This window comes from Pollicipes pollicipes, unplaced genomic scaffold (assembly GCF_011947565.3).
Source record: "Pollicipes pollicipes isolate AB1234 unplaced genomic scaffold, Ppol_2.1 Scaffold_7231;HRSCAF=8579_pilon_pilon_pilon, whole genome shotgun sequence".
Taxonomy (NCBI): domain Eukaryota; kingdom Metazoa; phylum Arthropoda; class Thecostraca; order Pollicipedomorpha; family Pollicipedidae; genus Pollicipes; species Pollicipes pollicipes.
The window spans coordinates 912716-1056145 of NW_023597034.1; the positions used below are offsets into that span (position 1 = coordinate 912716).

The 143430-nt window shown below is 56.4% G+C and overlaps 3 protein-coding genes, 1 long non-coding RNA gene and 1 pseudogene across 5 annotated transcripts; 4 read left to right on the forward strand and 1 right to left on the reverse strand.

The window, feature by feature from the left end:
* Positions 1–7963: 7963 nt before the first annotated feature.
* LOC119109101 (uncharacterized) lies at positions 7964–10705 on the forward strand. The gene is made up of 3 exons (XR_005095393.1): positions 7964–8285; positions 9071–9194; positions 10552–10705. It is a non-coding gene; the product is annotated as an uncharacterized LOC119109101 (long non-coding RNA).
* A 7-nt stretch (positions 10706–10712) lies between these two features.
* Positions 10713–18651, forward strand: LOC119109232 (putative abhydrolase domain-containing protein DDB_G0269086). The gene is made up of 8 exons (XM_037232825.1): positions 10713–10737; positions 11305–11526; positions 13435–13626; positions 14746–14867; positions 15048–15243; positions 16829–17009; positions 17475–17650; positions 18647–18651. The coding sequence occupies exons 1-8, from the start codon at positions 10713–10715 to the stop codon at positions 18649–18651; spliced, it is 1119 nt and encodes a 372-aa protein (XP_037088720.1).
* On the reverse strand, positions 18010–74090 carry LOC119109233 (katanin p80 WD40 repeat-containing subunit B1-like; annotated as a pseudogene).
* Positions 74091–80919: 6829 nt separating this feature from the next.
* Positions 80920–87000, forward strand: LOC119109234 (2',5'-phosphodiesterase 12; the record flags this gene model as incomplete). Its single annotated transcript, XM_037232826.1, has 9 exons — positions 80920–80933; positions 80969–81088; positions 81708–81847; positions 82333–82495; positions 83272–83404; positions 83777–83944; positions 85135–85255; positions 85760–85911; positions 86325–87000. Coding segments are annotated over 9 exons (1125 nt in total), but the record flags the coding sequence as incomplete, so codon positions are not given.
* Positions 87001–109055: 22055 nt separating this feature from the next.
* Positions 109056–115509, forward strand: LOC119110633 (E3 ubiquitin-protein ligase rnf146). 2 transcript variants are annotated; one of them, XM_037234535.1, is made up of 6 exons: positions 109056–109145; positions 111665–112012; positions 112900–113065; positions 113477–113621; positions 113965–114095; positions 114450–115509. In XM_037234535.1, exons 2-6 carry the CDS (start codon positions 111728–111730, stop codon positions 114686–114688), a joined length of 966 nt encoding a protein of 321 aa, XP_037090430.1. In that variant the 5' UTR covers positions 109056–109145; positions 111665–111727; the 3' UTR covers positions 114689–115509. The 2 variants fall into 2 exon arrangements, with proteins under 2 accessions (XP_037090430.1, XP_037090431.1); XM_037234536.1 differs by having other exon boundaries at positions 111702–112012.
* The last annotated feature ends 27921 nt before the right edge of the window (positions 115510–143430 follow it).

Sequence of the window (143430 nt, forward strand, 5' to 3'; positions counted from 1 at the left end):
TACAGCAGCCGACAGTCTCCAAGTGACCACATCTGCTGCCAATGGCATCCGACCCACCTGCTGGTGTGAATTCCAACTGCTGTGGTCAGCTCCGCCCAGTCGCAGTTTCCCTCCCCGGCCGACGGCTCGGCAACCCCACCCCGAACCGTCCATTCACAGAGTGAGGCTGCCAGCCGGCGGCTCCGCGGACCGACACGCGCCGGGCACTCACCCCATATATGGCTCCGATGACGCAAGGGCGAGCTCGGAACCTGTTTGGTGGACGGGTATTCGGCGGTGACGTGATCGCAGCCTGGCCTTGGGAGACGCAACTTGCAGACGGAGAGCCATCTACATTCGAAAGTACAATATGTAGTTCCAACCGTTTGCGTTAGGTGCTGCTGTCTGCATTCGGGGAGGACGATTGGTGCTCCAGGTGTGGTTCCTAATTTTGTCTTCTTTATCTCCGATTCCGACAACACTAATGAATTCTTTTGAGCTCCATATGCTGGTGTACAGGGTAGCGAAAGATAAGAAGCTGGGACGCTTGTTGTCACTGACAAAAAACGGGACGGAAACAACGAAACGGGGGCAGGGCTCTTTAACGTTTCAGTTCCGCTCCATCACCTCTTGCTCTTGTATGTGTAACCTCATTTATGATGCCCCCTTGATATATTGAACGTCCAGGACCAGACATCTGCGTGCATCGGAGCAGTATACTGGCATCGACAGACCTTCCTGATGGAGGATATCGGTCTTGATCTCTGAACTCGTCAAACATCAGTCAATGTGAATATTCTCTCAGACACGAGCACACTAGGGAAGGGGGGGGGGAGAGGAGGCACACCTCGACCCTAATGGATTAATCGACTGCTAATTCACCTGAATTTGGCGGTTCTCAGCATTTGTATCAAGGTAATCAATTTTGTTGGGTTAGTGATCACCAACATCGTCGCAGGTAGGGTGCGGGCAACGTTTGGGAATTGAGATGTTTAAGCTTTTAACTCCAACGAGCAAATGACCAAAAACCCGTTTATTTTACACTTGGTTTGTGTCAGATAGAGGTCGAACTGCCCCTCGGTCAGTTCAGCTCGAGCAAAACTGACCTTTGCGTGGTCACATAATGCAATACACGTTTATCGTTCGTATTTGAACCAGCTAAAATGCTGACATGATGATCATGCAGAAACCAAGTCGACAAAAACTGCCACCTCAGTAACCAAAATTGCCTAGACATCGTCACACCGAGGCGAGTGTTTTTCAGTTCAGCGATATCGCAGCATCCACGATGAAGCCATGTGAAACACGGCAGCTGCCTGCAGCCGGGACATGGATAAATATTTGTTCATCGCAGGATAGCCTCGGCATTTCGCACACGAAAAGGAGAGGAGCAGAAATGAAAAGGCAAATGTATAAACAGATGCTTTCTTCACCAGCTCGTTTGGATTAAACGGGATGTCTGGCGGGAGCGGAAACATGAAAACGAAGTGAAATATATTTGATCCCAATAATGCATGCAATATGGAACAAAAACGAAACATTAAAGCCAAACCAACAAAATCGAGCATTTTAAAAATAATTGCATTAAACAGGGTACGATGAGTGACACATGTCCTATTTACCGGATGCCTATTGCAGAGCGGAAATCATTTTGGGTCCCAAAACAACGAAGCAGTATGCAAGGACCAATGTTCACCCTCAGGCCATGAGCGCATTTCGTCAACCCCACTCACCAAGCTTACCGTGCTCCTAATCAAGCGCCCTTGTCCAGCTAATCAAGCGCTTATGTTCTCGAGCTTTGAGGCATATTCTACCAGTTCCTGGAACCTAACCTGGGGAGGCCACATTGTATAGTTCCTCGAGCCCCACGCGCGCACAACTGATGTCGGCGTTGGCGCGCAGAGACCGACAAACATTGCCAATTGGACTCCGCTCTCTAGATTCGGGCAATACGACATAAGGCTGCGAGGGGCACAGGTGCGTCTCATCGCTGCAAAGTGCACACGCACTTGTGATGCTCCGCACACGTGCGATCTCACAGGTGTACAACGCGCGGAGTTAAGTTAAGTTTTTTGTTTAGTTTTCATATTTTGCCAGACTTAAGTAATGCAGTAGCAGAATTCACGCCTAGGGACTGCTGCACCGAACCACCGAAGACAAATCCACAGTCTCGTTGAGTGCACCGTTCCGTAAGGCGTTTAGTGAGGAGCGCCTTGTGGACCGTCAATGCAGGAAAAGCCAGACCGCCGAAGGGCTCCGGCAGCACGGACAGCGGCGGCCCGGCGCGCGCCTGTACCGCAGCGGTCGTCACCCGCTCGCCCCAGGAACGAGACAGCGGCGGCCCGGCGTGCGTCTGTGCTGCAGCGGTCGTCACCCGCTCGCCCCAGGAACGAGACAGCGGCGGCCCGGCGTGCGTCTGTGCTGCAGCGGTCGTCATCCGCTCGCCCCAGGAACGAGACAGCGGCGGCCCGGCGCGCGCCTATACCGCAGCGGTCGTCACCCGCTCGCCCCAGGAACGAGACAGCGGCGGCCCGGCGCGCGTCTGTGCTGCAGCGGTCGTCACCCGCTCACCCCAGGGACGAGACAGCGGCGGCTCGGCGCGCGCATGTGCTGCAGCGGTCGTCACCCGTTCGACCCGGGGACGAGACAGCGGCGGCCCGGCGCGCGTCTGTGCTGCAGCAGGTCGTCACCCGTTCGACCCGGGGATGAGACAGCGGCGGCTCGGCTCGCAGTCTGTGCTGCAGCGGTCGTCACCCTCTCGCCCCAGGAACCGAGACAGCGGCGGCCCGGCGCGCGTCTGTGCTGCAGCGGTCGTTCACCCATTCGGCCCGGGGACGAGACAGCGGCGGCCCGGCGCGCGTCTGTGCTGCAGCGGTCGTCACCCGCTCGCCCTAGGACGAGATTAGCGGGGCTCGGCGCGCGCAGTGCTGCAGCGGTCGTCACCCGCTCGACCCGGGGACGAGACAGCGGCGGCTCGGCGCGCGCATGTGCTGCAGCGGTCGTCACCCGCTCGACCCGGGGACGAGACAGCGGCCCGGCTCGGCGCGCGCATGTGCTGCAGCGGTCGTCACCCTCTCGACCCAGGGACGAGGTCAAGGGAGGAGGGAAGCACGTAGGCCATGAACTTTGCCCTCCCGAGCCAAGAGGTTTCACCAGATGTTAGACGATTTCATAGGGATGTCGTCCAAATCCTCAGGATATCGGAGAAGATTTGACATTCAGCCCAGTGGTTGTACGGGTGACGTTCTGCGACCATGTAAAGATACGCGAAATGATACGGCCAGTGGTGTAGTTTTGCTAAATAAGTGTGGAACGGGGAACAGAAATGGCTAAGCCTTTCGACAACATACGCCAAAAATGCTTGAAAACCAATTATGATTTGCTGGATTCGGATGTCGTATCTGTTCTTGATAAATTTACACCTGAATCCCGAGGAGGGTGTGGCTTAGATGGGCGAGCATTCACCTCACAACCGCAAGTTATGTGGTCAGAAGCTGGCTCCCGGCCGAGCTTCATCGACTCGCGCGGAAATCCGCGCAGGATATGACCATGCATGATTTGAGATATTGAATGTGTCATTGAACCCAAATTGCTGTAATATTTGGACCTCTTGCGAGATCCACATGCATAGCCGGCGCACTTCGTACCGGTGTCATGGTACCAGCACGCTAGACTATTCAATCAGTGCTTTTAGCCAGCGACGACGACGGAGTGTTTCGGCTTGTACAGCTTCAACTCACAGGGAAGACACTAACTGTGTAAAAACCTGATCGAGTTTCGAAAAAATCAGAGACGTCCTTGCTTTTATTTTATTTTATGCTGGCATAATAGCTTAGCGATCTAAGATCATGTGGCTTTGATGACTTCTTACACGTTAACAATCACAATATGATGCCCTGTATTTCAAAAAGAGGCATTTGGATTAATTGTATCGTAGGCACCCTCGTAGACAGCAAAGAGAAATGTATTCAGATGGCAATATTAGTATAAACTGGGCTATGGACATAATAGAAAGAACACACATGATTTCGTGACATGTTCGCTCGCTTTGTTCAGACACTCGACATTGTCCATATCCAGAGGCACAGCCATGAATTCTGAGTTGGGGGACAAAATTGTTCACGGGCCCCATGAACAAAATGGAGTCTTCCGACACCGACGGACCCCCTTGATATTTCCGCATTCAATGAAAGATGCGCCGAGGGTATGAGCCCACAAATCAAATTGTTTTATGTATCATATTGTAAGTAAGAGTCGAAAATCCAAATAATGGTGACCTTGCGATTATCTAGCAAAGGATCTCGCAATCCTAAAACGGGGCCTCATGTTCCCGAAAGGCCTCCCGATCAGTGACGCAGGAAGGGTAGGACACATGGGGTCGCAACGAACCCCTCTCACGTATGTCACATTGTTCGACAATGGCCTGGTCATTAGTCGCAGCATTCTCCCATAGCTGACCAACCACGACCAAGCAGGCGTCGACCACCAATTTAGACATGTCATGAAGCGAAGATTACATTCCATAACAGAAAGACTGGGAGATATTTTCAACTTATTTCACAAGAACCCAATTTTGCCGGGCTTCAAACAGATGAGAAGCAGCAGTAAACATGATCTGCGGAAACTTGAGACCCCAACAGCCTAAGAAGTAGCATAGCCAGGATTTCGCCCAGGAGTGGGCCAAATTAGGTCATAGGAGCCCCTCCATCCAGAGGCCCCTGCCATCTTAAGAGGCCCCTGCCATCTTCAGGCGGGGGCGCAAGACTTTGCCCCACCCCCACCCCATTGGCTGTCCCACTGGGTCTAGGGGCACGATTCGAATAAACATATATTTATCAAGTCCGACGTATACCCCAAACAATTTATATACGTATACCCTTCAGTATAACCTGAGTCCCACCGGGCTCAAAGTAAACTGAAGGAACTTGACCTGGGAGGCAAGCCCGGCAACCAAGGGAGGAGGAGGGGAGGGAGAGGGTGAGGGATGGAGAGGAGGGCTTTGTACACTCTCAATTCATATAGCACATTTTGAACATAAGCAAATCTCCTGGCTACTATGTTAGATATACATCTACAACTGTTTTCCACAGGTGAACAATATGGCCTATTCGACTCATTTATACCCTCGGTAACCAAGACTACCCAGCTTTCTAAAATACGCCCTCCATTTCGACAAAGTTTCCCCCGGGGAGGCGGAATTCTATCAGCCGGTAGGGATTTAAAGTCAATGGGGAGTTTCAGGAAACTGCCTGTTTTTGGCATAAATTCCTCCACCGAGTATCCATTTGCCTTTTCCTCGCCTCTTCTTTAATATCGCCGACTTGATTCGTTGTGTGCGGGACACTTACATTTGCCGTTTGTGGATAGCGTAACCCGGTATTTTAGGACATAATTTGGCGTTTTATATAATGCCGGCTTTTCGTACAACATCCGTGGATTATGTCACCCAACTGACACTTGAGTCGTTACAAGTACTTGCAGGCAATGCTTCGGTAACGGACGGAGCTGTCTTTTTAAAGGCGAACGTGAAGACCTGTTGCGTTCAGTAAACGATCTGTGTTTGCATCGTTTCGGGATGATTTCAATATCATCCATAGCATTTCTGGCCGATCCTACAAATGACTTCCGGGATACCTGACAGGAACCTCGCCCACATCACACGATGCGATTCCCTGTTCAATTTCCGGTCAAACGGTGCTAATTCTCGTCGATCCAATACCCGGCTCCCAGGATGTAGTCAGGCTTTCGAACCGCTGCTCGTCGATTTTTTTATGGCTCACATTTTCGGACCACCCGTGCAAAAACTGTCCCGCAACAAACCTCGGACCACAGCGGCTCACGAGGTACCTGTGAAGAACCGCTTCAAGTGACGGCGCGACGTGTTCAAATTTCACCATTCAGCGACCCGCCGTCTGGCATGGCGCAACGTAATGCAAAATGGGACAGACAGGCAGACACAAACCAAGCGAATGAATTATGTATATATATATATATATATATATATATATATATATATATATATATATATATATATCTCTCTCTCTCTCTCTCTCTCTCTCTCTCTCTCTCTCTCTCTCTCTCTCTCTCTCTACATATGTATTTACTTTATCGGGATTTCTTAAGGTGCCCTTAACAAAGACTGACTAAACCGTAAGCAGAACGCTTCGGATTGTCATTCCATGCTTGATGTTTAATTACTTGATGCATACCGTTCATCGAGCTTTCACCTCATAGGTCAGGGGTAATCGCATTCAGTTATCGGGCGTTGAACACGTAATTCTCCTCCGTTGCGAGCTTGCTATGTAGCGGCTGGTCACTGGGGTATATATTATCGATATATTTATTTTTACACTTCCCACTCTAGCTGTGGTAGACACATGGGCTGGGGCTCATGAGACAGCTGATTGCTTTACCTGGCAGATGTCAGCCAGCGGGAGGTGAAAGGGACTCCACCATTCTACGGCGTGACCGGGTCCGTGTGACCGATGACGCGCAAAAGATTCCCCGGAGGGTTGAAGAGAAAATATTGGCTCATACGCTTTCGCAAAACGTTGACAAGCATTTCGCGGCTCAACACAAGCAGCACTCAATAACGGAATGAGACAACCGTCTTCAAAATGTTGCTTGTGTGGGACTGACAAGCCTCGTCGTTCGTCACAATCTACTCGACGACACGAGGCGCCAAATGGTGGCATCTAGATAAAGATATCACGCGCGCTGTATGGCACTTCAGGTACATGGCGCTGCACTACCGGACGAACGCAACTGGTTAACACCTGTCCCTGTCACCTGTCCTAAAACACCTGTCCCTAAACCAGAACCGTTCAGTAATGCCTCCCGCAGACTCGTGACTCTCGGTCGTCGTTGCTAGGTGCAGTGGTTCCCGGTACAAACTTGAACGTGCTGGTGTTCTGACGACTCACTCTAAATAAGATGCGCATTTGAAATGATTGATTATCACATGACTAACGCTTGACCAGTTCATGTATTTCGTCATAGTCTGTAAGGCAAAAGAGCAATCAACAAAACAGACGATCCGTTTAAACAGCAAAGATCGCACGGCCATACAACAAAATTTATGCTCCGTTTAGTCAGGCCTTTCCCGAAACGCCCGGTGCTCTTCCAACGTTTCATAAAATGCCTGGAAATACTATATCGGTTGGGCAGATAAGATGACATCGTTGCCTATGGCAAAACGTCCACGAAATCATGGAAGTTAAAGTGATGTCTAGGTTTTTCAATCAGATAGCGTAGTAGCGATAATTTTGCGATGTTGCATGTAACCCGGCATAACAAAAAACCTACTTTTTACCTGGCATACTGGACTATGCCAAATTCCTATGCTAGATCCATCTCAGACCCCATGAACCCATGCTGAGAAGACTAAGCAGTCAAGCAAAAGAACTAAAGCTCTATAAAAAACTGGACAGAGCATTTGGATCTAGAATAGCCTGGAGTCGGCCTTTAAACTGGATATGAAACATGAAAATCACCGTACATTGTAGGGTAAAATACTGCTATTTACCGCATGACACACTTTTATCCAGTGTCATTCGTGGAACATGGCTGGTAAGCTAAACAAATCGGCATGCACGTTTTAAGATAGCACAAAGCAAGCTGAACGCAGATTAGATCTGAGAAGTGGGAAATATGGGGCCCAGGGGGGTAGTTAACACTGCTGGTCCCCACCTTAAAAAGGCGGAGCCCATGGGCCCCCGGTCCCCATATTTCCACGCCCATGAGGACTTTTATGCTTCTATCCACGCATCCTTAAAATGGTTGTGTCTCTAATGTATGTGCACGATAAACCTTTTGATGAACCTCACAATAAGCGGGTGTTCGATCGCCTCATAATGCAAAAGTATTTGCTTCCTTGCCAAGCCAGTCCCACACAGGAGTTAGCATAACACTTCGGCACGTGAAATAGGATTAGAAATAAGCAAACGGACAACTGCAGACATTTCAGCGTGGATGTCAGAGCGAATGTGAGGCATGTCAGCAGTTGCCGACGTTTGTATGCTGTGTTGCAACTTTGACTTTGGTGGGCCAAGGTAGCCAAAGCGTTGTACAGGTAGCGGACCTTGCTATCCAAGGCTTCCTCCTGTAGGCCGTCTAGCATTGCGCGCCATCAGCAACATCATTAGGGCGATATGGTTTTTAGATCTTGGAGCAAGTGGAAATTCGTGGAGACTCAGCAATACAAACGCACTTAACCTTGTCAGCAACAGAAATTGAACGATAAGCCAGTTGTTTCATTCGTCATGTAGATTGTCTGACCACCGACTTACCAAACGGGACGCCATAAGGTAAGTTGCGGGGTAAGTTGGAAAATGTCTTTAGTTGGACGGTTTTGTCGCAAGTGAGTTTTGTCGTTTGCTGTCACAATGACGCATGACATGCTGTTTGTGAAGAATAGCACCAACGGGCAATTTGGCATGTGATGTGTGTTGCGATCGCGTGTTGTCGTTTAAAGGCATCAAGGTTATGCCAAGATCAAGGATATGAGTCTCTCATGTGCGGGTTTCAGTTGAATAGCACAACTGTGAGCTGGTGACACTTTATGCAGTGATTATTCAGTTGCTGAGCTCGAGATCACGTCTGCCGGAATAAGCGGGTTCTGTGGAGGCACGAATCCCCGTCTAGTGATATTGGTGGTACAACATCCGGCGAATCAATTCCAGATTCTATATTTAATTCTGTCTAGCTGGCACCACTCTCCAAATGCATTTGATCTCAGAAAATTTGCTGCCTCTATTTTCTCATGTGATGACAAACCGGCAGAAACATAGTTTGCAGCGCAATTTTGCATTTCATATTGTAGCCGACACTATATTAATATTATAGTCATATCCGACTGACACAAGCCTCGTGACACACCCAAACAAAACACCAGAAGCTAAGTGACCATGCAATATAAAAGAAACATTGAGAGAATTATAAAATCTTCGTGCTCATTTCGTTCACGTCGGACTGCCACTCTTTACTGCATACTGAGCTGAACATACGCGCCAAGACGGAACATTCCCTAACGTGTAACTTTAACCGATCGTTTGCATGTTTGTTCCTTTCCCATCTGCCTTGGTGCCCACAGCCTCTGGAACAAGGAGCTGTTCATCTGGAAAAAGATACTCAGTGGCATGGGACGGCTCCCTGTAAGATGTTCAACGGTGTGTTGCTGGTCATGATAGCTGTCAACCACCTCAGCCTCATCGGCGGTAAGATGCCTATAACCGTGTTCTGCGCAAAAACCTCTATGAAAATCATTCTGAACCCTATTTATTAGACAGCGATTTTGCGACAGCTGACACTTTGCTTACTGTCACCGTCCCAACAACACAACCGATTTGAGAATTTATGTAAGGTTAAATCAGTGTTCAACGAGTGTTGCGGAATTCACTGGCATAACCTAACTCGCCAAAAAAGTTGAGAAATGAGTGATATTTAATGCACCCGTTTCAACTTTCTTGCCCAAGCGATGTACTTAATCAGCGTGATAATACAATTTAACTGTGATATTTTAGAGGCTTCGACGCGTTGCAATGATCATTCTTTGATGTTTAATGCATGCCTGTATATAATGCATTCTTGAAGAACGGGTATAATAACCAGACTTAAGGATATTGTGTTTAATGAAGCTTTTGTGTTAGTTGAACACGCATGAGGGAGCACTTGGTATATTTGTTTTGTTAAAAGGCTTCTCCTTACGTTGTCATGCTGCGACTAGTTTTTGTTTTAGCCTGGGCTCTACGGGCAAGGATGCATGCAAGTTTTTGCAATGGGGGAGGGAGGGGGGACGGAGCCCAACCAGCAGTTTGCATGGAGAAAACATTGGCAATGTTGGAAAAACGTGGAAAAGCCCAAGTTTCCCCAACCGTCGTGGGGAATGTTTAGGGCTCTCAAGATGTCTCCGGCACCACCGACCATCACTTGGGGAAACATGGGGAAACATGGGATTTTCGCGGGCCTCTCGATAATCAGATTTGAGATTTGCTTGAGGAAGTCGTATTTATGTGCGTAATCGCCATAGGTAGAACGGAGAGCACTCGGGATTCCCGACAGGCCGTTTGGGAAAACGTTGAGAAATACCAATCGGGATGGGACATTTTTCAGTGTGTAATCACCGTGAGCAGCTAGGGAAGCGCTCCCGACACCCCTGTTGGGGAAATGTTCGGAGACAGTCCGGAACAGATTAGGGTTGGGATATATATATATATATATATATATATATATATCTTCTGTCTTTGCAACTCAGTGTCTTATGCCCATGCGGTGCCTTAAGTGCCTGTGGACTGTAGAAAAACGACCCCCATTTTCCGACGCATATTCTTTTGTTACGATCCTTCAGCAGTATTGAACATCATGAGCAATGCAGTGCAACTTGCAGCAGATGAATAACTACACGCAGTTTTTAAACGTTCTTCGCGTTGTTAAGTGTGCACCCACGCACCAATGCGTTGCAATGGTTATTTACCCCAAGTGCGGGTAACCACTGCAGCTAATGTGTCCTTAAAACCTATAAATAACAGTGTTTCAGAGCTGAGCATATGAATGTCGGATGGTGCCTGCTGTCAGGTTCTCCGCGGCCGCGAGAGCTGTTCTCCTGCGAGGCTCGTGCCGTCGAGAACCCGTGTGAGAACGGCGGGGCTTGCCGCGTGCACGTGTCGGCCAGCCGCGCCGGCCCGCCAGTCGTCACATGCCGGTGCCCCCCGGCGTGGACGGGGGCCACGTGCCAAATGGAGCGCGACCCATGCTCTGATGGTAGGTTCAGCCCTTTGCTGGCTGTCGGCACCGGCCAATGACTCCGGGAGCCTGAGTCATGGGTGTATAGTTGTTGTTGTTGACACTCCGTAATCAACATGATACGCAAAACTAGATACTACTAGTTGACTCACTAGGTTAAAGCAGGTAAAAATTAGGTAAACTAAAACTAAGCAAACTAGGAAGACAAGGTATTTTCATTTAACGCTTTATTCCCATTTTCATCATCTCTGTAACAAATGTGTGAATGCATCTCAGTACGGCGCCTGGCATTGGCCACAACGTTGCTTTTTTGTAGCAAAGCACCGACATCTTCCCTCTCAGTTCTGTTGTGTTTGGCACTGACGCTTCCCTTAGTTTGCGTCGCAATCCTGCGCCTCGGTACCATCCGCCAAACCGTGTCCCTTCCGCCTCTTCAACCCGGTCCCGCCGCCCGGTCTCCGGCGTCAAGGGGGGGGGGGGGGGGGGGGGCTGCAGGTGCTGCAGGCAGTGCCGCCTGCGGCCCCGCCTCTACACCCCGGTCCCGCCGTCCGGTCTCCGGCGTCAGGGGTGGTTTCGGTGCTGCAGGCAGCGCTACCTGTGGCCCCGGCTGGAGCTGCGTCCGCAACTCCTCCAACGCGCATGCGGGCTACGACTGCGGCTGCGGCGCGCGCTCCGGCTGGAGCCGGCTGCACGAGAGTCAGCCCAGCTGTGTCGACATCGACGAGTGTGCGCTGCTGGTGCCAGCCTGCTTCAACGGCGGCCGCTGCCATAACGAGGCCGGCTCCTTCAGGTGCACCTGCAGGCCAGGTCAGAGTGCCGAGCTGTGTAGGCGCTGTGCAGAACAGGGCAGGCATGAGAGGCCGGCTCCTTCAAGTGTGCCTGCAGGTCAGGTCAGAGTGCTCAGCTGTGCAGGCGCTGTGCAGAACAGGGCGGGAAATGAGAGGCCGGCTCCTTCAGGTGCACCTGCAGGTCAGGTCAGAGTGCTCAGCTGTGCAGGCGCTATGCAGAACGGGGTAGGCATGAGAGGCCGGCTCCTTCAAGTGCACCTGCAGGTCAGGTCAGAGTGCTCAGCTGTGCAGGTGCTGTGCAGAACAGGGCAGGCATGAGAGGCCGGCTCCTTCAGGTGCACTTGCAGGCCAGGTCAGAGTGCTCAACTGTGCAGGCGCTGTGCAGAACAGGGCAGGCATGAGAAGCTGGTGAGCAGACACAGAGTCCGCACGAGGTGGCGTTGCACTTGTGAAACAGCCTTTACGGGTTCCTGATCGTGTCGGAGTGCTGGTGTGGTCACCAGATGCATGCGGGCGCTCATGCACGTGTGTAGAGTCCTGGTGGTCTGGTGGGTGTTGCACCGGGCTCGTCTCAGCCGCGTGTAGGACTTGCTGAGAGGTAGTACCAGTTTGCTCGAGTCCAGCGCAAGGCATCTATCTATCTATCTATCTATCTATCTATCTATCTATCTATCTATCTATCTATCTATCTATCTATCTATCGATCTATATATATATATATATATATATATATATATATATATACGAAGATGAAAATACCAACCCTTAGCGGAGGTGTTCAAAAGCCATGCGGAAGACCCACTAAAATCGTAGAACGCCACAAGCAGCCTAGCGCGAGCGAAAATTCATGGAGACTGTCAGGTGATGTGATAAAAAACAACACAAGCTTCCAGCCTACGTGATTAAGACTGAAGTTTCAACGATGGCAACTTGTAATTCTCGGAAAATGAAGTAAAAAGCTGATTTCGCGCCACATCGCGGTTCGTCGTGTTTGTTCATCGTGTTTGGAGACTCGAGGAACGCTGCGTTCGTTTCAAGGTCACTCTGAGTTGAACTTTGGTTGTATATGATACTGTGTTACACTGCACTAATGGGCGATGCTGAGCCGTATAACGTTTTTCTGTGATACTGTTCCGCATGATGCTCCAAGACGATGCTGTGCCGCATTATACCGCTGTAACACGGGGTTGCCGCGCAGTGCTTCATACGTTCAGAGTCGCCTTCCATGGTGGTGATTCAGGGGACGCGACCCTGTTACCGTACAGTGACATGCTCCGCTAGGATGCATTTTGGTGACTTGCACTATTCAGCGTGGCTATCGGCTTAAACGGGATTAGCTTGTTTAGCTTGACAGCATAAACTGACGTACTCTGTGACTGAATGTGATGTAAAGTCGACGACAACAGCAAACGTTAAACAGCGTTTTGCTATTATCGCATATAATTTTTACGCGAATCCCACTGAATGCGTTTAAGTGCGCGTTCTAATCAATACGGTGATAACAGATTGGTCAAAACCAGGGGATGATTATGAGTTGATGAAAGGGGGCTGGTGTAATCGGCGTAACTCAAATGTTTTTCTCTCTCAAAATGCAGCGGCAACTTTAAAACGCATGTCTTTTGTTGCTTTTGTTTCACTCTCCCTTTATGCGTGACTTAAATGCGTAGCAAAATGCGCGTACATTGTTGAAACGCCAGCATTGCGGTGCTCGGCATGGCGGGCGGGGGGAACCGCTGCCGACACACAGTGGCGGGCGTCAGGTCGCCGCGCCTGGCCCGCCCTCTGGCGGTACCGGGCGCTGCCCTCCCTCCCGCCGGCGGCCAGCGGCACTGACGGCCGCCCTGTGTGTCGACAGGTTTCTCAGGCGGCCGTTGTCAGGTGAGGGCGCTGCCGTCGCTGGCCGCCGACGGCTGGCGCGCCTGGTCAGCCTGGTCGCGCTGCCTCAGCGACTGCGGCCAGGGCGTACGCGTGCGCTCGAGAACGTGTGGGCGCCGCCAGCCCGGCTGTCTGGGCGAGGCAGAGCAGACCCGGCCGTGCCGGGCGCGCGCCGGCTGTGACCCCGACCAGACGGAGGGCGCCGAGCAGGAGGAGAAGGAGACGCAGGGAGACGACGGCCAGGGTCAGCACGGCCGAGAGGGGACGACGGAGACGCTGATCCCGGAGATAGCAGAGGACGGGTGGAGGCGCGAGGCACGGAGGACAGACTCACTGGCTCACCACTGGAAGATCCTGCATTTTCTCGGGTTTGAACCCGTTAGAAAGAAGCGTTCTCTAGCGCAAATTGAAAGCTACGAAGACTTCGAAATACCACTGATGAAAAGCGACTTTAAAGAAACCAGGGATGTGCGGGAAGACGAGAGTAAGGTGAACATTTTGATACAGTCATTAAAGGAGCAAGGGAGATGCCGTAGATCCGTGCAACACGCGGGCAACGTCGAGAAACGGGATCACTCACATGCCAAGAAACGCTCCAACGATAACGTCTCCGTGAATATCACAGAGCTTGCCACGTTTGGAAACCGCCCAACCCCAGAAACACCTGATGAGGAAGAAGTGACAAACCAGGGGCCGCCTCAGCTTCAGGGGCCAGATGAGTATGAGGTCCCGGACACGCTTGCTGAGGTGTCAACGGCAGGTCAGGACCAGTCTCAGACAACAGGAGGCCTTCAAGCATCCGTTTGGAGTGTGAGTCAGGAGCAGTCCTCAGCGGTACCAGGCAGGTTAGAAACACTCATTGATGACATTACTATCGGCAATGTCCGGTCACACACGGCAGGTGGCCTAGAAGCATCCGCAGTGGACGCGACGGCTGATCAGGAACAGACCCAGGTGCCAGGCCACGTAGAGATATTCTCTGAAAAGGCAGCGCTTGGCCAGAACTGGACCTCAGTGGCACAGAGTCTCACAATGGTCTCATCAGGCGAAGAGACGGCGTCCGCCCCTAACAGAACTGTGCCGTCCACCGGCGACGTGGACCTCCCCTCCGCTGCCCTGCTGCGGCGCCGCGTCTCGGCCGCCGTGGAGCAGGCGCGCACAGCTCTCTCCCGTTTACGTGAGGCGGAGGCGGCGCGCGCGTCCGAGCGGTCCGCCGCGCTGGCCGCCGCCGAGACAGCCACGCAGCGCCGCCGCCGCGCCGAGCAGGCGGCCGCCCGCCAGGCGGCGCTGCGCCAGGCGGCCGAGCGGCGGCTGCGGGAGCTGCGTCAGCGCGCCGCCGCCGCCAGCGCGCTCGTCGCCGCAGCGAAGCTGAGCGCCGAGCGGCAGGGCCGACGGCGGACAACGGCCGAGGCTCGGCTGGCGGCCGAGCTCGAGCGGCGCCGCCGGCTAGAGCTGGCCGAGGCCAAGAGCGCGGCGCAGGATCGCGCCGAGCGGCGCCGTCTGCTGCACCGGCTGGCGGCGGACCGACGCCAGGCGGCTAGCCTGCGCCTCCGGCTGGACGCGGCGCGCCAGCGCGCGGCCGCCGCCGAGACGCGGGCGCGTGCCGCCGAGGCGGAACGGGAGGAGCAGCGGCAGCGGCTGCGTCAGTTAGCGGCGGCCGAGCAGGCCAAGATGTCCGAGCTGCGCCGTCGGGGAGAGGCCGCGCTCCGTAGCATGCTGAAGGAGGCTGCCACCGAGGAGCTGCGCGCGCAGGAGGCGAGCCGCGCCAGTGCGCAGGCGGCGTACCAGGCGCAGGAGGCCAGCAAGCGACAGCAGCAGCCGACGCGGACAGAGACGCGCGTGCTCACCGAAAGCAAGACTAGTGTGCTCGCCGAGCCTGCGAAATTGCCTCTGTGACCAGCAAAGCCTGGGAAAGGGACGATTTAGATATGTTACCGAACGACAAGACCACAGTGAAGTTTTCCCGCAGCTTTGAAATTGTCCTGCGCGAGTGTCCTGCGACGAATTTGTGTAGGAAGTCGACTTACGCGTTGGGAATATAGAGTGTCAAGATGCACTGTGCTTGCGCGCTGTACGCAGCTACGCCGTATAATATACGCAGTTGCCGCATATTTCATGCTAGGTGCTCTGGACATTTTAATGCCAGAAAAGAAATGTACAATGACGATCACATGTATATTCCCAAAAACCGGGACACAGCTTTCGATGCGAACCTTGTGCATCTGGAATGCTGATGTGTTGAAAGTACCGCGACATTTTTGGAACACATGCTTAAGTCGCAACTCAACCGTTGCGTATCCGTAGGGGCACATGCTTAGTGGTTACACGTGCTGGGAGCAAAACCACATGCACGAAAACACCAAAACGCGTCAATGTTTTTCAACGTGGAGTCCTTGTTTCTGACTCTGGTGTCCTCGAGGAGCCGGACGGGATTGCGGCCGTCAGTCCGTAGGACTCCCTACGGAGTCGGGACTCCCGTCCGGTGACTGTGCGACAGCCAGAGGCATTCAGTTGTTTCGTTCGGGCATTCAGGTCCGCGGAATGGAACCAAGTGTCCACACGGATTGATGGCTGTTACAGCTAGCTCAGGGCTGAAGAAGCCCTGCCGCGGCTTGAAAGGCAATCGACATGTTACGCAATCTTACCAACTGTTGTGATGATAGGAAAGGCAGGCCGGTAACGAGGAAATGTGAAAGATTTGCGGCTAGGATCCTTGGCTAAGCGCATTTTCTCGTTCCGCACCATGGCCACAAATATCACAGCGTCCTGCTGGACCTCTGCTGCAGGTTTGGCTGGTTACTGCTGTGCCACTGTGGCAGGTTTCACCATCCGCCATGCCCACATGTGTTGTCACCAATGCCCGACACGTGCACTGCAGTTGTCCCCTCTCCTGACTGCGCCTGCCCCAGGTTTCAGGGGTCGGCAGTGCGCCGAGTCGCAGCCGGCCGCCGGCTGGAGTCCGTGGGGCCTCTGGTCGCCCTGCAGCAGCCGCTGCGGCCCCGGCCAGCGCAGCCGCAGCCGGCTCTGTCTGCTGCTCGCCCCCGGCGCGTGCCCGCCACACGGCCAGCAGCGGCAGCAGCAGCCGTGCCACGGCGGCTGCTGGTCTGGCCCGGCGCGACCCTACGTTGATGTGACGCCGACGGCGCTGCCGCGGCGGCGTGGCCTCTACAGCCACCTGGCCGACTGGTGGGCGCGCCTGCCGCGCCGCCGCGCCGAACCGGTGCTGCGGCGGGGCCGACCCATCCTAGACCGGCCGCCAGGTGTCACGGGCCGCGCGCCGGCCGACGGTGGCGGCGGCGGCGGCGGCGGTGGTGATAGTAGTGGTGGTGGTGGTGGCTCGGCGCCCCCGAGCGAGAGCTGGCGGGATGACGGCGACGGAGAAGACGGCTGGGTGGACGGTGTGCTCCGAGTGGATCGGTGGAAGCGGAATGTCGCGGGGATCGCAGCGGAGCTGGACCGCCAGGTCGACGTCAACGAGACGGCGCTGGAGGCGCTCGAGGACGACCGCCAGCTGCTGGAGAGCGAGCTCACTGCGTTCGAGGATCTGGCCGCGAGGGTGGGCGCCGCCTCGCGAAACCTGGTGCAACGGGCGACCGCCTACGCCGCCTGGCTCCATCAGCGCCAGGCGCAGGTGCTCCGTGACCCAGCCACGAGCGCGAGCGTCCGCGATGCCGAGCAGCGCGCGGCAGCGGCACTGAACGCGTCGGCGGCGGCCGATCAGGCAGCCGCTCGGCAGACGGCGCAGCTGGCCGCGCTAGAGAAGGACGCCGAAAGCGTGCAGCGCGCGCTGGCCGACAGCCAGGCGGCGGCCGGCCTCTGGCAGCAGCAGGCGGCCGAGGCCGAGGCGGCGGCCGGCCAGGCCGAGCGGGCGCTGCCGGCCGCCGTGCAGCGCTCGCGTGAGGCCGAGGAGCCGAGCCGTGCCGCCCAGCCGCGCCGCGCCCGCGAGCGAGCGCTGCTCCGGGACGAGGCTACCCGGCTGGAGGCGCAGCTGCGGACCGAGGCGGCCGAGGCGGAGCGGCTGCAGCAGGCGGCGGCGGCGGCCGTCCGGCGCGACTCCGCCGCCTACCGTGAGGTCGCCCGCCTGGTCAGCAGCCAGGAGCGGCTGGTGGCCGAGCAGGCGGCCGCCCGCCGCCGCTACACCGCCCAGAACGAGCGGAGCGTGGCCGCGGAACGCCGGCGCGCCCAGCAGGCGCAGCTGGCCGCTGACACCAGCATCGGCGACCAGCAGGAGCTGCTGGTGCACGCTCTGGCCGAGCCGGCGGAGCTGGGCCAGCCGGAGGCCCCGCGGCGGCCGGCGCCACCCGTCAACAGCGTCGTTCGAGTGTCGGTGTCTGAGCAGGCGGCCCCTGGGCAGGGTAGCGCACCGGCGACAGACGTTCTGGCCATCCCGCTGTAGCCGGTGGAGGGGCTCGAACAGGAGAGGCGCGGCTCGAACACGACCCTAGTGCCGGCACGTCACGGACAGTGATTGCTGACGCCCCGCGGCATTGCCCCCCCCCCCAGTCTTTTTATTGGTGTTTTAACGTGTCACTGAGGCGCAGTTTCTGAGATCTCCATTCCGCGGTGAACATCACCATCGCTTGCTGACGGCTGCGGTCCGTTCTCGCCACGTCCATAGACACAGGACCTCATTAAAAAGCGTGTATTAACAAGACGTTACGTTTGATCTCAGCCTAGGCGGGGAATGTTACTGTCGGCCGGCGGCCCTCGGCCCGTGGTCCTAGCGCCGTGGCGCCGACGGCGCGCCGCAGCGCCAGCCAGCGCACTGCCAGCGAACGCCGCTCGTAACGAGATTAGTAGCTCGCGTCCGGGTGTTACAGACGCCCGCGAGGCGTGGGTTAGCCGTCGGCGGCGCAAAACAAGCGCGCCGGGAGGTCTCGGTCTCGGACCACTGCGCCGGCCCGCTCCCCGAGCCGGGCCACGGCTCAGACTGGCTACCGGAAGGCCACAGCGGTCTGACGGCCGCCCGTCATGCGGACGCGCCGCGCGAGACAAACGAAACAATATCACGAGAACCGAATCCCACACACACTCACACCTACCGACCAACAGAAATAATTGGCACGTAAAAATGACATTATGCATCCGCGGCAGCGGGGAAGGCAGCTCCGATTACTTGCACATGATCGCACACAACAGGAACTGAGATCGTCTGACCCGGTCCGTATGTACAGCGCTCCGGATCTAGCGCGCTCTCGATCTCTGTCCGCCGGCCCCGTCTCAGCTGCCCCCTCGCTCCCGCTCGCTCCCTCTCCGTCGACTAGACTAAGCGCGCCGTGCCGGGCCGGCCGGCGCCCGCGGCCGCGCGCGGCCCCAAGGCACGGGAATTTGGCGCGGCCCCGGCCACGGCTATTGCAATCACAGGTGGCGGCGAGCGTGCCGAGCGCGCTCAGTCCAGCGCCTGCATCAATATGTGCAGCTCGCGAAACGTCTGGCCGATCTTGCCCTGCAGCGTCTGCCGCTTCAGCAGGAACGCGCGTATCGACAGCAGCTGATCGTTGCAACCCTTGCATTTGTTGTACCTGAAACAGGCGGCGACGCCCGCGTTAGTGGGGAGCCGCGGCCGTGCTGAGGTCGTCGCGAGACCGACGGCATACGGGCTGATGTCGCCACCTCTCCAGAGCACTGGCAACGCACTAGTGGCAACGATTGGAAGCAAACGAACACGAACACTGCCGAATCAAACCGAGCATCGCTTTGCTTTGACGCCGGCATGCTCCCAGCAACATGGAGCACGGCAACAACATCTGGCGGCAATGCTACGACCGTCATCGAGGTGAAGTTCTCCAAACAATGATTGCAGGAGAGCAGGTATCGTCGCGTGCACACGTGAGGAGTAACGAGTTGAGAGAAGCCCGGCAGCAACACTAGCTAGTGACGGGGTCGCCCAAAAGTTTCGCCGACCGCCTCGCTCGAACAGCGCGACAAGCCACTGTCCAGTCGGTGTGATTGATGGAGTCGGTGCAGCTCACCTCTCTTCGCGGGAGATGTCCACACCGTGTGTGTACACGGGGCTCTGGATATTGGTTTTGATCATGTGGGCGAAGTTTTTCAGGATGAGTTTGAGCGAGTTGCAGCCCACAGTCATATACATCTCGTATTTGGACTGTAGTAGCTCCTGTATCGAGGGCAACAGCACCTGACATATGTCGAGATTCCAGATCGACCTGCCCAACAAGGAAACCGTGATCAGAAACGCCAGAACAGCAGTAGAACACGCAGCAGGAACAGCCCTGCGGGCCAAAATCAGTCCACAGAACAGCTGCCTGACTGAGCGTGGCCAGCCAGCACAACCCAAAACCCCCTACCACAACACGGATACATACGGCGGAGCGTGCCGACCGTCTTACAGACTCAAAAACTGGCGAGGACGACTGTGGTAGCGGCTACTGCCGACGCAAACAACCAGAAACGAGTGACAAACACGCCGCCAGCCAGAAGACAAGCATTCACACACGAGCACGCGCACACGCACACACGTCACAAATCATGCGGGCGGGTCCCCATCGTCGGATTATTGGATGTGGGTTACCACCTGGCTGTGAACTTCTGTCTTGCGGCTCCATGCAAAGCTAGATGATCACGCGTCCCTTCGTGCAGCCTCACGTTCAGCTGGCTGGAGTAGGGCTACCCACGGTGCCCGCCCTTCCTGCCACGGTGAGAGGCAGGCGACGCCACATGCCTCGTCAGCTGAGTCCGTCGTAAAGCCCCAATGGTGCGCGCGCGCGCGTACTGGAGTAGAGCACACGCTGCCTTAAGCCTGCTCAGAATAAGCTGGCTGACCGGGCGCCATACTCGCCGCCGCAGGTTAATGCCTGAGCAGACGGCCATACCCACGGCCGCAGGTTGAGCTAACTGAGCGGGCGGCCATACCCACGGCCGCAGGTTGAGCTAACTGAGCGGGCGGCCATACCCACGGCCGCAGGTTGAGCTAACTGAGCGGGCGGCCATACTCACGGCCGCAGGTTGAGCCTGAGCAGACGGCCATACCCACGGCCGCAGGTTGAGCTAACTGAGCGGGCGGCCATACTCACGGCCGCAGGTTGAGCTAACTGAGCGGGCGGCCATACTCACGGCCGCAGGTTGAGCTAACTGAGCGGGCGGCCATACCCATGGCCGCAGGTTGAGCTAACTGAGCGGGCGGCCATACTCACGGCCGTAGGTTGAGTTGACTGAGCAGGTCGACGCTGACGGCCAGGTCGTGCCGCGCCACCACGTGCTCCATGGCCGTCTTGGCGTCCTTGCTGCACCAGAGCGAGTGCGTGATCTCCAGCTGGCGGTGCCGGTTTGTCAGCACAGACATCATCGAATCGTGGCCTTTGACGATGCTGCTGAACGCCTCGGCCTCGGACACGGCCGATTGCGCCGAATAGTATTGGCTGCCGCCGAAGCCCAGCCGACCGAACTTGTTCTGTGGGCGCGGCAGACGCGGACACTCAGTCGAACCCAGCGCGCCAAACGTAACGTGCGCACCTGTACGCAGACAGCTGACTAAACCCAGGCGGCAAACACGACCGTCATGCATGCAGCTGCCGCTAAAAACGGTGGGCATCATCAGCGTCTTTATAACAGCGGCTGACACGGCAGAGAGACAAAACACACATCCCGCACAGCCGGGGACTCACGCATCTCCTCCCCAGCTCTGAAGACGCCGACCCCGGCCCGCGACCCCGCGGCGCCGGCCCGCCGTCGGCAGCGGCGCGGCCGCCGGCGCTCACCGGCAGGAAGTCGTCGATGTCGAGGCCGGACGGCTTGTCGCCGGTCATCGGCACGATGTTGCGGCCCTCCATGTCCGAGTCGGCGGCCGAAGGCGGCGGCGGCGGGTACTCGTGGCGCGTGTACGAGCCGTACGGCGGCTGCGTGCCGGTGGGCGCCGGGCCGACGGCCGCCTCCGGGCCGCGGACGATCACCGGGTCGGACGGGCTGTGTCGAAGGCCGGCCGGCTGCGGCCTGGGGCGAGCAGACGCGCGGTCACAGCCGGCATCGGGCAAACAATGCGTCACGGTCGCAGCCAGCGACGGCCACGTCATGACGCACAGCATAGCCATATCAAAACCACACAGACGCGCGGAGCCAGACCCCACCCGCCCGCAATACAACGCTTGGATCATTTACAGCCGGGTCTGGGAGAGTCGCCGCCGACACTGAAGTCTGGTGTCACCTTCACACGGCTCTGACAACGCAGGTCGCCGCCGCAGCAGCCCACACCGGGGGCCGACCGTCCCGCATAGCTTGGACGGTCCAAAGCGGGGCGGCAGGAGCGGCCCGCCGCGGCGGGTCCTAGCATCGTTCCAGGCCGGTCGGGGCGGCCCACGCTCAGCGCCCGCACGGCCGCGCCGTCCGGGCCGTGCGATACGACAGACGGATTGCCAGTGGCTGGCGGAAGCTGCAGCGTGCCGTCAATAATATGCGTACTGCTGGGCGTGCATGACGAGCACCGAGAGGCGCAGGGGCTTCGGTCGAACCAACGGGCTACGCGAGTCGCACGCTGCGGCGTCACCTCGATCCTCACGGAGGGGGAGGGAGGAGGGGCTCTTTTCCAGCTCACGGCCATGGAACGCTCGACATTCTCCGCAGCCTGAGATTCCTCCCTTCCCTGTCCGCAATCAAGGCAACCGCCAACGAGCCCTCTTCCATTTTCTATTCATCCCAGCGCGCCATCGCTTCACTAACACATACACACATTGCTTCAGCAGACCCCCACCAGTGGCCAACCCTCGTAGCCCCAATAACGAGCGCCTCCGCTCCGCACAGGTGCGTCAGAGGCCGGGTTCGGTATCACGCTCGTGACGCCCAGAAACGGCGCGCCACAGCCGTCACCGGCATCGATTTCTGTCGACCAAGTGATCCAGCATGGCGGCACCGACCGCGGCGCGTCACGCACGGGACGGCGCCGGTTGAGCTTCGGTCGACAGACAGCGGACGACACGGGCTGTTACTGTGTCGTTACCCCTGCACGGATCAGCCGCGGCCGTCCACATCGCCGACCCGGCCTGGCTGCCCGCAGCGACACCACAGGCGCCCAAGCGGACGACACTGGCCGCCGTCGCATCACTACTGTGAAACAAGCCGCGCGGCGCGCGGCGTCCGGCTCCCTCTACTCCGAACCACACGGGGACCGATGCGAACCGATACGTCAGAACGTCTACACATGTTTCAAACTGGGTAGGGACCGGTGGGTCCCTCGTCAGCCAACACGACCAGCTCCAGCGGCTGCGGTGTGGTGTCGTTCGGCTCCGGTCCGTACCACGGCACAGCGAGCGACGGTATTGACCTCCGATAGCCGTGTTTACGCCAACTGCCCATCGGTGGCCCTACCCGGAAACACGCCCCGCCAATCTGGCTTTCTGGCGGCGGCCACGCAACAAAAACTCCGCCACTAATACCGCTGCCGCCGGCGCGGCCTAGAAACTGTGTTACCATGGTTTCATGGAAAAGCAATGTGCAGCACGGCCTTGTTCACGGCCTGGCGTCGCGTGTGTGGAAGCGCGAAACTAGTGGGGGGGGGGGGGGGGGGGGAACACGCCACATCACCGGACCACCCTGGACATTACTTGGGAAAACGATACACATGCCATACAGTCTACATAAGCAGAGGTGCGTCCAGTGCAGTTCAAATCCCTGACTGGCTCTCATGCGACTGTCCCGTCGCTCCTCTTTGTAAATGCACTCGATCGGAAAGAAAGCGAAGCGAACCGAACATCCATTCTTCGGCCCTTTCATCTGGGAATGTCCAAGCGAAGGCTCTGCAGCCGTGCAGCGCCAGCCGGAGGCGCCGCGGCGGCCGGCACGCCGTCTCACCTGTACGGCTCCGTCGGGATGGGCACGCTGTCCGGACGAATGTCAGGTGTGGAGTGGTACACGGCCTGGCGGGCGGCGAGCGGCGCCCGCGCCGGCGAGGCGGGCGCGTACCCAGCCGGCAGCCGCCGCGGCGTCGACTCGGCAGGTGGCAGCGGCGGCGGCGGCGAGCGCGTCGGGGGCTCGGTCGGCGCGGCGGCCGCCGGACGCGACACCGGCGGCAGATCTGGCAACAGAGGACTGTCCTCAGCACAGCTGGCCGCCAGGCGGCAGCGGCAACGGCGGCAGCGACAGACCGCAGCTGCGCGCACAGATGGCCCGCCCAGACCGCAAGTCCGCACCGAACACCGTCACCCAAATTCACACGGGCTCACTTTGGGGCGCGCGCCGCCGGCAGCACAGGCAGCAGGTCCCCATGCCAGCCGGCCGACCGGTCGATGCGCAAGGCGGACGCCAGGCCGGCCGGCCGGCGGGTTCAATAGTTTACCTGAGGAGCGCACTGGAGCGGCCGGCGTGGGTAACCGTGACCGGGCCGGGGCCGGGGCCGGGTGCGGGGCCGGGGCCGGGGCCGGGGGCGGGGCCGGGGCCGGAGCCGGGGCCAGGACCGGGGCCGGCGCCAGCGACGGTGGCGGCGGCGACGGCTGCGGCGGCTGCTCCGGCTCCGGCGGCGGCGTGCGGTTCACTGCAAGACGGGCGACGATGCAGAGTGCGGCATGCAATACCAGGCCGGCCGGCAGACAGAATGCGGAGAGGGAAAGTGCGACAACCAGAGGCAGTGGGCAGACGCAGGGAATGGGTGCGGCGTATTGGAGCGATAGTGGTGCCATAGTAACATGTTGTGTTCGATGTGGCCCAATTTTCTCATTGGCAACGTGGAACATCCAGAAAGCATGCATATTGCCCTAAATTGTGACAAAATGCACGTAACATGGAGCTTTAAAAAAAAAAACATCGGAGGTCTGCGTATTCTACAGGCTACATCACACACATTCCGGCAAGTACTGCTGAACGGTAAACATAATCGAGTATCTGCTTCATTTCTACGGCAGGCTCCATGTACATACAAAATGGCAGAACACCGAAGACACCAACCGACGAGTGCAGAGACAGATCGCAGACAGCTTCCCGCATACTCCCCTCATGAGGTCCCACTCCTGCAATCCGTGCGAGAGTCCCAACGGTCGCCAGCCAAGCGTGCCCATGGGACCCGCCGACCGTCCCGCGCCGGGGGAGGAGGGGAGGCAGGCGGGGGCCCCGCCCACCTCACGGTGCACCGCCCGGTCCTGGCCGAGACGCCGACCGTCGTCCCGCTCGGACCACTCACAGGTGCGCTGACGAGGCCGGAAGATGGTAGTGTAGTCGTTGACGTCCTTGACGTCCACCACCGAGAGCGTGTCATCCTCCGGGTCCGTGTTCACGTTCGTGTCGGACGAATCCTCCACACGCACCGCCATACTGGACGGCGGAAAGAAGAAGCTGAACATCGTGCGACGGAATTTGAAGACATGGGAGGAACTGAGGCCCACTGAGGATTTGGAGGGACGCCGCGAGCTTAAAGTGCCTTCTGTCCCCATGCTCCAGGTTCGCCTACGACGGAATGTCCTCGTCCAAACAAAACCGACTGAGACACGTGAAAAATCGCATTGATAGCTTCCACTGTGGAAGAGCATAACTGCAGCCACATAACAACACAACGCCTCGCCCACCACACGAAACGATAGCACAAATCACACGATGATCGGCCCAAATACAGCCCAAAGTAACCTCAACTGATTCTCCACATGATCCACATCACTCACTCGTTTCCGTTGCCGTCTGGCGGCTTCTCCTTGATAAAGCTCTTCCGGACGTGCTGTCCGTGACGGAAGGCGGGCGCCGTCTCCTGCATCTGCGGCCGACCGAACGGCTGCACCTTCTTCAGGTCCACCATGTAGATGGACACGTTGGAAGAGTGGAAGGCGGCGCCGATCTGGGGACGAGCGGGTGTCACAGCGCCTTCCCAAATCAGCTGCCACCGGCCGGCGCCCGGTCAGACACGGACAGTGGGCAACTCAGTCTGTGACAAGCTCGCCTGCCCGACTATACGCGCAATAGGGGCTTCCAAACAGAGCTCGCTCTACAGCACAAGGCTCATATCACAAATTAGAGGACTGGGTTACCCGGCTCGAGCACAAGCAGACACGCAGCCCAGTACCCAACGGATCAGGGCACCCACGCGCCCGCCCGGACCCCTGGTAGGTCCAGTCCTGGTGACCACGGTCTCAGCGGCTGGTATCGGCCGACCGGACGGGAGCCGGAGGAGCCGGCCCCCGGAGCCACGCACCATGGCCAGACAGGCAGAGCGTATGAGCGACTCCTCCAGCAGACTGGGCCGCCGCTCCTGAGCGGCCGAGCGCCGGCGGATCGGCGGCAGCGGCGGCAGCGGCGGCCGCAGCGGCGACAGCAGTCGTCTCCGCTCCATGACGCGCCCCCGGGCGGCGTCGGAGTCTGCCGCGCGCGGCACCAAGTCCACCGACACGCCGGCCGCGCCGCAGTCGGTCAGCCGGCGAAAGGGACGACGGCAGCCCCTCGCGACTGACAGACACCGCTCACGCCTGTCGTCCTCTGCGTTGGGGGCCGCGGTGACGTACCGCCGGCTAACCAGGCGCCCGCACCGCCCGCCGCCCGCCCACTGGGCTCGCGGAGCGCGCCCTGGCGCCGCCGCAATCTCGCCATCGGCAGCGACCGGCAGGTGTCCGAAACGGTCCGATCGCCACCGCGATAGGGCTGGCGTGAGGCGGGCACGCGCCCGCGGCCGGCCATCACCACCCGGCTGGCGTCGGACCAGCAGCGACAGGAGGTGCGGAGTGGCGGCACAGCTCACGCGACCGCCATTATCAGCGTCTGGCCGCGAGGGGTACGACGTCCAAAGCCGGCCAGGACAAACTTCGATTATCGATCTGCCTCCTCACGGGAGATAGCCCCATGCAGACAGCCAATCAGGAATGACACCCGGCGACCAGTTTGGCTTGCGGTCCACGTCGCGAATCAGCCGTTGTCGACTGACAGCCAAACGCCGATCGCCAACGGGCGCAGGGAGCCCACTCCCCCGGCCGGCCCACACTCACCAGCTGCGTCTGCGCCACGGCGATGTCGTGGATCTTGCCCCAAGCCCATGGAGACGGTGTCGAAGGAGCGGAACGGCTCCCAGCCGTACACCTTGAGCAGGTCGTGGCAGCCGGCGAACACGCAGTCGCCGTCGCCGCCGAACGCGATACACCTGCGCAACGACTGGGGGCGGTGATAAATCCAGGTGGGACGTCGCAGGGACACCGAGCTCGGAGGCCGCGCGGACAGGCGCCAGACGGTTGCAGCGGCTCCTGCGCGGCCGAGGTAAGACGATACGACACGACACTGCTGACACGGACCGGAGGCGCCACGTCTGTCTTGAAATGGCGTGACAGTGACTGGAGAGGAACGGCTCTCCAGGGTCGCAGTCCAAAGGAAAGATATCAGGTAGACGGAGGGCGCTCAGGTGACTCACGCCAGAGGAAAACCATGGCGGCGGCCGTATCCGCCCACTCCGTGGCCTTTGCATGCTCACACCGTAGTATAACGGGACGGCGCAAACGAACTCGGGGCGTAAGTCAGCTATAATGCCGCGGTCGAACATTTTCGCAAGCAGATGGATGTTCTGCACATGACTACACTGACGGGCGTGATCGGACCGAGCCGTACAGGATTAGCCCGGCCCTTGCTATTCCGAGGAGACTGCAATAGCCGTCAGCCGGGCATCTCTCGTAGAATCCTGATCAGCCCCACGCGGCCTGATTAACCCGAGCCATCCGGCCAACACCCGTGATTGATGCAAGCGGCCGGCCCTGATCCGTAATTGGTGGGCGCCGTGGGACCTCGTCGCGGGCGGCCCGCACGCGCCATTAACACCACCGAGCGGTGATTGGCTGGCGGCGGGCGCGCCGGCTCACCTGATTGGTCCGCACTCGCCGTCGGTACTGGTCACCAGCTGGAAGTTCTCCAGGTCCCAGAAGTTGACGATACGGTCGAAGCCACCCGACGCCACCAGGAACTCGTGCGGGTGGAACTCGACGTCCACCACGGGGCCGGTGTGGTGCGTCAGCTCGGTCAGCATCTTGCCGGCCCGCAGGTCCCAGAGCTGCCGGCGGCCGAGCGAGGGGTGGTCACGCTCACTGCGGCCGTCACGCGCAGGCCCGGCCCGGCACCAACAATCCACCGCGCCCGCGGCAGGCACCGCACCGGCACCGCCGCCGTCAGTACGGCCGCCTGTCCGTCGCGTCCAACATACACCGAAGAGAAGGCGCATAAGCTACGTGTCGTTCGTGAATATTTCAACGCCACTCGCAGGAGGCAGTGCTTAACGTTAATGCAGCGGCCTATCGCACCACCAGTCAGTACTATGCACCACGTCATAACTAATGCACGGGAATTAATGGGCAGTCGCGGTTGTGCGACCCACGCCACCCGCAGCTGGGCACCAGGGTTCACCACAAGGAGCGTATTTTGTCTTCAACAGTTGTCAGAACATGACAAGCACGATTAAGTAGCGACGCTGAGCGAAATCCTGCAATTTGTTTTCACTCGTGCTCTGACTAAGTACTGGGAACATCAAGCTGGAAAAAATCGAGCCCGGTCTGCCACACCGAGGCTGACATTGATCGAACCAATTCGAACCCGCTCTGTCGTACCGCGGGTCACATTCATCTAACCAATCACCAACCGGCAGCGGCGGTTGGTGGCCGTGTTGACGGCATCAACGTAGCGACCAAAGGCAACACCCACGGTGATCGTCGGTGTTGTCCTTCTTCACCACGTGACACGTCCGAGCCACGTGACGACATCAATATTTCAATATCCGGTCGGTTGGTTACACTCAACAAAAACGTAATAACGCTCAAGCCAAGGAGTTTGAGCGTTATACATCTAAACACGACTGTAGATGTCAACAATTCTGTGGCCTACACACTGGCCGCATTAGTTTCAAGCCACCTGGCGATCCAGTCTCAAGCGTCGATCGCAAGGCACATCTCCGCAGCGGGCGGGCGGGAGACATCCGAACCTCGCACGGGCGCGCCGCAACCTTGCATGGGTAGCATACCAAACACCCCAGGCCACTGGCCCGCCCGGTGTGACGGCGGCGACCCCGGCTCGCATGCTGAGCTCGCACCAGGTGTGATCCCCGGCTTGCATGCCAAGCACATACACTCCCAATAATGGGAGTGGCAAGAATGGCAGCCGACGCACGCCAAGGTGGTGCCCTGGCTACTTCAGGCGATTATGTTGGAGGACTGTCAACAGAGCATGTCACGAATACCTCACACGCCTCCCCTCCCCACCAAACGGTTGGCCCTCCAGTCCCACGTCAGAAACTGCAACTAAGCCCCTGGCTCTGGACGAACAAAATGCGTGTGCCTCCGCGTCTGGACTGCGTTTCCTGACACCGAGGCCCACACAAGCGCACCACTCGCTGCTGGATCGCATCGCTGCCCGACCACTCACAGACGGCGGGAGGGGGGGGGGGGGGGGGACACTCGGCGGCTGCAGAGCCGGCCGCGAGCCTCCTCCGACCGGCTAGTGGCACCGCCCACATCCCGGTCACCCCGAGGGCGGCCTCTGTGGACGGCGGCGACCGGCCGAGAGCATGGCAAACACGGCCGGCGCCCACGCGGCTGACATCAGCCCCGGCCCGGCGCCGGCCGCTGCCGACCCCGCTGAGTGGGCCGGCCCCGCCCCCACGCGGCGCCGCCGGCGAGCGGGCGTCCGTGACCGACCTTGACACCCGCCGTCCTCGCCGGCCGACGCGATCCACTGGCCGTCCGGCGAGAACTTCAAGCTGTTCACCATCTGGCTGTGGCCCTTGTACGTAAAGATGCAGCCCTTCCTTCGGATGTCCCACAGCTGAAATGGAGGAAAGTGACGTCACGCCACTGGAACAGGCCGATCAGCTGAGATGAAACGTAGCCAGCTCCAGACTTGAGGCAGCTGAATCACGGGAACGGACCATGTGGTGGAGCGGGAGGGGAGACCACATGTGGTGGAGCGACAAGGCACATGCGTGATCGAACATCACGCGACATGGCTCACGGACGAAGTCCATATAGCACAAAAGTACAAACACGCGACCCACGTCTCCAAGATAAGCCGAGCCCTGTCTGGGAAAGGAGACACCTGTGGCGTGGCCACACCGCACAGGTGCACTCGTCACCCCACAGGAAGGGGGCACCACCGGCCTTCGACGCGGCCCAACCGCCACCGCCTGCGCTCGATCGCCGCCCGTGGCGCCTCCCTCACAGCGCCCTGGACGCGCCCGAGTCAGCAGCGCTGCCCGGCGCCGTCGGCACGCCGGAACGCCTCAGGCGACATACGGCGGGTCACCAGGAGCGCGACTAAGCGGACCCGGCGGCACAACAGTCAACAGTCGTGTCAACAGTCAACAGCCAACAACAGCCGTGCTGCGGCGACCGGACGGCGACGGCCACGCCGCCGAACAGGCTGCGATGACACAAGCCAATCATAGGACTATCAAGCCGGGGGACATCAAATTGGACGCAAAGGCCCTCCTTTGAACTTCAATTGAGCTTCAACTGAATGGAAGCAGCTAGAATTGAATAGCGCATGGCGTGTCGACACGTCTGACTGCTGCGGTTGATCACACAGCACATCGGCGGTGCGTATAAAGCCTGGCTCAATACAGCCGCATGGCCGATGACTGCCACCAATTGTGCCGATCACAGCTAAAGACGTTTGACATCGCACCGGACGCGTGCTACACTGCCCAACGCCGGATAAACCGGCAGCACGACCCCCCCCCCCCCCCCCCAGAGGTATTCTGCGCATCGCCAACTGCACATCCACGCCCACGGCGACGAGTTTCCGAGCTGCGAGCCCGGCCGGCGGCTCTCCGCCGGACGTCGCCGCACCCACCTTGATGTTGGTGTCGAAGCTGCCCGAGGCCAGGAAGTCGCCGTACGGGTGGAAGTCGATGCAGCGGATGTTGCTCTTGTGGCCGGTGAGCGTGCGCACTAGCCGGGCCGCCTCCAGATCCCAGATCTTGATGGCGCCCGAGCTGGAGCCGGCGCACACCAGCTCCTCCGTGTGCCCAAACCGCACGCACTCGACGGCCGTCGTGTGGCCGCTCAGGCTCTGGCGACAGATGGCAGCAGTGAGGTGCCGCAGGTAGCGCCACCGGCGCGCGGCGCGGCTCGGCCGGCGCACCGCACAACGGTTACAGGGCTGGGAGCCGACAGGCAACGGTCGACAAGGAGGAAAAGCAGACTTTGTCACGCTACCGCTGCGCAGTTCCTCTGCTAATGTTACGCTGGCAAGTTTAAGTGCTAGAGGTAAATGCTCTCGGCTTAAGTGCTCCTTTACAAAGTGGTGCTTCACGCGACTACGCCATTGTCGGTTAACGACACCATATCAGATCGGCGTTTTTTGCATGCGAATCAGCACACAAGATCAAAACCCACCGGCACCGGACGACCTTTCTACGACAACAAAGAACAGGTGCGCAGCTGACGGCGCGCACGGGGGCCTCTTGACTTCTGCCGCGCCAGGCTTGCGCAACGCCCTCTCCTAACTGCATGACGCATCCGAGCCGTGGCCGCCGCGCACACCTGGCGCGCCGAGACTCCCAGCCCGATCACGGAGGTCGCCGTCACCGCCACCGACGGCAGAGCACGGCCCAGAGCGGCTCCCGCCTCGCTCACGCCACCCCAGGGGAATGCGCCTTCAGCGCGAGGGGCGGTACAGCGCGAGTTAGGACGGGGGCGCGCGCGCGACCTCGTACCAGCCCGCCCAGCGCGGCTGGGCCCCGCGACGGCGCCCCGGCTGCAGGCGGGACAGGACCACAACTGTCGGCCGGCACCGCACCGAGGGACCGGGGCCGAGCCGCCACCGGCGCGGTTCGCACGCAGCCGGACGCGTCGTTTGCCGCTCACGCCGCGCCGGTCCGCAGAGTTGGACAGTCAGCACGGCGCGACATCCGCGCTGGGAGAGGCGCCCACGACCCATGACTGCCTTCCGGACCGGCAGCCTAAGAGCGTGGCGGCGGCGCCCCCCAGCTGCCGTGGCGCGCGGCAGCTGGACGGCGCCTTTCCGCCGCCTCTCACTCGCAATTGTTTCCGGCTCGTAGGGTTCACACACCGCCACGCCAGTTTCATCTCTGGTCGGCACCTTCGGAGAGCCTGCGAGCGCCCGGTTGCGCAGTGCTGTCGCCCTTCACGCAGGCTGTCCTGTGAGCACCATGCGGCAATGCGGCGACATCGGCGACTGCCGATGTGCCCGCAAGCCGCCACGTCCGCTAACGGATCTGTAGTCGGACGAAGCGGGGCTTGAATCGGCGCACAGAGGCGCGCAGCTGGCTCGGATGGGCAGCACCGACACACACGGCCACCGCGCCGGTGTCCGCGTTTGAACTCGACCGACATCTTACATAACAACTGTTTTGAAGCCAATGCGCCTCGTGACAGGCGGGCTTTGATCATATGCATCTGCACCAGGAAGTGTTCGATGCCAATGCAGCAGCAGGCTGCACTCACGAACAACACAGCCGTCCGTGCACTGTTTGGCTCGGTGCAGCCCTCGAGCCTGAGCACCTGCAGGCCGGATCGCCCGCTCCGGACGTCGCGTCCGTCGCTGACGAAAGAGTGCAGCCCACCAGCTGTTCGTGGCGCGGTCGATACCGGCTGGAGACAGTGGGCACCTGACGGCACCGAGGCCGCCGCTCGTCCTTCAGGTCACGACCTCTGGACGCCGCCGAGACCGGAGAAACGGGCCCGTCATTTCCGGTATTCTCCAAGGCAGCCGGGATGACAAACGATTCTGACGTAAAGGCTGAAGCACAACAAGGACAGACGGCTGCTTCTGTCACTGTCACTCGCGTCAACTCCCTTGTTCGATCCCTCACTTACGACTGGAAATAAATCCCAGTTAAAAACGACAGCGAGTGGGCGTCGCGCGCGCCACACGCGCCTGGGCCCGTGATCGCCTGTCACCCGTCAATTAGCAGCGGCCGCCACCGGCTCCGACCGGCACCGCCCGCCGGTCAACAGTCGCCGGCCTTGTCCCGAGCCGACCGACGTCCGGGCCACGCGCTGAGCCGCTGCTGATTCAGTTCAGCAGACGCGCCCGTTCGAACCCCCTCCCCCCCCCCCCCCCCCCCCCTCCTCCCCACGCACAGCTGATCAATACGCGGCGGGCGGGGCGGCGGCGGCGGCGGCCACCCCTGCCGGTCGGCCGCGACGAGACGGCCGCGCTCGCGGCCGACGCACCTGGCGCGGCGGCCGCCGCCGGCGCCAGACCTGCCGACGGTCGGAGCAGCGGCCGACGCACCTGGCGCGGCCGGCCGCCGCCGGCGCCAGACCTGCCGACGGTCGGAGCGGCGGCCGACGCCTGGGCCGGCGGCGGCCCGGGCGCCGGGTCCCGCTCCCGGACCCGGCGGCCTCTGCCGTCACGCACCCAGATGGTCCGATAGCCGAGTAAGGCCTGCAGAGGCTCGGCGCGTCGGGGGCGGATCATGACAATCGGCCACATCGCATTCCGCGCGGGCCCCGACCACTCCCGGCGGGCACGCAGGCGCCACCGTCGCCGGCTCGGCCACCGGCGCACCGGCCACGGCGTCTCCATGGCAGCAGACGCATCTCTGCCCGCCGAGAGTTCCGACGTCCCCGCGGGAATCGGCGGACATTCGACGTCAAATCGTCTGCGCTGGTGGATGGTGGTGGACAACACTAGGAACAACCATCACAGCACGCATCTGTCCCATCGCGACAGTGCAGAACCACCGACGGCCGCCCCGATCTCGTGTCACGAAGCCGGGTTCGGTCGGCCGGGGATGGGAACAAAGGCGCGCCGTACCCCGTGGTCGGGACCATGTTTGTGCATGCACGGCCGGTCGATGGGCGGGCAGCGGTGGCCGGGTCAGGCGAGGGGCGCCCGGCCGGCGTGCACGGCCGGGCCACGCCACGCCGGCCGCTCCGCTCGCCCATCGACCGGCGCGCCGATCATCCGTCCAATTAGAGGACGGACGGCCGGGAGGCGGCGCCGACGCGACGTCTTCGACGAGCGGCGCCGGCCGGGAGCCCGGCTGGCCCAGCGCCGACGCCGGCTGTCCAGCGGGGCGGAGCACGACCGGCGGCGAGCGGTTCTGGGTCAGACCGCAGCCTTGTCGGCGCGGCGGGCGGAGTCGCCGTCCAGCGGGGCCGGTCCGCCCACGGCGCCGGGCGTAGCCCCTGAACAGGCGCGCCGGCTGAGCGGCCCGGGGCCACACCATCTGCCGGCGGCCGGCCCGCTGGCGCCGGCGGTCGGCCCGCCGGCCGGCAGTCCACGTCACACACAACGGCGCGGCCTCGACAGGCGGACACACTGGCGCCCGCTGCGTAACTGATCAATGAGCCCACCACGTGCTGACCGGAGTTGCAGACGTGCCCGCCGAGTAATCCCGTGCGAACCGCAGAGTCACTGTGACACACGGCGATCGGGTGCAGCCGTTTGCTCGGACGCCGTAGACGGCCGGCCCTGTCGCCTGTCGTGCGGCCACAGCGGAAATTCCGCGGCTGCACGACGGTGACCGCCGGTCTGAGCGTTCGGCCCGAGTCTGCACCGGATTTAGCTCCGGTCCCACGGCGTCGGCGGTAGGAAAACCGCCACATCAAAACGCCAACTGCTAGCTACCTGCGCGACCACGGCCCCGACCAGCGAGCGGCCGACGGGCCGGCCCGGGTGACCGGTCATGGACGCTCGGAGGCCGCGGTCAGCACCAGACGCTCCGTCATGCCAGGTTCGTGCGGCGACCTGTATTTCATACATGCACTGCATGCATGAGGCCTGCCCTACATGCGCTGACCTGGACTTGCACCCATGGCGGAGACGTGCTCAGACGCCAGGACCGCCGGCCCGCTGCCTACACTGACCCGGTCCCAGGCGGGACGTCTGTGGCCGGGTCTGCGACTGCCAGGCCTGCCTTCGACCAGGTCCAGCCCCGGCGTCGGTCGGACTCGGCGCAGCACGGCCCGCCCGGCCGGCCGGCAGGACACGTGGAGCGGCGGCGGCTGACCGGCGGTCACGGCGGCCGCCGGCCGTGGCAGGCGCACCGTTACGGGACGACGGCGGCGGCGGCGGCGGCGGCGGCGGCGGCGCCGGCGCCCGGCAGCTGCCGGAGCGGGGGCGGGCCGCCGCCGGCCGACAACGGTGCACGCCGCCGCCGTGGCCGGCCGGCCGGCTGCCGCCGTCATATTTCACCTGGCTCGGCGGCGATTACACCAGTGTGGTCACATTGGCACTGACAATTACAGTGTAATGATGGGCCAACGGTGGGCAATATCACTGTTTGGTGAAAATTGTCACATTGGATGATTCGGCTTCTCCCAGTGCTGTACGATCAAAATAAAGCCGCGGTCTTTCCTTTGATCACCGCGTTGAATCGGCTAGAAAGTCTTCTCCAGTATGTTCGAGCTCTTGAAATAGCCACCAGCATCGCTCACATAAGATCACCAACCATACGACGCTGGCCGCCATCTGAGCTTGGAAAGCGCAACAGAGCTGACGGGTCCGTCCCACTACTGGTTTCATCGGCCTCAGACCGTGCACCGGGGCACACTGGAGACACCGACCGCTCTCCCTTCCCACGGGAACCCCCTGACAGGCCCATCGCTCAGCCGGCGGCGAGTCTCGGGCCGGACCGGCAGGTACGCCTCGGCCAGTCCCTGGGCACGACCTGCACTACCGGGGGCGCCCCGGTCAGCCACGCAACGATCGGCTCACGGCGCCCGGCCGGCCGTGACCCCGCCCCGAAGGAGCCACACACGGCGCGCCCAGTGACGGACAAGGTAGTCGCCGGCCGAGCTACGGGTCTCGGCCGAAACGCCACATACTTCCCCCGCACGCATGTTTCCTGAAACCTCAGGAGCCTCCCCGCCCGATCGACAGGAGCCTCGCCGCCCGATCGACAGGAGCCTCACCGCCACGATCGACAGGAGTCTCGCCGCCACGATCGACAGGGGCCTCGCCGCCCGATCGACGACACTCGCCGCCACGATCGACAGGAGTCTCGCCGCCACGATCGACAGGGGCCTCGCCGCCCGATCGACAGGAGCCTCGCCGCCACGATCGACAGGGGCCTCGCCGCCACGATCGACGGAGTCTCGCCGCCACGATCGACAGGAGTCTCGCCGCCACGATCGACGGGAGCCTCACCGCCACGATCGACAGGGGCCTCGCCGCCACGATCGACGGGAGTCTCGCCGCCCGATCGACAGGAGTCTCGCCGCCACGATCGACAGGGGCCTCGCCGCCACGATCGACAGGGGCCTCGCCGCCACGATCGACGGGAGTCTCGCCGCCCGATCGACGGGAGTCTCGCCGCCACGATCGACAGGAGTCTCGCCGCCACGATCGACAGGGGCCTCGCCGCCACGATCGACAGGGGCCTCGCCGCCACGATCGACAGGAGTCTCGCCGCCACGATCCACAGGAGTCTCGCCGCCACGATCGACAGGGCCTCGCCGCCACGATCGACAGGAGTCTCGCCGCCACGATCGACAGGAGTCTCGCCGCCACGATCGACAGGGGCCTCGCCGCCACGATCGACAGGGGCCTCGCCGCCACGATCGACAGGAGCCTCGCCGCCACGATCGACAGGAGTCCCGCCGCCGATCGAAGGAGCCTCGCCGCCCGATCGACAGGAGCCTCACCGCCACGATCGACAGGGGCCTCCCCGCCCGATCCTCGCCGCCACGATCGACAGGGCCTCGCCGCCACGATCGACAGGAGTCTCGCCGCCACGATCGACGGGAGTCTCGCCGCCACGATCGACAGGGGCCTCGCCGCCCGATCGACGGGAGCCTCGCCGCCACGATCGACAGGAGCCTCGCCGCCCGACCGACAGGAGTCTCGCCGCCCAATCGACGGGAGCCTCGCCGCCACGATCGACAGGAGTCTCGCCGCCCGATCGACGGAGCCTCGCCGCCACGATCGACAGGGGCCTCGCCGCCCGACCGACAGGAGCCTCGCCGCCGCGATCAACAGGAGCCTGCCGCCACTACCGGCGGCGCTGGCGCTGGCACCGACGGCGTGTCTCCCGGTTCACTTGCTCGGCGTGCCCTATGCTCGGCCGCCTTCAGCCGACAGCCTTCAGCTTCCGCCGCCTGTCGGTCACCCCCCGCCCCCCCCCCCCCTCCCCCGCATACCCACGGAGTCTGCCAGGGAAGTGCCTTCCATCCGCCATCCCGAGCCACTGGCCGACTCTGGGGGCGGCCACCGTGGCCGGGATCGAGTTCGTCCCGGGCAGCGACGCGCGCCGGACACACGTGCTCGGTTATCCCCACGACAGCCGCATGGGAATACATTATCGCGGAAGGAGCACAGCGCACGCCGGTATTGTGGAGCAAACCGCACCGATCGGGTCGGCCGGCCGGCCGCAGGCGGCGGCCACTGCGCCCGTTTCTTGCTTGCTGATCGCTTATCGGCGAGCTATCTTTACAGCCAGGGGCAAAAATGCGCGCAATTTCATGCCCGTCACAAGGCACGGAGTGCCCTCCATGGCGTTCGATGAGAGGAACAGCTCCGGCAATGGCCACCAGCTTAGACACCAGAGGAGCGTCGCTTGCCACCGTTCGCCAGCCATGACCAGCCCAGCCCGGCCCACCCAGCTCTGGGACGCACCGACCCCGGGCACCAAGACCGGGTCAGCACGGGCCGAGACGGCGGCCCTCGGACGCGTCCCGAATCGAGCGCAACTATGTACACGGCACAGCCGACGTGACTCGAACAAACAGATCGACAATGCGGCCGGAGAGCCGCCTGACCGGTCCGCCGGCTCAAGTAGGCCGGCCATTACGCGGCGCCCGAGGTGGCGGCCGGTGTCGTCAGCACACCGCCGCCGCCGCCAGCCTCGCAGGACCGCCGCCGCCGCCGCCGCGGCCGATGAAGCCGTCCCGGCCGCCGCCGCCAGCGTTATTAGCGGTGCGCGCCGCCGCCGGCCGCCTCTGTTGACTCGCACTAATGGCAGGCGAGGCTCAGCGCGGCGCGGCTCCCACGGCGGCCGGCCACCCCGCCGCTGACCCGGCGCCGGCCGACCGGAAGCAGGGGTCGCCTGACCCCCGGCTGACCCGCCGCTGACCCGAGCCGCGCGCAGCACGCCCGCGCCGTCATCCATCACGAGCGGCCGCGCAAAAAGCGACACGAAAATTGGGCCGTGACGCGACGCGGCCACGGCGATTTTCACAACGGGGCGGGCCGGGCAGCGGCGGCCGGCGCTGTCTGTCGGCGTCGAGCCTGGACGCTGCCACCGGAGCACGGCGAGAGGGCAGCGACGGACCAGACGGAGGCAGCCCAAGACAGACGCCTCGAGCTCACTCCGCCCCACTCGCTGGGCTGATGTCGTTCCCGGAACGGCTGATGATGACTGAGGAGGCGACTGCGCCAGTCAATAGGGGCGCTTTGCCTGGAGGACAGTCTGCTGTGTGTGTGCCACAGACAACAGGTAGAAATTCAAAGTGACCACCTAGCAAACCGTAGCTCATGGTGGCGGCTGAACGAACGGTAACTTAAACCAATGAGCACGCTTTAGCTTGCTGAGCCACCAGAAGCTTTGAGAGTCTCAGGCAACTCCGAAGAGGTCGTGCTGCGTGGTCATTATTCAAGTAGAGGCAGAATTGTAAGTCAGTGCCACAATTGGTACAAATGAGCCGGGATTATCATGGAGAATTGACACGAGAACTGTCCCTGGTCGCATACTGATATGGTGAGATAGCCAAGCCACACTCCTGCGAGGTGCCCCCCCCCCCCCCCCCCCGTTTGGATATGCAAGCAATATCTAAGAATGGTGAAAAGCGGCATGCTTACTCTGGAGCAACAAGATTTCATCTGGCCTTCATCCAAACCCAAATCTCATTACATCTTTCGCCCATCACTTCATCACAAAGCAATGACGCACTTTGCCCCCAGCGCTGACTAGCTTCTCCGTCGGGTCAAAAACGTAGAGGCTTTTATCTGGCGGACAGTGATGGATTGCCTGCTCGCCGGGGTAGCCCGGTGACGCACCAGCGTACAATTCCGCAGTTTCAGCATGCCGGTAACCAAACGTTAACAACTGTCATTGGAGTGTAATGAAGTATTCAACATGTAAAGCCATTCACCGTCCACACCCCTCACGCCGAGTGACGCGGGAGACTTCTTTACCCCCTCCCCCCGCCCAGATACACAGACGCAGATAGACAAGCATAGCCAGATTGGCAGATATTGTGTCTGTTGGTGATGCTTTAGGTGTACTAACATGGGCAAAGGAGACACCTAAGACAAAGAAAAGACAGCCAGACGGTTAAAAACGACGGTAGAGGCGGAAACAAAGGCCACTATCGTATGCATTGGCGAGGGTGCACCCCAAGCTAAACCTGCCATTTCGATCGAAGTCGCTGAATTATGTATGGCGCTCCAAGGCCAGCCTGTCCGGCTGACCGCGTCGGCCGGCCAAATTTTGACGGCCGTCCCATAACACCCAAACTGCACCCCGGGTGTTGTTACCCAGATTCGCGGCGCGCTGCAAATTGACGCAGATCGCTAGCAACGGTCGAGCCGCTGCGCCACCGCCGCCGCCGCTGCGGAACGGCCGGCGTCCGTGCGGCCGCAAGAGAGGGCCCAATGCCACCACAGCAGGGTCAGCCGTGACCAGCCGGCCGGCCACCGGGTCAGGCCCGGCCCCGTCCTTGTCAGACCAGACTGCGGCCGTGTCAAAACAGACTGCGGCTGGTGTCAGGCCGCACAATGGCCGTGCCAGGCCAGACTGCGGCCGAGTCAGAACAGACACCGGCCGTGTCAGAACAGATAACGGCCGTGTCAGAACACACACTGGCCGTGTCAGGTCAGATCTCTGCCAGATTCAGGCCTTGTCGGACCAACCATTCCCAATGGGCGGCAGCTATGAAACAGCTCGCCAACATAACTAATATCTGCGCTAGACTGCAGGCGCAGGCGGGATTTGCTGGGCAAACCACTGGCTGCTCCATCCGTAGGGCTGCTCCATCACGAGTCTGCTGCCCTCCGACCACCCCAGTGGCGCTGGCAGATCGATCGATGCATCTAAGGTCGCGTCACCCGACGCACGTTCATGAGAAGAGTCGGCGCCGACGATAGCCCGCTGTGCGGGGAGCGGCACGGGTCCGGGGCGCTCAGATCGCCACCACCACCGGCCTGTCGAGCGCGAGGCCTGGGGCGTGAGCTGCACCAGACTGGCCCTCCGCACGTGACCGCCAGCCGGCACGGCCGCCCACGGCAGTTCCCATGTGTGTGTATCCCTGCCGTGGATGGGCCACTACGAACACGACGGCGCGACAAAGCGCGTCATGATGCAGAACAATGCATGTGGGCCACGCCTGTCGCATGCACGTCATGTACACGACAGAAATCTACATTACACAGAAGCTTTCCCCGGAAGCCGCGATGACTGTCTCCACGGGCGTGCCTACACGATCCCATACGATCAGTGAAATGCCCGCACGCCGACGCCTGAAAACGTGCGGCGCCCTCATAACGAGATCTGGCCGCGGTGGGATGACCGCCGTCTGGAAGCCGATCCGGCGGCGGCGGCGCCGGCGGCGCCCCGGCCCAAGAGCGGCTGCACGAGTCAGCGCCGGCGGGCATATCATGCCGCCGGGCGACATTGGCTGGTATGCGGCGGTACCGACGGCGCCCAGCGCGTCCGCCGCGCACGCTCTGGCGGCCGAGCGCGACCCGGGCCGCACGCCCGCCGCCGAGAGGAGCGGCCGTCCCGGCCTGGCGCGGCGCCGGCATCCCGAGGGGCGCCGTCAGCCGGTGAGAGGTCAGGGCGGGCCACGCCGCCGTCTGCATACAGACGGAGAGCCACACATCCATCACGCCCCCGCCGCTCGGCGGCGTTCCCCACGCGCGCGCGTCGCCCGGTAATTGGACGCGGCCTGCCTGTCGGCACGCACCGCCCGCAGCAGCGTGAGCAGCGGACGGTGGACGGTGAGCAGCGGACGGTGAGCGGTGAGCAGCGGACGGTGAGCGGTAACCCGCGCCGGGTCGTGCGGTCGTGGTCAGGCGGCGGCGCCACCTGCCGACCCGCAGTCAGGCCTGCCCGCCGAACGTGACCGGCGCACGCACAGTCGAAGGCTTTCGACATGTCCGACGTCACGCGGCCGGCGCCGCCAGCAGCGGGGTCGTCCGGCTGATTTCACGTGAGAAACGCACAAAGAACAGCGTAATGGGCGCTCGTGTTCTGCTACCCACGCCTGTTCCCAGCGCGTGGGAACGTGGGCGGCCAGGGCACCGCGGTAAACGCCCGCATCCGCGGCGCGGCCACCGTGTGAGAAACAAAAGAGGGCGAAGACGCCGCCTTGCGGAACACCCCCGGCGCGCCCCTCGCACGGGACGCGCTTGGCTGACTTTGGCCGCCGCTCGGCGGGTTAAAACGACGTGCGGCGGCAGAGCGTCATCACGCAGCCGCTTCACTTGCTCGACGCCCCGCGTCAGGCGAGCAGCAACAGAGCTAATCACCGGAACTGGGGTCAGACGGCAGCAATTACGGGCCCGCCGGCGCACGACAGCGGCCTAGTATCCCTTCCGGCACGGATCGTCTCGTTACGTCGGCCATCAGCGTTGTCTTCCGGCGACGCCGCTACAAGAAGAGTCCAAACACAACGGTAACAACCACTATATAAGGCTTAATACAATAACGCGAGTTTGGCTTCCATTTGCGGCTGCGTCATGCGTCAGGGACCATTGTCTATCAGAAGACAATTCATCAATTAACTCGTAAAGTTGGTTCGAAAGAACGCGGCCTATGCAGCCTTCAAGTGGAAAGGTCATCCCTGGCGGATTGTGCTGGAGTCCTTGTTCGGTTCGGCGTGTTGACATGGAAGGAACGTGTGAACGTCGCAACCAAGGACATTCATACCCCCGCCATTTGGATTACCTGCTAGGCACGAGCATTTAAGGCAATGGCCTTCGCCTACCGACTTACAAACCAACATTCCGCACATATCGTGTCACATATCCCTGCCGCAAGCGAATGGCCTTCCAATTAGCATTTACACACCTGCATTGGTAATAGCTACGTTTCTCTGACGAGGGGTAGTTACGCATGTCCGTCTCATACGTCTGCCCCTTCACCATCGGGGAGAGATCGATTCTAATCACCGCCAGTGGACAAGAATCCAGTTACCTGCGGATCAAGTACTTCCTCATCGCCGGCTACCGTTTACAACTGATCCAAATGGGCAAGTCGTTCGAATTCCAACAGAGCCGACACGAATGTTTGAACACTTGCATCTTCCTCTGTAATGACATCGGCACCGCGCATGCGACCGCGAAGACAACAATCACCGGGCTGCCGAAAAACGAAGGCCAACTCGCGAATCGCACGTAAATCTTGCAGTGTGGCTATATTTACAATCTCAATACATTCCGACCACGTTTGGTGACGACACACAACTCGCTACCGACGGTGCAGCCACATAAATAAACAGCTCGGAAGCATGAGACGAGACTAACATGGCGAAACCATCTGCCCCATAGGACCTCGTGAACGGCCCAGAACAAGCCGCAGCTCGTGTTATCGAGATTTCCAGAGCAAGGGCGAACCCGGCCGGCATCATACGGAGGCGCTCTCGGGCGTACCTGACGCCAGGAGGGCGGCCGCCCCGACCTCGACAGAGCTCGCGGCTCACGTGTGCGTCGGCGGGGCCGCTATCAGCCGATCGCTGAGGTCGGCCGACCTTCGCACGCCGCCGACGGGCGCCGGCCGGCACCCGACACCGCCGGCCGCGGCGGTGTCGGGTGCGGCACAGCCCAGGAGGGGCGAAGCCGCGTGAACCGGCCGCGCACCGGCGCGCGTCACAACAGCGCGTCCGGCGCCGGCCCCGCGCGTGCCGCTCTCGTGCGCCGCTCGGCCGAGCCGCCTGTTTGTCGGGTGTTGGCCCGGTATTCGGACGGCGAGCGGGTCACGCAGACCGCCACGCCACCGCCGCCGGCGCGTCGGCGCGACGCCGCAGCTCTTTGTTGGCGCCGTGTGACACGGCTTGCCGCCGCCGGCCGGCCCCGTCCGCGCGTAAATCAGCGTTACGTGCGGCGGCCAGGCCGCGGGCCATCCGACGCACCGCTGCGACGGCGGCCGTGGGAGCGGGAGCGGGAGGCGGCCCGGTGTCCGCCGGCGGCGCGGCCCGCTTCCGTCCGGCCCCGGCTCGGCCGCGGCGCCGCCCGTCCGCTGCCCACGGCCGATCCGGTCCGGGCCGGGCGGAGCGCGAGATGACGCCGACGCTCGCGGCCCACGTCGCCGGATTCCAGCCGGCCGGGCGGCTGACGGACGACGCAGGTCGCGGCGCCATGCGGCGGCTGGCGGGTGCTCCGCCCGGTCGGGCCTCGCCGGTCGCGATGGAGGTTTCGACTGGCGCCGGGGCCTCACACCTGAGCGGCACGACCGCGCCGTGCCACCCACACTGCCAGCTCCGCTGCAGCGTGCAAGTCACGGCGCGGCGGCGTGAAGAAACGGGCACGGCCGCGCGGCACGTCCTCGTGCCAATTACACGGCCGGGTCTCCGCAGCGCGTCAGCACAGAGGCGCCAACCGCGCCGGACAGCGGGCGCCGTCGACAGCGCAACAACAGGGCAACGGCACTTCGGCCAGCGTACAGACGCTGTTTGGCAGCTGGCTGTGAAAAGTATCGCTGGCCCCAGTCGAGACGGCCCAAAGCGGCGCATTCCGGGAGCCGACAGTGCCGACCTCGGCCAGCCGCCGTCGCCCGACCTCTAGGAGGACGCCTCTCCTGAGGCCCCTCCGCAGCCTGGCCACTGTCGGTGACGGCCGCTGCGTCATGCCGGGCCGGCCTCCCTGAGAGGTGGCGCCTCACTCCCTGACCGCCGCCCACACGACCGCCCGGCCACTGCGGCCAGCCCGGCGAACCGGACGCTCCGGTCTCGGACGCCACAATGGCAGGGAGCGTCAGCCGCCGCGGCCCACGCGCACTCACCAGAGGGCGAGGCGCCGGACGGTCGAGCCTCGGACGCGACGACGAAAGGGTAACGTCAGCCGCGGCGGCCCACGTCCACTCAGCGGGCCGGTCACAGAACAAAGGAAACAAAGATCGGACGCAACCGGCGCCTTCACGCGCCCGAAGATAACGATCATATGACGCGTCATATCAGAGATCTGGGTTTCACGGGTCCTTATACAGGATTTTCACCCACCAAGACGCCATTTTTGCTGCTGTTTTTGTCCCCGCAGTAAAACACCGCATCACGAATCCGCGGCAGCCAGGCCCAACACGGAAGCGCTAGATCTCCATCAGCCATCGGCTGGAACAGAAACAAATCGCCGTCTTGATGGGGTGGCCTGGTATCGGCGCCGCCGCCCGTCTCCGAGGAGCGGCGCCAGCCCTGCGCGCCGTGGCTCCGGTGTCGGGTGTCGGCCGGCCCGCTCACCGCCGCGGCACGCTCGCGAATCGGCCGGCCGGTGACCCCGGGTCACCGGGCGCGAGCGGCCCGTCTCCGAGAAGTGGCGCCAGCCCCCGCGCCCGCGGCTCGAGTGTCGGACCCGGCCGGCGCCGCGGCACGCTCCAGGCGCCGGGAGGCGTCGCGCGCCCCGGCCGTGCATGTCGAGCGGCGCCGGCCGGCAGCGGCGGCAGCGGCGGAGGCGGCCCGCCTGGTCCGGTCACGTCAGCTGCGCATTAGCGGTGTCGGCCACTGGCGTCGGCCGCACGAGCGGCGCCGATGCCGCCGCGGCGGCGAGGTGGCGCGGAGTTCGCCGATCAGCGCCAACTGGCCATGCCTGTATGCATGGATCTGTGAGCACGAGTGGACAGAACACTGTTTTTCCTCGCCATCACCCTCTGTTTTTATCACTCGGACGTCAGCGTACGGACGTCCATATCGCACAGTGGCATGGATGGAGTCTAAATGAGCACTTGCCTGTCGAATTTGACGGATGCAAAAACTCACTCCGCACGAAGGCGAGCTCAAAGGAGCTTATGGGGAACCACCATTAGCCACACGACGGCGCATGCTGAGCTCAGAGCGACAACACGCGGCTCGGCTCCAGGGCTTCAGATCTCGACCGCCAGCCCCGCCATTGCGGCCCGTCCGCCATGCCTCTGCGGCCGGCGATGCCTACCGGGCCGGGCCGCGCTGGCAACGCCGCCACGTCGGCCGGCCGGGCGCGAGGAAAACAGGCCGATGACGCAACTCCGCCGGCGCCGAGACACGTCGACAGCCGAGAGCTGCAATCTTTGCAGCCCCGCTTCTCCGCCCGTACACAGCAACCGGATACATGCAGAGGGCGAATACCGCATACGTCAACGACACAACCAACTGGGGCCGATCGAAAAGCAGGGCTCTACGAGGCTGTTTGACAGGCTGCGACCTCCCACATATCGTGTTTTTTTGTCGCCTGTAATCGGCTGTATTGTTTGCTCAACTGCTGCAGGAGATCGCAGCCAACGCTCAAGCTGAACTAACGTTGACTTCCTGAGACCTTGAGCCCGTCACTGGGGGCCCAAGGTAAGGGCGGACGCATCCAGCTAGGGAGCCGAATACCGTTGAATAGTTCTTGTCACCTAACACCATTGCACCAACCGGCTGCAAGTGGCAGGTGCCTCCCAGCCAGACCCAACGACCTCTGAAATTCGAAATGTCACGGCTTCTGTTGCTCGACGCAGTGAAGCCAGCCACCTTACCGCTACACCAATGCTTTTTGCAGCAAGCCTGCTTGTTTTCTGAACGACTAACACTTGCAACATCCAAAACCTCTCCCCGATTTTACGCAACATCGCCAGCGGCACTCAACTGGGCCTCGTTAATAGCCGCGGCTACATCACGGAAGCACATTACGCCCTTGTCTAACCAGTTCACCCCTTCAGCTGCTCTAGTTTGACCAGTTCTACCACCGGACCTGTCCGCTGCCCCGTTAAACCCCAACCCTGCCGCCACCGCACCGCCAGACGCTCGGACGCCGCCGGGACGCGGCCTGGCAGGCGCAGCCGGCGCGACGGCCGGCTAACCCGGCGTCATGCCCGAGCTGCGCGGCCGCCTCCGCCGGGGTCACGCCGGCCGGGTCAGAGGGCGCGGCAGGGCACGCCGACACGCAGCAGGCCGTGCGGCTCAGCCCGGCGGCACGGCACGCACAGTCTGCCGGCCGTGGGAGAGCGCCTCACCCGCCGCCCGGCCCGTAAACAGGTTACCGGAACCGGGCGCCGCCCGCCGCCTGCCGTGTTCAGACAGGCGCCGCACAATGGGCCAGCGCGACGAGAAAGACGGCGTGGGCAGCGGCGGACAGGCCGGCTGTCGGCGCCTCCGCAGCGGCTCGTTCACGGCGCGGCCCACATCTGCCGGCGCCGGCGCCGCGTGCAGTGGGAAGCGGCGTCGCGCCACGCTGCGGGGCTTCAAACAGGCCGGGAAGCCGGCCGCCCGCAGCACGGTCCCGGTCGGGTCAGCGACACCGCGGCCGGCCGCGTGCCATGCAACCACCTGTCACCGGCCGGCGGCGTCGCGCTCCCAGCCGGCCTCCCGGGCGCTGGCGACCTCCGGTGACCTGCCGCCCCTCCAGCGCAGGCCACTCGCGAGCCCGCGCTCACGCCGCGCGACGCCCGCCGCTCCGCAGAGCAAGCGCCTGCTCGGAAGTGCGTGACGGGCCTTAAACGGCCGTAAACGGGCCGGCGTCGAAGGCGCGCGACGCCGAATCGGCGTTCTCGCCACGGCGCCAGGCGAACGCCGCGCTCTCAGACTTCACTGCTGTCGTCGCGGCCGTCTCCGGGCAGCGCGACAGGCGGGACGGACGCGTGTCGTGGCTGGCGACGGCCGACGCCGGAGCGCCGCGCCGCAGCGGCGCTCCGGCGGCCGCGCCTCACGGGCCGGCCGCTTGTCTGCGGCGACTGCAGCCGCGCACATAAACAAACCCGGCGCAGCGCCGCAGCGGCAGACGCCAGCGCCACCGGCGCGGTCCGCATGACCGACCGATCCGTCGTGCGAGCCCGCCCCGGTGTGGGCGCCCACACCGCAGCCGGCCGCCGCGTGCGTGCCGGTGCCGGTGCCGGACCGGAGCCGGGCCGCTGCCAATCAATGAGGGCCGACCTGGGCGAGCCGGCCTCGTGCCGGAATCGATCGACGCGTGCGGCCCGCCGACGGCACGCCACCGCCGTCCGGCACCGACGGGCCGGCCGCGTCGGGGGCACCTCGTCACGGTGACGCAGGTATGTGGCGTCAAGGCCGGGCGTGACCGGAGCCCTTGACTCTGAGCCCTGAGCCCTGAGCCCTGAGCCCTGAGCCCTGAGCCCCGAGCCCTGAGCCCTTGACTCCACACACTCAGTTCAGCTTTGGGATTGAAGGAGGCGTTCAACGGATTACGATTTCTGAGCCCCAAATCCTCAGCGATATGGAGTTGAGACCGAGGAATGTTACGCATGCTCCTGAGGTGCATGAGTGCCATGAAGAGCTGCCCATTAACCAGTTCACCTCGGAGACAATCCTGCGTCTGTTGTCAAGCAAATTCAACGTCAAGCGAGCGACGCACATAGCACGCGGCAGCATCGCCAGAGCGCCAATGTCATGCCACATGTGTGGTTCACACGAACGACCCTGGGCGACACCGGGTGTTCCCAGCAGCCTGCTGTCGCTACCCAGCGTGGCCAGCCGCCCCGAAGCGGCGCCACGGACGCCGCGAGCGCGGCCAGGCGGCGGCGGCTCCCACCGCCGAGCAGGCAGGACGCCGCGGTCTGACCGCGGCGTGACCCAGCGCCCCGGCCGGTGGTGCGCACAAAGAGCCCGCCGCCGCAAGACCCCCGGCACGGGGCCAACCCGGCCGGTGCGCTCCAATCACTCTCTCACGCCGCAAGAGCCGGCAAAAAAGAGCGCGCCGGGTTACGGCGGGGTCCGACGGACGCGGCCGACACGACTGGGCCTTGGCTGAACGGCGCGCGGACTCGCCAAGGTTCGTCAAAGAATAACTCGACGGCCGGGACACAGAAACGCCATTGTAAACATGCCATTCATGGCGACTGAAACAATCGTCAAGGCTGATTGCCGGACAGTGTAGCCACCTACACGGCGAGCTGAAGTCGTGCGTCGCTAAGGTCCGCAGCTGGCGCGGAATGTGTCCGTGGCGGCCCGGCCGTCACAGATCAATACGTGGCCGTCGCCGCCGACCAAACAGCCGGCCCCGTCGCGACGTGCCACGTGCCGATCTGGGGCAGCGGTGACGGCGGCGCGGGTCAGCCGCACGCCCACAATACAGGCCAAGGGCGGCCCTTTGGCGACCGATCCGACTATTCCGGGAGCCGACTCCTGGCAACGGCAGCGACACGCCCCCCGGACGCGGGGCTTTCCGGCGCAGCGTTCACTGTTCTAGTCATCCTTCGGCCAGAAGGGCAACAGGCCCGGTGCCTATAATGGCGCGGCCGACCATCCCCGGACGTGGTCAGAAAATAAAGGGAAAATTGAGGAAAAGTGTTCCTGTTCCCCGTAATTGTCTGGTCAGACCAGTCAGCGCACTAATTTTTACTTAAGCCGTCCAAAACGCTGGCTGCCTCTCACAATTACGGGTGATCTGGATGACACGGCCTCCAATGCGTGCCCACGCTCGCCGTGAGCTCGCTCGGCGGGCGTGAGCAGTGCCAATGGATCGGGCTGCGCTCGGCGGCGCGGTTCGATTACCGTGGGCGGGAGCGCGGGGGCGGGGTGATTAGCCAGCTGTCGGTCGGTCCGCCTGACCTCGCCTGACCTCGGCCGGCGCTGATGGTCCTGTCGGCGGCCAGCGAGCCCTGCCGGCGCCGCCCCGGGACCGGCGGTAACCACCGGTGGACGAGCGGGCGGCGGTCTGCCCCCATTCGGCCCCTCCCCGGAGCTGGGAGGGCTGAGCGGCCAGTGGTCTGCCCCCATCCGGCACCTCCCCGAAGCTGGGAGGGCTGAGTGGCCAGTGGTCTGCCCTCATCCGGCCCCTCCCCCGGACCTGGGAGGGCTGAGTGGCCGGCGGTCTGCCCCCATCCGGCCCCTCCCTGGAGCTGGGAGGGCTGAGCGGCCAGCGGTCTGCCCCCAGCGGCGGCCCGTTCCAAAGGTGGCGAGGGCGCTCTGAGGACGCAGCTACATTGGATGCCAAGGCGGACGTAACGTGATCCAGGCTATCGGGCCACCGGCCTCGGTAGCCTCGGTACAAACCATTCTGACGCCGGTTATCAGTTCAAAATCAACACTAACGGTGGCGTCCACGACACGCGATAATTCCAATCAAACCGCTATTGTTGGCATGAGGTCTAAAAGCATATCCCCAGGTACATGCGAGATAAATTACACAACACTTTCATGCGAAGAGTGGAGAGTAATGGCAAAAGGAACGACAAAAACGGGAAAGCCGAGCCCGTGTTTATCAAGCATTATTCTAACGTACTGCTATGACCAGCATACAATTATAGCATTACAACTTCGTACTACTAGAACGCATCATAGCATGCTATTTGTATCCCATACATTGTATCCCTGGATGGCCACGACCGATACATAAAGGATAACACCATAACCCCAGAAGCTAGACTGGACCACATCCTCCGCTGGCTGCGACGCTGCCCTCTGGCAGCCCCATTTGGCGGCGTGGCCGGCCGGCTGGGCCGCCGTTCCGGTCCGCAGGCGGGCGGCCGGGCCTCCACATCACACTCGACGGCGGTCGCCCCCGGCGAAACCGAGCCAGCTTAACCACTCTCACCGAACCACTTGGCCAGGGGACTCCGCCCCTCGGGACGATACGACGGCCGAACCCGACCAGGATACGGGCAGGAGGGGGCTGTAACGTGTCACTGACCGCCGATCTCATGCGCTATCAGCCTGGTCAGGGTTTTAGGGCCGGATACCGGTACGCTTTCATAGACACCCACATCATGTGATATCAAATCTTATCACATGGACACCACGACAGACGACGCCACCGTTCACAAACGAGCGTGGAGTCACGCCTGCTTTCTCCGCGCCCGCTGCAGCCCTGCACCGGCAGGCGGCGATCGCCGTCGGTACAGCGCGCTCCAAGATAACTGGCCGCGGTGGCGTGCCGCCGGCCCATCGGACGGCTTCGCCGCCGCCTCTCTCCTGCCGACGCCACGGCGATCCACCGATGACCGCTGTCGTGCGGGTGATCTCACGCCGCGAGCTGCACAGAAACCCAGGACGCCGCTCTCGACCGGAGACGCGTGAAACTGCCGCACCGCGATGCTGGCACGCGATTCTTTAATGAATACTGACGTCACGCAAACGGTGTCTGGACCAGGAACGTCGGGCTTTCCAAATACCAGAAAAAGCTTGCTTGTTAAATACGTTGGTTTCTGGGACTGGTCGCGGCACGAGCCAAGTCACCACAGTTCTACGCCAGTAATAACGTATCTAGAACGAGGCCAGATGTACTGACACCAGTCTCCCAGGCAACCCTGCATCTACAGTTTGGGCCACTGGCGGCGCGGCCCAGCTGCGCCTGGCGTGGCTCCGCGGGCCGGAGTGGCTCCGCCGCGCCATACCTGGCCGGCAGCACGCGTGTCGACCGTCGGGAGAAAGCCCCTGCCAACGGCCGGTCGTCACTCACAGTCCGCGCGGCGCCCCGGAGAAACCGAACGAACGGACGGGCACCGGCCGCCGCCGCCGCTCGCGCCGGTCCAGTTATCGTGGAGATGAACGGCGCGGCGGAAGTGACGTCAGACGCCGGCTCGCCGGCCGCCAGCTGTTGTTTTCCCACGGCGCCGCGCGGCCGCCGGCAGCCGGCGACTATCTGTATCAGACGAGCCACGAGTAACCCACAGCGAGGCGCAGCTCCCAGCGCTGCCAGCGGCCGCCGCTCCTTGGGCCCGTCTGGTGCGAGCAGCCCCGTGACCTGGTGCGGCGCGGCCTCCACCCGAGTCCGACAGCCCTCGCCGTGCGCCGCGTCCATCCTCGGACCCCAGTCGCCGAGTCGGCACGGCCACGGTCACCGCCATGGCAGCAGTGACGTCAGAGGAGGACGGCATGAGCGTGCGCCGATCCAGCCGCGTCCACATGGTGGTACACAACACCCCTCCGCCAGGGACGCGCAGCCCGTCTGCGGAGGTGACCCGCCCGACCGCCGATCTCGGGTCACAGTCTCCGATGACCTTCACGCCAACCGGCGGCGGGATGTGTCTCTTTCCCGGGCGCGGGCAGAGGACACTGACGCAGCGCAGCGCACCGGCGCACCGGCGACCCGGGGGGCCGACCTTGGCCCACAGAGCCGCCTGATGGACGGGCAAGGGGCGCCGCCCGACGATGGATACCCGCGCCCGGAGGTCAGCACCCAGCTGCAGCCCTGCCGCGCATGTCCTTCATGAAACGTGAGCGCCGGGAGGCAGGCTTGCTCTGCCCGGCCGCCCGGGGTCGCAGGAAGCGGTGTCCCACTGAGTCCGTGTTATGGGTCTGCGTGACGAACGTGACGGAGCTCTCGGTCGCAGCAGCCAGTCCCGGAGTCATACACACGCCGCCCCCGCCCCTCTCGAAAGCCAATGACAAGGCCTCGGGGCGATAGACAGCACGCCCGGAGTAACCAAAAGAGCCCGCCCGGCCGAGGCCGGCCACTCACCATGATGCAGTTGGGCTTGCCGACGGCCCATAGGTTGACCTTCTTGTCATCGCCGCCGGTGACGAGCACGCGGCCCGACTTGTGGCCCAGCGCCAGACAGTTGACGTTGGAGCTGTGCGCCACAAACTCCTCTGTGGACACAGCGGACGACAGCCGGTCAGGCGCGACAGGCGCGACGCGCGGTGACGCCGCGGTGACGGCGACGCCGACACGCCGCAGATGACGGCCGCTCCGGCCGGAAGCCGCGCGCGCGCGCGCCGCACGGCCGCGCGCGCACAATGGCGCCGGTTCGCTGGCTCGCGCCAAAACGGCGCGCGATAGCGACAGCGGTGGGTTGAGGTGGAGGGAAGAGGGCAAATGAAATGCGGATCTTGTTAGCACGTGGTTCAGGGGATGGATCGGCAGCGCGGAGGGTGTGTTCGGTAGGGCTGTGACAACACTGAGAACAACGCTACCACGGGTAAAGTGCTGACAACGAACGCTTAACACATGACAGGGGAACACTATACGTGCGGCAACGGCATAGGTGTTGCAAAGATTAGCCACCGTGCGACAAGAACATGGCAGATGGGGCTGGAGTGGAACGGGGCTCCTCGTTATGTCCTAATCGGCACAAGCTTTACGAAACATAATACACACCGTCGAAATCCGGGGAGGAAACGACGTTCGGGGAAACTCCTCAGACAAATTTCCTAGTTCCAAACTGAACCACGCCTGCCGTCTACGGTTAGCCGGTGCGGATCACAGCCGCCTGCCACCGACGGCTGACAACCTCGAGCCTCGGAGTCACGCGGCCCGACGCAGCAGTCTGTCGCCCCACCCGGGACGCCTACTTCGGTCACGACACCGCCGCCATCCGGGTCAGAGGCGCCTGCCACGCGGCCCGGCCGTGGCAGCCGGGCGTGCCGCCGTGGCCGGTGTCACGCGGCAGCCCGGCCGCCGCCGCCGGCGCAGCTGCTGCTGCTGCTGCTGCTGCGGCGGCGGCGGCGGCGGCGCGCACTTGTGGGCCGCTCGCCGGACCGTCATGTCGGCGTCATAGGCGCGCGGTGCCGCCGCCAGTGCACGCAGCCGACGCCGTCAGTCACTGCCCCGCCGCCCGGCTTGGCCTGGGATCCAGGCCCGGGCTCAGGCCCATCGGATTTGGACATACCGGACAGGGATCTGGGCGAGGACTTAGGGAATCAGATTTGAGCGGAGCTTCGCGTCAGGGTATCTGCGCTTGGGCGAACGCGCGTCTGAAAACTTGGGAACTCTGTTCACCAGTAAATCACGGCTCAAGTTCAGCCGCAGAGATGGGCTGAGGCTCGGACACGGGCCGCAGCGCCGGACCGGGCTCGGAGAGGCGCGTAATCACCCTCCAGTCAGAGCCGCCTGCCCAGGGCTCCCAGCCGCGCGCCGGATGACCGCCGTGTGCAGCTTCCGTGGCGGAGCGCCAGCCATAATTGAAAACGCGAGAACCCCACCGTGGCGGGGATCGATCACGATCAACAGGCGCCGTGTGCCCGGCCGCCGGAGCAGCCGGCGCCAGCTGAGTCCGCGGCTGGCAGCGGGCTGCCGCCGCTTCTCAGGCGGCCGGGACCCGTGACGGCCGCAGGCCGGGCCCCGGACCCCACAGCGCCGTAGGTCGCGGCGCCCACACAGCGACGCGCGCGCGGCCGACGATCGCGCCGCCGCCGCCAGCCGGCCGGCGTGCAGGCTCAGGCTCGGTCGTGTGCCCACCGCTGCCGGACGCCCGCCATCCCCGAGCCGCCGGTCCGCGCCTGACCTCCCCCGGCGGCGATCACCGTCCGGCGTACCCCATTCCAGTGGCGTGGCAGCGGCCATTAGCGGCCTGTAATGACGCGGAACTCGACGTGCGGAGCCGGGGACTCACACCCAGTCATGCACACAGTCATTCTCGGCGGCGTGCCGGCCGAGCCAACGGGAGACCGCGCCAAGTCAGCGGCCACGCCGGGCGTGACGACATGCTGTAATCAGCATCCTTTCCGTTGAAGTGCAGTCGCCAGGTATGATGCACGACTGAGATTTTCCAAGCGCTTGACGAGGAGACGCACGGCTGAGATTCCCAGCCAGCGCTCGATGGAGAGAAAGCGTCGCTTCATTCCCCGGCCGGTATGCCGTGCCGCAGCGCGTCAGCAGCGGCGGACGATAGCACCCGTCGGCGGCCCTGCACCGCGCGCGGCCGCGATGTCGCCGGCGACTGTGGCGCGGGCCGTGCGGCCGCAAGGTCACGAGCGGCCACAGGTGCCAACGGCCCGCGGCCGGCGCGTGACCAGAGCGCCGCGCCGCCTCGGTCACGGCCCAGCTCGGCCGAGAGCGCCCGTCATCGGCCGCGCTCGGGTGCCGGCCACGCGACGCCGCGCTACTGGCGGCTGCTGTCCCAGCGAGTACGCTCGGCAGCCGATTTGTGCTGACCTGGCGACCACGGCGTCAGGGACAGAGCCGCCAACCGGACTTACCACACCTTCTCTATCGGCTTTCATCGACAGCACGCGCCGGACCAGGCGCAACAGCTGCTCCGACGGTGCGCAAACGAGGAAACCACCCTGCCTCAGTGCGAACGTCCGCAGCTAGACTGACCAAACTGATGCCGCGGCGGCCAGTCGCGTCTGCCGGGTAGCCCGCGCTCCAGTGGCGACCGGCACTGTCCCGATGACAAGGGGCCGTGCTTGGTGGCTGCACCCTCGGTCGGTAGACCAGTTCCCACCCAACTAGCATATGTCCTGATCAGTAAATGGGCACTGGAGCACGCGGGAGCTTGTGTAAGCCGTTTCTTACCGCCCCTGCATTTTCGATACCGTTAACAGAAAACAAACAAAACAAACCGCGGAAATTTGGCATAACAGATAGCGACGCCAAACGTTCGACCGTGCGTCACGTCACCAACGCGGCGGTCCTCCCCTCGCAGTTTGGGTGTTAGATGATGGGTGTGAAGTAATGGTACTGACACCAGGTACCATCACCTCACACCCATGAGGCGAACGAACCGGAATTTACCACGGCCCGTCTTCATGCTCGCGACCACGACGCGTACCCGAGACACGACCCAAATGGATATAAATCACATCAGCCGGAAAACATTCTGCAATCTTCAGTTCTGCCGCCTTTATCGCGACAGCCATCTGCGCTCGTTTGGTTCCAATTACACATGCAGATCGACTTCAAACTTCAGCATGAGTCAAAGCCTAACGACACGACTTCAGCGGAGGTGTGGGATTCTAGCCATGTGGGTAAAGTGACGAGGTGATAGGGAGCCGAGGAGATACGCGCGCCGACCGTGACGGGGCTGGCATCCGTCTGCCGGCGGTGCCCGTGACGTCAGCGGGGCGCGCGCGTCTCCGTGACCGTGACCGGCGGCGGCGCCCGGCAGGGGGCGACAACCCGGCGGCCGGCGCCGGCGCCGACCCCGGCGACCTTGACGCTCCGCCGCGGAAGGGAGCGCGCCCGTTGCGGCGGCGAGGGGCGGTGTGCGGGGGGGGGGGGGGGCAGGTGATGAGCCGGTCTCCCCCCCACCTGGCGCGATGCGTTGCCCGGATGGCGTCCCGCCCACGGCGCGTGCCCTCGTTACGACCAACCGACACGCCGCGGCGCGAGAAGGCAGCGCGACCGCCGCCGAGCGGCCAGCTCGGTGGCCGCTGGGGAGGTCGCCGAGGGGCGCATTTGTCGAGGGGCGCATCACCAGCCGTGCGGCCGCACATGCCGCGCGCTACCACTACCGGCCGCCGCGCGTGCTGTGACGTCACGGCGGGGCGGCCGTCAATGGCGGGCGGCGGCGCGAGGCCGCCCGTCAGCGCGGCACGTGGACAGTGCGCCGGCATTGTGTCCCGCCAGCGGTGTCGAGCTGGGGCGGGGCGGGGCGCGCCGCGGCGCCGGGAGTGTGGCGCTGCCGGCAGGACCGCGCCGTGCAAACCACACCGCTCAGCAGCAGCGCAGCGTCGCTGGGATAACGCCCTGCATGCACGCCGAGGGCTGGAGCGGAGCACGCACACTGGAGAGGACAGGATCGCGTTGTGCCTGATGGTAGCTACCTCACAACGTTAAAAACCAAACCAACGGGTCGGGTTTGCCCTAAAATCAACTCTCGCGACCCGCACGGTGTTCAAGAGAAAAAATTAAAGATCAACCCGCTTTGAATCACACGATTGGTGTTTGCCTCGTACAGCCGATCATACACACCCGCTAACGATCGCGCGCAGACGACCACCTTGAGCTCATATCCGCCGTCGGCCGAGCGTCTCCTCTAATCCCGTAGCGTGTCTCGCCTCTTTGACCTAATTGATTTCATGTTAATCGGGAGCTAAAAGCGTATTCCAGCCGATAGCACCGCGCTGCATTAGTTATCAGGCGGCGCCGGCCAGGCCGCACGATATCGCCCCCCCCCCCTGCCCAACTTTTTTCAGCCGGCGGCCCACATTCAGAGTGTTACCGAGCGGCCGGTTGTTTCGACACGGCACGGAGTGGTCAGCGGCGGCCGTCAGGGTCCGCTCCAGCCTGGCGCCCCGGCGCGCCAGGCCAGTCCGTCGCGGCGCGCCAGGGCGGTCTGTCGCAGCGCGCCAAGCCCGTCCAACACGGCGCGCCAGGCCAGTCCGCCGCGGCGCGCCAGGGCGGTCTGTCGCGGCGCGCCAAGCCAGTCCACCACGGCGCGCCAGGCCAGTCCGCCGCGGCGCGCCAGGCCAGTCTGTCGCGGCGCGCCAGGCCAGTCCACCAAGGCGCGCCAGGCCAGTCTGTCGCGGCGCGCCAGGCCAGTCCACCAAGGCGCGCCAGGCCAGTCTGTCGCGGCGCGCCAGGCCAGTCCACCAAGGCGTGCCAGGCCAGTCCGCCGCGGCGCGCCAGGCCAGTCCATCGCGGCGCGCCAGGCCAGTCCGTCGCGGCGCGCCGCATGATCGGCGGGCGACCAGACCTGGTCTGGACCGAGCTGACCAGACCTGACACGGCCGGACCTCGGCCTGACGACGGCGAGCTCGACCGAGGCGCTACTGAGGCTAGTACCACCGACGTCAGAGGACCGAGAGGAGCTCACCTCAAACATACGAATGCCTGAACTCAGCCAGCAGGAGCGCGCCAGCAGCTAGCCCAGACTGACCCCACGCGGAGGTGGATGACTCGTCGATCGGCCTGACCTGACCTCGGCTGACCTGGTCGGCCGGACCGCGTCGTCACCGCGGCCGGCCGCTGCTGACGGCTGAGGAACGGACCCAGGAGGACGCCGGCGGCGCCGACCGCACCCGTCACTTCACTCGGCCCAGCTCGCACGTTCAAGTGGGAATAGAATTCGAGTCGCGTCCCAAGGCTATTGGTCCACAATGACAGGTAGTTTGGGCCAGACAGCGACGCCCGTGACTTGTATCCAGGAGAACAATCTCCCGACGAAGGCCACATCAGATCTGGAGTCCAGATTATCTGTCATCAGGTGTGGCTCACGGGCCAGAATCGACAAGGCCAGGTTAAACAACTGTCGATTTGAATTTTAATGACACTAGGAACGAAACAGAAAGTGCAGGGCTTGGGCCACCACTGCAGACGGCTCCGCGCATCAGTGTCACAGCATTCCACACGCGGGCGCTTGTCAGCCCGAATACGCCGGCCGTGAACACGCCTGCTGAGAACGGGACGAGTGTCTCCCGTGCCTCCTTACGCACCAGCAGCTGACCTGCCACATCAGCAATGCCACTGTTCGGTAGATTGGCGATGCAGCGCGCAGTAGCGAACTGCTCGAGCTGGCCATCACATCCCACTATGTTCAGCACTGCGCTTCCAGCTCCAAGGCACATACATTTCAAGCCTTTCCATCCGGTTCACGCAAGGTCGACGTAAACGATGCCGGCCTAGCATGTCGTCATTCTGTAAGCTGACGAAGCCTTTCGGACAGCTGACTCGACAGCTTGGGGTCCCGTGCGTCTCAATCGCAGTCAAGTGCGAGCACGTGCTGTCCGGCAGCGTGGCCTGAGTGCACGACGCCTGCGTTATCGCCGCCCGATAACGGCCCGGTGTGGGCGTGGAGCGGCCGCACCGGGCCGAGCAGGGCCCGCCAGCGGCCGCAGCCGAGCCGCCAGCGCACAGACACGGCCGGCAGACACGGCCGGCCGCGGACCGCACCGGTGGGAACACGGAGCCATGTCCACCGTTGCCCGACGAGCACGTCCCGCGGCTGGCGGCCGCAGACTCCGGCCGCCCGGCCCGTGTCCGGGGCCGAGCTGCCATAGCGGCAGTAACCAGCCCAGTCAAGGTCAGCACGCGCCCCCAGCGGCCGATCACGGCGATGAGCGGGTCCGCCGACGAGGGGAGGCACGGCCCCGGACGCCACCTGGGCCAGCGAGGGGACGGCCGGCGGAAACACGTGCCACCTCGACGGACCGTCCCACCTTCAGGCGCCAGTCCGAGCGGAACAGCGTCGGCGCGGCCGGGGCGGAGGGGAGGCGCTTCACGCCAGGCCCCGGCCGCCGACCAGCACGCCCTGGGGGTGTCACCGCCGCCCGCCGTCACGCCACACACGGCTCAGCGGCCTCAAACGACCACCAGTCACCTGTGGACGTGTCGTCAGACAGGTCTTCGCAGCACACAAGGACGACGAAATTCCGAGGAGACATCTTGCAGGTCCTGTGTGCATGGTCAGATGTCAGCTGTGTGACTTTCCTCGTCAGCACGCTCATAGCACTTTCAGGGCGCGTCTACTGCAAATACCCCCACACATTCGCGGATAAATGCCAAAAAGCTATTAGATATATTAGCGTCAGACGGTCCAGCTGGCCCCGCAGACCTGGCGCCCGCTCAGTTTCGGGTCCCCTCCACCCGCTGAACCCCCGGTCGCCAGGCTCACTCTGCACGTGCAGCCGGCGCCCGCCAACGCTGTTGCCGCCATGCAGGTACCATTAGTGAACCTGTGTCGGCCGCCAGTGACGTCACAGGTCACGTGACGACGGGCCAAAACACGAAGCCGGCCGGTGCTCTGGCCGCGGGCGGGCGCCGGTTGGCGCCGCCTCCTGACCTGGCGCGGCCGCGTCCCCCGGCGGGGCCTCCGAGGCCGGCGGACGCGCACCCGTCCGACCGGCTCCGAATACGGCGCGGCCTCGGGCGCGATTCAAACGGCCGGTCGCCGGCGCCTCCGGTTCGCTCGGCGGCCGGCCTTCCTCGACGGGCGGGGCGCCGCACAGCCCTCCGCGACCCCGGCCGGACGCCGGCGCCGAGGCAAGCCCCAACACCCCCTCCCCCCCTCAGCGAAGTGGCCAGGTGAGGGTCTGAGTCAGACGACGGCGGGTTGGGTGAGTGCACAGGCTTAGACCAAGGACGCCACAAGGTTTTGGATCTGAGATTCAGGTTTCGATTAGAGACTTATAAAACAGGACGGGACAGCGACTTGTGACGTGCGGCTCGCTATCGGTCGACCATTAAAAGATGCATTATCGTGTCGCCTTATCGCCTCTTGCGAGCATCATGCGGCATGCTCAACAGATACCGCAGAGCACGCAGACCGTGACGACACAGCTGAGTCACCCGACGCCACGTCAGCCGGCCCGGCCGACCGGAGGCTCAGAACTCAGAACTCCCCCGGCGTCCGTCCTCCACCTATCTCACGGTGCAGCCACCACGCCCCGCCGGTGGCGCGTCCCCGCCAGGCCGGCCGCGTCCCGTGCGATCGACGGCAGCCACAGGTGCCGCCGGTGGAGCGCCGCCTCCGCCCCTCCGCCCGCGAGCCTCAGCCGCCCGCTGGCGTGTGTGACGAGACCGTGACAGGTCGTCGCCGATTGCCGGGATCAATGGGCGTCACGGCCGGGCCGGCGGCGGCGGCGGGCGTCACGCCCGGGCGCGCCGCGCCGTGACTCAGCGCCGCGTCACCGTCACGGAGGCGCTCCGACGTCACGACGTCACGATCCGGCCGGTCGAGACCCCCGGCGCCGCGCGGATCATTGCCAGGCCTGTTGCGAGAGGCCGGCGGCGGGGGCGGCCGGGGGGACGGGCACCGGTGTCGAAACGGAGACAGGGGGGGGGGGGGGCGCCTGCGACTCGCCAGGTGTCCGCCCTCGGCGCCGTGTCTATGAGGAAAATCGATCCGTGCAGAATTCAATGATGCATAACCAATCGTTTCTGCACGTTGGCTGCTGCAAGGCTGGCGCTGCGGGCACTCCTTGACTCCGCACAGCCATGGGAGGTCGTCCCGACTACGTGACCAGGCAGCGGCCCCAGTGCACTCCCCCAGCACCGGGGTCATGTTCTCAGTACCTCGGCCCTGCCAACCTGCACCAAGCCACACGAGGGACGAGCAGAAACCGGGCCGCGGCGCGCCAAGCAGCACACCTGTGGATTAGCCCTACAAAGGCCTGTCACCCGGCAGCTGGCAGCTGGCCGCCTCGCAGCGCGATCGACGGCTGCCACGCGTCGCCGCCTATACGTACCTTGCGAGTAGGCGATGGTGCGCGCGGAGGCTCGCACGCGCCGCGTGGCCGGCGACGGCGAGCCGCGCCGGAACTTGCGCGGCAGCGAGCGCGTGCTGCCCGGCCCGTCGGCCAGCCGAGCGCGCGACGAGCTCGGCCGCAGCTGGTCTCGCATGGTGGCACGCGCCGCCGCCCGGTCGGGCCGTCTGCATGCGCCGCTCTCTGGCTGGCTCACGGCTGACGTCCGGGCGCGGCCGCGGGCATCCCAGCGGCCGTTGCCGGCCCAGGTGCGGCCGCCGCGCTGAGTCACCGGCGGGCGCGGGGGGCCTTGCCCGTCCGCGCCGGGCTCGTCTCCAGTCGGACGCCGGCAGAGAGGCACTCCGCGGCGCCGACTGGCCACCGCCGGCAGCGGACGGGACTCGGCGGAGGCGGCCGCCGAGCGCGCGATCCGTTCGTCCCCTGGTGACGACCGGCCGGCGACAGACGCGTGGCGTCGCGGCGCTGTCCGACACCGCCGCACCGCCGCTCCGGGTCCGTCGCCGAGCAGCGGCACGCACGCGCGACCGACAGAAGCGACCCGGCCGCCCACAGTCACCCGGGTCCGCAGTCAGCTCCGCGGATGCCGACCGCGCGCCTGCACCGGCCACCGCCGCCGTACAACTGGCGCCGCGCGGCCGTGGGACGGCCAGCGGCGTCCGGGCGGCGCGGCGCCGCTAGAGGTGCAAACCGGCCGCCAGGTGTGCCGCGGGAAGTCAGCGGTTCTGGCGTCACGCGACTGACGGAGTCGGAAGTGTCCGGCAACGACGATCCACCCGGCATGACCTGGTGACTGATTGCCGTCTGGCGCTTGCGAGGAGCTCGTGAGTGGTGTGCAGAAGGGTGGCAAGTTGCACCACCAGTCGGCGAAGCCCACTGTTAAGAGCACGCCGGCCGGACAGTCGACCCTTGTAAACAACGCCGCATGGCCCAGGAAACTGGGACAGACAGACACCCGCAGGACAGCATCAGGTGGCAAACAGGCCCTTCAGCAGGGCGATAAGGAGGGTCAATGTTTCGGCGACGAGATCGGAGCCCCTACATTCACGTGACATGTTTCGGATTGGTTTGCCGTTAGACCACCCAGTCCCATTTTCAGTTTGCGTACTATGTGCTTCACTCATCAATACTATCACCAATTACCAGAATGAGCAAGACTGGGGACGGTCATGTGAATAGATTCAAAGATAAAAAATCTTAAGCGTATCGTAGAGTACACTGCTGAAGAATGCACGCGTCAGAGTGCATTGTACGCAAAAATATCACTTATGGATGCCAGCAACATTCACTGATTCCGAATATCACAGCCTAACATACAGAGCCCACACCCCAAAAGGACCAAAGGATCCCACCCCGGAACACAGAAATACGAAACTATGGGGTCCTGGGTCCGCCTCTGGGATCCCGGCGCATGTCTGCCCAAAACATACGCCCCGCTTCCGCTTTCTTTGCGAACAGCGAACGCCCCTGGCAGTTAAGCTGATTATCGTGTCATGCTTATTTCACGGTCTCAGATGCAACGTTTCTACAGGAAACGCTCTGCGTTTACCAATATTGATGTGAACCATCGTATTACTTGAGGAACGGCGAGATGCAGCTGTCGTCGTAGGCGAAGTATGGTCGGGGAAGCGAGTTATTTTGATGCAGCTTGCAATGCGAGTTCCCAAAACGCATCGGACTTTGCAGACTACATAAATGTTGCAAAACCCTGCGCTTACGGCTCACAGATAAAAGATGTTCTATCACAGCGCGCGGGTCGTCACCAAACAAAGTTGTTCTGTCACAGCGCGTGGGTCGTCACCAAGCAGCATGTTCAAGTCTTAAACGTGACGAAGCATCGCTCGTCTGTGCAGGTCTGTGATGTGTTCCTGAAAGCGGCATCCTGATCGTGATAAAACGTTAGGCGCGATGGCGTGCTGGCCTAGAATGTCGACAGCGTTACTTACTGCCAGCTTGAACATCGTTGCCTGGCTCGGCAGTTTCGGCCAACTGAAGCAACGCTCGCTTGGACTCCGACTTTACTAGAAACCAGGGACCAGAAACACGGAACGCAATGTAACTGCCGTTTTAGCGAGGTCACCATCGGCCCTGGCAAATTAGCACACTCGGCTGGTCATAACGCGATGGCACAAATCTTTGTCGGGGTTGGCTGGGATTCTGCTCTCAATTCCAACTCAAAATTTCCACGCTGCACACGGACTGAATAAAAGTCTATATTAGTCAAAGGCGGTACCCACAAGCTTCCAGATGAATAAGACTTACAGCACCTTTTGCTCAAGGTTAACTTTTTCTCAATCCAGTGTGGAATTTCCCCTCCCATCCCGATACCCATACTTAAGGAAGTAGACGTGCTTTTATGTCAACGTTCACAACAAGTGACACGAACGAAATCAACATGTTGCATCATCCTGATTTGACTCCCCCCCATCTCAAGCAGACTGACCGGATCAGCCGTCATCTGCCTCCCACTCGATCCGGGACCACGTTCCGGCGGACGTCACGTGATCGGGCGGGGCGGTTCTGTATCTGTGTCCGGCCCTGTCGTGCCAGCCGGTCGCGGTCCACAGGCCGCGCGGCATCACTCACGAGCCGTTCAAGGCCGGCCGAGCCTGGACCGCCGCCGTCCGGCCGACCGGAGAGCTGGCGGACACGGTCAGCACCGAGACTTGAACGGCCGCCCGAGTCCGGACCACCGCCGCCCGAGCCCGGAGCCCGGACCGCCGCCGCCCGAGCCCGGACCACCGCCGCCCGAGCCCGGACCACCGCCGCCCGAGCCCGGGCCACCGCCGCCCGAGCCCGGACCGCCGTCGCCCGAGCCCGGAGCCCGGACCACCGCCGCCCGAGCCCGGAGCCTGGACCGCCGCCGCCCGAGCCCGGAGCCCGGACCACCGCCGCCCGAGCCCGTAGCCCGGACCACCGCCGCCCGAGCCCGGAGCCCGGACCGCCGTCGCTCGAGCCCCGATCGCCGCCGCCCGGCCGACCGTAGAGCTCACGGACACGGTCAGCACCGAGACCTGACCGGCAGACTTCGGGGCCGTCTCAGACGGGTGCTGGAAGCGGGCCATCCAGAGGTGCGAATCGCTGTGGTCCGGTGGGGCGGGAGGCACGCGCACGATCACTGCCAGCCACGCACGTGAGGACGAGAAGGACGCACACATATAAATGACAACAGCGCAGATACGCGAAGAACTCCGAGGGAGTCAGTCTTGCAATGAGCCGGCGCGACGGCTTCGATGGAGCAGTAAAAGACCGAGGGGATGATCCCGAGGTTGGCAACACAGTGCCGGATATAGGGTGCACTGTCATGTTGCGCACAATAGTCCTCCACCCCGACCAACGTGATGCCGCCCAGGGGGCGTTACAAAAGGCCAGGGACTAAGAATGCCGAGAAAAACAAGCCGCAGCAGAAGAAATCGAGGACAAAAACTGCGGCCCGCCTCCGCTGCGCACGATTCTGTCACCTCCAGCCGCACAGATTCCGTCTCCCGCATCTCCATTTGAAAGCTCATAATTCCATTAGCTCCGCTGGAGTGCACTATCTCCCAGAGGCTACATCCAGCGGCTAGAAAGCTCGACTCGGCTCCGTCCGCAATCAATCACACCCCGCCGAAATCGGCCGCTAGCGCCGCCGCCGTCCGGATGAGAGCCGCCCAGCAGCTACGCGGGACCGGAACCGGGACCGGGGCGGACGCGGCGGCGGCCCGACGGTGAACTGAGCGTACCCGGCGGACGACGGAGACTGGCCTGCCGATCCGGCCCGTCTAACCGTGGGATGATCAGATTACAGCAGCTCAAAACAGCGGAGGCGGACGGGATAAACCACACGCAACCGAGCAGGCGTGCAGAGAACCGACAGCAGGCTCAATCCAGATATCACAGGTAACTTGTACACAGGTGTGACCCGCTTCGGGCTGGTCAACTGAAGCACGCGTGAAGCGCCTTGATTGCTTGGCTCGCGGCCGCAGCCGGACCGGTCGGCCTCGGACCGAAGGACGCGTGTGCATCCATCACCGGCCGCCAACGCCAATGTAAAACGTCGACGGCCCACGGTGTATGCTGATGCCGTTCTGAGTGGGTGACGGCCTTCTCCAGAGCCCCACACCACAGTCTCCAGGCTTCCCACCACCTGACCATGATCTGAAAATCTGCCACCAGTCCGAATCCGTCATTTCAATGGTGCGCGCTGTCTCCATTTACCCACGTCTAGCCCGGGCCTTGCTCAAGCTAGCTGAGGCAAGACATCCCGGACCAGCCCACACCATCTGTCAGGGCGCGCCGCAGTGGCGTCCCTGACGAGCTCCGCCCGGGCGGAGCTCAGCGCGGCGGCACGCGGCGCCGATGACGGCCGGCGGAGAGCGGCCGCCAGAGCACCGGACGGCAGCCGCGCCGCGTCCGGCGACAGCCGCCCGGTCGGTCCGGTCAGTAGCGCCGCCTTCACTGCGGTGCAGGCCTGCCGCGCCGCGTCCGGCGACGGACGCCCGGCCCGGACAGGAGCGCCGCCTTCACTGCGGAGCAGGCCAGCCGCGCCGCGTCCGGCAGCAGCCGCCCGGTCCGGACAGGAGCGCCGCCTTCACTGCGGAGCAGGCCAGCCGCGCCGTGTCCGGCAGCAGCCGCCCGGTCCGGTCAGTAGCGCCGCCTTCACTGCGGAGCAGGCCAGCCGCGCCGTGTCCGGCGACAGACGCCCGGCCCGGACATGAGCGCCGCCTTCACTGCGGAGCAGGCCAGCCGCGCCGTGTCCGGCAGCAGCCGCCCGGTCCAGACCAGCCGCGCCCGGCCGACGGCCAACGAGCGCGGGCCGAGGTCGAGACTGACTGTCGACAGCCGACCGGGTTTTCGGCACTGTTCATGGCGGCTGGCTGCCCTCGTCCGTCCGACATGACTTACTGTGTCGCGGGCGTTCAGGCAACCGTGTACAAGTCGCGTATGCCGCAAACGCGAACATAGCGCTTGCTTACCTCAAACGACTCTGCCATTAAACCACTAAATTCCAGTCCATTCGGCTCGCCCGCCTCTGGCACCACAGTGGAGCAGTCCGCACTGCAGCGTGCGGGCAGCCTATTATGACGTCATCGCATGACTCCCGAGCCGACAGTCGCGGAAACAAGTTCCTTTATTAGACCGGAGCCCAAATATGGGGCCAAGGCCCAGTTGTCGCAGCCACTCTCACCAGCCTCAATTTGCCACCAGGGACCAAAACCAAAGATTACCTGTGAGACCAAGGGTTACCTGTACCAAGCAAACACTCGTTCTCCATACCAGCGCAGAAAGCGGAAAAAGATCGTAACATGTTCTCGCGCTACCTGGCTATTACACACTCCAATCCTCCCGCGTCAGGACTCAGTGCAAGGGACTGCTCATTGGTGCTGGGTGTGAGGAGCTAGGGGCGGCTGTCGTACTTGCGATGCTACGGCTGGCCACAGCTGATACAGACAGCAGGCACACCATGTCAGAATTCGTTAGTCGGCCAGACACTAACGATGGGAGTTGCGTGCTACAACTGGCTTGACTTGCCAACCCCGTGGCTTCAAGCAATACCAAGGCACAACCTTACAGGGAATATTCGACCTTTGAAGACATTGTAGCAAGCATCAGACATGATGAAATAGGCTGAAACAGACTCCCCTATAACTTTTGGGTATATTTTGAAGAGGAGAAGATCTGGACAATACCATTCATTTCTCTCATAAAAATACTCCTCAATACGTCATCATTTAAGTGCATCATGAAACGTTTACATAAAGGGTACCGGTAGTGTCGTGGTCAACGTGTCTGCGTTAACCACTGCGCGTCTGGGAAACCAGAGGTACGGGATTCGACTTCCCGCGGTACCCGCCCTTCCTGCCGGGGTGAGAGGCAGGCGGCGCCATATAGCCTCAGCAGCTGAGTGTCCGTCCTTCCTGCCGGGGTGAGAGGCAGGCGGCGCCATATAGCCTCAACAGCTGAGTGTCCGCCCTCCCTGCCGGGGTGAGGGGCAGGCGGCGCCATATAGCCTCAGCAGCTGGGTGCCCGCCCTCCCTGTCGGGGTGAGAGGCAGGCGGCGCCATATAGCCTCAGCAGATGAGTGCGTCGTAAAACCCCAATGACACAAACGTCTGTATTACGTTGAGGCCTCTCCAAACTAGCCATGCGAAATTGCTACCTAACATTCACATGTAGTACTTCAACTCGCCGGGAGATGGCAGTACCGGTGCTCGAAGTGCAACGGAGCCAAATATCGTTGCGCGCCAGTGTGTTTTGGCCTTTTCTCGTAGTTTTCCGGCGTATTTATCCCTGAGCTTAAGATGTTTACTGGCATGCACACACTCGGTTACAGCGCTTTACTTAAATCATCCGATTAAAAGTACTTTCTCAGAAATTACAAGCAATGACGTCCAACTTCTTACCTTAAGTAGCGGGGAAGGCGATTGTAGCTCGGCAACTTCCACGAAAGAATTTGATGGCCAATTGACGACGGATCAGCCATTACGTTTGGAGATACGGGGCATCAAATGTGAACGCCCCGGCGACAATTTCCCTTTGGCTGGACGCGGCAGGGACTACGAGGCTGAAGGATTGGGCTGGCTGCTATAGCATCATGCATGCCCGTGCGGCCTCAGAGAAGTCTGCACAGATGTGCTCTAATGCCCTGGTACGAAGTACAGTGCACATTTTGGTGGGTATGTACCTAATAAATTAGACGGTTTGAGGTCTTGGGATGGACAGGGCTATGGGCTATATATATCATATAACTGCACCGAATGTTCTTCAAAATGACGAGTTCAGTTCAAACCCCATACAGATGTAGAACACTCCCTTTAAGCCATGGCCCTTTGTCGGGTCCGGTCTGGCCCGCCACCTCCTTCGGCCAGGGGAAAATGCTGGACTCAACATCCAGCGGCAATGGGCAGGAGTCCCACTACGGCCGAGCAGAGATGCAGAACTCGATATCCAGCGGCACTGGGCGACAGTCCCACTGCCGCCGGGGAGAGATGCTAAACTCAATATCCAGCGGCACTGGGTAGGAGTCCCACTACGGCCGGAGAGATGCTGGACTCAATATCCAGCGGCGCTGGGTAGGAGTCCCGCTACGGTCGGGAAGAGATGCTGGACTCCATATCCAGCGGCACTGGGTAGGAATCCCACTTCGGCCGGGGAGAGATGCTGGTCTCATATCCAGCGGCACTGGGTAGGAGTCCCACTACATCCGGGGAGAGACGCCGGACTCGATATCCAGCGGCACTTGGCAGGAGTCCCGCTTCGGACGCATGGTTCGGTCTGGCTGACATGGACAGATAAGTTTACAGCTGGCCAAAAACGGTAAAATGACCCCGGGGGGCCGGTGCGTAGCATTGCGCGGCAGTTAAAACCATCTGCGGTTCCGCCTAGGATTATACAATAAACTGCAACTGCCACACTTGGTGATGGGTTCAGGGTACACGCAACGGGCTCTCCTTTAGGTCGCTGGACGCAACGCCGCATTTGGAAACCCCCTAAATGCACCGATAAACAAACTAGACAAACCAGGTGATTCATTGCAATACCCACGGACCCATCCCACGCTTCAAACATACACAATCCAATGCTTCCTCAGTCTGACTTCCGTGTCCTCCAGCTAGGTTGCATCCCTAGCGCATCAAGAATGTTCTATTCTACGTGACGTCACGTGGAATCTTTGCTGGGGCGCAGCGCGACTCGTTTCTGTTTGCGTCCTTGTAACTGTCGTAACAATAACTGCGCAATCCAGTCGACGTCACTCATGACGCCATACTACATAGATTCTGCACCGTTTGGTGCCCGCAGCGACAAAGGTTCTGTCGGACGCGCAGAATCTTTTTACGTGCTTGGACCGGAGTGAGACAGAAATAGCGCAACAGATTAGGGTGAGAACAAGCCAATTTGCATGCCCAAGACCGACCACGAGTCATGAAAAGGTGTTCTGTGCCTTACAATGGGCATAATTGTCAGGTTACACTCTTAGAAGCACTCATATTATTTGCCAACGAAAATGTTGTGTCTTTGCATGTGCAATTATTGTCACGACAGTAACCAAGATGTAAACAAAAAACGAGCCGCACTACAAACACGTCCGGGAAATATTTTACGTGACGCCGCGTTTAACCTTTGTCGTCCAGGTCGATGCGAACGCCAAACGGTGCCGAACCAATGGGGTATGACATCATGAATGACGTCGACGGCATAAAATCTTTGATGTCTGAATCGCTGCGAATACACCCCAAATGGCCGCTCAAAAACCTGACCCGTGTCGAAGCTCCTACGTACTTCTCACAACTCCAGAGACGACATTTGCAACCAATCAGGGTCGGGTTAGCAAAACATCGCCCATGGTCTTTGCCTTGAATGACCGGTAACTGTGTGCACACAGAGGTAACTGTGTCCACACAGAGCAGCGTGTATATACGGGCTGGGGCCTTGTAACACAAAGGTCGCTTCCGCCCGACCTGGCCGCCTACCCGCGCGGGGAGCCGGGATTTCGCTCCAGTGCGCCGCCCCGAACAAACGACATCGCGGGCGGGGTCGTCTGAGCCGTATCGATTAGTGTTTCCCGGGACGGGGGAGTGACCCAGCCGGCGCCAACGGACGCGCCCGTGCCGAGGCGGGCCCGGGCCCGGGATCGAGAGGCGTGACCCGTTCACAGCCCGGCGCCGGGACGCACGTGGGCGGGAGACAGCGAACCCCGGGGCACGGGCCGACCACTCTCGCCGGCAGCCCACAGCCAGTCTAATCAAGGGCACATTCACGGGCCAGATCTCTCCGCTGGATGCGACCCGGTCAATAAAAAACAGAAAGTCTCCGGAATTTGCCGGGTGTTACGTCACGCCACCGGCTGTTACCCGCCAGCGCTCAAAAGATTTCAGGCCAAACAAACGATTTGTCAGCACATAAAGCGCCATTCACTGGCTGCAAAGCCGACTGCTCTCCGTGACATCCGTGGTGTCTCCCCGACAATGCCGCAGTAAACCGTAAACAAGCCGTGAACGACAGACGGTACCGAGGAAAGGGCCGGAAGTCGTCCGATGCGGGACTTTCACCCGGGTCTTCCGGTCGGCGCGGTACAGTGCAGGTCGGGACCGACCGCGTGAAGCCGACCCAGGCTCCTCTCTCACAGCACGGGGCTGGGCATCAGGGACCGACCACGCGGCGCCCGCGCCACCTGCGACGTCACAGTCGGGGCGGGTCCCAGTGAGCCCAGACGGACAGCTCCAGACGGATCTAGACACGCCGCCTCGTGGAACCGGCGACAGTGTGGCAGTATTTTTGTCTGCAGTACCCAGTTATCCGAGCCAAACTTGTTCAGTGACGGCAGATTCTTTGACAAGACTAGACAGTCCAGTTATTTCACGCGATAGCAGAGCCCAGAGCTCAGCTTTCGGCAGTAAACGCTGCATCAGCGAACGGTCAGCTGGCGGGCAACCAGAAAGCGATATGTTGCGTAGGATCTTAGACAATATGCATCTGACAACACGCCCCGACGACCAAATTTTAATAGCCATGGAAATATCCGTGGAGAGGCAAGGTATGACAACATTCAAGATGGTGCCACTTACAGCATAACGTTATCGGTATCCCAACCACTACAGGTGGCGCCAAGATAAAGGCGCCTCGTATCCAAGTCGAGGAGTACGACCGAGCGGCTGCGGGCTGGACGGTAGGTCTGCTCTCGTACGCTGCCCTCCTCAAGTACAAGTGCGGATCCTGACGCTGCGACACGAGTGGGTGACGGACGCGATTGCATGGCGCCGTAGACCACCGCTGTACGAACCAACCGTCAGGACCGATGCGGCTGGCGTCATTCCCGGCCTCATGCGAGACGGAGGGAACACTCAGTGCTGCCATCTGGACGCAAGTTACCACACCAGCCGTCAGTCAGTCGCCGCAGACTGCTGTCCCACGGTCAATTATGCCTCATCACGCGAGGCTCGCGCCGATTCGAATTCAGAGCTCGCACCGACGTCCTAACAAGTGCGAGGGGCGCGTTGCCCTGTGTTACATAAGCAGCGCTAACTTCGCGCCAGCTGGATTTCCGTCAGTCAGGTGAGAGGCCCGTTCCAAAGCGTGGACCTCACACGTAAAGACAGTCCAAATACCCCTCTAGCGGAGGACAAGAGTAAAGAGAAAAAAGCTTCCCAAAAGACACCCGAGATACGACCGAGCGTAATGCGACGTAGAACATGACGTTCCTGGAAGGCGGTGACCACCCCGCCCGCCTGCCCTATCCCACGCTGACACCCGATTCTGTCCCGGACACACCACCGCCTCGAGGCAATGCCACCACAGTGAGCAGCGTCAGACAACACGGCGCCACTGTCCCGTCCACGCCAGGTGTGGCGCTGACCGGCGCGGCGTCGGCGGCCGGCGCCCCGCGCCCGCCAGCGGCGGCGTGCCACTTCCCAGCGCGCGGCCGGCCGGCGAGCCGCGCCGCAGGACGGCCGAGCCCGGCAGCCCGGCGGGTGACGGCCAACAGACCGACAGGGTGAGCGGTACAGGCGGATGCGTTGGGAAACGAGCCCGGTCGAATGCAACGGCCGCGGACGAGACCAGACTCACACAGGGACGGACCAGGGCGGATGCCCGGGAAACGCGCTGGAAGACTGCCGCGCGCGCGGGTTGATATACGAGCTGAAGCGATGTTAGGCGGCTTGTCCGAAGACGAACGGTGCGCGCGCAGAGGGCGCCGGGCGGCGCCGCGGGTCAGGGGCCGGGTGTCAAGGGTCAGCAGGCCAGGGGCCGGCCGGTGCAGGGGTCACGGCCCGCCGCAGTCGGAAGAGCCGCTGGGGTCGGCGGCCACCGAGACGGGCATACTGATTGGAACTGGCCGCAGTCGTGACCGCAGGGTTAATGAGAAACAGACCGATTACATCTGTGGCGGTGGATGAATAACTGGATACTGAATTGCTCAGAGAAAATTATGGATGCAGGTGCGATATGGCACATCTGAACAGACGTGACATGGCTTAAGTACAGCTCAAGCATATGCTGAAAGCATGCTTGTGCACTACCCTAAAACCAGGCGCAACAGATGCCGGTATTCGTACAAAAAACAGTGATAGTCGTGCAGAAATGCTTACCCAATTTCACTCCTCTTCTCCCTCCAGTCGCCATTGTGCTAGTTGGATGGCAGCATGTTATAAAGAAGACTGCCTATAAGGGGACACACATCATGCGTTAAATCTGTGAAAAAGATGGTGTGTAACATTGCGCAGCACTGATCTGAAGCACAAACTCCTTTAAAACAAGCTACAAATTGAGTACAGAAGTCACCTGCAAGTGTATAACCGATCAGAATACAAAAGAACCACTGCATGTATTCGGCCAGAACGACAAACAAGCTGGGAATTAGTGCCCATAATTAGCATGTTGACCTCCCGAACTGGCGAAAGTGCAGCTGGCATGACGAGGGGCAGGTGGGCGGGCAAAATGGCCACCTGGAGGTGCACTCACATGCACTTCAGGTCCAGTACGAAACGCAATCTTGCCTGACAAGGATGATGTTAAAGGGGGGGGGGGGAGGGGGCGGTGTATAGCGTTGTAACCCGAGGGTCGCAAGCACCACGACCCACATGAGTTCAGGACCCACTTAAACGTGACCATAACAATCATACTGGCTTTTCGGTTTCCCGAGATGAATTTTCACTTTCGAATAAGTCGACTTGCCATTATCCCTCCCATCAGTGTGACAGATCTGCAATATTGTTCGGAATGCTGCCAGTGTGAGACGGGACTAGTTGTCATCCGACATGTAAACAAACATAGTTCACGCGATCCTCTACACTGTGCAGTCACTACGACGTCGGTTGAACTGTCCTCATGAAAATTACTCCCTCTGGTACAAAATGTTTAATTCTACCAGGAACTCCTCAAAACCTAAGTCGTAAACATTGACGTCCCACTAGAGAGTATCGAGCGCATAATCACTGAGAGCATACAAGCATAGAACGAAACGGTGCTGGGGATTAAGTATCAGGTACCCCGTGCATTTTTGGGTTCCGTCCAAGGCTGCAGACCACCTGCACGACTCTGATCTGTTTGCAGCTCTAATCTGGGAGAGGCAAGAGCAGCAGAGCAGTGTGAACAATGCAATGAGTCTGATCTGCGGGATTGGTGGGGGGAGGGTACCCATGCAGCAAGAAAGCAGCGGAACCATGGGGGGGGGGGACGAAAGGGAAAGGGACGAAATGACGCGCTTTGATCACAACATGATTACTGAAGAACAAAACCTTGTGGTCCAGGTCTGCATCGTGCACAGAGACAGCATAGAAGACAAGTACGTAGGTAAGTAATCACGGGACAGACTTGGTGGGGGGGGGGGGGGGGAGGTCGTGAGATTGAGCCGCTTCCGGTCAAAGTATTTCTGTGTGGTAAAACCGACGTGGCGTTGGAGCCCCGTTACGCTATGGACAGGTGTGGACTTTTGACTGCACTTTGAACTTTTCCTAACAGGTTCTGGATTTACATACCACAGTTTCAGAAAGGTCACAAATAAACCTTTCTGATGAAAGGCAGTTTTCATGCAACACATGCCTACCATGGTGTGTCATTAGCACAGAACAAATTGCCTAAGCAAACACATCATGCCATCATACTGACAAAGAATGATTCTGGATGGAAAACTCTACAGACTAATCTATGAATGATTTGTTGATTTGCGGAAGAACCCCCAAACAAAGAACTACTTGAGGTTCTTAGCATATTCATTCTCAAACTACAGATAAGAGCCATCCATCATCACTAGGTTATTTGATAAGCCTCTTAAGCCATCTGCCCAAGGCTCGAGTACATGTGGATATCTTATTCTCAAGAACCTGTGATGATGAATGCATTCTGAATGCAGCTTTAGCTAATGGTGTATAATAAGTGTTTAATACAGCATATGCCACTGCAACACACTGTTTTAACCGCATGTGGAACCCTTACCAGCATCTGAGCATTCATGTGACAGATCTAAATAGGTTAAACACACCTAGAGAGGTGTGTAGTGTACCCTGATAGCCTGAATGCCAAATTTGGGATGGCATTAACACCATACCTAGTGCCTGCTTTCATACCCTCATCAATTTGAACACAAGGCATCATTTCTAATTGCATCCCCATATAATTACACCTTTTCCCCCAAAATTCTGCACAACTATTACAACAAAGTCATGTTCATGGAACCTGCTAGAGCCCATCATACATAATGATTATGTCAACCAATACATGTTGTTGCTGACTGAAAACTGTATGACTCATCCAGAGAGCACAACCAACAAACATCACAGGTATGCTAAGTTTGACCAGTAATGTAACCACAACACAAACTTGGAATTGTGAACAAAGGAATACCCTAGTGTTAACTGTCAATAAAACCCACTGCACAATATGCTTATCAGTTCTAATTTTGTACAGCAATGAAAGTGCCTCCTTTTATAGCTCTACAAACATGCACCATTGGCCAATAAGCAAATCTTGATCTTTGCTGCCTGTGGCATGCTGGCTGCCTTCACTGTGTGGACAATCTGGGTCAGTGCTAGGACACCTGTTTTTTTTATTTATTTCAGAGAGAAAGGCATGTATTCCTGCTGCTTATCATGTACTAAAGCTTTTTAGCAAAGATGGAACACATTTGATTTGATCTACAATTGGTCATGACATGGCATTACCTATTGTTGTGATATATCATTTGATGCACATCATTTGACAAAAACTTACAAAACCAGAACATTGCCAATGTACAGCTATTTGCAATAATTTTATAACATCCTTATGATGCAGTTCGTGTGGTTGCATGGCAGGCTTTCTTGGACATGCTGTGACTACTTGCATATCTCCATCACACAAATTGCTCTATGATGTCACATTAGTGCCATGCAGACAAATAATTACTGATGCAGCTACTGCTTAGATTTCCATTATCTCAGATCACATCCCAGTCTGCTAAAAAAACATCCATCCACTGTGCCTGATGGATGGATTGGTGCATGCAGCATTAGTGCAGTGGGCCTGATCTACACTCGCCCCAAAGTGCGGCCAGGCCAAACCAGCATTCCAAAATTCATCCAGCTGGGTGTGCGGGATGTAAATATAAATTTATGCTACCAGCACCCTGGCTCTTCAGCAGTCCCCGCACTCCACTGCTTGATGCTAATCCATCACCTTTTGACCCAAACCAAGATATATGACCTGCTTAGCCCTTGATAGCTGCCTAGTTCAATGCTGATTGGCTGATTTTAAGCAAGGAGAGGGGCCACAGGCAGAGCCAAAAACTAGGGTGATATAGCATGGCAAAATATTGAAATTCCTGTCACCCATGACCCAAGTGGCCAAATATTGGAGTGCTGGGCCAAACTGCAATGCATTTGCAGTTATGATAGCTCACATGATGCTTTGAGGGCATTTCTGCACACAATCACCTGCACACTATAATTCCTTTAAAAATTGACCTTTGAAGCACCACAATTTGAGGTGACTGTGCATTTAACTCCACACAGTGGGATTTACAGCATGCATTCCCTCCAGTTGTCAGTTAGTACAGCCATGTCACTGTCATGCTGGATGTTCTCCACACCATGAACTATTTGCAACTTGGCGCTCACCCACCCTACAATGTACTTTATAAGGACTGATTTTGCCACTAAATGGATGCAGAAAAACACCGCCCATCAGATCTAACATCTACAGCAGCAAGGGCTTACCTGATTTTAATGAGAATATCACAGTCTTCTCGCAAGTTGACCCAGCGCGCGCAGATCCAAGCGCAGGTCAGTGATATACAGGCGCAGGGAATGCGGACAATTGCGCCGATTTGGCCTCGTTCCGGCTTTGACAGCGTAGCACGAATTCTCACATCGTTACGATACATTCAACGAGAGGAAAGTCCCAAGACAGCGTTGGAATGCCGGAGCGCTATCATCAACACCATACGGTGCTATGCATGCGCGTGCCACATCCCACGCACACCCGCCCACCGCCTCTTTGAAATCGAAACAATCCTTGGTGATGTCCAGTATTAGTAGATTTCAGAATCGGGCTTTTATACCAAACAATACACTAGAAGTAAGACCATATTTATGTATGATACCGAGAAGGACCTCGGGATCTTCATAGATTACCGGCTCCAGTTCCACGTGCAGACGGCGGAAGCGATCTCTAAGGCCAACCAGATGCTGGCGGTCGTGAGGCGGTCTTTTGCCAACATCGATGCTTGCACATTGTCATTGCTCTTCATGTTCTTAGTACGTCCGTACTTGCTTCAGAATAATTGGGCATCAGAGCGGTCGTCAGCTCCAGAGAGTCACCCAACCCACTCACTGATAGACACCATTCAGGGCTGTTTGTTGTTCCAGCATGTCCAGCAGCCAACAAGCTACCGGGTTGGTGAAGCTCCTAGTGTTCTCGGCCTCATTTTCACAAATGAGGAGGGCATGGTGAGCCGAATCAAATGCCTGCATGGGTAAGGTAACAGTGGCCATGTGGTAATCAGGTACACTTTGGTCTGCTACTCTGGGCTACAAACACCTCGTCCCGGCCAGCTGACACACAAATTGCGAGCATCTGGCTGACACTCTCAGGTCAATGGAATGGTCCCTGGTGGAGAGACTCAGCCTCGAAGAGGGTTACAAGTTCTTCAAGAAAAGAATCGCCAGTGCTACTGAGGTTTACTCCGTCAGTTGAAGAACTTGTACATGGACCCAAGGGCCATGCAGCTAAAGAAGATTAAGGAAAGACTATGGCGAATGTACACGCGAACTCAGGATGTTCTGGACCATGTCAGGTTTATGCGTTGTCGCAATGACCTTCGGAAGTTGACCAGCAACCCTCGGGAAGAGTATGAGATGAAATTAATAGTAGACCTCAAAAGAAACCCCAAGGCCTTTTGGAGGTACGCCAACTCAAGACCACGCACAAGATGCAGGGTACAAGACCCTCTTGACGATGATGGAGTGTTGACCAGCAGTAACGAAGGGAAGGTCAATGTCCTCTGTAAATTCTTTGCCAGTGTTTTCACGGACGAAGGGACTAGTGCCATGCCTGTGTTGCTGTGTAACTTTACTGGACCGTTTCTGGCTGACGTGGACATCTCTAACCAGGCAGTGGCAAAGAAATTGGCTGCTCTGAAGACATCGAGCGCCCCTGGGCCAGACGATGACCATCCAAGGCTTCTTCGCGAGCCCGCAGATGTCCTGGCAGCACCCCTCAGCATGCTTTTACGAACATATTTGCCATCCGGAAGGCTCCTGTATTCGGAGTCACATCGCGGCGGAACACCCCACACACAACGACGAACTGCCGCACGCAACGCCGACAGGGAGACTCTCTCTTCGCGCCCCGAGCAGCACCTCTTATACTCCTTTCGGGCCCACCCGCAACACGATCGGCGTGCGACTCGCCGGCACCACCGCGTCCCACTCCACCGCGTCGACGGGCTAACGCATCGCCACTGAGCCGTGACCGTTTCCCTACGTTAGCACTGTCCTGGGGCATGATCTATTGCCACACGTGGTCCACCGCTACACCCACCCCTGATCTTCAAAGATCATACTGTCACGCCAACGCTCATACCATCCAATCACTCGATACACTCCGTCCATAAAGTTGGCCCGGTTACCGGCGCTCACGCTGGCTGCGTCGCAGCGGCATCATCGTGATTTCTTCCGCCGGCTGCTCAGGACAGGCCAGGATGCCCACCGGTTCCGTCACAGTCACCGTTGACGCGATCTGCGGCAGATCCCTCAGGTTGCAGCCAACAGCCATCTTCCATCACGCCGCCGTCCGGCGTCTCGACGACGACACCGGCCACAATCGAGCTGGCGTCGGTCCAAACGACCGCGTAGTCTCCGGCTCAGCGCCACTGGCCGCGCGCCGGGTCTGCAGCTGACAGGCGCCCGCACACGTGTCCGATCTGGGCGTGCAGGATCTCGTCATCCGTGACGTCATCCCAGCCGTCGGGCACTGCGTTCGCACGCCTTTTCAGCCACGCAGTGGCTGGCTGTGGCCGGCCGCTGCTCCACCGGCCTCGGGAGGCCAAGCCGTCGCTACATCGGCAGCGGGAGACCGCTCCATCGCCCCACCGCCCGGAGGAGACCGACCTGTCGCTCCAACGGTCGCGGGAGGCTGCTCCACCGCTCCACCGCCATCTGCAGCACTGGCGCTGGCGTCCGTCCACTTCCAGGCGACCGTCTACGCCTGCTGCTCGCCGCTAAACCTCGCCATAAAGTCGGCTGCATCCACCTCCACGCCTCCTGGGTCACAGCTGCCGCCGCACAGAACCGCACGTCTGTCGGCGTCCGCACGCTGGTACCTCCCAGGGCAGTGATGCCACTCATGCCGAGCACGACATCAACACCCAGCGGTCGGTCCGGCACTACCAGGACGTCGGGCATCACTCGACGGTCGCTGGTGTCCGTCCATTTCCAGGCGACCGTCCACGCCTGCTGCTCGCGGCCAAACCTCGCCGTAAAGTCGGCTGCATCCACCTCCAGGCCTCACTGGGTCACAGCTGCTGCCGCACAGAACCGACGTCTGTCGGCGTCCGCACGCTGATGCCTCCCAGGGCAGTGATGCCACTCATGCCGAGCACGACGTCAACACCCAGCGGTCGGTCCGGCACTACCAGGACCTCGAGCATCACTCGACGGTCGCTGGTATCAACCACCATGCTGCCGGTCCCATAGCATCCGAATTCCCGGCCGCCAATCGTGGCCACTCTCACCGTCCGCGGTGTTCATTGTTCGCAGCGGCCAGCGTATACGAGCGCGTCCGTGCAGCCCGCGTCCACAAGCACCCCGACCATCCGCCCGTTCACCTCCAGCCAGGTGATGGGCAGCACGTCCTTCAATGGCGGGGGGATGGCGCTCCCGTTGACGCGGCGTCCCCCGACTCGCTTTCCGTCCGACGCCGCGGGCAGGCGACGGCGACGTGGCCCGACTCACCGCACGTCCAGCAGCGCCGCAGTGGACGTCTTCGCCAAGTGCGTCGCCGGGGCTCGCGGAGGCGCCCCTGCGCGCGCCACGGCCGCCGCCAGCAGCGACGCGCTCATCGCCGAGCACGGCTCGTGCCCGTGCGAGAACGCTCGCTTGGTCCAGCGCCTCCGCGCGGGTGCCGGCCCGGATCGTTTTGCGGACTTCGTCGGGCATTCTGGCCGAAATAGCTTGTATTCCGAGTCACATCGCGCGGACCACCCCACACACAACGGCGAACTGCCGCACGCAACGCCGGCAGACTCTCTCTACGCGCCCCGAGCAGCACCTCTTATACTCCTTTCGGGGCCCACCCGCAACACGATCGGCGTGCGACTCGCCGGCACCACCGCGTCCCACTCCACCGCGTCCACGGGCTAACGCATCGCCACTGAGCCGTGACCGTTTCCCTACGTTAGCACTGTCCTGTAGCATGATCTATTGCCACACGTGATCCACCGCTACAGCTCCCCCTGGAACTGGAAGCTTGGCGAGGTAGCTCCGATCTTCAAGAAGGGTAACCGTCAGTCCCCAGCGAGCTACTGCCCAGTGAGCCTTACTGTCATTCCTTTGAAGAAACTCGGAACTTTCGTCCGTGATGCCCCACTCAATTACTTCTTGGAGTCTGGACTTATTCATGCAGCCCAGCATGGATTTCTCCCTAAGCTGTCCCGTATCACCCAGCTGTAAGAGGTCATGGGGGATTGGAGCGCCGCGATAGAGGATGGAGAGCCGGTGGACGTGGCGCACCTGAACTTCAGCAAAGCCTACGATTCCGTGCCTCATAACCGCCTGCCCTCCAAGCTTCATGCTTACGGTGTGAAAGGTAATTTGCTACGCTGGATCAGGGTTTTCCTTACCCACCGGATGCAGAGAGCGCGGGTCCAGGGCTCGAAGTCGAATTAAACCGACGTCATCAGCGGCATCCCGCAAGGCTCCGTACTTTGACCAACGCTGTTCATAACTTTTGTGAACGATCTGCCAGAACAAGTGCGAAGCGTGGTCAAGATGTTTGCGGATGACACCAAGGTCTGCTGTCGTGTCCCGAGGCCCCTGACTGACTCATCCCTGCGGGCTGACCTCGACGCCCTGGCCAAGTAGTCAGAGGAGTGTCTGCTCCCCTTTAGTGCTGCGAAGGTGCAAAATAATGCACATCGGGGACTGACAACCCGAGGCTGACCTATTTCTTGGACGGCGCTGGAATCGCGATCGAGTCCACCGAGAAGGACCTCGGAATCTTCGTGAATTATCGGCCCCAGTTCCACGCGCAGACGGCGGAAGCGATCTCCAAGGCCAACCAGATACTGGCGGTCGTGAAGGCTGTCTTTTGCCAACATCGATGCTCGCACGTTGCCATTGCTCTTTAAAGGGAATGTTCTACATTTAAAGATATTGAGTTAGGCATCAGATATCATGGGAAGTGCTTCCTTGTAACTATTGGTAAGCTTTCAAAGTTCAAAAACGACGCTAAGTAGCAAAATTTCAAAGTTTATAAAAATGAGGGCCCATTACGTCATTGTTTGATGGCGTCATGAAATGGGATTGTGACGACACCAAACCTCGCAGCATCACGAGGCTTTATCTCTAAAATAGCCCCATTTTCACTATTTAGCACTGGGTTACCGGATTGCGTTGTTTCGTTTCTATGCGTGCTTAACTCCGCCAGTTTTAGCAGACATCGGTACTAACACGGTTCCCTTCTTACGAAGAATCCAGACTAACTAGGCTCGAGGACGTGTTGCTGTTTAGCATCTATGCGTAATAAACGTCGCCACTTTTAGTACCGATTGGTACTAAGCACGGCTGCCCTCTTAGCAAGAACCGTACTAAATATTCTCGAGGATATGTTGCAAGGCAATATGTTGGGATGTTGCACCATAACGAAAAATACGGGGTTCTGTATGTGGCGCACAAGTGACAGTAAATAGACAGCCGGCTGCCCGGTCGGGGCGTGTGGTGCATTGCTGGTGGTGTGCTGTGTGTGAGGGCGTGCTGGGATTTAGATGCGATGGTATTATTTGGGTCCTCGTCCTTTGCGTTCGAGTGTCATACGTGCTTCCTTTACGTTCGATTGTCGAGTGTTCGAGTGTTCGAGTGTCATAAGAAGAACGTTCAGGGTAGAACATTTTGCCACAACTTTTATGAACGTGTACTCCAAAATGTGTTTCATTGGCCCAGCCAGTTGGAGATTATTTTCGTCTAAACATGGTCCAGGTAGCCAGTTGAATACCTTGTGCCTGCGTGGGTGGTCAATTCAACCCCAGCAGTCTTGAAAACTAAGATAGCAAGAGACACAAAATTCCCAGTGTATGTTGGCTTGTATGTAGACTCATTTGTGAAAAATTTAGTTTTCTAAGTCAACCCTAAGGCCAAATAATGTCAAACAAATAGTCAAAGGTAAAATAATGAGAGGTTAAATGCCAGGTTGGTGTCTTAAGTGACCCCAGTGGATGTATTCTCTCTGGTGAGGCTGGTTATGCCAGCAAAACTTAAGAGTGCCCAGCCTCAATATATTTTGGGCCTGAAAAATTGTTGTATATATCATATCCAGTGCTAAAAGTTTAAATTCAATTAGCATGATAAATGTAGGCAGATAACATTGCTCTGAAATGAATCTAAGCTGAATCTGTGCTACCAATATACTTCTTCATTACACATAGCTGTTTTGCTATCATCATTGCCTTGTGAATGTTTATTGAGGTTTTGAACCCTTTAACTTCTTATTTGGTTTTTTAATTATGCTGAGAATACTTTCATATTTAGGTATCTTTTGAGAAATGCAAAGGTCCATGCATGCTGCCCCTTGCACTTACATTTTGACTGCTCCAAAAATGATTGTCTCTTCCCAAGAGAAAGAAAACATGTTTTCATAGTCTATGTGATGTCTTCTAGCTTGATGTGATCCTTCAGATCTACATGACCTTGTACTGAAGACAAATTCTGAATGTTGCAAAAATAGATCTATGAACTTTTCAAGCATGAGGCAACATAATGAGATTTAGATCAAATTCCACCATGCAATGACATGCAAAATTTCACCAATGCAATGCTTGTTTCCATCTGTATGTAAGCTGCACTACATATTTGTCTTCTATTGCTGTTTCATGTTTATTGGTCACAGAGCTCATGTTCCATCACCCATTCAAAGAACTTCTATTTTGCAGATGAGTTTTGGTGTCAATAATTTATCCCTGTTGAGGCATATAGCACGTCTGGCTCAAGCTCATGAAAGAATTATAAGACATCTGTCCCTACTGCGTCCAATGGCGGATCAAGGAACAGTAGTGGTGAACCATGCGGAGGGAGAGCAGCAGGTGCAGCTGAGCTTTACATATGTCGAGCCAGCACTAAGGTTTGAGCGCGTCTTCAACATGAATCGCTCTCCCCAAGAGCCAGTAAGTATTCTAACAGCGAGGATTGCCTCAAATGTGGAAAAGTTTCTGTCCAAGAAAGCAATGCGGCTAAAGAAGAAGCAGACCTCGGAGGAGATCCCGGATGAGGCGCTGGTGCAGCCGGACGCCGAGCTGCTGCTCGATGGTCTCCCGGCTCAGCCCGAGATGACCTGCCACCAGGCGCTGGTGACGCACGCGCCTCGCGCCCAGCTGCGTATCGGCCGCCAGCGGTACCAATTGAGCGTCAACCCGCCGGCGGTGGCGGCGCTCCGGCTGCCGTCGCACGTGATGGCCGGCTTCCCGGTGTACCCGAGCCGGCTGCAGCTGGCGTACGCGCGGCGCGCCGACTCGCTGCTGCTGTGGGAGCGCGAGGCGGCGGCGGATGGCGCCGACGGCTGGCAGTCGGCCGGCGAGGGCGCCTGTTACCTGGCGACACCGGCTGACGTGGGCCGCCGGCTGCGGCTGGTCTGTCAGCCGGCGGACGGCGAGCGGCGCGGGCAGCCGGCCAGCGCCACCACCGAGCCCGTTCAGGCCGGGCCCGGACCGTGCCCGTTCGAAAAGCGGCACATCTTCACTACTCCGCTGGCCGACCGCAACAGGTGCGCACCGGCCGGCGCCGACGGCGTACGCTGGCGGACCGGGGTCATGTCAGTGTGAGGGTAGCGATGTGGTTAGAAATGAGCGGATACCTCAATCTCGGAGACAGGTGTGTTCTGATTGTTCTTCAGCTGTGAGAGGCTTCCACGGTTGTCGTTGGCAATGCGACGGCATAACGGGCTCCGCATCATGGCGCGAGTAGATCGCATCTCTTGCCATGTTCGCTCGTTTAAAATGGCCGCAGGCAGGTGGTCGCTCGGAAAGTGTTAATGATTCACGCCAATAATTTAGTGACAATAGCAGAGGTCAAAAAGTTGAGTGAGAGGTGGATGCCCAGGAAAGCTGAGTGGAAGCCTCTTGGCGTGGTGAAGACAGTGAAGACAATTATTACTTTGAACGGACCGAGCAGTCTACGAGATGTTAACCTTGGTTGGTTTATTCAGTTCGACCTAGAATGCTACAAACAGCCGGTCCTGGAAGCTGCCATTTGCCGCCTGTTTGTCTCGGAGAACAGGTAGGCTCCTGATGCTATGCCCAGCGGCAGCACTAGCGCTGTATGCACCGCAGCTCAAGGTACCCCTATGTGTGCGCAAGCGTTGAGTGGGCTGTCGTCGCCTTCAGCTACCGCGTCATCAGTTACAACATCCTGGCGGACCTGTACGCGGACTCTGATTTCACCCGGACGGTTCTTCATCCGTACTGCCCGCCGTACGCGCTTCATATAGACTACCGCAAGCAGCTCATTGTCAAGGAATTGTTGGGCAAGTATATCAAAGACCGTGGTTGGTGTTTTGCTGTGGTTCCATAGACCGGCGCTGGCCTGCGTTTGTTCAGAATAATATATTTGGGCGGTTACGGTGGGTGTGCGCTAGCTGACACTAAACAAATATGTTACAACTTAGATGTCTTGTAATCATTGCTAGTTATCAATAACTTTTAATGGAGCTTGAATAATATGTGGAGTCTCGGAATGCATGGGCTTGCGGCACAATTTCCGGGAGGCTCCACATCTAATGAAGGCGTTTTTCTGCGAATGACTTGACTTTTCTGTGAGACTTCTCTCAGAAGTATTCATGTTTTGGCGTTGCCGTCTCGCACCATAGCTTTGTGCATAATTTTGCCACGTGTAAGCTGTAAATTGATACCATTTGGGAACAACACGTCCAGCCATTTCAGTGACCCACTTAGATGGTTTTCGGGAAGCGGAATCATTTTCTTAGTTCATGCCGTCGGTCTGTCTCCGCAGGATACAACGGCGACATAGTGTGTCTGCAAGAGGTGGACAAGAAGGTGTTTGATGGCGATCTGACGCCCATGCTGGGTGACGCCGGACTGGAGGGCGTGTTCACGTACAAGGGGGGTCAGGTCACCGAGGGACTTGTCTGCTTCTTCCGGCGGGACAAGCTGAGGTGAGTCCGCGCACACGCCGCGCCCGTCGCCCCCGCGAGAACCCTGCACTTTCACGCTAGCTGTGCGTGAGCGTGCAGCCTTCATGTCAATGCTCACTTCGGCTATGTTAACTCTTATCTCTTGCGGTCGGTCTTGGTCTGATGGAGTGGACGTCACAGTTGTGACGTGACGTGACGTGACGTAGTGCGTCCAAGACGTGATCTCGACATAGCAGGGTGCACCGGATGGCAGCGAACAAATACCCCGCCATGCTTCTGATCTGTCACGTTAGTGCTGTATGTGCGGCCGCAGACATTGGCTTGTTTGTCCCTGTTGCTGCTGCTCGGGTTCGATCGCGGATTTTCGTAAGGGTGGGGGGCGTGGCTTAACAACGAAAAGTCGCTGAAAACCATGTTCAGCGTGCCGCAGGTTCGTGTAATTTCGTCTGTTTATACCGCATCGTATGCTCTTTATCTTCTTATTCTATTTTTACATGTCTACATGACATTTTCTGTCAACATCGTGCATATTAATGCATGCAGCGCATTTGGTAAGGGAGGGGGGGGGTAGGGGCACGTGCCCCAGAGGACCACTATATGTGTAAATCGCCGCGGCTGGCGCTGACACCGTGTGTGCGGTCGCTGCCTGCGGCCGGCCAGTGCGGTCTGGCAGCGTGCCTCGGCCGGCAGGCTACTGCACACGGAGCGGCTGGCGCTGACACCGAGTGTGCGGTCGCTGCCTGCGACCGGCCAGTGTGGTCTGACAGTGCGGTCTGACAGCGTGCCTCGGCCGGCAGGCTGCTGCAGACGGAGCGGCTGGTGCTGGGCGAGGCGTTCTCGCAGGACCCGCTGTACGCCGACATTGAGCGCGCCTGCGTCGCTAGCCCGCCGCTGCGCGACAGGCTGACGATGCGCACGCAGGTGCTGCAGGTCAGTCTGCGACACTGGCCGCTCCGGAGCGGGAGGGGCGGGGGGGGGGGGGGGAAGGAAGAGCGACCTCGGAGGCACCGGCGTCACGGCACGGCGCGGCCACCGGCCGACCTAGCGCACCCCTGGATCGGGAGATTCGGGAGATTCGGGCCAGGCGTGACCTGGAGCAGACCTGGCGGATTCACAGCATGGGTATGGGGCTAAAACCTCGGCCGCCTCACCAGTCAGGCTCGTATGCTCTCCGACTCGACGCCAGCGCTGGTGAAGGTCACACAGGCTCACCTGGCCCGCCAGCAGCTGGAGTGGCGAGCTGACCTCTCAGCGTACCGGCTGGACGTCCTCCTCCGTCAGCGGTGTGTCCGATGTCGCCAGGTGAACGTGCTGGAGTCGACGGTGGCGCCGCCGGAAGGCCCGTCGCGCCTCCTGGTGGTGGCCAACACTCACCTCTACTTCAAGCCGGACGCCGACCACGTGCGCGCGCTGCAGATCGGCATGTGCATGCGCCACCTGGAGCGGCTGGTGGAGCGGCTGCGGGCCGAGGTACGCGTGCGGCCGCCGCCGGCCAGAACATCGATGGCACTGGTCATGGTCGCGAAAGCGATCGTTTGGCTCGCGTGCGTGACGCGTGCATGCTGCTGTGCTTTACACGTCTTCCCACGGCTTTCGTTGCGTATTCCTGCGTCACGTTTCTGTCTGCTAATGTCACGGCCGTAATTTGGCGCCCCGGCACGTGGTAAGCCCAGACATGGGTTTCGGACAGTGATGCGCGTTGCATTATTGTCTGGGCTTCATCTAAGACGATATTTTTACTCATATGCCCAGCTTGTAGGTAGTGGGCGGTTTTGTGTGCAGGTGATTTATTTATCACTCCCTTTTCGATGTGCTTGGTTTGGCGTTTTTTGCAAGGCAATGGTCAACCTCTTAGTCATAGATCTTTTTTGCTTTGCGCCCGCGTGCTCAGGCATCGTGTGCATGGAAACAAAACAAAAAATATGCGAACCATGATATCATAAATGATGTCGAAAAATCGCCATCGCAAATTGTGATAACTTGCTTTGGACCAGGTCCACAACCAGTGTGTCCCCCCTTACCCCCACCCACCCATTTAAAATCTGCAGAAGTCCTGCCGAAATATGTCCCTCTTCGCATTATCTGAATTTCATGACTTGCGTTACTCGAATCTTGGTTCAGAGCTATGAAGCATGACATCTATCCAGCGTGAATGAATGTTATCTTTGTGGCCAACAATTCATGTCAGTAACTATGATTGCGCATGTGGGATGCATAATGATTATTAATTTTGTGCGTGCACCTTTTGTCCACGATGCGGGGTTGTAAATGCGACTTTTCGTGCGATGTCTTTATCAAAGCATGCACATTTTCCAACTCGAGCCACAACTTTAGAACCTGTTCCGTACCCCAAGTAGTCATGTTGCTCTAAGCCTACATGTAATCCAATCCACAACGAGGCTCTGCACCATTGGAGGCTGGGTTTTTGTATGTTAGTTGCACTACCGCCCTGGCCAGCCTTGCCCTATGCTCGTGCTTGACATCCGAGTATGACCAGAGCAGCAGGAGATCCTCACATCAGGAGACTGGGACCGGAGATGTCTGCCATCGCCACCCTGCAGGGCCTCGAGCGGCCCGCCCTGGGAGTTGGCGCCGCTGCCGCTGGGCTGGCTGGATGCTCCAGTCAGACCTGTGACCGCGATGCTTCGGCGGTGTTGCAGGTTCCGACCCGGGAGGTGGCTCTGCTGTTCTGCGGAGACTTTAACAGCTGTCCGGAGTTCTCGGTGGTGCGGTTGATGACCAAACAGAGTCTGGAAGAAGGACTCGCCGACTTTTCCAGTGGTAAGCAAACATTATACTAGTACTCCACCGGTCTGCGCCACCAGTATCTACGTCAGGGAGGAGAAAGCCATTTTGGGCGCGTTTTTACATGAAATCCCCCCCCCCCCCCCGCCCACGTCCTGCTGGGGTGGTGCGGACTTGTGCTGCCTTCTGCTATTAGTGTGGGTCTCTTAGTGGGCCTATGTGATCCCTGCGCGCACCGTGAAGTGAACTGCTAGAGCACCGTTTCGGGACCTAACTGCGTGCAAGCACAATGCGACTAGGAAATCGCAACGCCGCACCGCCACCACTCCTGGTCACTGCGGGCCCGTACATCGTCCCTATTTTTGACGGCGGCGCATCGTGCTACGACTGCGTCACGCGCGCGTGGTGCGGCTGCCGTCCGCTGTCCCCTGCCAGCGCGTGTGAGGGCCTCAGGTGGTGCGGTACAAGTGCCGCGTGTTGTGCCGGCGATCCGGGTGTGGTCCGCGCGCTGACCTCTGCCTCGTGCCGGGCATGCCGCAGCGCCGGGGGAGGAGGTTCGCGGCGTGTCGTTCCGCCAGCCGTACCAGATGGCCAGCGCCTGTGGCCTGCCCGCCTATACCAACCACGTGGACACGTTCGTCGGCTGCCTGGACTACATCTTCTACATGGCGGACTGTATGGAGGTGCTGCAGGTGCGTCGGGTCGTGCTGTGTGCCGTGAGGGGGGAGGGGAGACGCTCCTGCCGCCCAGATCCCCGGCCAGCTGTACCGACTGTCAGCTCTCGCCCTGATCCGATGCTGGCTGGGAACGTCTGACCGTCGAGGGTGTGGCTGAGCCCCAGAGCGCTACCACTCAGCGCCGTACTGTGACTTGTCCCCCCAAGCTCGCATCGGGCGGCCACGATGACGGCCACCGCCGCCGCCGCTGCTGCTGCTGCTCACCTGGCCCCCGTCTGACTGTCGAGGGTGTGGTTGAGCCCCAGTGCGGTGCCACTCAGCGCCGGACTGTGACTTGTCTCCCCAAGCTCGCATCGGGCGGCCGCCATCATGGCCACCACCGCCGCCGCCGCCGCTGCTGCTCATCTGGTGCTCCGTCTGACCGGCAGGTGGTGCCGCTGCCCTCGCACGAGGAGGTGACCCGGCACACGGCCCTGCCCAGCGTCGTGTTCCCCTCCGATCACCTGGCACTGGTGGCCGACCTTGGCTGGCGCCGGCCGTGACGTCAACGCGCTGTGGGCGGCGCAGACCGTGATGTCATCACGTTGCGACCGATAGCACAATTTGACTGTTGTTTGTTGTGGCTGCGTGCTGCACATTTCTTTTGCGTGTCAGGATGCAATGCCGCGCGACATTCACGACATCTTTGCTATCCATGCATCACATCCATGGACAATTGTGGTAGGGATGTCGGCAGACCTGTGCTTGGTACGAGGGGAAATTCGCGCTGGCCCCATTTTATAGTCAACTCTTCGCGAGTCGATAAGTGAATAATGTGGCGGGTCAGGTTAGGTCAGTGACGATGCATGTTTCCTGTGCGGATGGGGTGCGTCATGCATCTGTACCCTTTCGAGGGAAACACCATCTCCAGTGATCTGGTTTGACCTTCGTGTTTCTCATCGTGACCTTTCCGGCCGAAAACGAAGTAGGGGCGACGTGGAACCGTGACGTCACTGGGCAGACATCGAAATATCTGACATGACCAAAGGCCTATCACTTGTGCACTGTGCTCCTAAGGAGGTGGTTGGGATAGCTCGCACTTCAAACAAAATATATACCTCATCAGTGCATAGCACATACTTGTTATGTAACATCTATGCTTACAACTGGTAGTCTGTAAACACTGATTGGTCACTGATCTAATTTGAGAGAGGCTGCCAGCAGTGTAGTTTGGACAGCCAGCCTGACTGGTCCATTTGAAATTGTGAACTGCAAGTCGGGACTGACATTTCACGGCCGGGTGCTAACGAATGTCGCGCTATTTGTGTGATCCCGAGCACGGAGCACGGCACGGAGCAGGGCACCCGAGCAGTTCACTGAAGAATGTAGTAAACAGCCCCCTGAAGTTCCCTGCTTCTGACCGTTACGAGGTAAACATTTGAATTTTTGTGCACCGTTCTCTGCCATTATTCCAGCAGTCTCAAACTTTCCGCCACTGCCGTTTAGTGCGCACCACGCGAGCAGTCTGCGGGTCGCCAACCGCCCCCGCTTTGGTCTATGATCGGCCTGCCACCCAGTCAGACGCCTGAAGAACAGCTGCCAGCAAAAACTCAAAAGCGCCGTAAAACGCTGAATACAATGTATACACTCCAGACACCACAGAAACACAAACACACCATGTACAGTATGTACCGTATGATTGGTACATGCGGGCCGCGTCAGCCACGGGCGACGCTTGATTAAGAGGGCGCGGCTATTCCAGACAGCTCGCTCCATCCGGCGGAGCACAGGCGCGTGGAAACTCAGATGTCCATGCATGTACGCCTTCCCCGATCATAATTGTGGCTCCGTGAATAGAGCTGCGGTGCACTCATGTGAACAACTGGAGGCTCGTATTTCTGTTATATCTTGGTAACGTTTAGGATATTTTGTCGGCAAGCGTCGGTTTCAGCAAGAGCTTTTTCGTTTTGAACGAAAAAGCTCAGGCGTGTGAAAAATGAAACACCCGTCATACCAATGGCATGCGTGTTGGAGGTTGATTGTTACCAGCGTTGCTATTTAAGAGGGCTTTTCAGTTACCATGCGATGATGCGTGCATGTACTCGGTACTCAATAAGTGCACGGACGCAAGCACGCAGCCAGAGTCTCGGTGATTGTGGGTTGAGACACAAGGCTGACTAAGCTCTCCCCCTGCGGAAAGGCCCCACTCAAAACAAGAAATCATCGGATATCGTCACTTGATGTAGAGGGGCCCTGCCCTTCTTAAAAGTCAGGAGTAATCAATAGATACAACACTGTTTGCATTTTGAAGTCGGCGAAGTGGAGGAAACACATCGATGCTATTAACTTTACAAGTTTTTCGTGGACTTTCTCTAAGCCGATAACACTCCGGGCCGGATTGGAATTTTTCTGGGTTGTGCAGGGACATCGTGAACGTAGATCTTGGATCAAAACAAGGCCTTGAATTTGCATCAACGTTTTGTTCCTCTCAGAATGCTCAACTTTGCTTAGAATCACGTAAGGGAATAATTACATAACCCAGTTTTCGTCATACGTGCTCGCAAGTCTTTTAACAAAAACCCCCGCCCGGCGTTGCAGTCTCCCAGTGCCGTGCCACGTTAGTCCTGTGTTATGTCCACGACAGAATGTTAATTGGTTGGAACGTTTTCTGGGAGTATGCTTCATCTGTGCAATTTTTAGATGTATGATATTATCGGATAAGCATTCATAGCATTGTGAACGGTTGCAAGAATTTGATGGTAGAACTTGACAAGTGAAGGTAGAATCTCAATTTTCATGTTGTTCTCGGTTTTTTTCGCTCCAGAGGATAAGCTTAAAATGATTCTAGTTAAACATGCGCCGCAGTCCAGTTTCTGAACGGTCCGAAATGACTTTAAAAGACTTTTGGCGGCATTATTTTACGATGGCTGTTTTCGGGCGCCATGCGCCCGCCATCCTGTGTTCGCTGCACTGGCCAACGCCGCTCCGTCTCATGGAAACTGCAACCTCGGCCACTGGTGCTCTTGCTCCAGAGATTGTGGGGACGCAGGTCCAAACCTGTTAAGTACAATTTGTTTCACATGAGGATGATGACACTGAACAAGTAGGGACGTCTCGTTTGTGTTGACATTTTCATGTTTGACTCCATCGTGACATAGGCGTAGGAACGTTTCGGAAAGTGTGTGTGTGTGTGCGGGCGCCCCCCCCCCCCCCCCCCCCCACTCACACACATGGCATGCCCCCAAAACGCCCCATCAAGATACCTTAGAATTTAAAAAGTTCCGGGGAAACACTTTCTGCTCTATTATTTTTTGGTTCCCATGCTAAGTTAAGGCAATTGTTTATACTACACTACGGCTCGGAATCGTTAACGCACATCGAGAGATCATAATTTGAACCCAAAATTACCTAGCTGTTTGTTGTTAAATTCGTGTTTGTTCTCATTCCTGCCGTTGCTTTCTAGCCGAATGACTGGCCGAGGTAAAACGCCACCGTAGTTCGTGAGGTAAAAAGCCGTATCGCCCCATTTGCGCCTTTTATTGTCAATGTTTTATTACATCGGCTTTAAATGACTCGTTGGTCATAGTTTAATCTGTGCAACTTTTAAAACTTTTCACGGACAAAATTTTGAGGAAATGTAATTGGAGGAAGATAATGATATTGGCAGTCGATTCACCTTCTAAACTTAGAAATGTGGTTTAAGTTAACAGCCATATTCTTGTTTATATTGTAATTGGGCAGCGTACAATACAAATGACATTTTGTTATAGGCATGATGCGGATGTACAAACGAAAATTACGGCGCATGAAATATGGCGAAATTGCCATTAGAAAATCTCTGGATGATGTCAAAAAGGACTGGGTGTGCGGGAGGGGTCACGCAAAGATGGTGTGCCGCTTAGAACACTCCGACGTCATCGCGACAGTAACGTGAAACGTCCGGGATAGTAGCGTCTTAAAAGGTACGACACAGTGTTCCCTTCCGATGTGGAAATGGCTTTCAAAGAATACATTCGTGAGATGGAAAGTTTTCTTTTTGGCCTGACTACCGTGGACGTACGGAAGCTGGCATTTCAGATGGCTGAGCGTAAGGAACTCCCGCATCCGTTTCGAGGTGGATCCGCCGGAAAAGAATGGCTATGCCGCTTTCTGAACTGCAACCCAGATATCAGCCTCAGAAAGCCGCAAAGAACCAGCATCCATCGGGCGATTGGCCTCAACAAATACATGGTGGCTGAATTTTTCGAGATCTATAAAGATCTTGAAAAGTTCAAGGTCGAGAGCTGGCAGGTTTGGAATATGGACGAACTGGTGTTGACACTGTCCAGACATCCTCAAAGGTTTTGGCCAAGTGTGGGAAACGTTGCGTCGGAGCGCTGACTAGCGCAGAAAGAGGGAAGCTTGTGACTGTTGTTGCTGCTTGCAGCGCCGTGGAACATTGCATACCTCCGATGATGATCTGGCCGAGAAAGCGTCTGATGGACAAGCTCACGAACAGGACACCTCCAGGGTCCATCGCTGGCACCAGTGATTCAGGATGGACGGACGGCGAACTGTTCTTGAAGTGGCTGGTGCACTTTCAGCAGTGGACGCAGAGCAGCATCAACAACCCACAGCTGATCGTACTGGATGGACACCAGTCCCACAACTATCTTTCTTCCATCGTCTACGCCAGGGGACACCACATATATGTGCTGGCCCTGCAACCGTATTCTTCGCACAAGATCCAACCTCTCGACCGAACCGCCTTCAAGTCACTCAAAGCCGGCTACAACGTCGCGGCAGAGAACTATCTGCGGACGAGTCGAGGCATAGGCGTCACCGTATACGAGGTCGGGCAGGCGATCGGCAAAGCGTTCATGTATTGTTCGGACACCGCTATTAAAGTCCTCCCCTCTCGGCCGGCGCTCCAACACTCCCCGCTCCCGGCCCGCCGCCAAGCGACTGAAACTCGCACCTCGGGGCCGAAGCGTAGGAGCGGGCCGGCGAGACGGACCATCATTGCACATCACACTCCCCCCTGACTTTTAAGTCATATGACACTCAACAACAATCTTTATACCGCGGGCTCGGCCTGCGTGCACGCCCGGACGTCCTTGGACCCGGTTGCTGTCGCCCACCTCCCCCAACATCATCAGTGTCATTCTGTTCCACGGCTCGTGGCCAGATCACCATCGGCCCGCCATCGTCCTCGTCGGCTGCACTTGCAGCGTCCTCAGATCCGCCCTTGGACAGCACACGGCGGCGGAGCTCACTAACATGCCTCGGCACGTCGCTCACCTCAGCGCAATGATCAGAGATCGCACGAGTCACCTCACCTAACTCATACCTCGTGTCACAGCGCGCACGGGGCGGCCGAACCCATGCACCATCCCCGGGACGGTACCGATTTTCAGCTCGCTCTGTTTCCCCCGACATTCCCTGTCCCTGGGACCCTTGCACCCCCTGTCCGGCCAGTCCCTACACGCGCACTCTGCAACGGTATAACAGACTAGCTGGAGCGGATTCGGCCGTCTCCTCACCCCTCGGAGTCACGTTATACCGATATACCGCTTCGGCTACGGTACAGCCCTTACGGGCAGCGATCACGTTAATATTACGGTGACATCTTTCGATGATGCCGTTTCCGACGTTACGTGCGCACAGCGGAAACGAAGCCGCACCCCCCCCCCCCCCCCCCCCCCCATCAGGTCACGAAGGCATGAAACCGCCTGCTGCGAAACGCAGGACCTTTGTCCACGAACAGTTCGCTGGGTGCGCCTCGTTCTAGAAAATGGACTCCAGCTCTCCTACCACTGTAGCGCTTGTCTGTAGCCTCAGCAAACGCCAGATAGAAAAACGCCTCGAGCCGCAGTCTATCAGAATTAGATATGCCCTACCGTGAACGTGGGTCACGTCCATTGCCGCCCTCTCCCATACCGTGTCCACACTCAGCTCCCTCTCCGCCGCTTCACAGGTGCAGGATCAATCGAGCAGCAGAGTTCACAGTCTGGCACTACTTCCCTGACCAGACCCTTTGATACCCCCGGTAGCACACGTCTGGCGAAGAAGAACGTCCTCCGGATGCCAGGATGTCCTGCCGTGTGATGTACTTTCCTGACCTCTCTCCGGGTGGCATCGGGATCATCATTTGCAGGAAGGCGCACCTCCACTGCGTCAGCTGCTGCGGTCGCCTCGTTCACTCTCGCGCCGGTCTCGCGGGCCGCGGTCCTAGCTTCAGTAGCGCAGTCAACCGTTACCCGTGCAGCGGTACCAGCGGTGCACTCGTCCGCGGCGCGTGGCGCGCCGGCAAGACTTCCGGCACCGTCTCCATCACCATCGCCGCCAATTCCATCCACGATACCGATGGCAGCGGCAGCGCCGCGCCGAGGCGCGCGCTGCCGCTACCACTGCGCTACGTCGACAGTTACATCCGCTGCGTCTCGCACGCGCGGCCATTTCCCCGGCGCCCCGGTCAGGGTGTCTGCTCTGTTGGATGCAGAGGAAACGCACTTAACACGAACGTTCAGGTCGTACTCATTCAACAAATACTTGAGCGTACAGAGCCTCCTTCGAATCAGCATCTCCGATGTAGCCTTCGATTTCAGACTTGCCCTGCCACTGAGAGCGTCCGTAACCCACTGCATCACCGTGCGAGGGTCCGTGACGATGCCTATATTCACGGCTCGCCACTGGAGAGCCATGTTGACCCCTTTCAGCACAGCATCCAGCTCTGAAGGGTTGATATGAGCTCCGTCATCCGGCCGACGAAGCCAGCTGGCATCTTCCACCACTTCTCCATCTACTTCGAGGACCGCACCGAGCGCCAGCGAGCTCGCGTCTGTCCAGGCAGTCATCGTATCGCCGCTCACGTCCCGTCGACCGTTAGCCGGATGGTTGGCCATCACTCTGGCTACCAGCTCCTTAACCAGCCGCGGCACGTTCACCTCCTCGACCGGATCGCCCCAGGCGTTTGTCACTTCACTGACCAATCGTTTAGCGAACGAGGCAGCTGGGCGGAGTCAGCCGCAGACCGGATGGTGGCTGGTCAGCTGCCCGCAGATGGAGAACACCTTTCGCCTCGTCAATGGCTTTGTCACGTCCTTAATCTGTTGTCTCTGCTCCATTTCAGGTTTCCAGTCAGCTCCCCCCCCCCCCCCCCCCAGACCCTCAGCCCGATCTAATATCACACACTGATATTAGCACGCGCCCGGGTGGCCGCCTAGATACCCTTCGCTCGGGTGGCGGAGGTCAATTTGATCCACCCTGAGATCTCGGGAACTAGGAAAGCTAGAGACACAAAATTTACAGGCTGTGTTGACCTGTACGTGAACTCACTCAGTTCAAGGTTTCAGGTTTCTAGTTTATGACCTTCGGGTCAAAAAGGTCAAACAAGGTCAAGTTCCAGGCTGGTCTCCAAAGCGCCCCCAGAACCTAGATAACCGTTTCTAAGCAAAATGTCAAATTATCACCCAAGGTCAATGACCTTTCTTGACCTATTGAAGGTTAAGGTGACCAAAATCATACGAGGTTACTTTGAGTTTTGAATTTGGCTAAGCAACAAAGATTACGCTAGGCAGCATGTTCATAAAGCAGTGTTGACCCAGGTCATTTTAGGTCATTGACCTATCCTGACCTCTAAGAAGTCCATGGAAAATGTATAATGCGGTTCCTGCTATCAATAAACTCGAAATGAACACCAAAAAACTGTCCCGTACAGCAAGCCTTAGAGTAACAAAACAAATTGGTTTTGACCTTGGTTTAGCCTTTATACCTGACCTTAGGTCAATTATTTTTGTTCATTCAGCTGTTGTGATGCCTAAGAAAGCATCTCAGATATGTATGGCTTCGTGTAACACTCCGTTGTTGAATCAGATTGAAGGATTCCATAGAAATTGCGATCGCTGAAACCATGGTCTGACTTTGACCTCCCATAGTCAGCGACCTTACAAGGTACCTTTCAATTTTTTATGCCAAACGATTCGCTATTCAGTTGTCTACAGCTATGCAAGATTTCGTTCGGAAAAGTTCAAAAGTTCGGAAACCATTATGGAAAACCTTCGGGGGGGGGGGGGCAATTTGACTCACCCCACCCGGGCGCGCGTTAACGTCCTACTTCGTCCGCCGCTCCAACACCTCCCCGCTCCCGGCCCGCCGCCGCCCCGCCGCCAAGCGGCTAAAACTCGCACCTCGGGCCAGAGCGTAAGAGCGAGCGAGCCGGCGAGCCGGATCATTATTGCACATCACAGTTCAATCGGATGGCAACACCCGGAAGAGCCATCAAAAGCTTCGAAGTGATCGGTCTTTGGCCGTTCGACCAAAACGTCTTCACAGAGGATGACTACGCGCCATCGCTGCTGACGTATGGAGCAGAGCCCAGTGGATGTGGAACTGACGGCGTTGGCCCCTGCGAGGAGCTGGCGCGGAGGGAGACGCAAGTCGCAGCGGGAGAGCTGGCGCGGAGGGTGACGCTGGTCGCGGCGGGAGGACTGGCGAGGTAAATGGCGTTGGTCCCAGCGAAGGGGCTCCGGCGAGCAAGATTGCGTCTGCAAGGACGCTGCTGGGGAGTTGTCACCACTACACAATCCGTACAGACAAAAGAAAACGCATCCGTAAAACGGAGACGTCTGCGGGCTTAACTTCATCTCCGTCCAAAGAGAGGCTACTTGTAAACTACCTCAAGAAAACAAAGGGCACTAAAACAAAGCCGGGAAAAGAGATCAGTGCTTGACTCCGAGAAAGACGTGACATGCCTGATATGCTCAATGCGCTTCTCCTTCTCCTATGCGGGGTGGATTCAGTGTGGGAGCTGCAAAGCATGGGCTTGCGTTACTTGCACTGATGCAAATGACACTCAGACGGTGTACGTCTGCGACCACTGCCGTGAGTAGTTCTTACGTGGCAGGAATCCAGATACGCTACCGCACCAGCCACCGTTACCGTTCGCCTGCCGTTCAGCGCAGGTATGCCTGAATAAACGTTGATTGGTTTGGTACTAATCTGTCTCGACTTTGAGGAAGGTGACATCTACGAGGTGGAAATGCTTAGTTTAATGACTGCAGGCAGATGCGAAATCTGCTTGAAGCCCGACCTGAACTCTTGTTGTTAGATGGGGTGCTATTCCTGATGAAGTCCTTTGCCCTAATACCCGGGGCTTCTTTCCCCACTTGCAGCCTTGCCGAAAATCCCTTCCCAGAAGAGAATGAAATGATGAATGAGGAAGTGGGTCGTCCATAAATCAGTAAAAATGTTCAAAGGATGCTTCACTAAATGCACTTGCAATGACAGTAAGATAGAACAATGGATATTCAGCAAAATGCATTTTCTGGGGCGTCTTGCCCCACCTTACCCTACTTCAGGAACTTTTTCTGGAAAGCAAGCCCGCTGACCGGGGGGGGGGGAGGGTGGGGGGGGGGGAGAAGAGGTGGAGTTTACCATCACTCTTTATTCAAATATCGTGGCTGTTATGCTAGATATGCATCTAAAGCTGTTTTTTACTGATGCACAATTTTGCCCTTTCGTCTCATCTATGTCATTCTGCAAATAAGGCTATGCAGCTTCCCAAGATTATTCATCCATTTTAACATTGCATTTTCTAGGGAGGCGAAATTTCACGAGCGGGTGGGCATTTTGGGTAATTAAGGAGACCTCTGCTTCTACAGGGTAGATGTCATAAAACGGCCTGGACATAGGCAGGTGAGAATTTCGGAAGTGACTCGATTGGGCTCGCACTGCGAAAGATTTTTCATGCGCCTTGATTTCGCTGGTTTCTTTTCAAAAGATCAGACTTGTCGCAGTATTTTAGGCGGAAACAAATTCGGAAGCTTGCAATTGCCACAAACAATGTGAAAAAGCCCTAAAACGGGAGATCCCCTTTTAAAAACCAAGCCACGCATTGAAGGTCGGCCTGTCACATGCCTCCTACCTGGGCCCTGCTCCCGTTCACCGTCGGTGCCACTACCCTGGGCCGCTGTCTCCGGCATGACTAGTTGTGAACTGATCGCATGGCTGCTTTGTTGCATATGTCTGGTTCAGCATTACTACCGATTGGCGTTTGAAACATTTGTTGCACGCCTGCAACAGTATCTTTTTTCCTAATTATCTTCCCTGGCACCACACTACAGCAGAAAAATAGCGTCCGGGAAGCTGCCTACCTTAGATATGAATCGGCCCAACGGACATTTCACTGTCCATCATTCAACGTAGACAACTTTCTAAATCGATAGGATTCAGAAGCTCTGTCAGAATCTTTCTTCTGTGTTCTACAGACATTAAGAACATCGGGAAGGTAAATTAGATTCATATATTTGATCAAAATCTGAATATGAAAATTTGATTGCAGATCGAGTGGTCAACATTGCGTATTAACATAGCTAATCCATGCTTGTCTGGAAATGTTCACCATTCAGTCAGAATCGATTAGTGATACAAGTTAAGTAATATGGTGTTTTAACACGCGCGCCCGCAAATCGTAGCTACAAAAATCTCCATGCCAGGCGTTGCAGTCTCCATAGTCCGCGGAGCGTTAATCCGATAGTTAACTTTTAGCCCTGACCCGCCGGTGGACGAAAATGATGACACTTCTGAATAATTATCTTTAAACACGTTAACCGATTAGCAATACGAATCATGCGACGTAATTTTGAGTAATAGCACCCGAAAATCTTAGAAACAAAAACCTCGACCCCAGGTGCCGCAGTCTCCGTATGCCACGCAGCGTCGGCCCACCAGTTAATACTGAGCCGTGCCAACGTGTGGTCGGAAATGATGACGCTTCTGAAAGCAGTATCTTTAAACACTTCGTGACATCAAATCTTACATTTAGAAGGCAGTCCAGGCTCATATTTCACATGTGCGATTTTTGGACTGATCATAAGAACGGATCGGCTCTTGAAGCACCGCGAAGTGGGCGTGGAATCTGGTGGTTGAACTGGAGTAGTAAAGGAAGAATCTTTATTTTTCGTGTGTCTGTAATTACAAATCTGTCCAAAAGACAGGTATACACGTTGCTCGCCGTCTGGTGGCACTTGCAGTGGTCAAAGCCGTTCGGTTTTGCAGAAGCTGCAGCCCAGGTCGTCGATGTTCTTGCTCTCGAGGCTGCGGGCGGGCATGTTCAAACCTTTTGATGTATTTTGTTTCACTGATCCATTCTGAAAAAATAAACGTGCTCAGGTGAACATGGGATGGCCTTGTTCATTTCTTAAGCTAATTTCGACCCACTTTATTCAACAATAATGAGACCCCCACTACTCAACAATAATGAGACCCCATATTCCCTTCCGGGGAAGGAGCCCCTTGAGTAGAACATCAGGGGTACATTACCGTTTCTGGTCAAGGCTGAAGGACCATTCGTCCAATCGCGAAGTGTCTTCTGGCTGTCGTTCTGGCGACAGGGGGCAGGATCTCCTGGTCGATCCGAAGGCCACAAGAAGGATATATTATGTCACATTGTTCAGAAGGCCTCCCTGACATGGGAGACATTTTGACCCGCGTGGTTCGCCCCGGATCAGGACAGCAACCCTCATTGAGGCAAAAACATTCCTGGTCGCCGCAGATGGCTTAATAATTGTCACATATAATCTAGTTCCATGTTTTTCTGTGTGGTTTAGAAATATTGAGGACTCCTGAATGTAGATTATAGATGAGAGGGAGTCCCAAATTTGTATAGACATGACTAATCCATGTTCATCTTAAAGCGTTCAAGATTCAGTCAGAATTGATTACCGATAAGAACTATGTAACATGGTTTTGAACACGCGCGCTCGCAAGTCGTATCAACAACAGCCTCGACGCCCGGCGTTGCAGTCTCCATAGGCCGCGCGGCGTCACCTTGTGGCTGTGACACTAAGCGATGGCTAATGACCGAACGAAAAAGATGACATCTTGAGGAAGATGGCTGGTGAAATATGCAAATCGCCATGTATGTTTAGTGTAGAACAAAAGTACACTTAACACAAGCTTAATCTGAAAGTGTGGGGGGGGGGATAGTGAACACTGCTGGCCCCACCACCTTGAAAAGTGTAGGGGGGGGGGGGAGCACGGCCCCCTGGCCCCCCTTGCTCCTACATCCATGCATTGTGATCTCCCCTGTTGAACACTAAGGAAAACCCCTTTCCTTTCCGAGCAAGAGACCTAGTGGGTAGACCAATAGGGGGCACATTATGTTTACTGGTTGGGGCTTCAGGGCCAATTGGTTACAGCGTAGGGTGGCTGCCGACTGTCATGCCGGTGACACAGGGGCAGATCCCCTGGTCGGTACGGAAACCCTTAGAGGGATGCATTATGAATTGGTCAACTCTCTGATGCCTGAGGCCCCCTAATCCGACCATTTGTTCCCAAAGAGACGCATGGGTCCTCATCGATGCAAAATATCCCTTGCCGTTGCAGGTGCCCACTAATTGCCATATAGACCGCCATTCGCATGACGGGCCCCTGGCTAAAATGGGATGGAGAGCCCTCCGCTCGATACCAGTGCCCCGCCTGAGAAAGGTTCTTCCATTATCGCGTTGTTGACTCACATAGTTCACTCTCATCTCCACTTCCGTTGTAAGAGGGCCTCAACCAACACAGGACCCCTGGATTTCGGGGTCCCTCCCCCATCCCTGTCCAACAGATGTTGTCCTGGCCGACTCGCTCGGCGCGGTGATCGTGTAGCACAGCTGGTGCGTGCAGAGCCACGGCTCGCCTCGGCGCGGTGATCGTGCAGTAGGGCCAACGCTCAGCGGAGCCACGGCCTGGTGAAGTACGCGCGAGTCGCAGTGTCAGTGAGTAGTGTTAGAGTGCAGGGGACGGTTCGGCGGGGCAGAGGAAGGAGCTGGGCCGCGCAATCACCTTGCTGCTTTGCTAAGTGGACATGGAGAAAGGAGCGTCTTTTTTGACATAAATCTTAGCGAAATGAGACGCATCGGTGCTTTTAACTTGGCTTGTAAGGAACTGCGATTCAAGGCTGTCGATTTCTGAAAATGTTTGGCGTGGCCAGAAGATTCGCGGAAGCCGTCACGAAGGGACAGGGCAAAATAATTCTCGGAACTTATATCTAATGTTCTCTTTATCAGTTATATATGCATATATATATATATATATATATATATATATGCGTGTGTGTGTGTGTATGAGTATATACAAATATATGTGTGTATACATGCTTTGCTTGCTTATCTTTTTGGAGCTTATGTGGGTACCAGCAGCAATCATGCATGAAAACCTCGCAGATTGCATCTGCTTCTTACAAAGGCACCTGTTTTGTAAAGGTTAAGGTGTGCAGTTGAGGTCTCTCTTGCACGCTGACAGATTGAGTTGGTGTATGATTTACCAGCATGTGCTTAGGAATTTCTTCTGGAGTTATTCATCCGTTTACAAGACTAGAGTGTCCAGTGTCCACAATATATGTGAAAATCATAAACCATGTATACACTGGTTCTCAATACACCAAAATTTCATCGGTAAGACACATGCATTTTTTGTCAACATTTATGTCAGCGAATCCGTGTGAAATGCTGGCAATGTTCATTCCACGCAAAAGTTAAGAACACGGTTTTCAACCTTCCCGCAAAGACGCTTAAGCGGATGCCCTCCTGATGCCCTCCTCCTGATGCCCTCCTCCTGATGCCCTCCTCCTGAGTCCCTTTTCCCCGCTCTTTTCAATAAACACGAAATGCGAGCCAGCTGTACATCTGGGGGATACCGCTCCAAGCTGTTGTGCTTCTGAAGGGAAAGCAATCATCACCTGACTTACTTCGAGCGTGTGAAAGTTTCTGCTCACAGTCACCTGTCACCGGTCAAGTCACCGGTCATATCAATGTCATGCGTAATACAGTATTATTGCGGCAGCGCTGCTAGCTGAGCTTTCTGGTCAGTTACCATACGATAATACTTGCGTACGCATACTCGGTGCCCAATGAGCGTAATGACGCAGGAACGCAGCCAGAGTTTTGGTAATTGGATGGTGGGACACAGGGTTGACCAAGCCATTTCGCTGCGAAAAAGCTCCTGCCCCCAAAAAAGAAGTCATCGGATATTGTCCACTTGATTCGAGGCAAGACCTGTCATTAAAAGCCGGTAGTCATCAATAGATACAACGCTGTTAGCATTTTAGAGCCAATAAACTAAAGGAAACACCCTGGTGCTTTTCATTTTACAATGTTTTAGTGGACTCTCTCTAAGCCGATTGCACGGCCTGCGTGTATCGCAGGCTTGTAATTGCAGGCTGCGTGATAGCACGGGCTGTGCCGGATGTTTCTGCGTTGTACGTGGACACCGTAAGCGTAGATCTTAAATCGAAATAAGGTTGTAATTTTGCATTTACAGCAACATGTCTCGGTCTCAAAATGCCCAAATTTCCTCAGAATCGAGTAGAAGAAGAATTATGTAATCCAGGTTTGGCCATGAGCGCTCGCAAATCTTACAACGAAACCCTTCGACGTCCGGCGTTGCAGTCTCCCGATGCCGTGTCGCGCCGGTTCTGCGACTAGCACTAGACGGTAGTCAATTGGCGGATGAAAAGGACAGCATTTCTGAAGGGAGTACATTTGAACGCTTTAGTATGTCAAATGGAACGCTTAGAAGGCGTTCCGGGGGGGGAGGGGGGGGGGGGCACCTGAAAACCCTCCGTTCGGTACCGGGTGTCCTGCCTGACAAAGGGCCTTCCATTATTACGTTGTGGACTCGCACCGCTAACTTTCATCTCCGCTTTCATTGCCAGAGGGTCTCGGCCAATACAAGAGGCCCCTGGCTTTCGGGGTCCCGTTTCTGTCTCTGTCCAACAGATGTTGCCCACGCCACTTGAAGCCCCTTGCAAACACTGGGCCCTCTATTAGGCACTGTGGGCCTCTAGCCAACAAAGAAGTCCTCAGAGTCCCGACCGATGCAAACCGCGGGTTCCGACCTTGTCCCTTCTTGGGAAGTGGGCTTCCAGGGTTCAAACAAACACGAGGCAGAACGTTCGGTGTTGGTGGGTTGTGACCAAAATTTAGACCCGCATTGTCTCAGGGTGCCCCTAATCGGTGCAAGAGGCCTTCTAACTGACATTTGATCGCCCGGCCCTGCCTTACTGCCCTCCAATCGGGTACTTGATCGTCGGTCCCGAGGGACCCTTTGGCTCTTCTGTGGGCTCCTCGAACACTGTCACAGGCCGACCCAGAGCTCCTTGCCAATAATGGGCTCTTGCTAGGCACTGTGGTTCCCTGACTGACACTAGAAGTCACATTGACTTAAAGACCCCGACCAATGTAAATCGTGGATCTCGGCTCTGTCTTTGCTTCGGGAATGGACCCTAAATCCCAGACCCGGCCCTGGAGCATAATCTGGTGGCGAATCGTACACGTGTCACAGTCGTTAAGGCTCTACCGCAGCAGCGAGGTTCACAACATAGAATTGGTGAGGACGAGCGGCAACAGACTAACACCAAATACACTACAAGAATAGACTACCTCACGGATCTGAGCCAATGAACACTCAGTAACGTTATGGAGTCGGAGTCTTCCCAATTTAGAATAGAAAAATACAGACCAGGCGGTTGCTTGCTCCGTCGAGGTGAAAGATGCTGTCGTTGGACATCACTATACTTTTGTTTTACGTCAACCGTCGAAAGCAGGCTTTGATTATCGACATAGAGTCGATGATATGTGGCTTCAGACGTTGTTGGGAGTGCACAGCTTCGGGAATAAGGAGAGTAAGTTTATTTATGCGACTAATAACGCCTGCCGTGAGAATCCGGCTGATTGCCGCAAGGCGGGGTGCACGTGCATTATTCCCATCGCGCGTGTTCGACACGGCTAGTGTTCGTGTCCGTGGAGGTTAGTGATGTTTTCATGTCCGTGAAGGTAGCGATTTATTCAGCGATTTATTCAGCAACGAGTTCTGACTTCTCCGAAAAATGTCAAGGTCAGCTATGACATGATAACATAGAAAATGTACTACATTTTGCAATACTATGTGACCTTCCAGGTCAAAAGCTGGGTCAAAGGACAGTGAACTTGGCATCACCAAACAATTACAGGCCAATCTCAAAACTGCAAGCATCAAAATATTCGCGAGCGCAAAGAGTTAGCGTCCGTCAAAAAGTCCTCACATCTCAAGACCATCTTTCAAGGTCAGATGCTAGCTCAAAAGACGGGGAGCTCGATATCACCCGAAAAATGCCGACAGATTTTTAACTTACGAACATCAGAATACTCATCGCAGAAAGAGCTAGCGTCCGTCAAAAAGTCCTGACCTCTCAAGGTCACCCCACAATATAAAACGTGGACTTAAAGGGCGGTGAACGTCACATCACCCAAAAATTACCGGTCGATTAAACCTGCAAACATCAGACTATTCTCCACGGAAAGAACTACCGTCCTCTCAAGGTTACTAGAAGGGTAACCTAGAAAGGTCATAACCTCTTGGCGAACGCTAGTTCTTTCTGTGGTAGATATTCTGACGTTTGCGTGCTTAAAATCGGCTCGTTACTTTAAAGTGACATGGAGTTTCCCATCTTTTGAGCCCGCATTTGACAGTGAAGGATGACCTTGACAGGTCAGGAATTTTGACGAACGCTAGTTCTTTCTGTGGTGAATATTCTGATGTTTACATGTTTAAAATTGGCCGGTAATTTTTTTGGTGATGTGGAGTTCCCTGTACTTTAGGCCTGCGTTTGATCCTGAAGTATGACCTTGAGAAGTCAGGAGTTCTTGACGGACGCTAGTTCCTTCGGTAATGAATATTCTGATGCTTGCAAGTTCAAAATCAGCCGATAATTATTGAGTGATATGAAAGTACCTGTCCTTTGATCCCCCGTTTGACCGTGAAGAATGACCTTGAGAGGTCAGGATTTTGGACGGACGTTAAATTTTTTTGTGGTGAATATCCTGATGTTCGTATGTTTAAAATCTGCTGGTAACTTTTGGTGATATGGAGTTCCCATCCTTTGAGCCCGCATTTGAACTTGAAGGATAACCTTGAGCGATCAGGACTTTGTGAGGGGCTCTATCCCTTGTACCTGTAAATATTTTGATGCTTGTAGTTTTCCAATCGGCCGGTAATTTTGGGGTGATATGGAGATCCTCGTTCTTTGAAGCCGCGTTCGACCTTAAAGGGTGACCTTAGAGGTTAGGATTTTGTGACAAACGTTTGCTCCTCAGCCTGCAAATATTTTCATGCTTGTTTTTTTCAAGTCAGCCGGTAATTTTTGGGCGATACCGAATTCACCGCCATTCGAGCGCGCGTTTAACCTTGAGGGGTAATCTTGAGAGGCCAGAATTTTTGGGGGGACGGTAGTTGTGGCCGCCGTTGACATGACTTCAGTGATAGATAGCGCACTACATAAAGGGCGCTGTTCGTGGCGCGAGATGGTGGCGAGAGATGGTGCTCGTGATGGCGTTCCTGGTGCCGCGGGACGTTTGAAGGTAAGCGGCACTTGTGGCGCTGCTCAGGATGTGACCAGACCAGATGTGCCAGGGACGCGTCCGCAAAGATTGAGTGACTGTATTGACTTGAACTGTTACGTTATTATTGTTTCAGGTCATCATATGTATTGGTCATCATACCAGGTCGTATGTATTTTCGGGTTATTATTATTATTTCACTTTCATTTCGGGTTTTACATACAGTAAAGCAGAAACACTAAAATGGCGACTTCGAAGCGGTTAGAATGAGCCGTAGTCATGTATTGGCTGTTACAGTAAAAATCTAAGACTCAGTCCCCTGGTAGTAATGTAGACATGAGTTTGTTACTTCTCAGTAATGGTACATGATTAGTTCGGTAGATATTTTCCCTGATTTGGGACATTTTGTTTGGAGTGACAGTGGTGACGGGTTTAGAAACTCCATGCGTTTATTGCAACTAGCTCACCTAATGTTGTCATTTCTTCCACAACCCACACTTAACTGTTGATCACACTGTTTGTTATAAATAGTTAGCTTCTGCGTATCTGTGCCAAATAGTTCTGTTTTTTCATGATGAGTGAAGAACAAAAGCCACTGTCTGGGAAAGGAAGGGAGCTTCGAGCTACTGAGAAGGGTAAAAGTTACCAAGCTGCTCAGAAGGGAAAGCTGTGTGAACAGTTGTTGAAGAGGCTGAAGTCACGTGGTAGCTTGATGGTTGAATCAGTTGAACAAGAAGAAAATCGTCAAGTGATCAGGAAAGATTTCGATGCTTGAAAACATAATTATGTTGAGTTAGTTCAAGCTTATGAAATGCTCTGTTCTCTGATAGAAGATAAAGAAAGAGAAAACCTGCAAGAGAAGCATGCCACAAATCTTGCGGAAGTAAAGGAATTGAAAGGTAAGCTGGAAGCCCACTTGTCGTCTGTTGGTATGCTTCATCTCAAGCTAGTGCTAGATCTGAAGTCAGCAGTTCATATTCGAGCCGGATATCACGATTTAGAGGCGAAGTGAAGTCACATGTTGTGCTGATGAGGCTGAAGATGCCGCAAGAAAGAGCTGAGCTGGAGGGAAGAGCTACAACGACCAAGAAAAGACTGATTCTGAAGTAAAAACGAGAACAACTGTTGCTGGAACAAGAGGAACTAGAGATAGAGACCGAAAGGAAGATCAGTGAAGCAAAACTGAAGGTGGTTGACCTGTTTGATCCGGATGGACAAGAAGAGCCAAGATTTAAGCCAATCGTGCAAAGTGCTGAAACTGATGTAGGTGCTGTGACAAGTGGAGCAACTGATGTCAGACTTCACCATGCTGATAGCACATGTCTTGACGCTGTCCATGTTGAGACAGCCAATCCTCAAGCTGAAGATGAAAGGTTCAAGACTGAAGGCATGCCGCACAGACCCACATACCTGCTCACTGAGCGGTACAATGGCAGCGACTTCCCAACGCTGGAACCAGATGTCCTCACGGGCAATGTGGAAAAGTGTCCAATGTGGCTCAAGTCATTTGATACTTACATTGAACATCAAACAAGCTCTCCCATTCAAAGACTTCACTTCCTGAGGAAAAATACTACAGGTGAGGCTAAAACAGACATTCTGGGTCCGCTACAGTTCAAAACAGATGAAGCATTCTAGCAGACGACAGAAAGACTGACAGACAGGCTTGGAAATGACTTTGTCGTGTCAAATGCCTACCACATGAAGACAAGAGACTGGCCTGTGATCAAAAAAGAAGATGGGCGTGCTCTCAGAGATTTCGCTGACTTCCTGGAGCACTGCCAAGCTGCAGCAGTAAGTTCTCTTCATCATTTGGGAGCTTTGGATGACTACCTGGAGATCCAGATGTTGGTGAGAAAATTGCCAAAGTACATGGTGGACAGATGGAAGAGAGAAGTGGATACGTGGTTCTACGGTGGAAAAGGCGCAGGGAGACATCCACCCTTCTTTGAGTTTGTTTGCTTTGTCAGTGTCGAAGCAAGGATAGTCTGTGGACCAGTGGATGTACCTACACATGAAGAGAAGCAAACTGCTCAACAGAGGATGACTCGAGACAGTGCCAGAACTTTCATGTCCTCAACCGAAGTTAAGGACACAAGACGAGTCCCCAGTTGTGTGTGGTGTCAAAAACAACATGGAATCAAGGACTGTGACACTTTTAATAGGATGACTGCTGGTGAACGCAGCACCGTGGTGAACCAGTTGGGCTTATGTAGAGGTTGCCTGAGGAGAGGACACAAGTGAAAGATGTCGTTCAAAGGCCAAGGGTGATGAATGTGGCAGATGGCACCCCACAGTGCTACATGACGAATCATTTCTGAGAAAACTGGAGACGCACACAGATGGAAGAAAGAGGGTGATTGACAGTGCCCCGCAGACTACGTCCTTCCGCTCGGGCTCTGTGGTAGACACTGAAGGAAAACGTTTCACTAACTCGCTGGTTCTGTACTGCTGAGTCACGCTAACAACCCTGAACATCAACTGCTAGTGTGTGCTGAGCATCAACTGCTAGTGTATGCTCTACTTGGCGCTAAGTCAGATGCATGTTTTGTGTCCAAGTCAGCCTGCGAAACCCTAAATGTTAAAGGTACAGCAACAAAGCTGCAGCTGAGCACCATGGCAGACAAGTCTGCCATTGACAGTTAAGCAGTTGAAGGCCTGCCGATTCGGCCACTGACAGCAGATGACGTCATCAAGTTTCCATTAGCATATACTCGTCCTGAAATCCCATGCTCCAAGAGAGGTATCCCCAAAAGAGAGACAGCCCTGAAGTGGGAGCACTTGGTAGGGATAGCTGACAAGATGTCAGTGTTCTTCCAAGATGCATCAGTGGCCCTGCCGCTGGGTATGGACTGTTCGCGTACCATTGAGCCCCTGGAGGCTGTTTGTGGAGAAAAAGACGAACCCTGGGCTGTCAGGACACGTCTGGAATGGGGCATCGTTGGATGCCTCTTTGGAAGCAGCGGAGACAAAGGAACGTGTCATCTGGTGCACACAGGTGAAGGGCACCAAAAACGTTGCCACTTCGCCTTTAAGTCTCAGGTACGTGAGGTTAGCCGACTGGGAGTGATGCAACTGCTTGAGTCAGATTTTCAGGAAACTAGACGCGAGAACAAGACAGACCTGTCGATCCAGGACCAGCAGTTCGTAAAGAAGGTATCGGAGGGGACCTGGCAATGGGAAGAAGGTATCGGAGGGGACCTGGCAATGGGAAGAAGGTATCGGAGGGGACCTGGCAATGGGAAGATGGCCATTTTGAAATTCCGCTTCCACTGAAAAGTGACAAGATATCCCTGCCAAACAAGAAGACTGTGGCAATGCAGCGATTGAAAGAGCTGAAGTCGAAACTCGTGCGAAATGAGTCCTATCGCCGAGGCTACACTGGATTCATGGAAATAACTGTAGCAAAGGGGTATGCAGAGGGAGTTCCCAGCGACGAACTGAAGCTCGACAACGGTAGGGTGTGGTACATCACCACCATGCTGTTTATCGCCCGCAGAAGGCCAACAAGATCCGTGTCGTTTTTGACTGCAGTACCGAGTTCGAAGGCCACGTGCTGAACAGAACCGTGGGCGACCCAGCTACCGCCGCCAGGGGGGGGGGGGGGATGGGTCACCATCCCGTCCGGCGGGTGGGGCCTGTTATTATCACGCACGGTTTGGCGCTCAAGCCAAGAAGTGCCAGGCCCCCTGCTCCTGGGCGGGAAACGACCTGGCCTGAGTGTACCTGCGCCCCAACCCTCAGGCATCCGTCTTCTGGGGCGGCTGCTTCATGTTCGCGACAGTGACGCCACCTACATGGTGGATACTGGCGCGCAGGTCAGTGTCCTACCGACTTCGCAGCTGCCCGCAGAAGCTGAGCCGAAGCCCGCCAGCCTACGGATCGCCGCAACCGACGGATCCGCAGGGACCACCCACGGCTTCACTGCGAGTGACGTCAAGCTGGGAGACCGCAGCTTCACATGACGGTTCCTGGCTGCGATGTCCAGGCAGCAATAATCGGAGCTGACTTTCTCCACCACTATGAGCTCGCGGTCGACCTATGCGCCCGCACGCTGCTACTGCCCTCTGGTAACGTGTTGGTGACGGGTTCCCATTCTCCCCGGTCCAACAGCCTGCAGGAACTGCGGCTCGGCGCCAACCACCTGGCCCGGCTCTGGGACGAGCTTCTCGAGCTGACCTCGCCGCCATCTGCCAGAGCTCCAGGTCAACATTGAACCACACACTTCATTGAGACCAGGGGGCCGCTCAAGGTGGCTCGAGTGCGCCGACTGGCGCTTGACCGCCTCGCCGCTGCCAAAGCCGAGGTGAGGCACCTGCTCGAAGATGGCACCATGCGTCCCTCCAAGAGCAGTTGAGCGACCCCGCTGCACCTGGAGCCTAAAGGTCAGTCAGGCCGCTGGCGGGTCTGCGGCGACTATCGTGCCCTTAACGCAGTCACCATCCCGGACTGTTATCCTGTGCCACGCCCCCAGGACTTCGCTGCAGACCTACACGGTTGCAGTTTCTTTTCAAAGCTGGACCTCTCCCGAGCCTTTCACAAAATTCCAGTGGAGCCGACCCACGAGGTCCTCCGCAGACTACCCGGCGTCTTCGTGCATATAGGCGACATCCTGGTGGCCTGCGTAACCCTGGGCGACCACGAGCGCCGACTCCGGGACGTTTTCTCCCGCCTCAACGACTACCGCATCGTGGTCAACCGGCCCAAGTGCGTCCTGAGGACGCCTCACCTGGAGACTGTCGTGCGTATGGGCACTAACACTTGAGCGAGTATCTTAACAGTAAAGGTTTATTCGACAGTGACTGGAGCAGCGAGTGACCCGACCGTCGCACGCGCGTGTCGTGGCGTGAGAGCGGGAGCGGATGTTTGCAGAGCTTAACTGTCGCCGCTGACGAAAGGCCTATGAGACATTGTGAAACAGTTCGCCAAATGAACGGTCGTTACGAGGTAGAACTTTCTCTGTCGGCGTGGATAAATGATTTAAACGGCAGGAAAAGATTGCAGGTACAGCTGGCGGAGTCGACGTGACAAATTCCAAGTGAAATCTGATACTGCGTAGGACACGGCGACATCTAGCGGATTGGGCGGCAGGCGCATTTTCAGTGGCGCCTACAACTTTCATGATGGCTACGGTGGTGGCGCCGTCTACGGAGGTGCTCGCCGCCTACAGGTGCATGGCGACAGATTGCCGAAACAACCACCCCGTCGCATCGGGTGCAACCGGGTCAGAGCCGTACACGAAGGACGGCGCCTGTGCTCCTTCCCGCTTGTGCGCACAATGCCGAACGCCAGCGGCAAGTGAGTCTCACACCGTGGCGAGTGAAATACTCAACAAAGTTGGGCAGTAAAAAAGGCCTGGCGTATTTTGCGGTGGGTTGCATTTTGCAGCTCAGCTTCCAGCTCGTTTTGCATGACTACGCACCGTCTGGATCCAGCTTGGGGATATGGGCAACATCTGTGGACATAGGCGCAGTTTCTAAAAATGAGTTTGAGGGATGGACATTAAAAGATGACCCAACCCGCCCCAAATGCCAAGAAACAGGTTTATCCCCAGACTTGGCTCAGTTTTCCCCGGCGTTGGGGGCCGCTGGAGCCGAGGTAGGAGGGCTGAACCCCACCTGACTGAAGAAGACTCTACACCCCTGTGTGTTCAATCGAATGCATGCCAGGAATTCCATCGCATGCTCTCCGGACGGCCGCAGGCTGGGTCCGTCAGGAGGAGCGTAAAGAAAAAAGAAACAGGTCGACTTAAAATAAGACCTAAAACGGCGCACCAGGAAAGAAACATGAAGAGACTGGTTTCCATCGTCACGGGACTGCACGCGTCGGCGTCGCTACGGTGGCACGGGAGGTACGCGGTGGTGCGTGTCGAAAGCAACGTGCGGCATGCAGGGAAGTTGTGGAATTGATTCCACCTAACGCTGAAATGTGAGTTGGACTGAGGCTTAAGGGGATGTTAAGAGCTGGAATCACTGGTGAGATGTCACAACCTGACATGTAACGACAGTATGTCCTACGTTGTTAGTATCGTGGCTCATGTGCGCTGAATATTGGATGCTTGATATGCTGTTTTCAGTTCCTGTTAACCAAAAAAATGTCGGCGTGGGACTTTTTTTAGCCCACAGAGTTGTTGAGCTCTCCGTACCATGTCTCCAGGACTAACCCCATCTAGACTACTTTGCAGTTGAGCATTTAATTGAGTGAAAAGCAGAGTTAACTTAAATTGATATTGTGCTGCTTGGAGCAACAAACATTAATTTAATGAATCCTGTGTGACACAACTAAGAGTTGCCATTGATTCTGCATAAGCAGCATAAATGCACAAAACTTGTCATATAATCTGCACATATGCAAGGATGCAGTGGCATAATTATAACAGGGCATTACTGTTTCATTGGCTGCAAAATTAAAAACCATTGCTTATTACCTTGTATGGATAGCGAGGAGTGGCCCCAGTAGCATAGAGTGCAAGCAGTTAACAGTTCTTTAGTTCTATGGAGTTAATATTAAGTACATAGAAATGACTTGATAACCATGCTTTTGCCATACATGTCATTTATGTTGCTGTCTCTCTTAGCTTAGGGTATTGCACAGTATCCTTGGAGCAGCTACTCCATTACTCTCAATGCATTTTCCTGGGCCCAACATATTTAGAAAGGTATGTTAGTAACTGGTCAAAGAGAGTGGCTAACCTAGCAGGTGGCTGTGCTGTTATGCATATCATATCCTGCAAAATTCTGTCTGGCATTTAGGTTGGAGGTGATCTGCTGTAAACTGAACTGTTGTTTCTTAAGTGGTGAGTTCAGGGCACATGCAATGGTCTCTGCTGACATAATGTGCTGTGCACAAAGTCAGCCATTAAGCCACCTGAAAAGTAAGTATTGGTGGTCATGGTATACATTGGTGCCTAATGTTAAAAAAAGGCATTCTACATCAATCATCATTTTTGGGGCAGAACATATCATAAATAATCATTAAACAGGCACAGCTATGCCCTTACCTTCAAGCTGAAATAATTACCATACAGAAGATCTGAGTGCTGCAAACATGATCCCGGTACTATCGCTATGTTATTGGTGCCTGGTTACAACATTGCTGTGCATCAAGAGCCATAGAAATGTACTGGGCCAAGGTAGCAAGAAGGCAATGAAATATGCTTGCTACATACCTAAGCAGTCAATGGATATTACATGATTGGAGTTGCATGAATTGGAGTGGGATCATTTAGGGACTTAGTATTACTGTATTTATGATATTGACAGTTCACCAATACCACCAATGATTTAGCATTACTGGATGTATTATACTTAGTAATACTGACATTGTGATTTTAAGTGATCTACCAATTGATGTTTCTGAGATATAATATGCCATAAATAATCATAAAACAGGAACATTTCAAGGACAACTTGTCACTGTACCCTCAACATATGATCCATATGATAACAATGGCAGACACTGGCAAGGTAAGTAGGCTAGGCAAGGTTGGGCTGGGCTGGGCTGGGCTGGGCTGGGCTGGGCTGGGCTGGGCTGGCCTGGCCTGGCCTGGCCTGGGCCTGGGCCTGGGCCTGGGCCTGGGCCTGGGCCTGGGCCTGGGCCTGGGCCTGGGCCTGGGCCTGGGCCTGGGCCTGGGCCTGGGCCTGGGCCTGGGCCTGGGCTGGGCTGGGCTGGGCTGGGCTGGGTTGGGTTTAGTTTGGTTGGGCTAGGTTAGGTTAGGTTAGGTTAGGTTAGGTTAGGTTAGGTTAGGTTAGGTTAGGTCATCTGGGCCCTTGGGCTCAAAATCCAGTAATACTAAGTCACGAAATGATCCCACTTCATGCCACTCCAATGATGCAATATCACTTGACTGCTTGGACACAAGAAACATATTTCATTGCATTCTTATTACCTTGGTCCCTATATTTGTTTGGTTCTTGATGCCCAGTAAGGTTGTGACCACATACCAATAGCTTAGCAATGGCGCCGGGGTCGCAGTTGCTGTGCGTCTGTGGTGTTCAGATGTTTGCTGTCATAATTATTTAAGCTAGAAGGTAAGAGTATAGATGTGCCTGTTTTATGATTATTTATGATGTGTTCTGCCTCAAAAATGACAACTGATGTACAATGCTCTTTTTATGATTAAGTACTGCTGTAAACCTATACCATGTTGATATTTACAGCTTTGTTTTTTTAAGAATGGACAAGTGGCAGATTCAGTTGTATATGTCAAAGCAGAAACACATATTTATCAGTTGATACTTATTTGTCAGGGCAGAAAAGCTGGTTTTTAGCTTCTGCTCATTTCAAGAAGAAGATTGAAAAATGCATGTGAAGGTACAATCTATCCAACCATCAAATGACTGGGATGAAATTATTAAGAAAAAATGATAGATAGCTGTTTGCTTGAGGCATCAGCTTATGAGGATCCTATCAAAATCTCAGTGCTTATCTTCATGCCATTGTTGCAGACATTCCCATATTTGAGAAGCTGGCCCCACATTGCAGCACATCAAGCCCTCTCATTTGAGCCCATGGACTCCAGAAGCCAGCCGGACTCAGCTACCTCAGGCTCCACCCAGGTGGCGGCGGCGGCGCCCGGACCACCACCGCCGGCTGCACGCGGCCGCGCCACCGGGGGCGCCAGGCGGGAGACCCGGCGCGGCACTCGCCGCTCCCCCCGGTCGGCTGGCGGTCAGAGCGTGTTCGGTCTCCATGGCAGCGATGGGGACGGCTCGTTGGCGCAGCACACCACCGCCGGCTCGGTGCCGCCCACCAATCTAGGATGCAGTGGTTCCAGTGGATGTGACACGCCCGCGGTAAATCACCAAAAGCTACACTGGGCATGTAGTACCAGAAGAACTGATATCAGAAACATTTTAATTGTGTAGTGTATCACAAGTTTCAGTCTAGAGCAAATGCAAGCTTGTTAATTGCACAAGCTTGCAATGCACCATTTGCTAAACTGTAGAAGCTGCACCCCCAAATTTAGAGTTGGACTTCTGTATCTCTAATGTGGCACTTTGGGTAACCAACAAGCATAAAAGGCATCATTTTTTTAAAAAATGTATACATTTTGCACCTCTTCATTGGATGATTTTGTTGAAGCAAGAGCTCATGCTAGGCAGTGCTTGTTGCATGAGCCCTGATCCCATCCATCCGATCGCGAAATTCCGGGTCAGTGGCAGAATTTGGTGGCGGAAGTTGAATGTATCCCAATGCTCGGCTCGATCTGTCCTACCCTCTGACGTCACCTGGCCGTTAGCGCGACCGTTGACACCGGCCGTTGGCGCCGGCCGCAAGCCATGTATGTGAAAGACAAATAGCGGCGCGTAGAGCGATTCGAACCCACCGTGCCACGGGGAGATGGATCGGAAGGCAGGCGCTCCAGCCAACTGAGCTATCAGAATGGACGCCACAGTTTCCATCATGTCATGTCATGTTATTGGGGCTTTACGACGCACTCAGCTGCTGAGGCCATATGGCGTCGCCTGCCTCTCACCCTGGCAGGAAGGGCGGGCACCGCGGGGAATGGAACCCCGTACCTCTGGTTTCCCAGACGCGCAGTGGTTAACGCAGACGCGTTAACCACTACACTACCGGCACCCCTTCCATCATTTTTTGTTAACCAGACGAGCTGTCCCGAAGTGAGGCTCTAATTCTCCCGGTCGGCGTCGTTACGCGTAAATCTATGTTTGGCCGCCAGGTTGCAACGGGAATTAGTCAGCCGTCGGCCTCCCAGGCTGAAGGGTCGAGCAGTCGGCCACAGACAGACAGCGCCTCTGGTGGCGGGGAAGTAGAAGGCGGTCGTCCGTCGTCCCCGCCAGATGCCGCCGGATCAGCGGCGAGCAATGTTGTGCAGTCACCAGCAGGTGAGAAGAAAACACTGGGTAAGGCTGTTAACTTGATCCCCAAAGCTGTATTCTAATTGTGTGAGAATGTCTTTGTCTGCTTGCCAATCATCCGCGATGATGTGATTATCAGGTGTGTTACAACCATTGTACTTGGGAGCAACAAGTTTTTATTCTTATTCGTGCATCACCATCCCAAAGAGTTTGTCGAGACTTTACCCATCCACCAGGACAGTTAGAAACTGGTTGGGAGGATGGGGGGCAGAGAAGCTTAAAATTGTTATTGCCGACGTCTTATCAGGGGCCTGCGATCACCTACTGTCACAGTGCATTATCGTTGCAAGTAGAAGGCATTGCCGTGAGCCGCATAGTTGCCTTGCGCACTGTAACAGCTTGGCTCCCACCCGGTGGTACGACAGCCCGTGTTTCCAGGGGGATCGGCGCCGTCAGCGTCCGAGGCTTCGCCGCAGCACGACTGCGGGATCTGCCTGGAGAAGTGCCTGCACCCAGTCAAGCTGCCTTGCGGCCACGTCTTCTGCTTCCTCTGCGTCAAGGGAGCAGCCAAAGTGTCACAACGGTCCGTATAGGAGGGCGGACGCCATAGATGGTATCTTGTATGGCACGCCGCGGCTTGAGATGCTCGGGTCTGGGGAGGTTGAGTGGTCTGGCCATTAGGCTTGTGAAACCTAAACATTTGGCTTTTGGTACATGCTAGGTAGGTGGGACTTAGAGGGTGCTGGCCCCCCATCCCTGTTCTGAGAAATATCCAGCCATGCTGCGCGGAATCGTGTTGCTATGAGGACCGTTTCACTGTCGGGATGACCGGCCTTCCGTGCGGGGTGCGGTGTGTCGCCCGAGGCGTGCGCCGCCGTCATCTGGCCGGTCGGGCCACCGCGGCTGACGCACGCGCGGGCCGACAGGTGTGCTTACTGCCGCGCCGAGGTGTCGGACCGCTACCTCAACAACCCTCGCCTGCTGGACGAGAGCGAGCTGGAGCGGAGCCTAGACACCAGCAGTCAGCAGCATCACTGGCTGTACCGGGGGCGCAACGGTCAGTCCAGCCCTGCTGCTGCCTAGCGGGCGCGCCGCCCCCTCCGGTGGGGGCGGGGCGCCGCGTCCGAACGCTGCGCAACTGTGTGGCAGTCAAATAAGAGCGGGACTCCTGTGGCATTTGCTGTCGCACCGAGACTCTTCGCTGTCCCATTCCTGCCAGGACGGCGGGCTGACGAGCGCGTCAGCCTGCCGCCACCAGGCGTCGTGTGACCGCGCTCTCAGGCTGGTGGTGGTACGACGAGTGTGTCAGCGTGCCGTCACCAGGCGCCGTGTGACCGCGCTCGCAGGCTGGTGGTGGTATGACGAGCGTGTCAGCCTGCCGTCACCTGGCGTTTCGTGTCCGCGCTCGCAGGCTGGTGGCGGTATGACGAGCGGACCAGCCAGGAGATCGAGGCCGCGTTCGTCGCGCAGCAGACGTCGCTGCAGGTCCAGGTGGCCGGCGAGCTCTACACCATCGACCTGACGTCGATGACCCAGCACAACGACCAGTGTCACGGCCGGCGGCGCCGCATTCGTCGCGACGCGCCGGACGCCGCCGCCACGCGCTGCAAGGGCGTGGCCGGACTCAGGAAGCGAGCGCGTCGGCAGTGACGTCAGAGTGCCGCAGCCAGTCAGCGGCGGCCGTATGGGCGAACGGGAGCCCACCTGCGCGGGAGGCTCGCGGTGACGTGGAGGAACAGAAGACAGTCGGTGGTGGCTTACCGAAAGGCTTAGCTCGTGATGACCTAATGTCGTGCTGCTAGTCGGAAATGCGCTTGTAGAAGGCAGCGAACGTAGTATTGTTGCCTCGTCGAAGGTAACGATTTCTTATAGAAGCCAGGTCGGCTTAAAGGGTCGGTGACGATGATTGCGGTCTGCATGACTGAGACCAAAACCGAAACGGAAAGGATGTAAAAAGCGGGATTGTCAACCTTCATGAAGCGAGGGCCGGGCCTCACCTTCACGGACTCTGCTGGTCGGCCTGTGCGGTACGCAGTGCCCCGATTCCTGCGCGTAGCCTAGGTCCGTGTGACCACTGCTACGCTGATTGATGCTGCTCTTCAGCTCTTTGACACTTATGCAGCTAACATAACTATCGTGTTCGCTGGTCGTAACGTAGCCGGAATGTGATCACTCTAGTTCGCCATGGGCATACGAGGCACGGCATCGACTGGCGGCACGTTCGTGACTAGAGAAGTCGCAGTATTGTTTGTCACAAATCACGGCGTCGTCTACGCTTCCTCAAGTGTTACGCTAGACAGTAGCAGCATAGTGGGACAGGAAACTCCCCAGATGCCATTGCTATCATTGGCGTGCGTAAAGCGTGGTCACTTGCCTCTGTTGCGCGTATTGTTGAGGTGTTCGGCGTTTTCAGCACTTCTGTGTGTATGTATTAAGAGCCTCGCATAAAACACCGCCCGCTGGGCCACGCATCCCCGTGTGTCAGTCGAACACGTCTGCATAGCCAACGGTCGGCGGCATCGCCGGCCGGTGTCCAACGGCGAGCGTGCAGTCTCGACGTGGCCGACACTCAGTGGCGGGCAAACGCTGGCCGGCAGGGGCGTAGTCGGCTGGGCTTACGCCTCAAAACTTGCAAGGATATGCGTACATGTTCGCTGGGGACATGCTACTGCCAAGCTCGACGGTGTTGGAATTAGCGGATTCATAGATGTTGTATCCTTCCTCCCCACCTGCCTCTCTGAACCTATGGGCAGTCAACGGCGGAGTCTTAACTGAGCGGTAGCTTAACCGAACCTGCAGCATCGGGTAGGCAATACCAGTTACCTGTATATATATATATATATATATATATATATATATATATATATATATATATATATATATATATATATATAGAACTGGTGACCGGACCGTTGGCTGTTTGTATCGCTCAGCGCCGGCCACTGCTGGAGGTAATCGTAATTAAACCGCCAAGGGTAATACGTGACAGATAAGGCCGGTGGGAAGAGGTGGGAGTATATTTAGAGAGCAGCTCAGCCAAGTGGTTGTACTTGAACTGGAGCCCACATTTCATTGACTCGCAGGTTCAGTCGCCCTCCCACCAGCTGGGAGAGCGCGTGCAACAAAGCGTGGTTGAGTGCGAGTCATGGCATCAAGAGTAAACCTGGATGGTTCTTCACGTTCAGCGCACATCAGATCTTATAAACTGTTCCTAGCTCATCTGAAAAGCCAGTATGTAGCATACGAGACAAGTGCGTGTTGCGTGCGCAAGCACTATCATGTTTGAGTCATGCTTTTACCGCGCGTTAGCTTCTTCCATCGTCTATATGGGGCACCATGACGACAGCCGAACAGACACTGCACCTTGTATTCCGACGTCTCGTATGCTGTCCCTCCCCCCCTGCCCGGCCTGCCCCGCGTCGCCAGCATGCTAACGATACAAGCGACGTCGGCAGTTATCCACTACGAGCATTTTATATTGGATGCTTGTCATGGCAGCAATTTGGCAGCGAGCTCGGGTCCGCCCTGGCAGTTCGCGACGCAGTGGGAGGCGTGCGCGCGTGGTCTTCATATGGTGCCTCGCAAGTTTTCTGTCGTTTGGAACAATGTGGTGGTGGTTTTCATGCTAACATTCCATCGCTCATTGCCCTGGTAGCTTTCATCGCTTTTTTAGCTTTAGCTTCAAAAGAGTGACTAGTGTAAGCGCCCCTAGCGTTCAGCACACCCGCCGTAATTTAGGTTCCGCCTCTCCCCGTCACCAGGAAGTGCTGCCATCTCCCAACTGCTGTTCGAACTAACTGGGCGGAAACTGATCAGGATTTGTACCCAAAAGCTTAAAGTGTGTTAGTGCTTCGTTGTTCAGTTTTAAGCCATAGTAATAACTAGTTTGCAGGATTCATTTAAGGTTAAAGGGGTGATCAACCTTCACACGGGGTTTTGAACTCAGATAGCCATCTTGAGGACCTTTTGATGCAGTTCACGGTCACGGGCAGTTCCAGAGGGGCGGGGGGGGGGGGGGCATGGGGCCATGGCCCCCTTGGGCCCCGAAGGGGCCATTGGCTCCGAGGGGGCCCATAGCCGGCCGAACTGGTGAAGTTTCTCTAATACAAAGCACAGCAAAACTAGGTATCTCTGGCTTTTCAGGCCACCAAAGCAGTTGTGAGCGAGAGTGAGGAGCCTATGAAAAGCAAAAAAAAAAAAAACACACAACAAAACAACAACAACAACAACAAAATCATGAATTCATTGGAAAAGTTGTGAACTTGAAATTTAAGGCCCCATTACGACGTCTAGGGGTCCCATACTGTTTCCGAGGTATCTATATGCCCACTTGCAATTATCATTTCGATCGTTAAGGAGCATTCCATGTTGCCCTTCGTTTCTTTGCATTTGCTCGGAGGGCCCTACGCTGTTGTTGGGGCCCTTCCTATACCCGGCGTCCCATATCTTAACCTGCTGGGGCATTCTCGGTTGCTCAGGGGCCCTTTACGCTGGTTTCGGTTCACCTACCGACACATGCTCATGAACCCTCTACATTGGTCTAGGGCGTTTCCAATTCTGTCAGTTGTCCACGGCCCCGCACTCTTGTCGGGGGTGCATCTGATGCCCTGCTTGGGCACACTCGGTCGTTCGGGGACCCTTCACACTGGGCCTTGGATATTTATTTTCTGAATGGGGCCCTACGCTCTTGTGGGAGGGCCTACCGGATAACCTGCTCTGGCACGTTTGATCATTCGGGAACCCTTTACATTGAGCTTGGGAACGTGGTATTTGAATGGGCCCTGCACACTTGTCGGGGGCCCCTCTTCGCCTCCTCGGCCACACTGGATTGTTGAGGGGAGGGGAAGGGGGGGGGGGGGCTGCTCACCAGTTCTTTGTGTTTGAAATAGGACCCTCTGCTTCTATCGGTGTCATCTGATAGCCTGTTCGGGTACACTTCATGTTTCGGGAGCCGTCCGCACCGAGTTTTGGGCACTTCTTACTTTAACACGCGTTCCGATGAGGGTCAAATTGACCCCCCCCCCCCCGCCCGAGGGTTTTTCCCAAATGGTTTCCGAACGGTGCGGCGTAGCCGCACCAAACTTTGCAGAGCTCTAGACAATTGAATAGCGGATCGTTTGACATGCATTTCTGTATGTACCTTGTAAGTTCGTTGACCTATGACAGGTCAAAGTCAGGCCATGGTTTCAGCAAAGGCAATTTGTATGGAATCGTTCAATCTGATACAACAACGGAGTGTTTGACGAAGTCATACATCTCTGAGATACTTTCTTAGGCACCACAACTATTGAATGAGCAGATTACGTTGACCTAAGGTCAGGTATGAAGGTCAGACCAAGGTCAAAACCAACTTGATTTATTACTCTAGGGGTTGCTGTACGGGATAGTTTCTGGCGCTGATTTCACAAGTGACAGCAGGAACCGCATTATACATCTTCCATTGACTTCTTAGAGGTCAACAGGTCACTGACCTAAGATGACCCGGGCCGACATTTTTTTGGGAACGTACTGCCTAGCGCGGTCATTGTCGCTTACTCAAATGCAAAACTCGGAGCAATCTTGTATCATGTTGGTCACCGTGACCTTTAAAATGTCAAACAAGGTCAATGACCTCAAATGGGCTCGTGACCGTTTGCTTTGAAACAGTTGCCTAGGTTCTGGGGGCGCTTTGGAGACCAATCTGGCATTTGACCTTGCTTGGCCCTATGTGACCTGAAGGTCATGACCTAGGAAGCTCAAACTTTGACTTAAGTGAGCTCATGTACAGGTCAAGACACCCTGAAAATTTGGTGTCTCTAGCTTTCTTAGTGTCCGAGATCTAAGGGGGGGGAATTGACTCCCCACCCGAGCGAAGTGTATCTGGCTGGCGGCCACCCGGGCGCATTCTTACGCCTTACGCTTCTGTCAGGGCACTTCTGATAAGATGCTCGGACTCATTCGATCGTGGGGGACCTCTACATCTGGTTTTGGGCCCTTCCTTTTTGAATGGGGTTCCCTATGCTCTTTTCGGGGCCCTGTCTTTTACCTTGCTCTGGCGCGCTCGATTATTCGGGACCCTCTACATCGTGTCGTCGGTATTTCATATTTGAACGGATGGCCCTCCCCATCTGTTAACCTGTTCGAGCACACTCGAATATCCCGCCCCCCCCCCACATTGTGTCTTGGGTACTTGCTATCTACATGGAAGGACCCACCTACTTGTTGGGGACCCCACCTATTCGCCGCTTCGGCCACACCGGATTGCTCGGGGCACCTATATATTGGTATTTGTGTTTGAATTTAGGGTTTACACTCCTGTATGGGCCACCTGCTAATCTGTTTGGGTATAATCCATCTTTCGCGGGTCCTCCGCACTGGGTTTTGGGTACTTGTTATTTAAATGGAGGGCCCTTGACGGAGCCCTTTATGTTAACCTGCTCTGACACACTCGATCATTCGGGGCCCCCTACATTGGGTCTCGGGTGCATCCTATTTGAATGGAGGGCCCTACGCTCTTGACGGGGGCCCTATATGTTAACTTGCTTGGGCGCATTCGATCGTTCAGAGCAGTAGACGTTGGGTCGTAAATATTTCTGCTTTGAATAAATGGCCTTATGTTCTTGACGGGCCCCATGTTATCAGCTGTTCGGGCAGGTGGCGGATGCAGAGGGGGGGGGGGGGGGGTAGGCGAGGAGGCACAGGACCATGCCCTATGGACCATGCCGAGAACACCTAAAAGCTCCAAAGGCGCCCATAACCGACCGGACAGACACAGTGAAACGAAGTTCATTCTTCGCTGATTGAGAAAGTGTTGCTTGGGGGAATGCTTGGGGCTCGCTGCACTGTCAAGAGACATTACGCTGTTGGTGGTGTGGCCCTCTATGTCCTCTTGCCGGGTCAATCTGACCGCTAAGAAGCTTTCCGCGTGCCCTTGATCTCTGCATTTTCTCATAGTGCCCAATGTGCTGTTGGGACGCTATCTGCCTCCATGCCTGAGCACTGATGATCGATCAGGTTTTTCTACACGGATTCCTTCCATTCGCCCGAAAGGCCCCTCACACTTTTCCCGGGGTCCCACATGCCTGGATACACTCAGTTGCTCAGGGAATCTTCAAAGAAGTCTTGGATTCTTTCCACTTGCTTGGAGGACCTTGTGCTGTTGCTAGGGCTCTTATAAGGTAAGGCACGGAGACACTCGATGTTCAGGGCCCCCTACTTTGATCGAGGTCTCTCTCCCTTTGGTCTCATTTGTAGAGGACTCTTTACACCTATCGAGGCTCGTGTTATTAACCCGCCTATGCACTCTTCATCTCACAGGGGTATTAATTTATGGTCTTGGATAATTCCCTTTGCTCGGTGGGTCCTGTGCTATTGCCGGTGCCTGATATATCAGCCTGCCGAGACACTACCGATCGTTTAGGAGCCCACCACGTTGATCTTGGGTTCTTTTTGATTGCTCTGAGGACCACTTTGACTGGAACCACTTTGTCGGTCTCCTGCGGTACACATAGTCGCTCAGGTTCCGTCGCTATTGGCCTCGGTGCCTTTGCCTTAGAACAGCAGCCGAATATACTCCGATAAATTTTTACGCGCAATTGTCGAACGTAATTTCGCATGCCCCCAGGATGTACCGCACCCTGCCGTTGTCGAGCTTCAGTTCGTCACTGGGAACCCCCTCTCCATACCCCTTTGCTACAGTTATTTCCATGAATCCAGTGTAGTCTCGGCGATAGGAGCCATTTCTCACGAGTTTCGACTTCATCCCTTTCAATCGCTGCATTGCCGCAGTCTTGTCGTTTGGCAGGGATATCTTGTCACTTTCCAGTGGGAGCGGAATCTCAAAATTCCCATCCTCCCATTGCCAGACCCCCTCCGATACCTTCTTTACGAACTGCTGGTCCTGGATCGGCAGGTCTGTCTTGTTCTCTAGTTTCCTGAAAATCTGACTCAAGCAGTTGCATCACTCCCAGAAATCCTGAAACTGAAATCCCTCCATCGACCCTTGGCCAGTCGATGCTGGCTGAGTTGCTAAGTTGAGTGACTGAGTTGCTGCTGGCTGAAGACGCCCTCGGTCTGGACGTGCTGCAGGCTCTAAGTATTTCGCAGGGGCTGGCGCACCTGGCGCAGTGGGCGAGCGATCCCCGAGGCCAGTGCAGACGGCTAGTGCGGTGCTGGGCATGCGACTTCATCCGCTGAAAGTAAGATGGGCATGCTCGCGTCCCGGTGATGAACTCAGACCCAAGGATGCAAATCATAGGCCCCCGCCTTGTTCTTGCTCGGGAAATGGGATCGTAAGGCTCAGGCCGTCACGTGGCCAATTGTTTGGTTTTGCACTGTCTCAGGGGTCAAACGATATAAGACGCCCCCTGTCAAATATTTCAGGTCACAGTCCTACGGGCTGTGATCCTCTGTGTAACCTACAGCCAGCCCTTCGGGCCTTTATGCCCTCCCATCAGGTTTTTGGTCGTCATTTTCGGCGAGCCCCCAGGCCCGTTTTCGGGTCTCACTGAGCCCTGCTCCTGGTCGACTCGGGACCCCTTGCCAACATGAGACCCTCTGGTAGGCACTGTAGGCCCCTGATAGATGCAGGGGCCCCAGCTTGGTCGCTGTTCGTTATGAAAGTCGGCCCTCATGCCCATACCAACACAGCGCTGACCGTACGACACTGGTGGTGCCAAACTCAGGTGCCATTACCAGTGCCAGTGCCAGTGCCAGTGCCAGACCCTTCGCAGGTCGGGCCCCTGAAGACTCCGTCTAGCCCTTCGTGCCCTTAGGCCCTCCGATCGAATCCTGGACCGTCGGCCCGGTGAGCCGTCATGGACCATCGGAAGTCGGAACCTAAGAGGGTTTGTAACCCCTCTCCTTCTGCATGCACCACTGGTGCTCCACTTTGGTCCAATTTATACATGGCATGATATTTAACACATAGAAATGATAGAAAAAGCGGAGTTTTCAAACACCAATGTTCCGCTCTTTCCTCAATGCAAACCGCCAGGCGGCAGCCTGGACACCGGCAGTTCTTCCTGCGGGCGGCAAATTTGAGAGACAGACTCTCCACACCAAACTTCGGGCAACACTGAACATTTGAGCATTGAAAACAGCTCTTTGATGGTGCATGGAAGGAAATGAGGAACAGATCATTACCCTGCAAATTGCTGGTACAAATCGAGTCCCCCACCCTTTCCATAAATATTCCACCGCCTCTGCTTCTGCTTCGAGACGTCGCACTGTACTTGCGACACACTGCATAATACGTAATTGCCTTCGCCACGATGAAATGACTGAAAATTTGAAATAGCATTCCCTACGATGTTTTCAAACCTGGTTTCGACGATCGACGCCAGGCAAAACTATAATGATGCACGATGATAGCATCTTTCGCCGAGACAGATCAAACAAACGTGTTAGTCCAGGTCGGAATTTTCTGGTCTGTTTGGGGCACACCAACTCCTTAACGTCACTGGGGGGGGGGGGGGGGGGGGGAACTGGGTCTGATCCGTGAAGCATGTTATTTTTTTTAGTGGATCTGACGCTATTTTTTTTCCACTCGGCCTTACCAATCTTATTTTTTTGAACCCCACCACTATGGTAGTCGTAAACTGTGACACGCCATTAAACTCGTCACCAGATTGTTCTCTAGAACTCACGACTTAAAGATCAGTTCTCAGGCAAAGACGGGGCCGAGATCCGCGATTTCCATTGGTAGGGGCCCTTAAGTCAATGAGTGGTTCATGTGTCATTCAGGGGATAACAGTGCCTAACAAAGGTCCGGTATTGACAATGAGCCCAGAGTATGCCTGGGATAGTATTCGGGGGGGAGGGGGGGGGGGGGGGCGCAGAGGAGGTGAAGGGTCCCTTGGGACTGATGATCAACTGCTCGATTGGAGGGCACGAAGGCAGAGCCGAGCCATCAAATGTCAGTTAGAGAGGCACTTACACCCATTGAGAACACCCTGGGACAGTGCGGGTCTCTATTTTGGTCATGGACCACCGACACTGAACAGTCCGCTTCGTGTTGGTCTGAACCCTGGGGGAACATTTCCCAACAAGGGACAAGGTCGGAACCCGCGGTTTGCATCGGTCGGGACCCTGAGGGCTTCTTTGTTGGCTAGAGACCCACAGTGCCTCATAGAGGGCCCAGTGTTTGCAAGGGACCTCAAGTGGCCAGGGCAACATCTGTTGGACAGAGACGGAGACGGGACCCCGAAAACCACGGGCTTCTTGCGTTGGCCGAGACCCTCTGGCAATGAAAGCAGAGATGAAAGTTAACGACGCGAGTCCACAACGCGATAATGGAAGGCCCTTTGTCAGGCAGGACCCCCCGTACCGAACGGAGGGTTTTCAGGTAAAACACACTCCCGGAACGCCTTCCAAGCGTTCCAGTTGACACCCTTAAGCGTTCAAAGGTACTTCCTTCAGAAACGTTGTCGTTTTCATCCGCCAGTTATCTACCACCCAGCGTTGGTCGCAAAACCGACGCGACACGGCCTCGGGAGACTGCAACGCCGGACGTCGAAGGGTTTCATTGTAAGGCTTGTGAGCACGCATGGCCAAACCTGGGCTATGTAATTCTTCCTCTGCGTGACTCTCATCAAATTTGAGCATTCTGAGACCAAAACGTGTTGATGTAAATGCAAAATTACGAGCTTGCTTCGATCTAAGATCTACGTTTACGGTGTCCACGTACAACCCAGAAACATTCGGCATAGCCCGTGCTATCACGCGGCCTGCAATTACAAGCCTGTGATGCACGCAGGCCGTGCAATCGACTTAGAAAGAGTCCACTAAAACATTGTAACATGGATAGCACCGTTGTGTTTCCTTCAGTTTAGGGACTTCTAAATGCTAACAGCGTTGTATCTATTGGTGACTCCTGGCTTTAAATGACAGGGCTTACCTCGAAATCAAGTGGGCCATATTTGATGACTTCTTTTTTTGGGTGGGAGACTTTTCCGGCAGCGAGATGGCTTGGTCAACCCTGTGTCCCACCATCCAATTACCAAAACTCTGGCTGCGTTCCTGCGTCATTACGCTCATTGGGCACCGAGTATGCGTGCGCAAGTATTATCGTATAGTAGCTGAAAAGAAAGCTCAACTAGCAGCGATGCCACAATAATGCTGTATTACGCATGAAATTGGTATGACCGGTGACTTGACCGGTGACAGGTGACTGTGACCGGAAACTTTCACACGCTCGAAGTAAGTCAGGTGATGATTGCTTTCCCTTCAGAAGCACAGCAGCTTGGAGTGGCGTACCCCAGACGTGCAGCTGGCTCACATTTCGTGTTTATTGAAAAGGGCGAGGAAAAGGCACTCTCAACAGGAGGGCATCCACTTAAGCGTGTATGCGGAAGGGCTGAAAACCGTGTTTTTAACTTTTGCGTGAAATGAACATCACCAGCATTTCACATGGATTCGTTAACATAAATATTCACAAAAATGCATGTGTCTTACCGATGAAATTTTGGTGCATTTGAGACGCAATAAGACGAATGTGAGACATATGAGACAAATGAAGAGCATTCTGGCTTAAAATTGACAACAGAGCTAAGTGTGCAAAACGTACTTTCCTTTCTTGACGTGACTGTCGATGGACAAGGACAACAATTCAAAACGACCGTATACCGAAAACAGACTAACAACGGACGGTGAATGTCCTCGATGCTACAAAATAAGCGTCATAAGGTCCTTCATTAGACGAGCATTTAACCACTGCTCTGATTGGACAGGACTACACTCAGAATTGATAAGAATCAGACAGATATTGGTGAACAACAGTGTATTCAAATTCTGACGTTGAAAACGAAATACGACATATGACAAGACACTCTGACAGCAAACCAAGACAAGACATCCAGCCAACCGTCAAACATATCAAAATCAAATGACATCTGCCCACAAACAAGACGAAAAAGCTTTACCGGAAATTATCCCTCGACATGTTAAAGGCAAAAACGACCACAAAATAGTCACTTATCATCGTAACAAGAAAATATCTAACTTTCTTTTGAGGAACAGCCCAGACAAACCCGACACACTAAAATGCACCAATGTAGTGTATCAATTCAAATGCCACATCGAAGGCTGCAAACTTCGCTTCATACACTTTATTGGTGTGGCCACGACACTCTCACCACGCCTGACAATGCACTTACGTGACGGGGCCCCTCCGCACCACATGCGACACGAACACGACATGACATTGACACGACAACAACTGACAGACAACACTGACATTTAACGGACGTGCAATGACAGAAGACGCATTTAAATTTGGGAAGGCATATTCATTAACAAACTCTCTCCGGCCCTAAACAGACATACAAAATCTTGCGCAACTCTTGAACTATTAGGTGGTGGGCAGTGAGCTCTATTGATGCGATCGTGGCAATAGTGTTCTCACTGTGTCTTTGTAGTGAATCCATTATGAGGGTTTCTTATATGCATCAAAGTGAAAATAGGATTCTGTCTTACCTCAGTTATGCTTCATTTATGTTCTCCGTACCAAAAGATGCTTTCCAACAGTAGTGCACAATTTTATCCTTAACTAGAGCACTGCATACGAGATCCGAGAATTCTTTTGCCCCGCCCTTTTCTGACGACTTCCGCAACCCCGGGGCCGCTCCAGATATTTTCAGAAATCCACACCCATGGATGGCAGTTCCTTACAAGCCAAGTTAAAAGCACCGACGCGTTTCAATTCGCCAAGATTTATGCCAAAAATGAACTTTTCCCCATGTTCACTTACCAAAGCAGCGAGGTGATTCCACGGCCCAGCTCCTTCCTCCACCCCGCCGAAATGTCCCCTGTACTCTAGCGCTACCCACTGCCACGGCGACTCGCGCGTACTTCACCAGGCCGTGGCTCCGCTGAGCGCCGGCCCCACTGCGCGATCACCGCGCCGAGCCGAGCCGTGGCTCTGCGCGCACCGATTGTGCTGCGCGATCACCGCACCGAGCCGAGCCATGGCTCTGCGCGCACCGGCTGTGCCGCGCGATCACCGCCCGAGCCGAGCCGTAGCTCTGCACGCCCCGGTTGTGCTGCCCAATCACCGCGCCGAGCCGAGCCTTGGCTCTGCACGCACCGGCTGTGCCGCGCGATCACCGCACCGAGCCGAGCCGTGGCTCTGCGCGCACCGGCTGTGCCGCGCGATCACCGCACCGAGCCGAGCCATGGCTCTGCGTGCACCGGCTGCGCTGCGCGGTCACCGCGCCGAGGCCATCCACGCCGGCCCTCGCTCCGCCTCGATCACCTGCTGCTCTGCTGCAAGCCCTGTGAAGCAAATTGGAACATCTGTTCCGGATAGGATTAAAGTGACCGCGAAATTCCCTCTCCCCCATTATGGAAGCTGCTCTGCGTATGCGAACCTAATGCAAATGGTAGATTTTGTCGGTATTCATACCGAATTAAGATGAAAATCAGCCGGCACCGGGAGGGCAGGGGCCCAGACGGATCATGGAGCCCTTGGGCAGTCAGAGCTCTCGCGGACTTATCCAAGTGCATGTACTGGCGTGCCGGATCTTGGAAATCAAGGACCCGGATTCAAACAGTTGGCACGTTAGGCTCCGGACGTTTTGGAGGATTCGGGCTCCCGGCCGATACCCACCATTTTTGATGTAAAGATCTCGCTTTGCTGGCCGGCGCTTCTCGCCAGTCCTCACCGTGAAATACCACATTGCATATTGAGGCCACATCCATGTATCGTGATTCAGCGTAATGCACACTTGCTCCGCCTGCCACACGGTGTGGGTGCCGGCCCGGGAGAGTTCGTTTAGCGTTCATCGCAGAGCGACCCCGGCACAGTGCACCAAGAGGGGAATAAATATGTTTACTGTACATTCGTATTTTATCAATAGCCATATTCAGACTCGAATGCTTCCCATACTTAATCCATTACTCTCCAGTTGCAAACAGGGCCACTCGCTTTGGAAGCATCCCGAAAAATGAATTAAAATTAATCGTTTATTTTACACAAGTCAGATTTCCGCATGCAGTCACTTGCAAGCACATGAAGGACGCCCTCCCTCCCTCACCACGTAAAGGTCGCAGAGTCCCGCCCTCTTGGCCCGTCCCCAGGAACCTATCCCAGAGTGGCCATGGTGCGGAGTGCCTCGAGCGGCCGAGAACCACGGCTTACACAGGGCTTGCGCCGGACTGAAACAACCCTTTCCATCGCGCATGCGGACCACTCCGATATGGCATCTGGAACACCTGATTCGGATCTCTTTCCATCGCTCGGTGGCCGGCCTCGGCTTCCCAAGACATCACGGCCGCCACCTGCCATCTAGCGAGAGTTCTTCGAATCAGCTGAACCTTCGTGCCGTTTGCAGCCGAGGCCCGCGCTATACACAGAGGAGTCGACCGCGGAACGGCACACTAGCGTCGCACCATCGTGGATGAAAATGCTTGCTAATCTCCTGACCTCCGCTGATCTGATCTCCGCGTCCGCCAAGGCACAGCCAGGCGAAACGGTTCCTTGTGTGCTCAGATCCATTTGAGCCACTTTGTGAGAGCTACTTTGTATTTCAGGTGTCTTGGGGGACTCTTGGCTTCTTCTGTATCTCCAAAGTACGGTCCCATCCGTATTTGGACCGTATTTTTGGACCGAACTCCAAGTACTAACATAACTGACAAATCGCCTTGTGGAAGAGTGTGACGCAATGTCTCGTCCACGTCATACGTCATTCGCTGAGCTCCCGTTCACTCTAAAATTGACAGTTGTGAAAAAGGCCTGAGTACCGCTCGTCGCTCATTGCCTCGTTGCCCCGCCACTCGTCTCCAATGACGCCGGAAATCTAGTGTTGCCTCTGACACCGACTGCTATGAAAATGTGTTATGAGTGCTACTGTCACGGTCCCCTCTTTAGTTTTGAAAGCCTCCTCTGTTCCCAATCCTATTTCTGTATCCTTGGGAAACCATTTGTTATTTTTATCGCCTTGTCATCAGTGTCCCTTGTCTGCATCACAGAAGTGACGTCAAAGCAGCGATTGCTGAGCTTGGGCCACGTGGCCATCCATGTCAGCCAATGTGAGCAGACCACATTACCAGCAAGTAGTCAATGTACGATCTGAGTAAACCGCGCGATGCTGGGCTATAACGCATACTGGCATGGGTCACGTACACCAGACCACAGCCGGTCACTCTTAGGTATATATATATATATACAACTTGCATATGTATACGCCATGTATATGTCAACGTTATGCATACACATGGGGCAATCTTGTTTTCGTCGCCTGAAATGCGGCACGCAAAAAAACGCCACTCACACACACACGTACCATCGTGTGAAGAATATATGCACTGTATTTCATCGACTCGATGCGGTACCAACCATGCACGCAATGCAGATCAAGCTTCAAAAACACAGCATTTGTCCCAATCAAACGTTCGAATTTCTACACAAAACAAACAAATTAGGCGTCACCGGGTGCGTGTATAAAGCAGCAGCGATTGTCAAGAATCCCCACATTCCTCGTCGTCGTCTTCGGGCTGGGGGTAGCCCAGCAGCCTGTTGTACACCTCGGCCGACTGGAAGGCCGAGTCGATTAGTATCAGCTTGCCCTGGTCTGACCGGTACAGCACCTTTTTCCACGGCAGAATATTCGACGCGTTCTCCACGCGGCTGACGGCGCCGTCTGCCAGCGTCACGTGACGCAGCGTCACCACCAGCGGCCCTGTGAGCACGGCGCGGAACTCCCGCCGCGCCGCGCTGTGGTACATCCGGAACGGGTAGCGCCACGCCAGCACCAGCAGGCTCGGCGAAATCAGCGCGTACATGCCGACCACCAGCAGCAGCGGCGCGTTGGCCGCCAGCAGGGCGGCGGCGGCGGCCGGCTTGGCCAGCACGCCGACGGCAGCCAGGAGCAGCGAGCCGGCGCCAGCCGCCGCCGCCGCGCGCACGTACCACTCCATGGGCGCCAGGTACACCAGCCGAAAGCCGGCCGGCATGCCGTCGCGCTGCCGCCAACGCTCCTCGCTGCGCGGGTTACCCAGACGGCGCATGTGGAGCGTGCGGGCGACCGACAGGCGGAGCGGGGCTGGCATGGCCGCCGACGGCGCGATGTGACAAGGCGCCGCCAGCCGGCCACCCCAGCCGAAGAGGAGCGCGGCCACGCCCGGCCGGCGCGCGGCGCAGATTCCGGTCACGAGCACCGCCATCGGACTGGCCGCTCAGCCGTCGCTGACCTTGTGTGGCCCGTTCTGACGCACGCTGGCTTGGTATCACATACGCTGTGCGTACATCACAAGTCTAGAGGATGCAACGAATGCGACCTCTTCTTTTTGCAGCATCGATCTATGAAAAATGGCATTTTCCGTCAGACAAAAACTACGCATTCAACAAAATGTACAACTTAATGTTGGAAGCAATTCCCTACAGCGGATTGATGGCGCATCCAAATTTACCATGATGTCGAATTACATGGCAGAATTTGGGAAACGGCTAAACATGCTATTCCATCGGCCATTTCATGCGGCTGATCGCATGAGCGGTCCAAAAATAGCGCACAAGCGTAGCACGAACTAACGTGATGGTCTTCCTCAGGCTTTTCATTACAATGGAGGCTGAGGGGGGGGGGGGGGGAGGGCGGGAGAAGGTGGAGGAGGCCAACAAATTGTAACGGCCCAGGGATAATTGCCAACGATCTTGAGAACTCAAAACCATTCCAAGACCCTACGTCCAATGACCGTGAGGCGCTTGGATACTTGGCTTGTAGGTCCAAGAGCCAAGTTCAAGGGGTTCTTGGCTGTTTTGGTGTCCTGACTCCCCCCCCCCCCCCTTGCGTAATCCGCAGGCCCTTGGCCATCTCCGGGACCCTCGAACCTCGCTTGTTTTGGGCCCTACGATGACTACGAGCCCCAGCCACGACTATCGCGGGGCCCCTTGATTGTACTGAGCATGAGAGTTCTCAAGAAATCACCGCTCATTCCTGGTCCTTTAACATCTGAGGTTCTATTTGGGGTGAGTTCACCACTTTCTAGTTCCTTGCCGTGCTCAGGCCCTTTAGCTTTTTGGGGCTTGACCGCCGTGAGGTTCCTTGACCAACTGGCTTTTTGACATCTAGGGTTACCATGTCTTTTCAATGGATGGTGGTCAGTTCAAGGCACTTCAGAAATTTTTGAGTATTTACGGCATTGGGTTCCTTTGCAACCATGTGTCACTTCATTGTTTTGGGGCCTTTGAAGTTTGGGAGCTCTTTAGCTGCCTTAGGAATTGAACACCAGGTTTTCTTGATCTGGCACTCAAGTATCTCAGGACTGTTCAAGCACACTTGGCCAATGCCTTTGTATGGAGAGTTCATGTTTACCATAGTATCCCAATATGTTCCAAATTGGTATCCCCACTGTCACATGTGCACAGATTTCTGCATTCCTTGGGCTTGATAATACAGCCAGCAAGACTCTCCCATGCATTGCTGTCTGAATGGCTCACATCAAGTGCAGCTCGCTTGCCCACCCCTGTGGGGGGGGGGGGGGGGGGTGAGTGGCAGTAGCCTGTGGTACTCCCATTCAGATATGGAAATTGAGGAGAGTAGCCTAATACATGTGCTATCACTACCTATGAAACCCAGAGGCACAGCCAGCACATGTGACACTGAGACTCAAAAGGCAAGGAAACCAGCAGGTTAACTAGCAGTGTAAATGGTCAAATAATATACATAATGGACTTGGATTTCATGGGTTTCAAAAATAGTATCAACTGGTCTCAGTTCATAAGATAATCATGACCATGCAGCAACCATCTAATGTATCTCAACAAAACTCTGCAGGTGTGCTGCAGAACTAAGTAGTAATAAAACTAACAACTACTAATGATATATGTTGCTCACAAACTTGATAAAATAAGCCATGAACAACCTATGATTCAGCAGATATGTGGAGAGATCTTAGCCTTCAACCCAGCACCGCATTCCGCCACTTCCATTTAAAAAGGAGCACATTATTTCTGCTTTCATCCTTTCCATGTCAGCACAGTATCTGAACTTTGGTTATGGCTTTTGGGAAGAGAACAAAAATTCTAAAATCAGGCCATGTGGTGATAACAAAATAACCCAGGTGAATTTGCATGCATTCACAGCTGGCACTGATTGACATTCTCTGGCAGCAGATGACCACTAACACCAGGCTCCAGCTGGTCTCAGCAATTACTTAAGACCTTTTAAGATTGGCTGCTTGCAATTCTCGAATTTTCTAGCTCCCCGAGTGCCCCTTTCCTAAGGCCGTGCTCACACCTGTATTTCTTGAAGCCATGGAGCTGACACAAAATTGTTAATCTTGACAATTCTATCATAAAGGTGTGAGTCCCAGGTAAGGCTGATAGAAACCAATGCTTAAAATGTTGAGCATCTGTTGTACAATTCCCCATGGCACATTCAAACACATCATTAGTTGAAAGGCCATGCAAGGAACAATATAAATAGGAGCATCTGAGGCATAGCAGTCTGTGTAGTGATCTTCTAGCCAAGGTACCTCTCTCACCTCAAGGAGACTCTGGGGCAATGTGATACCCACCTAAGCTTTTACTGACCTGGCTTTACTTAATTTGGGACCAGGGGTGTAGTTACCTATTAAGTCGGATGGGATGCTAGCCCCTCCCCCAAGTTTGAGAAGAAACTTGGTAAAAATCTGGGAGAACATGATTTGCACCATTCACTTTGGATTACAGATCTATCCACCCACCCGCCCCAGTTATGTAAACAAAAAACTACACCATCTAGCGCGCCCGGCTACTGCGTGATCTGGGCTCAGAGGTCAACGCAGTAAGAGCGGAGTTGTCCTCATATAGCGAGCCAGCCGTACAAGCTAGTATCTCTGCATCCACTCACCGCCGCTGACTCTAAAACAATACTTTCCTCAGTGTATAACAACGAGCTGAACTTACATATTGCCTCTACCCATGCTATCAACCAACCAACCCACCACGGCTCAGAGCGCGGCTTTTTTCTTTTTTTTGGTGGGCCAATACAGAGGCCCTTTTCTCCGTCGACGGCCCAACGCCATATCTTATGGGGGAGGGGGCATGATTAGCAAGTAAGGTAAACCACAGCTATATACATTTATTTCACCACCACACGACACACATTCAATGCGCTTGAACAAGTAAGCTCTTCGCCGGCCTTTTTGTCAGGCTCCTCCAGTGAAGCGAGTCCTGGGTATGTTCCCGGTGACAGCAGATGCGTTATCTCGGCTGACTTGTCGGCAACGTGTGCGGTGGACAGACGCCGGGCCGCTTCATGGCATCGAGGAGAGTAGCCCGGGCTCCGCCGCCCGACGCAACCTTGTGGTGCTGTCTGATGATTGGTCCTGGAAAGTCATAACTAAGAAAAAACAGGACTGCTATCCAGCAGAAGAAACCTGCAATTTTCGCCGAATTATGCATGGCAAAAACTCTGTAGTAAATGAAGTTATCAAATCCTGTACAGTGTACAAATTCGAAGAGGAGAACGATCAAGTCAGGATAGGAGTCACCGAGGAGAGAATGGAGATTGAATGGGAGCCGGTTAGCGATGGTGTGATTGATGCGCGGTTGTCTTGATTCCTGATATGCCGGGCACATGAGCAGGAAGTGATTTATCGTGAATTGTATGTCGCAACGACGGCATAGCGGAGGAATGCGCTCGAAAAGGTGGTAGTGGGTGATGTTGGTGTGACCGATATGAAGTCTGGCAAACAGCACTTTCGTGAGGCGATTGTCTTGATTAATTGTTAACCAGTACTGAAGCATGGGTTTAATTGGATGAAGAAGGTGGTGTGCGCGTTCGTGCCAAACAGATTGGAGAAAGAAATGAAAACGCGAATGGATGACTCCGAGAATATCGGAAACGGGACAAGGAAGATGACTGCGTTCCGGTAACGTAAGACTTCGTTTTGCTTCCTCGTCAGCGATGTTGTTTCCATGAACGATTGAGTGTCCATGTATCCATAGAAATATTTTGTGAGCTTGTTGAGACAGGGAGCAGAGCGTTCGACTTTACCGTTTGTAACTGGATGGGATGAATTATGAAGTGCCATGAGGGCGTGTAGCGACGAATGGGAGTCTGCGCATTCGGCCGCCCTTTGTATGTTACCCTTTTTGATGTGTAGCAGGGTAGACAGGATTGCTGTTAGCTCAGCCGTATACGCAATGTTGTAATTTACAAGCGGTTTGATTAATGACTGTAATGAACGAAGACAACCCCTGTGCGGCGGTGACGTCGGGAGCCATCAGTATATATTTAGGTGTGCTGGTCGTGTTCCTCTTTGAACTCAGCGAAGAGTGCACGCACCTCGGTTTATGACACGGTTTGATTTTGTTTGTTTGAACAGAAGTATTGCATTTGGTACAGGGTGGTCCCAAAAGGATCGGGGACTGGGTGTTGGGCTGCAGGGAAGCCCGGGAGATGAAGCGCTCGTTGCGCTCGAGTAATGCGGGTGCTGATGGTTGGGTACTGGAGATCCACGTTGGTAAGTGTGCGGTTTGGGCGGAGGTGAGCGAGGGGATTATATGTGCGGTTGCCAACGTGTGCTGTGGCGCATGCGCGAAATCTGAGACGTTGCAATTTTCTCCGGTGTGATAGGGAGGGATATTCGTGTGCGCAAGCAGATTTGGGACCGGGAAGGTGCGAAGTGCACCAGTCACTATACGGAGGGCAGCATTCTGGATGGTCTCCAGGATTACTATTTTTTGGAAGAAATATCATAAAAAAGAAAGTCATTGTAGTCCAAGATCGGGCATGAAAGTATAGTTGTGGCGGAGAATGCCGGGTCTGTCGGCACCCCACTCCCATCCCGCAAGGCAGTTTATTATATTGAGCAGCATGACGCAACGTTGCTTAACACTCGCTCGGGTTGTAGGAATGTCAGGTCAAATTGAACCCCCTTGGAAGATTTTTCCGGAATGGCTTCCGAACGACGCGGCGTAGCCGCGCTAAATTTTGCATATCTACAGACAAATAAAAAACAGATTGTCTGGTATCAAAAATTTAGATGTACCTTGCAAGGTCACTGATCTATAGCAGGTCAAAATCAGCCATGGTTTCAGCGGATGCAATTTATAGGGAGTCGTTCGATCTCATCCAACAACGGCGTGGTAGACGAAGCCATACAACTCTGAGATACTTCCTTAGGCAACACAACCATTGAATGAACAAAGTCTATTGACCTAGGGTCAAGTATGAAGGTCAGACCAAGGTGAAAACTAACCTGCTTTATTGCTCCAGCGCTTGTTGTATGAGGTAGTCCCTGGTGCTCATTTCGGATTTATTGGTCAGAGGAACCGCATTATACGCCTTCCACAGACTTCTTTTAGGTCAGAATTGGTCACTGACCTAGAATGATCCAGGTTAACATTTTATTTTTTAGGAACATCTGCCTGGCGTAATCTTTGTCGTTTATCTAAATGCAAAACTCAAAGCGGTATTGTATAATTTTGGTCACCATGACCTTAAGAGGTCAAATAAGGTCACTGACCTTAGATGAGCATGTGACCTTTTTGCTCAGAACAGTTATCTAGGTTCTGGGAACCCTTTGGAGACCGACCTGAAATTTTACCTTGTTTGACCTTATTTGACCGGAAGGTCACGACCTAGGTACCTCAAACTTTGACCCGAGTGAGTTTACGTACAGGTCAACACACCCTGTGGATCTGGTGTCTCATAAATATAAATATTATCAAAAACATCAATTGCCATCACGAGAAATAGGGTTGAAGACAAGGCACTACGTGACGTATACGGCGCAGGATCACGGCCCTGCGGAAGGCCGTGATCCTGCGCGGTCGTAGAAAAACATGTATTTCCACACTGCACAGAAAGCATCCTATCATTGAAAAAAGTTATTAATGAAATCGGCGAGACGACCGCGAACTCCGATTTCATGCAACTTAATAGAAGAGCACTTTTATATAGTCTACCGAAAACGGCCTTCAAATCCACGAAGTGTGCTACGGTACTGGATTTAGTCTGAAATCCGAGCTGAATTGAATTGATGATGTGCACCAGACTCTCCGCCATGGAGTGACCGGGACGGGAGTCATGCTAAAAAGGTGAACGAAAGTGATTCGACTCTAGGAACGCCCTGATGCGATCGTTTACCATTAGTTCGAATATTTTAGAAGCACAGCTAGTGAGAGATGGGGAGATATCTCGTAGGGTCAGGGGAGGCTTAGAAGGCTTGAGTACAGGGATAAGCGTGCTAGAGCGCCAAGAGTGAGCGAATGACCCGCTAACCCACATATCATTAACACGCGTCTGGGTGGCCGGCTAGATACTATAGATACTAGATACTAGATGCCGGGCTCGGGTGGGGGGGGGGGGGGGGGGGGCAATTTGATCCCCTGAGATTTCGGGAACTAAGGAAGCTAGAGACACCATATTTACAGGGTGTGTTGACCTGTGCGTGAGTTCACTTAGATCAAATTTTCAGACTCCTAGGTGATGATCTTCGGGTAAAAAAGGTCAAACGAGGTCAAGTTCCAGGTTGGTCTCCAGAGTGCCCACAAAACGTAGATAACCGTTTCTAATCAAAAGATCACATTGTTATTCAAGGTCAGTGACCGTATTTGATCTTTTGAAGTTCAAGGTGATCAAAATAACGCAACATTGCTTCGATTTTTGCATTTGAGTAAGCGACAAAAATAACGCTAGGCAGTATGTTCTTAAAACAAAATGTTGACCAAGGTCATTTTAGATCAATTACCTATTCTAACCTCTAAGAAGTCCATGGAAGATGTAAAATGCGGTTCCTGCTATCAATAAACTCCAAATGGGCAGAAGAAACTATTCCATACAGCAAACCATAGAGTAATAAAACAGGTTGGTTTTGACCTTGGTGTGACCTTCATACCTAACCTCAGGTCAATGTAACTTGCTCATTCAACTGTTCTGTTGCCTAAGTAGGCATCTCAGATATGTATGGCTTCGTGTTGGATCAGCTGGATTGGATCATAGCTTCGCTGTTGAATCAGTCGAAGGATTCCCTAGAAATTACCATCCTGAAACCATGTCCTGATTTTGACCTGCCATAGATCACCGACCCTACAAGATACATCTAAATTTTTGATGCCAAACGATCTGCTATTCAACTGTGTACAGCTATGCAAAATTTGGCACGGCTGCGCCGCGCCGTTTGCAAACCATTCTGGAAAAACCTTCGGGGAGGGGGACGATTTGACCCCCGACCCGAGCGCGTGCCAACATGCGCCTGGGTGACCGTTAGGATACCCTTTGCTCTGGCGGTGGTCAATCTGCCCCCCCCCCTGAAATCTTGGAAACTAAATGAGCTAGAAACACCAAATTCATAGGGTGTATTGACCTGTACGTGAACTCTCTTAGGTCAAAGTTTGAGGTTCCTAGGTCATAACCTTCGGGTTAAATAAGGTCAGCCAAGTTCAGATTCCAGATTCCTCTCCAAAGGGCCCCTAGAACCCAGGCAGCTGTTCTAAGCCAAATACCATACGCTCAGGTAAGGTCAGTGACCTTGTTTGACCTTTAAAGGTCATGGTGACCGACATGATATAGGACTGCATTGAGTTTGGCGTTTGGATAAGCGACAAAGATTACGCTAGGCAGTATGTTCTTAAAAACAAAATATTGACCTGGGTCATTCTAGGTCAATGACCTATCCTGACCTATAAGAAGTCCATGGAAGGTGTTAAATGCGGTTCCAGCTATCAATATATTCGAAATGGGTACCAGAAACCAGTCCATACAGCGAGCCCGTGAGTAAAAAAACGGGTTGGTTTTGACTTTGGCCTGACGTTCATACCTGACCCTAGGTGAATGCTGTTGGTTTATTGAATTGTTGTGTTGCCTAAAAAAGTATTTTGGAGAGGTATGGCTTCGTCTAACATTCCGTTGTTTGATCGGATGAAGCGATTCCATGGAAATTGCTTTCGCTGAAACCATGGCCTGACTTTGACCTTCCATAGATCAGCGACCGTACAAGGAACATCTGAATTTTTGATGCTAGACCATCTGCTACTCAATTGCCTACAGTTACGCAAAATTTGGCGCGGCTACGCCGCGCCGTTCGGAAACCATTCTGAGAAAACCTTCGGGGGGGGGGGCAATTTGACGCCCGCCGGAGCGCGTGTCAAAAGCAGACAGAAGATTGGCAAGTGTAGACATATAAATATTTTTAAAGAAAGCGTACGCTAACTGGTCTGGACCAAAAGAAGTGCTTCCACACGTACTGATGGCAAGCTCTGATTTATAAAGTGTGAAGAGTGCATTGAATGTGTCAGTCATCAGGCTCATCTCATCAGGCTCAGGCTTATCAGGCAGGCTCGTCCAAAAAAAGACGTCGGAAAGCCACATAAATGGCGTGCACGGAATAACAGTCTTAAACGATGGACCTCTGTAAGTTATTCATTGGTATTGATATTGCTTTTGAGGACCTCAATCAATTTGTAAAAACAATGTATTGACAAAACACAGCTGAAAGAAACGTTGGATTTCAAAAAACGTAAATGATTATATAAATACAAAACTAAAAGTTCTGCCAAACGGAGAACAAGACACTCCGCTGTAGCTTCGTACTATGATCATGATTCTGTGGCGACGCCCTGTAGATTAATAGAAAACAATTCCATGTTTTTATTTAATTCCCACTTAATGCGTTTTCGTCACGTATTCAGCTCGGATTTCTTGGTGGAAAAGATGTCTTTGGATTCCCGCGTGCCCAGCCGAGTGTTTGGGATAGTGTTTGACGCCGCCATCATACCATCTATACAATCTCCAATTTTGATAGCCTCAAATGCAACTTGAATAAGATACTGGCTAAAAAAGATTTAGAATAATTTTTTGACCAATAGATGATCAATTCACGCTATATGTAGAGGTATATGTTAGTGTGACACCATGTACTTTCGTATCAATTTTCATCATGTCATAATGATTTCCACGTGCAATCCAGAAAGGTTGTACCGTGACACATACGAGATGTTCTCTGCTCTCTCGGTTTCCCCTGGCCCGTCAAGAGACGCTGTTGTTGTTTTGAGTGCGGGCTCGGGCCCGGCGTCAGAGCGCGTCGGTGTCGTTGGTGGACGGTAGGTGGGTTAAACATATGCTGGTGACCAGCAACGGACCTGGGCGCCGAGTGCGCTTGTTGGAATTGTTTCCTATACCGCTTCGTTATCCGTTAACCATCTCCTTAGTCCTTTAGTCATACGCTCTGGTTGGTTCACTACACAAAAAAGCACTAAAATAAAAATGCACTCAAAGAAACAGGATGTTTCCCGGGTTACACCAAGTTTCCTCCCAGTGATGCTGTGGAGTTGGAGTGCCCCAGACAGACTAAAAAATACAGACCTGGTCTAATGCGTTTGCTTTATCTACCTCGGCGAAAGGTGTTGTCGGACATAATTATAATTTTGTTTGGCGTCGATCGTCGAAACCGGGTTTCAGTAATCGACGTAGAGTCCATGTTATGGGTTTCAGACGTTGTTGGACATGTACAGCTTCAGGAGTTAAGAGTGTAAGCTGACTTGCACGACTAATGATGTCTACCATGGAAATCCCCGCTGATTGCCGCAAGACGGGGTGCAGGCGTACCACTCCCATCAGGCGTATTTGATACGGCTCATGTTGGTGGTTATGGTCGCACGATTGCCGCTATTTATTTAAGCGGCCGGTGTCGATCGTCAAGTTTTTCAGGGGGCGGGAAGGGGGGGGGGGTCGGAACCTAGTTGGGACTAGACCTGGCAATCCCATGGTGACGTCACAATGGAATCGCCCCGGGGCATTTACGTGTTGAAGAGCATCGCAACATGTGTTTTTTAATGATCATTTTTTAGAATGATTCCAAGCCGCTCTCTCCAATAAAGTAAGTCTCAATACGTAGGCTAGTATGTCGCCTAGCCATGCCCGTGGTTAAAACAGCTGTGGCTGGTCAAATATTCCAACACCAGCCCGTATTCCCATGCCATGTTTTACATCCAATAAGGACGACTTTACGAATGTTAGAAACGATTATCACCCTTACTGTGACGGAACGTTCCTAACTGCGGTCCAGATGCGGATTACTTTAAACCGGTGATACGTACACACGAGCGGTCAGCTCAATGGAAAGAAAAGGCTTGAGTGTGCAACCACTGAGAAAGCGGCAACGGTTGCATTCAATGTTAACACGCGCCCGGGTGGCCGGTTGGACACCCTACGCTCGGGTGGGGGAGGGTCAACTTGACCTCCTTGAGATCTCAAGAACTAAGGGAGCTAGAAACATCAAATTCACCGGGTGTATTGACCCGTGCATGATCTCACTTAGCTCATAGCTTGAGGTTCTGAGGTTATGACCTTCGGGCCAAATAAGGTCAAACGAGGTCAAATTCCACGTTGTTCTCCAAAGGGCCCCTGGAACCTAGATACCTGTTCCAAGAAAAAATTATCACGATCATCTAAGGTTAGTGACCTCGTTTGACCTCTTTAAGGTCATGGTGGCCCAAATAGTACAAGACCGCTTTGCGTTTTGCATTCCGATAAGCGATATAGATTATGCTAGGCAGTGTGTTCTTAAAAACAAGACGTTGACCCGGGTCATTCTGCGTCAGTGACCTATTCTGACCCTTAAGAAGTCTATGGAAAGTGTAGAATGCGGTTCTTGTCATCAATAAATTCGAAATGAGCACCAGAAACTACCCCACACAACAAGCCCTAGAGTAATAAAACAGGGTGGTTTTGACCTTGGTCTGACCTTCATACCTGACCTTAGGTCAATGCAATTTGCCATTTACCATTTGCCAACAATGATTGCCATTCGGCGGGGTGCAATTTCCTTCTCAGTCAGGGGCTCCAGTCCCCCAAAATGTTTGGTCTGCAACCTGACTTTGAGAACAAAGTGAGCCAAATCTGGGAAGAAACAACCCCGCCCATTTGTTGATGTCTTTTGAGTGGTGGGTTACATCATTTCCCACCGCTCAGTTCGTTGGGGCTGAGTAGAGTGAGTTGAGTTGAGTATGACTTGAGGGCCCTAACTCATTTGGCATCCCTTGCCACTGACCACTGGTGCAGCGCTCATAATAATGCGTTCACATCATTATCATTGTTATAAGAGCTAGGAAATATTATGATTGATTGCATACCAATGATTGTATTTTAAACATCAATACATGGTAGATGACAACCTGAAGACAGCCAGTACATGGCTTGATGCTGAAAGTCCATGCTATATAGTCCATGCTATAGTCCACCTTATAAACTCGCCGTTGGGGGGGGGGGGGGGCGGGACAGATTGAACATTGGAGGGAGGGCAGCGGCCAACCCAAAAGAATATATGTCGACACCAGGGGCGGATCTAGCCTGGAGCTTGGGGGGGGGGGGGGGGGGGGCAACAATGTCCTTGTACAATGCTAACGCTCAGCAATTAAATCACCCACGTGCTTATCAAACACGATGTTTGCGCCGAGTGTGACTAAGCCGCGTCAACATACGTTTTGTTTTGATATTCAAATCGCTGCCAATTTTTCTTCATGAAGTTGTTTTCCGAAACGGAAAGAAATGTTTGATACCGCACCATCAAAGCTAAAACAGATGGTAAGTAGACGAAACTTTTATGAAGCTCTGAGACTGTTTTTTTTAGGGAGGGCCAAAACATATTCTCAGAGTTTTTCGGGGGGGAGCACGGCCCCGTGCCCCCCCCCCCCCTTCCCCAAGCTCCGCCTATGATCGACACCCGTGCTGCCATCCAAATTATTTTTCAAAATCAATGCTCCAAATTGATCGTGCCAACGGCCTATCACCTATGACCTATGAAACAGCTTCTCCAAGAACAATGCATACGCCAGTGTAGGTTTTACAGCTTCATTTCTTGTTGATGTGGTCAGAGCCCTGGATAAATTAGTAACAGCAACTCAAGTGAGTGATTTATTTCGAAGAAAGAAACGACAAAAAGAGGACTCTGGCAATGCCCGGAAAAAAGGACGTTCTGGTGATCGGAAGCTTGAACAACGACCCGAAATTTCCGCTGTTCAATGACGGCAAAACGAAAATGTTGGGTTGTCTCGTACCAAGGTTAGTTTGAGAAAGGTAGAATAAGAGCTCTGCATTTGGGATAATTGTTATCTGCATACGGGTATATGATGACGTGTCAAGCCCTCAGTGATGGAGTCAGTGAAAATACATTTGATAGATGAGGTTGATGTTCCTCGAGGTAAGGTAAATATCAAAATCCATCAAGCCCCACATACGTAAGTTCGTGTAGTTAGTGATCATCTCGATCCTCATCCCGTTCCATGCGTTTTAATCTATTTGCCGTTCTGCATATAATGTATCTGCCGTAAGACACTTTCTGACGCTGCCACAATTTATAGCCATTTGCCTCTGGCTGATTGCTGGATGGAAAGGAGCCGCGTCAATTTCACCCGATTGAACGCCTCGTTAGTCAGATGGAGCTCCCACAGCGAGCCACTTGAAGTGCCGTCTAATGTCCGGCACCGGCAAACGCGGGCTGTATGAACCGGGCCGATCAGGTGTCAATGGCGCGGAGGACAACTGAACACGAAGATCTAAAAAATTCATCACTAGTGACGCAATAATGATATTCATTTTGCGGCATTGTGCGTGAATTTATGCTATTCCATGGCTTGCAAAAATTCATGTAACGTGAAACTTTGAAGCTTATTAAAAAAGTTCAGCAGTTAATCAAAGGGACATCTCCTGAGGTCGAAGGGAGCATTGTCTTGAAAGGTTGCAGCCGCTTAGAAGTGGACAAAATCCTGTTCTATTTCATCGGTGGAAAACCTGATTTCATTAAGAAAACCTTTCTTATGTTCATGGCTGCAATGACACCAAAAAGTTTAACTTTTCCAGGACCTTTTTGCACGTGAACGGCGGTACAGGATTGCTTACTTGAGCACGCCTCATTAAAACTGATCGTTTACAAAAGAACATAGCACTCAGGCTGCCCGAATTAAACACACGTTAAGATTATTTGGTGGAGCTAAGGGCGATCGTGTCAACCTGCATAGTCCAGATCACGGAAATGTGCTGTGTGCCGACTGAGGGGTTGGCGAAATGGCCACTTACTCAATGGACTCACCAACCTACCACGCAGCAGTAAATGCACTGATCTACCAGCCTCGGTAGGCCCAATATCCCATACTCCAGCCGCCAGCGCTTGCGAGTGCCTACAGTTGTAGACTGTTGAACGTGTATGTGCCGGTACTTCCAGAGCAAAATGGAACGGTTAGCATGGTGACACGAAAACCTTGATCTGGCCAATGGTGGCGTTTTGACGGAATCCATTTCGTGATAGGGCTTGTGGTTTTATATGTTCTAAGGAGCGTGAAGTTGCATGATACAAAGAATTAGGATTTCGTGCAACACAATTTGTGATGTAGTTTGAGTGCAAGGATCCAAATGAGAAAATAAACGAATGTTTTAATGGATAATGATCGGATAGAACTGCGAAAAATATGTATTAGTGTCAGGTTGTTGGGAATTTGTCCAAAGGTCGCTGCGCAATTGACCCCAAATGGCTACAATGGTCCGATGATCTCTTTACCAGCATGATGATTGCCACTGCCTGCAACCCTGTTTGCTCGGACACGTTTGCAGATAATGTCATATGAGAAGGGCAAGGCAGGTATAATTGCTAAGTAAAGCAAAGTGAATGGTCATCTGGGGACACGAATACCTACAACTCACATCTGGATCACATAAGAAGGCTCATAGCGAGCTGAGCATACTTTCGTCGAGTTCACGAGCGTGCTTACATATTTAGAAGCCATATATCCAGCTATAGAAACTATCTGGCAACACGAGTGCATTGGGTCAATGCAATCTAGATGATTACATCTTAACATCACGAAAAGTTATACCCAAATATCGAGTGTATATATATATATATATATATATATGTATATATTATATATATATATATATATATATATATATATATATATATCATACGCTTGAACATGATGGCATGTCACTCCAACTAAACTACCACCGGAAGAGCATTAAGCCTACCACTCTTGGAACCATTTCAGCATTTCGATTGCATTCGTTGTCCAAAGATATAGTGAATCCCTAAATGTTCATTGTTGGTGATAGGCTGATATGACGTGGGCCGTATTACCTATCAAAACGGCGCGTTGTAGCCGGTCAGATCGAATATTAGCGACGTGCTATCCAAGATCACCGTTGGTGGTGCGCTCAGATCATTGAGCAAAAGACAGACGTGGAAATCGTATACTTGATAACCGAACTCAAGAACTGGCAGAAAAATGTGTAATCCAAGCGCGTCTTCATGTCGGAAGTGAGCGTCAATATGCAAGTGAGTTGGCAATGGAAGCATTTTGTCGTTATGATGGCATCCAGTGATTGTTCTAAAGCCTATACAATTTCTGAAAGAAACCGTTGTCAACGTTTCCGTATAGGTATACAATGTCCCATCGGTGTATCCAAACATTTGACAAATGACGAGAACAAATTGCG

Excerpts from the sequence above, each read along its gene's own strand:
- LOC119109232 (XM_037232825.1), top strand. The coding sequence starts at position 10,713 with ATGGAGCGCGACCCATGCTCTGATG. Across the intron at positions 10,738-11,304 it reads GCGCGACCCATGCTCTGATG|GCAGCGCTACCTGTGGCCCC; the intron begins GTAGGTTCAGCC and ends TCGGTGCTGCAG. Across the intron at positions 15,244-16,828 it reads GCTCACCGAAAGCAAGACTA|CGGAGCTGGACCGCCAGGTC; the intron begins GTGTGCTCGCCG and ends CGGGGATCGCAG.
- LOC119110633 (XM_037234535.1), top strand. The coding sequence starts at position 111,728 with ATGGACTCCAGAAGCCAGCCGGACTCAGCTACCTCAGGCTCCACCCAG. Across the intron at positions 112,013-112,899 it reads GTGGATGTGACACGCCCGCG|GTTGCAACGGGAATTAGTCA; the intron begins GTAAATCACCAA and ends TTTGGCCGCCAG. Across the intron at positions 114,096-114,449 it reads GCTGTACCGGGGGCGCAACG|GCTGGTGGCGGTATGACGAG; the intron begins GTCAGTCCAGCC and ends CCGCGCTCGCAG.